Source organism: Lepisma saccharinum, chromosome 26 (genome assembly GCF_977018435.1).
Source record: "Lepisma saccharinum chromosome 26, izLepSacc3.1, whole genome shotgun sequence".
NCBI classification, from domain to species: Eukaryota; Metazoa; Arthropoda; class Insecta; order Zygentoma; family Lepismatidae; genus Lepisma; species Lepisma saccharinum.
This window is the reverse complement of record NC_139254.1, coordinates 11,892,733-12,036,911: the sequence shown is the minus strand read 5'-3', so window position 1 is coordinate 12,036,911 and position 144,179 is coordinate 11,892,733. Positions and strand designations below refer to the sequence as shown.

Here is a 144,179-nt window from a genome sequence, read left to right as displayed (position 1 = left end):
TGTTCCACAGTAAAGAAAATTCTAACTGCAGAAACAACAATAAACGATACTGTAAGAAAAGGGAATGCAATACTTCAGCGATCTTCATCTTTTCTTTATTTGCTGGTGGTGCTATCTAGTGGCAGTTGTGTAAACCCGTTGTTGCTTGGATATAATATTTTGCATTAATTTTACATTTAATGTCAATCTGTAATACGATAACAACAAACGTTTTACCACAGTTTTACGATACGTTTAAAATTTCTTGTCGTCATGTACACCCAACAGCAAAAGAAATAGTAAGCGAATTGCCGATCACCATTTTTCTCCAGTCTGTTTTCCACAATGTGGGGGCGATTATGGGGGCGGGGGAAAATTTTGCAAACTTTTGCTCCCGCACTATGCTAAACTTTATGTATCAAGGGAAAGTAAATTGTTTTTGCCCCTTCCCCAAAGTTTTGGCACTTGCTTCCCCCAAGTTTTGGAACCAAATCGCCGCCCCTGGTCATTAATTGAAATGAAAACATCAATAAGCAGAGGATAGCATCTGCTTCACATCAACAGAATTTCATTCTTTAAAACAACACAGTATTTTATAAAAGCAGCTAAGGAGATAGGCTTGGAAGTTAACGAAGAGAAAACTAAATATATGCTTACAGGCTGAAACCAAGTGTTAGGTAGGGTCAAGTGCCCATATTTCGGATACTTAATTTCAAATTAGATTTTCAGTACCTAAATGTAAACAAAATAAGCCATAAATGTGTTGATAAACATTGAACATATATTTATTAATGTTTCTGAAAGTTATATTAACATTTATAAGAAATTCTTGGTGTATTTTATGAAACAAAGAATTGTATGCATATTTTTAGTCTGATAAAAAGGTTGCCTAATGTCGGATAGGGTATTTCCTAATTTCGGATAGGGTTACTAATGAGTATTTGAAAAGGGTGCACAATTTCGGATAGTCGAAATTAGGTACCCGTGTAGCATCCGAAATTAGGAAACCCAGTCGCATATTCAATATGGCGATTCTGTGCGTTCCCCCTCTGAAATAATGTGACTGAAACTACGTAATAATGATTGCTGAATCTCTCAAGATTATATAAAATTCAGACAGAAGTGAGTAAATACTAACCTTCCAGTTGTAGGCCTTAAGTTTGGATGGTGAAATATTACATCAAAACTCCGGAAAAGTCAGAAATATCACACACTAAAGAAACATTGCTCAAGGTCACGCACAAGGGTGAAACTTAGGGACGAAGTAGCGTGTTAGTTGGATCTATCTGCACTTCGGCGCTGCTGTTCTAAAGTGGAAATTTCTTGGTATCCGAAATTATGAACCTATCCGAAATATGGGCACTTGAACCTAATAATCAAAATCTAATTATTGATAACAACTCGTTTGAACCAGTTTCCAAATTCAAGTACTTAGGAGTAATACTAACAAATGAAAATGATATTAAAGAGGAAATAAGAAGCAGGCTTAATTCAGGAAATGCTTGTTACTTTTCTGTTTAATATCTAAGAAACTGAAATTTAAATATACAAAACAGTAATTTTGCCTGTAATATTATATGGATGTGAAACTAGGTCCCTTACATTGAAAGAGGAACATAAATTGAGAGTATTTGAAAATAAGATCCTTAGGAAACTATTTGTACCTAAAAGGGATGAGGAAACAGGTGAGTGGAGAAGGTTACATAATTTAGAACTACATAATTTGTATTCATGTTCAGATATTATTAGAATGATTAAATCAAGAAGACTTAGGTGGACAGGCCATGTGGCACGAATGGGAGAGGAAAGACGAGTTGACAGGATTCTTGTTGGGAAGCTTGATGGTAAGATACCAATTGGAAGACCAAGACGAAGATGGAGGTATAATGTTGAGATAGACCTAAAGGAAATCGGTAGGGATGGAAAAGAGTATATAGATCTTACTCAGGATAGGGGTAGATGGAAGGCCTGTGTTGCTGCAGCCATGAACCTTCGGGTTCAAGAAGACTAGAGTTAGTTAGTTAAAACAACACAGGATGTAGATAAGAAATAATGAAAATAGTGGTGGGCAATTTGCCTACTATTATCTTTGACGATGCCCGTACTATATTTGTAATTTAAATTTTCGTTTCAGTGTTCCTAAGTTTATCTTATTTACGATAAAAATACTGTGGAATGTGTAGCCTTGTGTGAATGCAGTAGTATCACTAAGCAAACTTGCACAGGACATGTGAAATACGTAGATCAAATCATAACATAACTTTAATGTCTGGAAGCATCATGTCAAGTGTCCATCAAAATGAACTAACGGTGAACCATCAGTAGATTTTACGGTGTTTACACCGTAAGTTACGATCATTTTCTACAGGGTATTTTAAACTATTTGTTCCGATTTGAACACACATTTCAAAACAAACTTTTCTCAACTTTCTTACCTGTACACTAGTAGTAGGTCTTTTTCTGTGATATATTGGAAGCCATGGAGCGTGGTGCTCTCTAGATACATTAGAACAAGATCTCTATAACTACATCTTCTCCTATCTCGTGAAGGAGTCTTGTTTCGAAATAGGAGATCCTTTGAAGCACCGAGCTGCATGCTACAGGGAGTACTTCTCATGGTGTATGGGAGTCTTCTGAAATACAGACAAATCGAGGTTGTAATTAGTGTCTTCATTATGACATTAAGGCAGTGCCGGATCTACAAATCTAAGCCCCCCCGCAAAATATTACCAAAGGCCCCCCTCTACGTACCTATCTTCACACACACACACACACACACACACACAAATGATCTCATGTTGACAAAGTCACATACAAGGGCCTACAGGATGATTCAAAAGTCCCTTAAGACCTTTGTAAAAAGTAGGCTGGATAACATTTTTAAATGGGAAGGGGGTGATTGATGTGATGGATATATATATGCCACTGTTTTATCACACCTGAAAAATGGTACATTTGTTTCAATCATGCAGTCGTAACTTTTTCCCGATTGAAGATAGCTTGAAGAAACCTTCACCACTGCATTTCTCGAGAAATTCCAGCCTGATTTCATTCTAGTCTGACTGCCGCGCTGGAAACCCGGGATGGGTCATCTAAGGTCGGAATTATTCCGGCTTTGTCCACGCATAAATCAGCTCCAGCGGCCACCCAGCCTCAAATGAAATGGTACCCGGTCGGGGATAAAGGTGGCCTCAGCGTGGTGCTGATCACATCACCTCCAAGGTGTCCGACGTCGAAAATATGTGGGACCCTACCCCCTAATACCCTAAATGTGCCTTCATGGCAAGGTGCTATATTCACAGAGAAATTTATCTTTACATTTACCTCAATATATTGTATTCGTTTCTGCACCTCTGAGTAACTACGTTAATTTTTTACACAAGCGAACCCTCTACTATGTAAAGCTGAGGACCGTCTAAAAGCTTACTTGTCTCCGGGCCACCCTGCACTGCGGCTTGTAGATCCGGCACTGCATTAAGGATAAACTTGGTTTCATCTACCACTTAAAGATACGAGTACATAAGAATATTGGTGTGTGACCCCTTTGAGATTTCCGGAAAGAGTTAATGTAATTCCAATGGTGAAATTGTAGATATGTTTTACAACAAAAATATTGTTTTCTGAGACTTACTATTATCATTGTTGTTATGATTATTATTTTACAGTACCCTTCCACACGTAAAACCGTGGATCAGAGGTACCATGAAGGACAGTAGCCTACATTAAGTGGTATCTAACTCTGAATGATATCTGTGCATTGTGAAAAAGTACTGTTCATTAACAAAGTGATAGGTGTTTATTGAAAGGAATCAAGGCGAATCCAGTTCCTATCTAAATAATAGACTCGAGTCTGCATACAACGCCAAAGTATTTTCAATTCAATTTGAATTTTACGATTTGCAAAGTAGTATTAGTAACAAATAATGATAATATGTAATAACAATAATAAAAGAACAATAGCAAAAATAACCATAATAATAGCAATAATAATATTTTTTTTTTTACTTTGCCCCCTGAGAAAAATCCAGACGGTAGATAAACGTACACATATATTGGTTTATACAGAAAAAACATAACCGTGGATGGTTATAGTTAATCTAGGCAAATCATTCTAGTCGGAGGGTATGGTCGCCATGTTGGATGTGAGTTTGATATTTGAAATCGAAAGATTCAATTCAACATAATTTTTGTTTCAAGTCCACTTTATGCACAGTAAGGCTAATCGGGACTGGACCTACAGTTTAAAGTGGGATCCGAACCACTTTGTGCCTCCACCGGGTATCGAACCCGGGACCCCTTGATTACAAAGCGACGACGCTACCACTGCGCCATCGGGGCGCCCCACGGTGTTGTTTCAGAATTCCAAGTTGATTGGTTTACTATTATCAAGGTCAGAATCTATATTCCGCTATTATCCGATCAATTGTCTTCTTCCAATAGCGTAATGTAGGTCAGGGGCAAACACTCAAAGTATTATCTCTCTAACAACGATCGAAACGTAATTGTTACAATCCAACGAAAGTCACGAACAGTTCCATACGTCGTCATATACTCATGTACACAAATCTAAACCAATGATAAACATGGACGTAGCCAGAAACTTTTGTAGAGGGGATCAGGCCATTGCCAAAAGTTGAATAGTAGAAATAATAATAATAATTATTATTATTATTAATCTCATGATTATTATTGATTGATTGGTTTGGTATATATAAATCCGCTTTTCTTCCACTTTTGTCTAATGGCGAAGATTCGAACCCGGGCCCCCTAGCAAATAAACAAATTGGATTTCAAATTTTATCATCATCATCATTATTGTTATTATTATTATTATATCCTTGGGGAGACTTCTCTACTGGATCTACCAGAGAGTAAATATCCACAATAATTGTTTTTTTGTGCATTTTATACAGTTATTGTATTGAAATGCATAGTTATTTTATTTTGTTATTTATCTTTACACACCTCCTTCAAGGAAGAGATTAAAACGTTATGGAGGAGTTTTAGTCATACTGTTTATGTTGTGTGGCTTCTCACAGAAGAAAACTCTAATTTCTGGGAACTGGGAAACCTTTTATTCTTTGATGAAATGGTAGAATGTGAAAACGTAACCACGTCCCTGTATTTTACACTCAATTTTGTTTTCGCTATTATGCAGTTTCTGCCATTGGTTATTCTGTTCGAATATTTAATATCCAGCCTTTATTTTTGTTATCAACAATAAAAATTACAAGCTTTCCACTTTTCGTAACTTGAAATGAACGATGCCAATTTCCAGGGGGGAAGGTCGACGGATAATAATTAACTTATTTTACTGCGAGTTTAATAATATGTGTGAAATATATAATCTTAGGTAGACATTCAACTTCCACAGGCCATCTACATTGTCCCTCCCCCATTATTCGGACGTCCATGCAAACTGCAGAAAAGATTTATAACTCCCGGATGTTCAGGCATTTATTTTGGTTAAAATAGGCAGGCTAGAAAGGCATTATATTGTGAAAAATAGGCACCAAGAGCAAAAAATAGGTACAATAAACTGAAAAGGGCAAATTCCAAGTCACTTATATTTAAATGTGGCATGTAGTTTTAACAGAAGTTACGAACCAAAAGTACTAAATGCTACTGAACCTAAAGTGAATAAGAAATCTTTTAACCTTACAATACATACGTGATTTTTATTTTCTTTCTTTTCTTTTCTTTACTTTGCGGTGCTAGACAAATTACTACAGTTATTGTTTCACGTGCACATACTTTAGTACGAACCCTACAATATATGCATGGCTAGGACTACCTTAAAAGATTGATCGTTCCTGCCCTCCCCCCTTTCCCCCACACTGGTATTTTACGGTTTATAGGTCCGGCATTGTCTGTCACAGTCACACATCACTAACGTAGTCCCCGAGGCTGTGCGTATCGTGTAGACAACACAAACGTAACTTACAGTTTACAGCCGATTACCGTTAACACAGATAGTTCGGGGATTCAGGTCGCAATGGAAATAGGAAATAATGTTTTTCAGCCTCCTTTGTCCGGCAATGTGTGTACATACGTACTTGACAGAATGATGGGTATTCTAAAATTGTATGACTAATGGTTTGGCCTGCTTTCCCACATGAACATCTGACGGAATTAATCACAGATTCGAACCAGTCAAACGTGGCCCGTACATAATCGTATCACACAAATAATTGACAGGATCAAGGATTGAGGTTATCAATAAACCCTTTGCTACTAATAACACATGTCTTCAGCTTTCAAAAAAAACAAAAACGTATGACATCCACGTGACGTAAATATTTGTCTGTCAACTACCTTTGAGCGCTTTTGATTGATTTGCCTGAAATTAATTCACGTACAACTATCTTCAACCCAAGTTATATTTTATTACAAGAGTCAAATAAAAACTTTAAAAGTCCAATAAAAATTGTGAGGCAGACTGCATACATCTCAAATTTACATGAGGTATCAACTGTTATTTACAAAACGACCTCAAGGCAGGGGCGATTCCTCCTTGTAGGAAGTGAGGAACTTCCTACAGTTCATTTGTACTTTTTTCGAGTTCTCTACTTTTAGGAGTTTAATAATAATGCGCGTTATAAAATTATGAGCGCAATGTACGTACGTACAATTGACTAGGTTAGCTACTGTCAAGAGTTGACTGCTTTCGCACGCACCAGCAGCAGCCGAAAGACGATGGCCACAGGCCTTCTGCCGCTCGCTGAGGAACCAGGGCAGTCATCCTACAGACAGATGGGTGAGGGGTGGAAGGGACAGTGAAGGGAGGGACGCCGAGGACTGAGGAACCAGCAAATTGTTCCTCAATCAGCGTTGCCAATCCCAGCAAATTGGTACTAAACCAAGCACAGTTTGATATTTGTTGGCACATAGCACCCTGCTTTTGACACAGTGGTAAAAATCTGCAAACGCCAGTCCCTGGGAGAGGAAAAATCGAATTCAATAGAATATGTTTTCAGGAAATAGAAATAATATTATGTCCAAATCTTATTTCTACTTCACCAGCGGACATGTTTCAAACGAAAGGTAGTATCTGATCCAGCGTCAAGCTTTTTTACAACCATGCCACGATCCATCTTCTATATTTTTTATCATGATGCCTGTTTTAGTTCGCCAGAAGATTTTGTGGTAGGAAATCGGTGGAAATTTGGAGGTAAACAATTTTCTCAAACCTTTTTAAATTCTATGTTGAATCCATGCTGTTTGTTGCACAATTTTAAACAATTTTGGGGGGAAATTTATATTATTACACAACTGTTACGCAAGTTCAAAACTCTAGAAAAGTAGATGCAGAATTACAATTATCCAAGAAAAAGTAATTACTAATAAATCCTAGCACAATTTCGAAACATTTAGCATAATGTCGAAGTTTAAGCAGCACTTTTTGTTATCGTGAACCCACTCGACGACAGGGAGGGAGAAGAAAATCGAAATTCTTGAAAAATCTGAAATATCGTTAATGTTATTTTCGTCGGTTTTTATGGATTCACATTTAAATATTTCATAGTTCAAAGTGAGGAGGAAGGGCCCCTTGCCCTACCTTGAGCATGGGCCTGCAGCTAACATTCTAAATGCAAAGGATAGTACAAGCGATACGTGTGAATGTAATTGAACGCATTTTTTAAACCTTCCTCGGTTAACCATCATTTCTTCCGAAAAAGTCCCGAGTCGCCACTGCCTCAAGGCTGCAACACTAATCAAGCGAGCTTCAAAACGCCATTTTTGTTATTTTGAAGATGGCGCCTCCTATACACACTTGCGCCAGTGAAGAGGAGTGGTTTCTTGCCTTCTGTCAGTCTAAAACTTAGAGATTTCTCGGCAAATGAAAATTCAATATCTCTGTGCAAGCTTACCACACCACAAAGTTTACTAACGGAGGAGAATGTTCGACAATGGCCTCGGTTCGCAGGCAGATGGGTGGAAAGGCCTTCGCAGTGGCTCATAAATGACAGAACGTGGACCCGAAAGACTTATTCTCATTAAGGTATGCAGGCACTTACTCAAAGTTGAAAAAATATGCAGATCAGCAATAGGCCTGTGCTAAAACGCAGCAAACTTCTGGAACCCTACAAACAGAAATCTACTAGATAAGAAACAAAAACGAATCTAAGGTTTCATTTGAATCTCATTTGAACAAATTAATTTACCTTGAATTTTTCTTAATTTATGTATGGAACGTAAATACCTTAGTTAGACCATAGCCCTCTATGATCCTTCCAGCCTCGGGACTCAACCACTTCTCATGTTATTCCAGGAACTTACAAATTCTGCCGGTATCCACTTAATGGCGCTGATGGCCGACTGGTCTCCTTCTACCAAGACGCTTCTAAAGCAGGTGAACTTTATGATTGACAGGCTTGTAATTTAAGTATTTAGATCTTTTAAACATTTATGTCGTTAAGGAAGCGATGCATTTCAACATAATTGGACTGAAGAATCTGCAGATAAGTTCACTTACGTCTTCAGAATTATCATTATTCGTTGAACGGAACGAAACACCAATATAGCTGGGCGATGGATAGTGCATCAATCGAGTTTTTGTCACTTTTATAAATTAGATCCCTACAAATGCCGAACTACAGCATGAGCAAGACATAAAAACATAAACAAAGGGAGATAATCGTACCGATTTCTGCAAAGAAGCTCAAAAGATAGCGAAAAATAAATAAATTAATTAATTAATTAATATAAAGTAAAAACGTAACAAAGTGATTATACTTTGAATTACAAAACGAAAATAACTCATCTATGTACTAAATGGTTATGATATATTGGAGTATCCAGCGGAGGCAAGGAGGCAATTCCCCGTGGAAAACAACTCGTAAATATGTCATATGGTTCGTTGTGTTTTTATTTACGTGAAAAGTAAAACAAATGTTATTCCCTTTTCAAATAATTCAAATTAAAACATTGACACAATATCGAATCGTTGTTTGTCCCCCCTCAACGAAAAAGTGTTATTTTTCCTGCTGTAGAACAATTCCCCCCCCCCATGGAAAATAATGTTTCGTTTTCATAAGGGCACCTTAGGGTATTCAGTTAGGATAAGTTAATGAAACTCGGGAAAGGCCTGTTGTGCATGAGAAAACTGAGAAATAATATGCACTAACAAACTGTATACGCTAGACTTTCCAGCCTGAATAAAGCGAATACCTAAACACTAGAGAAATGGTTCTCAATCTTCGTAAAACTATGTCCCGTTTTTTTTTAAGTCAATGCCCTTAGCCCAAGAATTTTCCTAGTAAATCTCTACAGTATTTAAGATTTTATGCATGAATTAACATGTACCTATGCAATTAAATATTGATAAATAAATTCTAGCATAATCATAAAGAGTAATAATAGTTTGATTACGTGTGCAGGATTGTTGACAAATATAAAAATTGGATGACGAAGTGGTAACGTCTTTTCCTTGTAATTAAGTGATCCCGGGTTCGATATCCAGTGGAGGCACATAGTAGGCAGAGTCCTACTTTAAACTGTAGGTCGAGCCCTGATAAGTATATTTGTGCATAAAATGGACTTAAAAAACGAAAACTCACAACACAAATATGATGTTGGGATTATGTTAGTTGTCAACCACTTTCAGCAGAACATTTCGCAACTCAGTATAGTTGATACGAGAGCACGGTATCGGGTCGCGGCCCGGTAGTTGAGAAACAATGCACTAGAGTACTTTACCATGTTGACTCATCTATTTTGAACTAAAGTGCCTCAATATGCTGGCTTTTTCAAGTAAAAGGAATCACGTCTTAATTAGCGAAAACACAGCTTCTTTACACGATGTTGAAGGCAAATTACAGCCGATAACTGCATCAAAAGAACGTTGTGTTCAAATCCTAAAACATTTGTACATATCGATACCTTATTATATCAACAAATTTGAGCTTCAAACACGTTGTAAGGCCTCCGGTTGAGCTCTCTTCTAGAGTCTAAATATAGCTCTTTGCAGGCACGTATCCAGGAATTCCTTTCGGGGCGAGCTGAAGAGCTTTTTTTTTTAAAGGGGTATAGATAAGAACCTCACAATTGTATGTTTAAGGCCAGTGTGGCAATTTGGTTCCAAAACAGGGGGTTGCAAGGAAAGTTTACTTTCTCTTGGTAGACAAGAGGCCATAGTGTGGAGGCAAAAAAATGTGGAGCAACTATCCCCTAAATCGTCGCCACTGTTTAAGGTTGCCATTTTAATCAGAACGTGAAATCCGGACATTTTTTACCGCTCGACTCCTCTGTTTCCATGCATTAACATTGTGTGCCGGAACCATCTCAGTATGTGTGTTTGTCCATTTCTTCTCATCAGGCATCAAAACATCTGTGTACGAAGCTGTAACACATGCACGGGGATGGACAATCCACTCGACAATGGGAGATTCGAACTGTGGGCTACGAACTGGACACCGACAGTTCTCTATTTCTCTCTGATTCGAGCCTGAACACCACTAATGTGTCTTGTCCTCCCATGTTTGCAGCTCTTATAAAAGCTGAAACCCACCAAATTGTTCATATTCAGGCCTAAGCATCTCGTAAGTGTTCAAAATTGTCTGCCACAGCTTCCGCAGTCTTGTCACACATCAGCACGAATCAATTAAAGAAGTCTTCTAGAATACAGCTGGATCGCGAAACAATTAATGCACAGTGAAAGACCTTCCGTTCCCAACACATCTAATGTTTCGTCTCCCAATATGATTAAATGCTTACTCATGTATCTCCAGTGACGTGCTAAAGGGAGAATTGATGGGGTCATAACCCCCATTTGACCCAGTATTCCTTAAAAAAAGAACGTCAAAGACAGGAAAAGGTGGCAAAATGAGGATTTACCACCAAAAATAGTATGCGTAACCCCTCTCCCTTCCGAGAATGCTGGGACGCCACTCTTTATCTCACCAAAAGTTTTTATCATTTCGTATTAGAGACTGAAGTAAAGCACCTTTAACACGATCAAATAAATCATGAACAAGTCCTTGAATTGAACGCTTAAAAGGAAATGACGTCAGAGACAACGCCATTTTTCTCATTGGATCCAAGGTTCGGTCAAAGAATATCAATTTAGGAATGGTTCTAATTAACGCGTATTTATATCCTCATTATATTCTAGAACGTTTCGCAGATAAGCGATTCATAAATATTGCCAGTAGTTCGACTCCTCTTATTCAAGAACATCCCCTCTCGAGCCTTCCAGAGATTAGAAATTTCAAGGAGTCGCCCTACGTGTGGCGCTACTTTTGTTGTGCAGCTTCCAAATGCTGACAAGTCTCTATATAGTGCTCAAGTTCGCTGAGACAAAATGAAAGCTCAATAAAAGTTTACGTGCAATATTATCAATTATCAACAACAGGGTTACGAGTATAGAATATTCTCCGTCTTGCCTTGATAAGTATTTCTCTCCTTAAATTATCGTCACATTATTCAAGAAGACAAAAACCTAATTTTATGTAGTGTAAACTGAAAAAAATCCTGATGGGCTCAGGCCACCTGATTCCCACCTTGGATACGCGCTAGTACCAATAACAGAGTTATAGAACATTCTCCGTCTTCTCTCGATAATTATTTCTCTCAAATTATCATCACATTCTTCAAGAAGCCGAAATCGTAATTTTATCTAGTGTAAACAGAAAAATTTCTTGAAAGTTGGGGGGGGAGGGGATCGAGCCCCCTGATTTCCATCTTGGATACGTGCTATTAACAATAACAAGATTATAGAACATTCTCCGTCTTGCCTCGATAATTATTCCTCTCCTTAAATTATTAGTCACATTATTCAAGAAGCCTAAAACCTGATTTCATCTAATAAAAAGGTAAAGTGCTCCCATGTGCTTAGCATCACGCCATTAAGGCGTATAGGGGGTGTGGGGGTAACGCCCCACACTTTCTTGATCCGGTCGTGAGTTGGGGGCGATGTGATCAGCATCACGCCCCTGACCGCCTTTACCCCCCAGGGTTTCCCGCAGGTACCCATATTATTCGAAGCTGGGTGGGCGCCAGGGCCGCTTCCAACGTTAGAAAAGTTCCCGGATTTGAACCGGCCGGGGATCGAACCCGGGACCTTTAGCATGGTAGTCAGACGCGTTACCGACTGAGCCACCGCGGCCATTTTATGTAATGTAAACTGAAAAAAATCCATCCTGGACGGAGGGAGGCTCGAGCCCCCTGTACCCCACCTGGATTGCTATTATCAACAACAGGGTTACAGAACATTCTCCGTCTTGCCTCGATAATTATTTCTCTCCTTAAATTATCGTCACATTTTCTTATTTCACAACATACGAAACCAAAAACCTCATTTTATCTAGTGTAAACCAAAAACTTTCGGGGGGGGGGGGCTCGAGCCCCCTAAGCCCCCCGCCCCCTCCTTGGATACGTGCCTGGCTCTTTGGATTGAAGCATTTACTGCGCATACGCAAACAGGCGACACGACGCACGGTATTGAGAAAACGGCACAGTCCGAGAGACAAGTAAGCGACATGCGACACGTGCATATTGCCGTGTCTCTTCGGTTCGAAAGGTTGCATTGATTACTGAGGGTTCGTTTACAAGCGACACGTGTTGCATGTCTCTTCGGTGTGAATTCTCCCTTAATTTCAAGTCACTTTTGTAGGAAATATATTTTTTTGGTATGGGCTACCACCATATTCAAATCGACGCTCAGAAACAGTTTTACGATTTCAGTGAGTCTAACTTTGCAACACACGAATAGTTACAAATGCAGATAACAAAAAACAAAACTTTGTACTAAATTACAAGGCACGCGACGAATGGAATGGTGGTATTTTGAAAAATCGATGTGGTTCCTGGGAAATTCTAATTATGAAAGTTGGTCGAGGGACACTGTTGGACAAACCTCGTTAGTTCAAGGTAACTTCGACGTAGGCTATTTACAAAATTGCCATCTGCGATATTATACTCGTAAAAATACATGTAGTCTACTTACGCATGGTTTTATAGTTTCCTTAAACTGTTTTCGAGTATGTTAGTAAATACATATTCACATTAACCGTGAACTCAGTTCTCTGGCGGAATATAGGAATGACTTGAGATGACTGGACCCCTCTCCGATGTTCTTCATATTTGGCATACTCACTAATTGAGGCCTCCTAATCACGAATCTGAAGTTAAAATTTGTCGGAAACGTCTAGAAATTTCAAAATAAGCGAAAATAAGGCGTTAGTTTTCGGAATGTAAACTGTCGATTTTCGCGATTTTTTTTTGTTTCACAACCAAATATACATATATATCTTCCTGATACTACCACGACACCAAATTTTAACTATGTTTGCCTAACCTAACCGAAACTAACCTAACCATACGCCAATGGTTCGTGAGGCTAGCGTCAATGGTTCGCAATTTTTAGACGTGACCGACAAATTTTAACTTCAGATTCGTGATTAGGAGGCCTCAATTAGTGACTATGTCAAATATGAAGAAAATCGGAGAGGGGTCCGATCATCTCAAGTCATACCGGAATTTATACTGAAAATACTTATTGAACATACCTACGGCTGAATTTAGTTGGTTTGCAAAGTTTCTCTACACGAACACCGGAACACTAACCTGATTCATTTACTCAGCTAAATTGATTTTGACATTGGTGTACTTAGTACGGAAATATCACTCCACGTTGATAGCGGCACGCAAGTTTTATGACAGACTATATTTAACAATGTAATAGGACAGCTTGAGTCATTGTACTTGACCTTTAACGGACACCATGTGAAGTACAAACACCATTAGCAAGTTTTCCTCCATCTTAAAAAAAAATCACATATGGATTTGAAATTCCACTTGCACTAGTGAACGGAATACAAAAATATATTTCAAGAAATGTCATGTTCTAACACCACCGTCGGTCATATTGACTCAGGTCGTTTCGTGGTTTCATAGGTTATTACTGGAATCGTCAACATCTGCAGGCACGAATCAAACAAGACTATTGAACTGTTTTCATGTGAGAATTTACTTGTTAGGAAGGAGAAATATTTACATAAGCTGTGGCTTGTGACATATAAAAATGAGCGATATTTGTAGGTCCACACATAGGTGTGTACAGGGAAGTGTAGTAGGTTAAGTCGCACCCCTTTCGAACAAAACCGATCTTTTTGTCTCTTATTTCTTAACACAGTTGTCTTTAAAACTGAAAAAATGTGACTTACGTTAGGCAGAAAGAAATTAACAAAATGTACTTCTGATCTTTGATTAAGTTTTACTTTTTAGTTTAATTAAGATAAAGAATAAAACTATTATTGATGTGAGGATTTTGCTGACCTCTGTGGCGGAGTGGTTAGCGCAGCGCGCTACGACGCCATAGGTCACGGGTTCGAATCCCGGCTTTGGCATGGGTGTTCTTTATGAGTGCCCCTTCATCATTTCCTTCATAGCATTACTCGTCATGAGAGAGAGAGAGAGAGAGAGAGGGAGAGAGAGAAAAAAAGAGAGAAAGAATAATGTTAAAACGGATTGATTGATTAATTGATCGGTTTGCTTTATTTTACTTCGCTTCTTGTGCCACTTCTGGCTAACTTGCGAAGATGGGGCCACGGGAGGCAGCTGTTGGAAGGAACAAGTGAATATATTGCTTGTCATGCAACTCGAGGCGCAACACTTGCTTATGAACAACATCTAATATGCAACAGAACGTTAAATAAATAATAATAATAATAATAATAATAATAGTAATAAAGTAAAAGCAAACCTAACAATTCCCCCACTCTTTGTCACTATACATCAAATTAATATCCAGTGGCGGGGGGGGGGCGAGGAGGGGCAATTGTCCCCACTTTCGCCACTCTTGCCCCTTATCTACAAAGGGAAATATACTGTCTTTGCCCCAACCCTCAGGTTTGGCTCCTTGCCTCCCCGGTTTTGGAACCTAATCGCCGCCACTGTTAATATCCCATCTTAGACAAAGTTGCATATAATCAACAACGAACACAAATTAACACTGAAATACTTAAACTAAAAGGCTTTTGAAAACAAACTATCTAACCTTGAATATCTTGAAGTTATGAACGAACCATATTCACTGGTTAGATAACATTATCAGCACAGTTATTCGTGCCCAATTATCTAGGTGTGCCTGCAGCCACGTTTGCAGAGAAACACGCATTGCTCCCTCCAACTGCAAATAAACAGTTGAATGTCGAGTGCTTGTCTCCCAGGAAGGCATCCGATTGGCTGATTAACGCGGGCAGGTTACACGCCATTTCATGCTTTTCTTGTTTGCACAAAGTGCCGTAAATATGATAATTCTCCTTATTTCCATGCCAGGTTTGCGTGGTATGTGTGTGTGTAGCTGTGGGAGGGGCGGTTCTTATTCAACAAGACTTTATGATGAATGTGCTATTTGAAGTGGCGGAGTGAAGAAAAAACATTAGTTCTCTTCTCAATGCGTCACACATTTGTCGATATTTGCGTTATAAATTGTTGATCTGACAGGTAGATATCGAACGGAAATCCTTAGAGAACCAAATGCAATGTGTCACGTGAAACAACGAATAGTATAGGAAAACGCATGATCATCACAGCGGCAGTGCAGTAAGATTAGATCAACTTTTCACCAAAAGAAAAAGAAAAAAATAGGACAAACAAATATCTGGCAGAAATGTGTCAGCCCTCATATTAAACATATTAAAAGTTATTTAAATCCAAGCTGTCCTATGGGCGCCATATTGAAAGATGGCCGCCAATTTTCGATTTCTTGCTCTTATTTCATTAACTGTTGCGGTTATCAACCAGTAAAATTATAGTTATTTCCTTTTTTATGGTTTGAAGTGAACCTGCTCAATTTGCAAGGGAAGTCGGCTCACCCCCCCCCCTATCACCTACGAACACTTCAAATAACTTCAACAAAGAATCTTCTAAGCACAATTTGTGGGCATTGCTTTGACTGATTGATTTGGTTTATTTTACTTCGATTTTCTGTCACTTTGGCTTACAGCGCCTTGAATAACGTAGTGTGGAAAACGACCCAAGAAACTGGTTCCCCAGACGGATGAGAAACATAGATGGCAGTGCGATCAATGTCGGTGCTAATTTTCTCATGAAATTAAAGGGGCTTTGTTAGCTTTTGAAATATATTATGTAGATTTGTCTGTCTTGAAAGGTGGTACGTGAATTGGTGGAAACAGTTACATTTGTGGAGTGATTTGCAGTCACGAAATGGCATTAATTTGGAAAGAAAAGTAAAATAAAATGAATAAATAAATAGCATGCGGGCGTAATACAAGGAGAAACATCGCAATGTGATTCCGGATGTTAGGTCTTGGACTGTGTATTAGAGATTATTTTTCTATGTTATTAGAATAAAAATAGTATCCTGAGAGATATTTCATACCGAGGCGACAAACCACAAGTGTCGCTTGAAAGCGAGCAGTCGTTAACCAATGCAGTTTTTCGAACCGTAGGGACACAAGCTCTGACTGCACCGTTTCCTCAAGGAGATTTTAAACCAAAGCGACACGCGACAAACCATACGAGGATTTCACACCAAAGCTACACGGGTCCTTCGGTCCAAGGCAACTTTCATACCGAAGCGAGACGCGACACATGTCGCTTGGAAACGAGCCAATCAAGAGCAACATTTCACATTGTAAAGGCATGACGGGCAGCACAGGACAGCGTTCGGTTGGTGAAATCCTCAAGCGATAAGTGTCGTGTGCCGCTTTAGTGCGCAATATCCCTAAAGCAAGACACTCATTGCATCGCGCATGCGCGAACAACAAACCACGGCAACGAGTTGCAAGCTATTGAGGAAATGGCCCAGTTTGAGCGACACACAAGCGACAAAGCGACACGTGTGGCTTATCGTGTCGCCTAGATCTGTTGTTCGCACAATCAGCAGCAAACGTTTGCTAATAGACTGAAGTGCCACTTCAAGGCTGTCGCTTGTCACTTAGTTGGGAACTACCCCTGTAGCGCGTCGCTTCGGTCTGAGCACCCTTCCTTTAAGGAGCTTTCAGACCGAAGTAACAAGTAGCATGCGAATACGACATATGAACGTGTCGTTTGCTGTTTGGACCCTCATGCGCAATGAATGCTATTTTACAGTCTGGAAGTGTCTGTGCCACTAGTCACATCAGTGTGAACATACCGTGTCGCTTGTCCCATTGGTCTGAAAGTTTCCTTACACTCATGTCGATGTCATTAAGGACGTTTTGTTGGTTTCCCCATGTCGTTTCATGCAATAATCATTATCATCATTGCCGCGATTAGTTTAAAGCGGAAGAAAAGAGACAGTAAATATAAAAAAATATAAATGCTTCAGTGTGTATATCTTTAAAAGAAATGATGATGATGATATGAACCTAATTCATATACAAAAATTTAGTTACCAAGAGCATTCCACGTGTATTTTTTCTCCCGTATTATTAATGAAAGTATAACGATAACAGGACGTGTATAGAATGTTCGTTAATATCTTCGCGACCACTGTACTAAATATCATATCAATTATCACATTCATAGAAATGCTTCATGTAAAATAATCAGACGTAGCAGCGAAAACTCCATTTACTTCCATTATAAGCAGACGAATGCCATGCACCGAGACCAACACCAGCGCCTCTAGCGGTATCATATTCGAGTGGAACCAGCCAGAGAGGCCAGAACCGTGCCGTTTTCCACACTACGTTATTCAAGGCGCTGTACTTTGGCTAATCGCGAAGATGATGATGAGTGATGATATGATGCAATTGATGAAGGGACACTCATAAAGAACACCCATGCCTATGTCGGGATTCGAACCCGGAACTTCTGGCGTCGCAGCGCGGTGAAACTTGTGGGCATTGCCTCAGAGAACTGAAATACCTATTATCCTTACATACTTCTGAACTAATATCGCAAACTACTCTGGACCGCAACTCCATGCTGTTCCTTGTCTTCTTCCTCTTAAGGTGTAACAGGGCGTAATTAAGCAGTTTGCTCGTGGTAATTAATCATCATTGTAATTGGCCACAAGGTAGTAGGTCAAGCACCAATCATAATCCGCTCTTTCTCTGAAGTTGTTTGTTTTGCAGTTCCCTCATCATGAGGTCAAACGGTGTCACCGTGTTTTCAACATAAAATAATCATGCATTTGCTTTTCTCTGTCTGTGAGCTTGTGACAAGAGCGGTGGAAGAAAAATCACCTTATCTTGTTCATCTTCCGATTAAAAATAATGTACTCTCTTTTTCTCTCTCTATTGATTGATTTGGTGTTTTAAGTCCACATTATGCACAGTAAGGCTAATTAGGACTGGACCTACAGTTTAAAGTTGTATCCGAACCACTACGAGCCTCCACCGGGTATCAAACCCGGGACCCCTTGATTACAAGGCGACGACGTTACCACTACGCCATTGGGGAGGTCTCTCTCTCTCTCTCTACCCCCCCTCTCTCTCTATTCATTTCTGCAAAGGGGAAGGGGACAAACAAACTGGTATCGGTACCACCACTTCTGATTGTGCGTATTAACGTTATTCGTACATTAAGATTATCGATCTGCAATCAAGATGTCCTGGAGTCTGTTTTCAGTGATAGCACATTTCAATGTCAAATAGATCCAGTAGCGAATAGCCTATTAGTACTGAACCGTTTCTTTATATTCTTTGGCAGTTTGAAAGGATATTAAATGAATAATTTTATAGCTATATTATGTTCGTTTGGGTTAAAAAATGTCATCTCTTTTTATAATAATTAGGCATGGCTTCTGGGGGGAGGAGCACGTGCCCCTGTGTTCCCAACGCTAAATACGCCAATGCATACATACATATAATTTACAGATTAACAATGCTCTGAGGTCTGGACTCATAGCAGTGTCGCAGTGTAATCCTTCGTAGAAAGTGGCGCCAACCTTTTAAAAACATTGAATATGTTTCATAATTTTATGCACCAGAAGTAGGCTGAGGATTTTTTCCTTAGCCAGAAAACGTAGGATTATACGTTTAGAAACTGTTTCAGGCTATTTCTGAGACATGTAGTGGCTGTTTATGCCCATTTTATTTGTAAGTGGCTATTTCCAAGATAACTGATCTTGAATGCCTAATCCAGGAAAATAATTTAAAAAATCCTTCGTTGTTGATCACTTTTAGTGCTTATTTACTATGTTTCGGTGCTCTTTGCGTGTCTATTTTGAGAATTTATAGTGCCTATTGATCTTCATACTGGTTATAAGTAGACCTCGGATTTTTAGGTTCTAAAAATGTGCTTTTAGTTTCCTAAAATAGGCTCGAAGAATCTTAAAATAGGTTCTAAAAACCTTAAATTATGCTCGAAAAATCCTGAAATAGGTTGCAAAGAGACTTAATTTGGTACAAAATTCGTGAAAAATACTGATTAGATACAATCGTTAAAAACAAAATTTCACAAGAACCGTAATAACAAAATATTAATTTTCTAAACAAATTTTCATTTCTTTATATAATTTTCAAAATTATCTACAAATTATATAATACTGCACTTGTGCTGTTAGAGAAAGTTACTTGTTGGTATGAAAAACGAATTACGTATGTATAATTTGCTGCACAATATCAGGGTGGCTACTCACTTGGAATTCCTTGAATTCCGGGAATTATGCGCCAATTATTTGCTTTGGAAATTATTCATGAATTTTGGCAAGACATGAAAAAAGGTACAACCGGATATTTTGCTCTAGTCCCATTTTTTCTAAGTAGACTTGAAGAATTGCAACTTTTATTAATCCAAATCCCATTAAATTTATACATGTTTATACATGCCCTGAGGAAAGTTTCTCTCAGTTTAGCTTTTATTTTATTTTATTAGGAAGAAAAAGAAAGCTACATGGAAAATAAAACAAAATATTTTTCTCAATCCGTTAACTTTGTTAGTGTCTTTTGCAGAACAATCTATCTGACAGACGGAAGATTATTACAAAATAGCTAATATATCTTGAAGTTGATTAGGTAAATTGTTTGGTACATTGGAATCATGCAAATCCTTTACATTGTTAATATTTTTGTGTGTGGAAGGGAGGGTGAGAGTCGGTAATACGTAAGGTTGGAATAGAGAAATCATCTGCTTGTATCCTTGAATGTTTGGAAAGTTCGCCTTGAAAACCAGGAATTATACTTGAATTTTTTCATGGTCCTATTGACCACCATGAATCCTTTTGCGTTATCCACACTCAAACTCCACCTCTTTTCTGTGAGGATCATTTCATGTGCTGAAAATTATCTTTCAACAGAAACATAGTCAGTAGTGGATTGTAATCAAGGAGTTCCGGGTTCGATACCCAGTGGAGGTACATAGCGGTTCGGATCCCACTTTAAACTGTGGGTCCAGTCCCGATTAGCCATACTGTGCATAAAGTGGAATTAAAACACCAAATCAATCAATCGATTAAAGCAAATTTGCATGCTGAAACATTACTTCGCAAGGCGTGAATGCCAAAAAGGACCAAACTGGCACGAGAGTGAGCAAGGCTGCACAGATCAGAAGTTTGCACTTGAGACTGTGCAGGCAGTAGGGACGATTGGGTGTCAAAACTGAGAATGGGGAGGAGGGGGGACAAGAAGTTTACTTTACCTTATAGTGCAGGAGGCCTTAGAAAGAGCGTTTCACGGGCTAACAGCAGACGTCGCTCGCACACTATTGCCGATACTCTCGTGTCGTCTGCTCTTCAGCCGAACAAACAGGCCGAGGTAGCAAGAGGCAGAGGTCACTCACCCTTCCAGAAGGGTGCAGCGAGCTAGCTGTGGCAACCGGGCTCGCTCATTCGCGGACCTGACTGGTTCCCGCAGACACACCCCCATATTGTCGTCTGCTGTAAGCCCGCGAAGCGATCTTTCTGAGGCCTTCTGCACTAGAGTAGGCAAGGCTTAGCATTAAAAGTCTATAGTGCGGGGTTAAAATGTAGGTGGTAACTGTCCCCTTTCGCCACCACTGTATGCAGGTAACAGTGCGTCAGACATTTTGCTTTGTTTAGAGCTTTGATAAACATCATATACTTGGAGGGAGGGAAATCGTCAAGAAACATATTTCAAACATGCCCGTCATGGAATTATTTCGCCACCAAACCTAGTAAATACCTCTGTGAAATATAAAAATCCTGTAAAACCTAAAAAATATATAAAAACCTTTAAAAAATGTTTAATTTACGCACATGAACCTAAAATAGGTTCTAACAAGCAAAATGGGTTATTTTAGGCACTATAAAACTTCTTCAGTTGTTGCATTTTTTAGTGTTTATGTTACTTCTTATTTACCTGCAAAGGAAAAAAATAGGTTAAGAACCTAAAATTCGTGGTCTAGTTATAAGTCCCTTACTTTCCTAATAACGACGTGACAACGGATAGTGTAAATATGTAGGGCAGTGAAAAGATTTAGAGATGTAACAATTTTTTATGAAATACTTTGATAATAGTTAGTAATAATGTTGTGAAAATTCTTTAAGTGTAAATAATGAAAAATTTTGTTTCCTTAAGCGCGGAAACTTTATTTCTACAATAAAATATAACAAGACGCAAATTATTAGGTGGGCTCGAGCTCCAAAGACCCATATAAGTTGACGCCACTGCCACTGTCTGTAGGCCCCTTTATAATTATAGTCTGTGGATCGACAGCCCTGGAAGGGCCTTGGCCTATCTTCCTTCCACAATCCTACTTAGAGGTGTGCGAGTTTTTCAACCGGTAATGAAGTGACGTGGGGTCAGCACGTCGAACCCTCAGCCGTTATAGGCGATTTCCGAGACCGGATTACGCTACTCACTCGTAACTCCCCAATATTCTCACGATGGAGACCCCTTTATAGGCTCATTTTATAATTAGGGCTTGGAAGTTGAAGACGTATAAATTGCCAAAAAAAAGGCCTATAAAAAGACATAAAAATATCAAAAGAAGGACCTGAAAATGGAAGAAAGGACGTATAAATGCGATCCAAATTAATTAATAACTTCAGTTTTAATTACATATTTAATGAATATGTATGCACCTTCTTATCTGACTTGAGATCTTTGTAGGTGCGTGCTGTCTGGTTGTATACACCGTGCTGTAAGCTTCACAAGAGAAAGTTGCCACTTACAGCGCGACCTTCCAGACTTTTAAAGGACCTTGTACCGTACCTGCTTCAGTCATCCAAAAATGTTTTTTCTCTCGTTTCAGGGATGGTTCAAATATAATATATATATATATATATATATATATTATTACTTTACTACAGAAAGGATGTTTAAGAGGTGATGAACTGATGGATTCGAATTGAGAATGGGCAGTAAAAACGTAGTCGAAAGAAGGTGAAGGTGCAAAAAAAAGCTGTTAAGACCTAAAAATAGGCTAAAAAAGGACCAATAAGCCAAAAAACGCCGAAAAAGGGAAAAAAGGACAAATAAAACCCACCTTTTTCTGGCCTACAATGACCCAAAATGAACATATATTATGTTGGGCCTCGTCTTCGGACACTAGGGGAAAAAAAGGATTTTTCCTCAACTTCCGAGCCCTACTTATAACCTTGGTAGTGAAAAAGTTTTCTACAGAGAAATGGCAAGGGGCTTGGCCCCATATAATATGATGGGTGCAAATAGCTTAAGTGCTGACGTTCCAAAAACTTTACTTCAATCCATTTTCTTTGTTCTTGCTGTTTGTATCTTCTTCTACCATTTTTTCTATTGATTCTAGTCACATACACACTCTTGCTATTGAATACCATAGTGAGGATTATTTTGAGTAGATATTTTGGTCTCAATACCTTTTATGATACGAGGGTTTTAATAAAATAATTTTAAGAATAATAGTAATACTAGACTAGCTGTGTTCTGAACGGTTGGGAGAAAAAAAATCTTCATGTTTCACCGTTTACAGCAAGACGTAAAATACCCTTTTAAACACCACCCCATCCTCCAGGTTGAATGTATACAGAAGCAATTTTAAGAATCTTTCAATGAGTTATCATTATTATAAGATTTGGCTGCATTTTTAATACAAAAAAATCAACGCAAAAAACTAAGATTTTGTCACCTACCATCTCCGATTTCGATTAAATTCGGTATACACCCTTCCCTTATGGTTGAAAGAAAATTTCGATCACTCTATCTCAAAGGGTTTTCATTTTACAGCACTTTGAAATGTCATTAAATCAGTGTTGTTACCCTCGACGCAAGATACCCTAGCTTACATTTTATTTCTTTTCTCCTTAACCAATGACCAGATCACTTTGAAATTTTACACAAAGTTCAATGAAATAATGAGGATTTCAGAAAAAAATACATCAGCACTCAAATAGTTTCAGAAAAGCCTATAAAAAGACTAATAATGGACTTGTAGTTTAATTTTTGTGGTGGGAAACTAGGTTGCGATAACCTACATTTTCAGCATGTGGGCTTGATGGAACCAAAAGTTTTTGATGTTGAAAATCATTGCAAAGACATGTTCTTTCTCTACAAAGAACGAAATTTGTTTTTTCTACTCGCTCTAACAAAAATTTAACGTTTTTTGGACATTGCGTAAAATTACAGGGTCAATCCTTACCAAATGGTCCAGCACTGGTCGCTCGACCATTTTTAAAAATTTTCGTTGTAACCTATGTTCAAGGGTAGTTCAAAACAAGCATTATTTTTCTAAAACGACTTGGTTTGAAAATGGCGGTCATTCTAGTTTCATGACTTCAGACATTCTTGGCCTTTGCAGACAGTTGTGATAATTATGATAACTGAGCTAAAACAAACTATAGAAATCTGGGGTAAAAACATTTCAAGCTACATTTTATGTACCTTTTTTCACCATGTCTAATACAAATGGCTGAAATTTAAGGTCAAAACTGACTGATTTAGTTTGTTTTTTTTCAACCATAAGGGAAGGGTGTATACAAAATTTCATCAAAATCGGAGTTTGTAGGTGACATGATCTCTTTGAAATGGGGACCCACATACAATGTTCTTAGTCAAATTTGGAATCAGACTACAAAATGTGTTTGAACTGTAATTATAATATCTTCTAGCTCCAATATTTTAAGTGATTTATTGGAAATTTATATCTTCTTGTACATATTGCCTGTTCAACGTTTAAGTGGGGGGCTTCGGTTCTTTGTTGAACAAATAAATTAATATGAGTACAAGTGATGGATTTAAACCTCTGAAGGAACAGCGAGTTTGTTTTGACTCATCAGAAAATCAACATGCCAATCACAAAACATATGTTGAAATGGAGAACTAGTTTCCTTCTTTCAGTTATTTTTATGTCGCACACATGTTACACATGCATTGGATTTCACTGCTCATATTTTCCAAACGTTGAAGTAGTCATGTCACAGTATCCAGTGACATGTAAATCAATGTTCAGTATTTTTTAATTATGTGTAATCAATCAATATTACTGTTGTAAGGCCTGAGATTCGAGATTTGAGTTCTTAGATTTAAAAGTTCGTAAGTGTATGTCGGAAAAGTGAAATTCTGGGAGGCAACGGGGGTTAGGAGAAGCAGATCTTGAGTCACAACAACGGTCGTCAACTAGGTTCATTCTTTACGGCCCACTTGTGCAAATATAGGCCTTATCGTATATCTACGTTTCCAGTCCGCGGATATACTTGAAACTTGGACCACCGAAGCGGCATGTTATGAAAGGCACCTGCATTCATTTTCAAGATGATCGAATTAATATCAAGGACGCAAGAGGACGATTCACGGCCAACCTTCGAATTTACGATTCTGGCGCCGAGCAGACGGGGAGATAATCCTGCAGTACCTGGCTGTGGACACGCGCTGGGCCGGGCCAGCATACAATGGACTCGGGTTGAACCACCTTTGTGGCAGAGGGAAGCGACGATTCTGTAACGTTTTCCCAACTGACATTTTGAAAAGAGGTATATAACCATGGGAACCCAAAACCACGACACAGTTGTAGTGGAAGCATCTCCGTGCTACGCATCCGTATACCGGGGACTTAGTTTTTGCGCGAACATGAGCGTGTGACTGCCAGTGACTTGATAGTGCTTACATCAATCATTGAAGGATGTCGAAGTAAGACCGTGGTTGTGTTATAACCTTACGGTGTTATTAATTTTGTGACACGACGAAATTCAAAAGCTATGGCCGGCTAGGAGAATAAGAGGATAGGGGAACGTCGGGTTTCCAACCGCCAAACCAGCCGACGTCGTCAACCAGCGACGCGACCGCCCAACCACCCAACGCCCAGCAGTAACTACAGAGAAAAAAATCCCGCCGCTTGAGAGGATGGAGCCCAATCCGACACTGGAGAGTGAGAGAGCCGCCAGATGATAGCGACGAGTCCGGGAAAGCTAACCGTTGGAGGCCGACGCCCGAGCGAAGGAGAGAGACGAAAGTGTCAAGTATCATCATTATCGGCCATCGTCGCGATCGTTAAGCGTAGGAACATCTTTGTGTCACCATGCAACCAAGTGTGATTACCCGTACCTAGGAAAGATGCACCACCCCGACGACGTACCAGAGTCTGGTATACGGTATTCTTCTGTCGATTCACAGCCACGTGCGAATGTACTGTTTTTGTCAACACCCTACCACAAAAGCCGAGATCATATTGATTCGCGATTCTCAACGTGACTCAGATTCTGAACTTAACCTCCGTGTCTCGTATTAATGTAATTGTTATAGAATAGGTCGTTTCATGTTTAATCATAATCTTTTAATTGTCCGCATTTAATGATATAGCTCCTGGTTCAATTAAAATTTCATGTAATTTGCTAAAGCGTGCTCCATTGTAGTGTAACCAACCGCCCAGTCATTAGTATAACTTACCGAAGGTTGACTGTTCAGTCGTTCATTTATTGAGTATCATATGTTAAATTGCCAGGCCGTGCAAGTTATGTGTTCCCTGTTGTAGAGTGGTAGTGTAATTTGTTTTGCTCGCGGTGATGGTTAATTGAAGTATTCCGGCAGCTGGAGCCTAATTAAGTAATTGCATCACGCAGCAGAGGTGTAATTGTTTTGAAAGGACGAGAGAGGCTTGTTGTGACACCCCCGTCCAAGAAATTTGGTAATTTCATGTTTGCGGTATAGATGCGTATGTTCTTGTGAACAAAAGGTGCAACTACGCCGAACTATCATTTTGATAATTGTTTTTCGAGAGCTGGTACATATTGATAGTATTGAGCACAGGAGCAGCAAGATTAACGACCTAAATCAAGTCCATGTTATACAAAAGGGAAGAGTACGTTGAGTAAATACGAGCCTTGTAAGTGTACTTTCATGTTGAAACGTTCCATGAGAATGAATGAGCGAGTGAATGAAAGAATGAGTCAGGGGGACTTGTATTGTGTTTATTGTGTAAATATTTTTGATTCCAATACATTTATCTTTACCGTTTGTACAAGTTTTCATTTATGTTTACAGGCACCAGGTGTATCAGGTACAATGCAATTTGTTTTTTTTCTTTTCTTATTATTGGAGCCGACAGGTCTCAGGTAGAATTAAAGTGTCATATAGCTAGGTATTTAATCCCCGCCTCTTCACTGATTGATCAACCATGACCGTCCCAGACACGAACTCATCCTGAATCGTTTGTTATCGCATGAACGGCATTCCCCGGCTATTAGTGCGAGGTCACAGTCATATGTAATGAGCGTGTGTATGGGGGGGGGCACAAGAGGCGAACGTGCTAGCCCCCTTCTAGTGATGCCCTTAGTAACAAAAGTCATACACTTATTGTCAAAATTCACAGCTACTTTGCTACGTTCTTTCCGGTTCGTGCAGTTCCGTTCCGGTGTCCGAATTACATTCCATGGTTACAGTTTTTCCCTTTTAGGTGTTAGGAACTTAGGATGATACAAGTATACTCGGATCAAGCACACTTGGATGCTGCGCGCTCATCACTTGATTTTGTACAAGCCTGACAAGGATGAGAAGAAACCAGGCAAACTTGCGAACTGAAGTGGACAGTCACTGTGGTAATTGTTTTTCCTCTCGCTTCACTTTTCGCTTGTGCCCTGTGTTACCTTTGAGTCATTCCATGCCAAATCAACACAGATATGTGCAATTTTTAACCTGACCATCTCCGATTTTCTTGAAATTTGGGGAGCTGAAACTATGCATAGAACTTAGTAACTATGAAAATTTTTAGTCTCGTGCGTCTTGTAATTGTTAAATTGTTCAAGGTCAAAGTTTGCAGAAATTGCCTTTTTTTCAGCCCGCTTAGCTATACTAAATGTGCTGTAACTCCGCCCCTATTTCGCCTAGGAAGCTCAAATAAAGCTTATTGTACAGGGAATTAAACAAGCTTTCCAGTGATATATAACAAGCCTACCTTTGGATAAAAATATAATTTTGTCACGTGACCTTGACCGTTGACCTTGAATATCTCAAAACATGTCATCACCAAGAATCGTGAAAAAAATATATTTGGTCCCTCATTCCATGCTATAAAACATATCAAAAAATCATTCTGGGACTGCAATGGGATCACAAGATACAAAATAATATGTTTAAATATGTGACTGATAAAAGCCCGATTACATGAACTATGAAGAGTCAAATGTGCTTTAACACTCCCTACAAAATGTGAAGGAGTTATCCTGGGTATAATTGGTCATGAAAGAAATAGGTTAGGCACAGGGAGATCCCTAGCCGTATGTGTCAAGCGCAGATCCGGCATATTGTTGACCGCCATATTGAATTCAACGCAAAAATTTCAAAGGAAAGGGGGTGATGTGATATATCAAATGAGGCTAGAATTTCACGAGAAATGAAGTGACGAAGGTTTATCCAACATATATTTAACCAGCAAAAATTTATTACTGCATGCTTGTAACCATTTTCTCCTTTTCGAGGTGTTAAAAACAAAGCATTGGAATGCTCCTAACGTGTTAGGAACTCATCGAGATCCCGCTGACATCTTGGGAGAGAAAGAAGTATACGCACCATTGCATATGATTTTAATCAGCGACATTAACCAAATAGTTGAATAGTGAAGAATATTGGGAAAAGTATTTCAAACAATTACGTGACATTTCCTTTGGAATGAAAAATTCTTCAGTGACGAGGCAAATTTTTATGTTCACGGTGAAGTTAATAAAAATAATATGCAATACCTGTGATTTGCTCAGTCGAATGGTTGCTGCTGGTAAGCTAATTATGTGGTATAATGTATGGCGAACGGAAATGGTTGGTCCATATTCAACAACGGAACCTTAAATGATGAGGGCTTCTTGGATTTGTTAAGTGAACAGGTTTTTTCACCCTTGCTTACGGGATATGGCACTTTTCGAGAGTTTTGAAACAGGACAGAGTGTGACCACACTATGTGGACATTTTGGCAATTTCTTCATGGTAATTTTCTAGGTAGATTGATGGGCACACGGGGATCTATTAAAAGGCCTGCACATTCCCCAGATCTAACATCTTAGGAGGACTTTTACCTTCAGAAACATTTGAAGAGAATGGTGCATGCACTAAAAGTCCCTGATATTGACCATCTGAGAGAAGGCATAGTTGCTGCTTGCGATGTTGTTGCACATGCTACATTACCAAATGTTCTATGCGAGTGTGAGAGACGTCAACGAGTGTGCTCACAGGAACATTGACAACATTGTAATGTGCATATATCGTAAGTGAAAGATATGTGTATAACTTTTTGCTGGCGTAAGATACGTTGGAAAATCCTTCGTCACTTCATTTCTCGTGAAATTCTAGCCTCATTTCATATATCACATCACCCCCTTTCCTTTGAAATTTCTCGTTGAATTCAATGTGACGGTCAATAATATGCCGGACCTGCGCTTGACACACACGGATCTCCCTGTGCCTAACCTATTTCTTTCATGACCAATTATACCCAGGATAACTCATTCACATTTTGTAGCGAGTGTTAAAGCACATTTGACTCTTCATAGTTCATGTAATGGGGCTTTTATCAGTCACATAGTTACACATATTATTTTGTATCTTCTGATCCCATTACAGTACCAGAATTATTTTTTGATATGTTTTATAGTATGGAATGAGGGACCAAATATATTTTTTTCACGATTTTTAGTGATGACATGTTTTGAGATATTCAAGGTCAAAGTCAAGGTCACGTGACAAAATTATACTTTTATCCAAAGGTAGGCTTGTTATATATCACTGGAAAGCTTGTTCAATTCCCTGTACAATAAGCTTTATTTGAGCTTCCTAGGCAAAATAGGGGCGGAGTTACAGCAGATTTAGTATAGCTAAGCGGGCTCAAAAAGGGCAATTTATGCTAACTTTGACCTTGAATAATTTAACAATTACAAGACGCACGAAACTAAAAATTTTCATAGTTACTATGTTCCTTGCATAGTTTCAATTCTCCAAATTTCATTAAAATCGGAGATGATCAGGTCAAAGGCTGTGTTGATTTCGCATGGAATGACTCCTTTGGCCGTGTCCGACCGAATTTGCTAGCGCTCCGTTCCGTGCTCTCCCGTTGCTTTCCTGTGCCGTCCAAGTAGTCCGAAACTACATGCCGCTTTGCAGTACGGTTGCCACTTTTCTCACCAGGCGTCAGCTCGAACGTTACCCACCGCGCTCTGTGGTGCAGGCGCACAATGCTTTCCACCTATTTACTAGTTACTAATCATATTAAAAATATGGCTTTAATATTTCTTCAGTTACATTTTTTTTACATACAGTGTTATCGATAAAATGTCCAAGTAGCATTTAGCTATAGATCGTCTATTCAGTATACGTTGCCTCTGCAAAGTGAAAGTTGCAATATGGCTGTCGAGCGTAGGGCTACTGCGAGTTGAAGCGTGCACCTCTCCCCTCCAGCTCCACCTACGACACAGATTCGGAGTATAATAGTGCTAGATTTCGCGGGTGGAACGCTGCTCTAGGCGACAGCAGCTGCCGATTCGGACACTACCAGAGTCAAAGCTTTATAGTCTCATCACGGCCACCTACGTCCATTAGTTGTGACGTCACAGCAGACGACGCGCTGGGACTGAGTCTAAACAAATACAAACGTGCTTCTTTCCCTATTCAAATACATAGAGTTTCCCATTGCAAAGGGTAACTTTAAGAATCGTGACAGCAGTTACGAAACAAAATTATGATGCGTGTCGTACATCGATGTAAAGATGAGATTTCGGAGAATATACACAGAGAATAAGGTAAAGAATAACCGGAGCCAGAAAATCATGCATTTTCATAACATTCCAATTCCGAGTAGAGCCGAAGCCGAGCCGAAGCTTACCCGATCTCAAGTCGGTCACGCTGCCGCTAGGGATGATGGTAGACCAGCCTCAGGCGATCTAACCGGTGGCGCCCATTGGCTGCGATTCCGGATCGGATTCCTTTCTGACATTCGCTTTACTCATTTCCCAACTCCATTTATTCCTTACATTCTCATCTGTAAGATATATGTTATATAGTAGGTTATAGACGTATTCTCCGAAATCTCATATTTACATTGATGTACGATGCACATCACAATTTTGTTTCGTAACTGCTGTCACGATTCTTAAAGTTAACCATTGCAATGGGAAGCTCTATGTATTTGAATAGGGAAAGAAGCACGTTCTTATTTGTTTAGACTCAGTCCCAGCGCGTCGTCTGCTGTGACGTCACACTAACGGAGTCTATTGGAGTCGGTCTTGCTACTACAACTATTTTTCGTCTTCCTCTTCTAAGAGCACCAAACCCAACAAGCCTAACCTAACAAAGAACGCATTCCACAGATTCCACAAAGCTACCAGCCAATGGCAATGTTTAAAATAGTTGTAGCAGCAATCACGACCACCTATCGGCGATACTGGTGCTGCCATCTTTTGGTTCCTTGAGAGAAGTGTCTACGCCTTATCCCAGAACGAAGAGTCTTGTTCACTTGAGCACAAACTGAGCAGCTGTCCTGAGATTTGACGACAGGGTTGCAGTTGAAGATTATTCTGAGGATCATCCAGTAGAACAACTCGAGCACGCTGATCAAGCTGAAACCAAGAAACAAACCGCAGATCCCTCCAAAGGAAACTGCAAGAAGAGAAAATATATCCATCGTGGGAGACTTAAATAACATGCATCATCTTCACAATAAGTATTTTATTATTTTCGTGATTTATAAAACGTGTTATTACCACTAAATCCATTTAGATTCATGAAACATCACTCTAATTTTAAATTCTAGTACTGAATGTTAACGCTAGCACCTAGTGGCGGTTTTTGAAACTCGGGTGCAATTCGACATAGTGGGTTTTTTCGATTGAGTTGGTGTTTTAAGTCCGCTTTATGCACAGTAAGGCTAATCGGGTCTAGACCTACAGTTTAAAGTGGGATCCGAACTACTATGTGTCTCCACCGGATATCGAACCAGGATCTCTTTATTACAAGGCGACGACGCTACCACTGCGCTATCTGGGAGGCCCTCGACATAGTGGAGCCCTGCCATATAATATACGAGTACATAAGTACATACTACAGTAGTTTTAAAACATAGAATATTCCTTCTGATACACACTGACATTTTATGCCGCACATATTAACACAAGTGTGTGGGGTTTATCTGTCTGTCTGTGTATGTGTGTATGTAGAGAGAGATAGAGACCGTAGACAGATTGTATGTACGTACATACACATATAGTACGCACTGTTATAATACAAATACATGGAAAGAATTATCTTTAAAATATTTCTATGGTATAATCAACAAATTTAAAGTATTGGATGTGAAGAGCCATATGAGCTAGAAATAAAATTAAAATAATCTGCCTAATTAATATAAATATATTAAGCGCTTTATAATAATAATATAGGTATTGAAAAATCCTTTCCTATCTTCGCCAAATAATTTTTGGAACAACATGAATCAGTAATCTGAGAAGGAGATTGATTAACTAATCTATTTTACCCTTCTAGAAATGAATCCCTATTTAACAATGTGTAACTAAAGAATGTTTGAAGCAATAGAACATAAAAGAAAAGCGAAGTTACATCTTTAGAAACCTTTTCCAATTCTCAAAGTAGAAAAATATTTTAAAATATGGGTTGGTTTCATATTATTTAGCAATTTATTATCATAATGTTCGTTCTTATTCTGCGGGTATATTAACTGCTCTATCAAATCGAATTGGGGGATGTATTTATTTTGTTATCTATTGCTTGAATTTAATATAGGTTCTCGTAGAGCTTTGATTGCCCCTTTCCAGCTGCGGATCTAATTTACACGTCCAAGAATTATACACTTTTCATTTGCACAAGTTTCAAATGACGTTTTCGGCCTTTCTGTGATAAATATCCTTCGGACACCTTGCAGGATAGAGTAGGATTAGGTTAGGTTAAATGCCGAAAGGCTGAGTATTTGGTGCAGGAGCGGCGCAAAGGAGGGTCAGAGTGGGCTCTGCCCCTCGAAGAAAATTAAACTGGTCCACCCTGTCAAAATATAATGGGAAAGACTTTCGTGATGAAAATGAAAGTGTATATATAGGTAATGATGTATATAATGGAAATCTTTGCTTGTTTGGGTTACGTTATTATTATTATTGATAGAAGTAAGAAAAAGATTAAATGTTTTCCATAAAGATATTTATGAAATTTCTTTATGCCCGTTACTAAAGCTAACGCTTCCCTTTCAAATTGGCTGTAATTTCTTTCTGAAGGCGCTAGTGTCGCCGAAGTGCAGGCAATTGTCCTCAATTTTCCCTCAATCTTATTATACAATTGAGCCCCAACACACAAACGAAGAACATAGGGAACAGAGAATTTCGAAGATCTTCTAGATACAAGAAAGAACCAGATAGACTACAACTTACCTTTGGTAACAAGACCTATGAATGATTTTTTTTTTTTGTTAGAGAGGGAGAATTGATAGAAGTAAGAAGATAAAGGATTTAAGAAGATATACTGTGAACAAGTCTAGTTGGAGATAGATTGTGTTTTGTCTTTGTTGAATGTCTGTCATGTAGTTTTTATAACATGGAGTTATAAGTTAAATAAATCTTGTTTCTTCTACGAGGGGGTGCTGAAAAGTTCGTAGCCCAACCCAGAAGGAGTGCACGTGGAATGATGAAACTTTACAGTTTTAAAGAACATATCTTGGTATGTACACATGCAAATTTTCATATTAATAACGGAATTGGTATTGTGTTTTTCAGGCCCCGGAAGTGATCATGTGTGCCAGCCAGCGAATTTCACAAACATCGAGATCAGAGCTGTCATCAAATTTTTGTTCCACCAAGGAAAGTCGTAAAAGCAAATTCATGAGGAAATCAGTGGAACACTACGGGACTCTCCTCCATCATATGCAGTTGTGAAGAAGTGGGTGGCACATTTTAAACGTGGCGATTTTTCAACAGATGATGCTCCACGTGCAGGAAGATCAAAAACAGTGACTGTCCACAAAATCGTGGATGAAATTCATGACCTTATTCTTGAAAATCTCAGAATATCAGCAAAACGTGTGGCAGAGATTATGGGCATTTCTCGGGAACGCGTTGGTACCATAATTCATAATGACTTGGACATGCGCAAGCTCTCGGCAAAATGGGTTCCCAAAAATCTTCCAGCAGATCAAAAACGTGAAAGAGTGAGGACATCAAGGGTAGTCATTGCCCATTTTGAACGCAATGCCGACCAATTTCTGTCACGGATATTAACCATGGATGAAACATGGTTTTACCACTACGATCCTGAAACGAAACAACAGTCAATATAGTGGCGGCACTCAGGTTCCCCTTGCCCCGAGAAGTTCAAGATGAAGAAGTCGGCTGGGAAAGTGTTTGCAACATTCTTCTGGGATAAGAATGGAGTCGTACTCATAGACTCCCTGCGCAAGGGTCAGACATTTAATGCAGAGTATTACTCTGCATTACTCACAAAATTGAAAGACAAATTGAAAGTGCAACGCCGCGGAAAAATGAAAAAAGGAATTCTGTTCCTGCAGGACAATGACCCTGTCCATCGAGCACTGCAAACACAACTGACGTTGCATGATCTAGGGTTTCAATGTCTAGATCATCTCCCTTATTCCCCAGATCTAGCTCCGTCAGACTATTTCCTATTCCCCAAACTCAAACAATACTTGAAAGGATGCCATTTTGGATCTGATAAGGAGGTGATAAGCGCTACGGAACAGTGGTGTGTGGAACAACCTTCAGAATTTTTTTCACTGGTCCGAAAAAATTGGAGCACCATGCAAGGAAGTGTATTGCACTTCGGGGGGAGTATGTAGAATAACTGTAAAATTTCATCATTCCACGTGCACTCCTTCTGGGTTGGGCTACGAACTTTTCAGCACCCCCTCGTATTAACGTTTTTCCTAATTGAAGATCATTACAATTATCATTTTCATTAGAAGACATTGCCCACCCAGAACTTTGACAGCAATTCAGTAACCCACCCCCAACAGAAAGTCTGTCGTCGCCACTGGTCCGTTGTTACATACATTTGAGAATGAAGTAGGATAGTTAATTAGTTACTGTTATACAACATCGCACCAGAAAAGTTTCTAAAAGTTGAATATTACCCATCAAATCCATCCATCCGAATAAGACATCTGTCCTGTAGCTAACTCCTCCTAACTGCTTGAAGTATATGTCGATGTAAGTGTTGTATCCTTTTATAATGCTGCAAAACGTAAAAGATATTAAAAAAAAGTTTGGTTCAAATTATCTGTACAACTTTTAGAAACTTTCAGAAATTAAACTAAACTAAATTTTCTAATTGAGACCATTGTCGGAGAGAATCGTATTGTTTATTGTCATAAATTGTTGCAAAGTGTTACAATTATCTTCTGAGATAATTAATATCCATAGTATGGTTGCATATGCCACTTTACATATAAGATTTTACATACTGTACAGGGTGGCCCAAAATTCTGGACACCGTACAAGTACAATTCACAGATATGAATCATTTGAAGGAACGCATCGTAAATGAATGTGTTAAAATAAACGGATATACGGAGGTACTGCATCGCAAAGTCAAAGTTTGTTTCAAGTTCACTTTATGCACAGATAGGCTAATCGAGACTTGACCTACAGTTTAGATTGGAATCTGAAGGATTATATGCCTTCACCAGAGATCCAACCCGGAACCTCCCTTTACCTGTCGAACTTTTGCATCGCTAATGGTAGGCATCATGTTGAGGATCTTATTGAATAAAATTACTACATTTTTGTCAGGCTATGTGCTCATGTTTTGGCCACCCTTATATGACCGTGGAATATAGTAGTATTTTTTATCATTCAACTAACTTATAAATATATGTTATTTTTCTTATTAACGTCAAAATAGGAAATTAACAAACATTTCAATAAACATTTTATGCACTGTTGCAGCAACTTTACAGTGTAAAACATCTAACTATACTCAGTAAAAACGTACTCACGTTTTTGAGAGGCTATGTGCAACAATGTACTGAGCTTTGTTGCATGCTTTGAGGCAGTCACAGCTAATGGAAGTGTAATTACTGTCGTAGTCGTATCCCTCAATGCCTGGAGGTGGTTGGTTAATCCTTAAGAGAGCTGAAAAGGATATAATATATATATACATATACAGGGTGTCTCAAAAGTAATAGCGCAAACTGACACAGGTGAAAGTTAACGATAATGGAAGCAAAAAAGTCTCAGTAAACTTGGGTCTCCAAACGAGCCATTTTCGAGATAATCGCGAATGAGTGATTACAAGCCACCACTGACTTTATTGTGTGCAAACGTCGTCCTAGTTGGTAAAATGCTAATAATGTGTGCGAACGTGTGGGTACAAACCGTCATTGATTGCATTTTGTAAACACCGAGTGCTTTACTCCTTGCGCGTTCCGATGTTTGCTCTTTGTTTACAAAACAGAACATTTCCGAAAGGTGGCGTTGTAATCAAACAGGATGGATACAATCAACACACAGTAGTCTAGTCATACTGTGGGAGTCACTTTTCTTACTGTATTATTAGCATATTGCGAACTAGGACGACGTTTACAAACAATGAAGTCAGTGGCGGCTTGTAATCACACATTCGCTATTATCTCGACATACTTACATACATACACACACATGTGTGTGTAACATCTCAATATTGGGATTACATTTCTATAATATCCTTATTATTACAACCCAATTACATACATCTGTTGTCTTGTTAGGAATTAATGTGAATTATATACGTAACGGCTTCCCTGTCTACTTTTCGACATGCATTAGCCATCGGGAAAGTTGACCGAATCCTATTGCTATTACACGTAACAATCCCATTCTCCGTTTTCGTCAAAATATCAAAACTCTTGGACGTTTGTCTGAGAGTTGATATGGAGTTACTCATGCGCGTTTAGCCCTATTATACGTGCAATTTTTCTATGGGAAAATCCATGGGGAGAAACACACATTGAAACATTTATATGACCTTACTAGAACGCATGAATTAGAAACAATTTCAAACTTAGCGTTTCATTTACTGTAAATGGGTACGGTTCTAAACAATCTCCATATTGGCCATAGTGAAGGTGATGTGATCAGTACTAAGCTCCGGCCAACTTTACCTTCAAGGATTACCTACCCCTATAGCCGGTTATGCAGCAACATTAGGGATAAAGTTACACCTGAGATCACCTAGCCTGATGACCAAATTAGGCTCAAATTTTATTTTTGATATTTTTATTGTGCAACTGGCATGTGTGCAGTGTCGGCGCCAGCCTGAAATAAGTTTGGGGCACAGATTTAGGTTTCAATTTCTGGGGGGCTAACTAATATGGGCGTAACTTGGGGCCCAATTTTGGGGGGGGGGGCAGAATCGAAATGTTTCTCATCCCATGAAAACGTTGCATTTCTCCCTCCCTGATATTTGCAATGGTAAGGATAGATATAACGATGAAACGAATGAGGGAACATTAAAGCCATTGCCGGTATTCTAATGAGGAAAGAACAAACAGAAAATAAGCTTGACGGTTCTTTGGATTTTGAATATCCTTCTACCTATTAAAAAAATAATATTCCACACTGTTCACCTGCTAAGACAGGTCTGCGAGAGATACTGGAATCGTTACCCGGCGCCTCCACCATGTTTCGTTTACGGCCGTTCGCTCTGGCTTAAACTGCTTGGCTGCGAGAGGTTGTATTTATAAGTGAGGGGGGGCTGAATAATGAATGCTCTTGCCCCTTACCAATATTTATTTAGGATTCACGTAACGAGGGGCAAGTTTAAGCCGAGCCGGATATATCAATATCATGCAAAAGAAATTCATATGAGAGCCACTTGGAAAGATTTCTTTCTATCTTTCTACATGTGGTTTATCTTCTCAATTATAAATAAAATCCTAAATTCTGTAAAAAAGATCAAGATATTACCTCATTTCTACCACAGTAAAACATTTAAAAACGATAAAGAAAAATGATAGAATAATACTCATAAGTCCAGAGCCATCTATTGTTCACCATAGCAAACCATATCCCAACATTAGTACCGATTTTATTAAAACCTATTTTATTTCAAATTATTGAGTAATAAGTTAAAATCAGACAATATTGTAAAAAAGCTATTCAAATTTGTTAATATAAAACTTTGTAGAAATTATGCCAACTTGTATTCGATTCTGGAAAGAAAAAATATCAATAAAGAATGAGGTGAACAATTATGATGACCACTACTGAAAGAAGATGGCTGAAGCCTCAAATCGAAAAATTGTAAGTAGTTTCTTATTTCTTTATCTCAGGTTGCGTTTGTGTTTTACCGAAGCAATGTGACGTGTAATATTTGTGTATTACGCCAAGAGTGCTTGAAAAACGTTATACGAATTAAAAGGTAATTTAACACTAATAGAAGGACCAGTTGTCATCACTGTACCTACTGAGGTTCCCGCAGTGCTGACCCGCGGAGGGCCTGTACTGGGCACGGCCCAAACCTCCGCGTGGGCCCAGTCTACGGTGCACACACTAAGGCTTCTCGCTTCCGACTCTCTCGGCCACTAACTTCAGACTATCCCTGCGACTTGGCTGGTGTTTGCAGATTTAGGATTTAATGCCGGCTCGTGACAATAGACCCATTCCAAAACACAGTGATACGATTTATAGAGGATAACAATTGTACACATTTAGCTGTATATACATGTGTTGTTCTTCGTCACCCGTTTGATCCTCCAGCCAAAGAACAATCTCACAGTCAAAGCCGCTAAATGCATCCACCTACCAAGTAAGCGTGTCAAGTTCGTAATAGGTATAGCGACTAATGATTGGCCAATTAGCTGTACATGACATTGCTCATCCAGGCAGATCTTCAGCTGCCTCCTATGATTTAAGAACACATCGTAAATGTAATATTATAATCTTTCTAAAATAGGAAATGTAGTCGAACATTACAATGGAAAATGTGATGTATTAAAATTTCTAGTTTTTCTCGTTTTCGGTCAAAATGCGTTTGCCAAATCTGAAGGGGCTGCACGGGGGACTGAGATCAGTTTTAAGGGAGGCTTCAGCCCCCCTAGCCTCCCTGTAGCGCCGTCCCTGTATGTGTGCACATATAGAGGGGTACCATTAGCTATACCTTTTTTATTGTGCAACTGGATGACAAACGAATCGATAATAACTCCATTGTTTCCAATAGGATATACTCGAAAACAAAACTACAATTTTTCCTTCACCGTACACGCTTGATTGATTGATTTGCTATATTTCACTTCGCTTTTTGTGCCACTTTTGGGTAATTTGCGAACATGAAGATGAGTAATGATGAAATTGATGAATAGACACTCACAACATCCATGTCCAGGCCAGGATTCGAAACAGAGACCCCTGTCGACATAGCGCGATGTACTAATCACTCCTCCACGGGGGCCGGCTCACCTTACACGAATGTCCTACCGTTACACATGAACGACTTAGCCCTGCCACTGTAGATAGAATGAATTCCCTTGAGAATGAGTCCATACATTTCCAACGTACACGCTTGAATGAAATTTAAAATGGCAGGTCCTCATGGCGTAATATTCGGTGTAGTATTTAGTTTTCTACGAAGCCAGTTCGAACTCTCGACAAGACATCCGTATATTAATATGTGCGTCCCATGAACCATTTCATCAGATCATCATTCATGATTAACCAAAGAGGTAGAAAGCGATATAAAATAATCATATAAATAAAGAATTATAGAATCCAGCAATAGGTAGCACTTCCTCCAAAAAGCGAATAAAAGTATAAAGTTGCACACTCCTTAAGAGTAAAAATGAGCCGAATTATTTGGCCATCAAAAGTCTTCAGGAGTCTCAATTCGATTACTCTGTTTATACGCTTGTATGTATATCTGTGTGTGTGTATACATGAGTACAACACTTACTGTTGAACTGATGAAGACAGTAGTAGTCACGCATCCCGCAAACAGGTCTCTCTGTAATGAAATATATGCAATATAATAATAAGTTCCATAGTTTAATTATGTTACATTGCAAAGTACACCATGTTGAAAATTGTATATTTTCTAAGTCTTAATAGTCAACGCTTGGTGTATACACTGTACCTCTAGTAATCCAACAGCCAAGTTCAATTTTGATCTCTTTTGGACACTGTGCAACTCATGCGAAACTCCGATTACTTTGTTGTCCACCTTGCAAAGTAGCTTTTTCAAAATGACGGCGTAAACACAATATACTTGACAGACAAAACTTTGATAGGCACCACAAACTCATATGCTTTTTTTAAAAAAACTGTCAGCAGAAACATAAGAAATTCATGAGTATGCTCACATACGTAGAATTTGTGCATTTCCACGATAGATGTTTGCTACTTGATGTTGTCTAACAGCATGAGCAAGTCGTTAAGTTTGGTATTCTTAGATTTATAATTACGTTTTGCACATGCTTACGGTATTACTATTTATAATGAAGGTTAGGATACAATTTCCACAATCGTTTCTTCACGTGAAAACAATGCCTGAAACAGCTGCAAATTGCAATCGTTGTCATTTCTGCAAGAGTCTACTCAATCGCGTAGTTGAAACTCATAGCCTTGTAATCAAGGGTTCCCGGGTTCGATACGTGCTGGATGTAATATTTTGCACAGTGGTTTGGATCTCTCTTAAAACTGTAGATCCAGTCCCGATCGGTTTATCCGAAAAGAAAGTGGACTTTGAACAGGCTTTGACCAACTTCTCTTGTCACTTGTACAGCCTACTTCTCGCAACCTAATTCCTCACAACAAAAATATATACATTCGGTAACAGTTTCATACATCGGAGACACATTTCTTCATTTTTACATAAGAAACTACTTGCAGAAATGCGTTTCTGTAAAGTTTCCAACATTCGTCGAGGTATTTTCTTTCATCGTGGAATCTATTTGACCAGGAAATCATGTATTTTTCAAGAGAAATATCTCACCGACGCACAATTGCCATTGCTTTCATTTGCTTTCCCTACGTGAACCGGATGCTGCATACGTTTTATGACGTAACCCCCTGTCAGTGTTTCCAACCCCTTTTTTTTAAATTTGCTTGCCTAACCTAACCTTATCGGAAATGGTTCGTGGGGCTATCCGTCAGTTACCCGTGCACAATTTGCACACGTGACGAACACAATAGTAGATATTTTTTTGGAGAAGAAGGTTGGAAACACTGCATATCCAGAACAATAGTCAAGCTGTGCCCGCCATATTGTGTGTTAAGGAAGCTCAAAAAGGAATAAGAAAAATTACTCTCTATGTGAAAAATTGTGTTTGTTTTCGTGTAAAAAGCATACTGGCACCTTGAACTATGTTCCGCAATACACAATTGGTAAGTACGAACCATGCGAAACACAAAATATCCGATTTTAATGTGTCTCCGATCTATGAAACTGGTACCATACATTCTACATGTTTAAAGCACAAACATTTCCAGTATTCTAAACACACTCCTCATTCTCCTTTACACTTAACGAAGGGTATAACGCAATCAGAATCGTTGGGGAACTTTGAATCTAAACTCAAAATAAGCTCAAGTTAAGAATTTCATTACTTACTCCTTGAACGAAAGAAATAGGGTGTACAATTACAGTTCTTCCTGATAAAGGATACGCGGCACTCCATTTGACACGTATGCTGGCTGTAAACCGAAACAAATTTCATCTTAGCTTCGTCCTGAAAGACACATCGCCTGATGATCTTAGGGATCCTCCTCACTTCGTCAGTTGTTTCGGTGACAGTCGGTGAGACTTGCAAGCGAAGAGAGTTGTCCACGTCGAACGGAACGTAAAATCCCATTGACACGTCAGGATAATCGTAAGGACTGTGTACGTAGATCTGGAACAAGAACATGCGATGTTTGTTAGAGAAGATCTGATTCAAAGTACTAATAATTATTAATACTTGCATTCGCTAAATTAAATTGAAATTAATACGTTACCCATGCACATATAATTATTATACTTCACAAAGAAATCTGTGACCTAGGCAGCAAAACTTATTGTGACCTATCTTGCTGACTTCTTAAAATTCTTAGTTTCGTTTATAGACGGTGGCGGCGGCACTGGACGGTCATCGACATCTTTTTACGTTTGACTGATTTTGTCGATCACATATCACACACATGTTGTTTATGAAATAGTCAACATATACAATACAAATGCAAGTACAATAATGAAATAAAATGTATTGGAAAAGGTACATTCATGTTTAGATAATACTTCACCCATAATTTCTCTTCTTGTGACATAATATGGCATTCCAAATTGATGTACTAGTATTGCCCCTAGAATACCAGTCTCACAATTAGGAGATCGTAAAACGCGTACTTTCAATGATAATTAGTTAGGCTAGACTCTACTTTACGTCCTTATTGCCTTTTGGTGGTAACCGATGGGAGTTAACAACACTGCAGGATCGTCTTTGTGTCTGCGTTGTGAATGCGTGTGCTTTGCTCATTTTCGTTCTGCGTGATGATTGCTTTTTGCGTTCGCGTGCGTTGTGCGTGTGTATGGTGCATGAAGAAGAACAGGTTTCAAAAACTTGTAGATAGTGTAAAATACGTTTATCCCTAGTAATAATTTAGTGCATCGTTCAAAACCGTTCTTGCAGACAGCCGGCATCATTTCTGTTCAGAATAGCCCCACTAACCATTCACGGGTAGCCCCACGAACCATTCACGATAGCCCCCAAACCATTCACGTTAGCCCCCAAAACCATGCACAGGTAGCCCCACAATCCATTCACGTTAGTTCCAAAAACCATGCACGGGTAGCCCCACAAACCATTCATGATAGCCCCACGAACCATTCATGGGGAAGAGGTATGCCTACGAGGTTAGCTTAGGCCTGTTAGGTTAGGTTCTATTAGCACTCATTTCACCCCTAAATATGTGCTTCATCATCGAAAAATTTCCTCAGTACGTTCAATTACGCATATCCGGACAAAATAGGTTTTTATCGATTTCCTCCTCCAGGTAATTTTTACTTGCTTTGGGATTTAGATTGTTGAATGCCTTATACAATAAGCTTTCCAACGATATATGACACGTATTCCTTAGGAAAAGGACGTAAACTAGAGTCTTACCATTAGTTATAATATAGCCACATCTCTTTTTTCTTAAAACAGTCACAATTTTAGATTTTTTTACAGGATTTTCCGCTTGTATTTAGCAAATTAGAGCTCTAACATGTGTTCGTGCAGTTCAGTATTTTGTAACCGTCTCTACTCACCTGTTCTTTTACGACTTTCAGGTAAGGAATGATCTATTAATACCTATTGCATTGTCTGCAACATTGTTACTGATGTTTGGCCATCTGCATTAGTAAAGTATGCAGGTTTGTGATACCTGGCCATTGTCAATTGATGTTGCTTGTGACAAGGATGGAATATTTGAGGATGGGTCACTCGCAGATATTCGTTACACAGGATTCAATGACGTCACTTGGAAGTCCATCATTTTCGAATTATCCTCGTACAGTGGGATCCATAAGTATTGTTCAGCAAATTGTCCATGATAATTTTCGTTGGTTTTTATCTTCATTCTACGTATTTTGTACGTATACTGGTTCAGAAGTTGTAAGCAGATTGTTTGGTGTTTTGTGTCAGTTCTTGAAGCTCTCATTGTATAAAACAAAGGGAGTAAACGTGGTGATGGACAACTTACTTGGTAATATTTATGGATCACACCGTACAATATTAATTGGGAAGAAAAAACATGCAAATTTGTGATGCCCTCCAATCACATAAAAATTTCCGAATACACGAAAAAATTCCCGTGGCTCCACCTGTAAAAAACTGTCTTGACTCAATTTTATTTGTGAATACACCCGGATTATCTTTTATTAAAAAGATTAAGAACTTACATTACTGCCTGGTGGCCTGTCATCATTGTCCAGATAGTCACTGGTGATGTTTTTCAGAAATATTTCTAAACCAGAAGCACTACCCTTGGCATAGTTTCTCAGTGGGTTTCCTGTTCTGAAAGGTAATTGCGAAAAAGTAAAGAAAACAATATATTCAAAAATTGGATTTTACAAACAAGGTTATAGGATCTATCGAAGTTTGGTCAAATTACATGTTGTGCAAGGATGAAGTAATTTGGACGTCCTGTTCTACCGTGCACTACATCGACTGGAAGATAGGTGCCAATCTATTATTTTGATTTTTACTATACAGTTGATATTTGAGTTTGAATTTGAATTTAAAATTGTGGGTGCGTCACACTATACGGGGTCCAGCCCCTTACCATAACTAAAATAGCATAACTGTAATGCCGTGTTGTAACTAAAATCTTTAAAATTTTCTGACTGGTTAAAAGCTGAGGCTGCAAAGAGGCACATGTAGCGACAAAACAGAGGACACCACACAGAATTATACTGGCCATATAGCCAGTCGCCAGAGCCTCGTTAGTCTACAGCCAAGGGTGCACTACATTTAAGATCACCCCTTATACTCCAGTAGACTTGATAACCCTTAAGAGCTGACAATAGACCCTTTAATTGACATTAATGGCTTTTTTATTCATTTTCGAGGGGTGACGCTATTGTTAATTAATCTATCGCCACGTGGCGACACGTGTCGGGGGTGGAGAAGGAGATGAGTCATCGATGACTCATGCACACGTGTGAGTTTGAAATTAATGGTTTTCCATTAGTGCACAAAAGATACTATTATGTATTCCGTTTTTGACCTAAGCTAACCTTTTGTTGTATATTATATATGCGTTTCTGCCGGATATGAGTCACAGATGATTTATACAGACGTTGGAGTTTGGAATTAATGGTTTTTCCATTAAGGTACAAAAGACACTATTGTGGAGTTCGTTTTCGGACTATTCTAACACTATTGGTGTTTATTATATATGCGTTTCTGCCGGATATGAGTCATGGGTGCTTTATGCACACGTGGGAACTTGGAATTAATGGTTTTTCCATTAATGTACAAAACACATTTTCGGCCTATTCTAAGGCGTCACGTCCGGCCATTTTGGCGTCGGTGGTGAGTCATATTTGGTATAATTAAGGATCCGGATTTACCCGAATTCAACCGGTGTCGACGCGTTCGATCGGAGGTAGAAGATATTATAACACATGTTCGCTTTAATGGCGAAGAAATTGAACGATGTAGCCTATATGCAAACGAAGTATGCGAGCGGAATCCATGTTAATAATATTAACCTGTTACGGAAGAACCTGTTATGTGGTTGCATTCATCGGCACCCCCAAACCGCGCGCGTTTATGGATACGCGGGGGGAAGAAAGGGTCGCCATTGTTAAGGTCCCCTTCGCTTGGTCTTCTTCCGAAGTTGAATGGAAGGCAAGTGTCGCCAAATTTTTACACACGAGTATTGATTTTCTTTGAGGTTCCAATTTTATTTGGTGGAAGTAATCTACGCGGTATTTCTGCCGCCTTTTGTAACATTGCAAAGACTATTTGACCAAAACCGTAAGGAATTTGGCTGAACTAAGAACATTCAGTTCCAGTATCTACAAGTTAAAGTGGATGCCAGCCACTATTTGCCCTTATTTCGGGGTTGCGAACCACGGACCATTTGATTATTGCCTTATATACATCAGGATTCACGTAAAATTGACCAGATGTTTTTACTGTTAGGGACAATATTTCGCATTTTTTGTGTATTTTTACTCAGAAAACGCTATTTGGACGATTCAAGCAAGAGTTCGCATGGCAATTTAGACACACAAACTGTGTTTCTTCAACTTTAGCTGAAATTTAGGTTTATTTTTTACTCTAATATCACAATTTCTTCTATTCAGACAACATTTTTTATTAAATTTTGGACTCACAAAGACATTTTTCAACTTTTAACTTGTTATTTTAAAAGTTTATTTCCATTTTTTACTCTAATATCACAATTTCTTCTATTCAGACAACATTTTTTATTAAATTTTGGACTCACAAAGACATTTTTCAACTTTTAACTTGCTATTTTAAAAGTTTATTTCCATTTTTACTCTAATATCACAATTTCATCTATTCTGGCAGGAGTGTTTATTCCAGTTTAGACTTGCAAAGATAATTTTTTCAACTTCTTTTATTAATTTTTTCTATTTATTGCCTTTTGTATCTTATATTTATTAATTCTTAACTTTGAGTTTTGTTCTTTATTTAAAGAATTTCTCTAATCACTAAGGAAGAAGTACTTTTAAGTAAAACTGTACCCACAAACTTTATTATTACTATTATTATTATTATTATTATTATTATTGTTGTTGTTGTTGTTGTTTTTTGTTTTGATGTAGTTGTTGAATCTTGTTGTTGTTGTTAGGGTTTATTGACTTCCACTACGGTATTTTTGGTTTGCTTCGTAGGAAAGTTTGTTTATTTTAGAGTTTCCTCGGTATTTTCTTACTGTTAGGGTAGGTAAAGTTTCCTAAATATATGAGTAGGGTTCCATATATTCTTGTTCTTGCATGTTTTTCATATGATGTGATCACCACAACTCTCCAAGTGCTTTTACTGCATGTTTCCATTTTTATTGAGGCTTAGTGATTCCTAGAGCCACTTTATGCATGAGAGAAAGCTTGAAAATTTTGATCTCAGATAGCCGTCAACCTTATGTCAGAGTATTTTCGAGTATATTTTAGTCTTATTATGGCCCACTAGAATATCACGGCTTGCTTATTTTTTAAGTATGTTGCGCAGTTATTGTATTTTTGCTTTTGCTTTCTAGATAAACTGTATGAAATGTTTAATATTTGTACTTTTTGCACTTATAAGAGGCCAAACTTTTACTGTACCTAAATTATTATGTCTCTAGGCACTGAAACCCCTTTACCAAGAGTACTATAACTGCATGTTTATTAATATTGTTTCTTTCATCCCTCAAATATAACAATTTAACAATATAATGACTAATCACAGGACAAGTTGATGTTAGCAGATGACTACGTGGCTCTTAAGTCCACCTGCCAAACTTTTCTTACCATGCTATTTACTCTTATAGTTTTTTATTCGGGGTACATTTCAAGTACTACTTGACTTTTGAGTGTTTGATTAACACCAGGGGTTATTTGTATCTGTTATGCTGTATTATTTGAGGCTTCTAATTTTTATTCTACAATCACTATATGTCCATGAGAACTAAATTCCACTGACTGAACCTTAAAGCTTAGGCTCTGCAGCATGTTGAATGGTTAAGCACTGGGCAATATGAATTTTACAGAGGCTAGTAGGAGGCATAGGAACACACGCCAGAGCATTATTAGCGTGCAAGAAGCACTTTCAGGGAGTACTACGAGGAAACGAAGTTGATTTTTTTGAGGGCTTTACCAGTTACACAGCCAATATTTGCTATTTCAAGTAACTACATGTACCAGAACATTTTACAGCCCATCACTAACTAGACTTCAATTTATACTATATTAGGGGCTAAATGTAGCAAGAACACTGATTGTACATACTTTTGAGAATCCAACTATATCAGGATTTTTTCTATGTAAGTATATTTTTATTGATTACTAACTTTAACAGACCATTCAGGAAGACAACAAAATTCACTAAACTTAGTACTATAGTGTAGGTGATTGCATGAAAAGTAGAAATTATAACATCCACAAGATTTCGCTTTTTTTTTGCTTTTGTGACTAATCGTGACGCTGAGGATGAATGGATGGCCAAAAATCTTAAGGACTGGATGTATTTTACCACTACAGACGCCTATGTAGAAACACTAGAGTACTGTTAGCTTTCAAAATTGAGGATATACTGTACTGTTTCTTAAATATTTTGTACTTGGCACGTTACAGTTATATCCATTTCAGGACAAATATTGCTAAAACTCTCAAATTTACTGGTACAAGTTGATATTTCTGCTATCAGAGGAATTAACAACCCTATTTTACAAACAAATGGTATTGTTTACACTTTATTTACTTCAATCTGAGACTAATATTTTACAGTAATTGAATCATTCAGCCCTAGTCAATACTTTACTGCATCAGAAAGTTTGTTATTAATCTAATAAGTATGCTATTTTGTGATATTCTAATGCAAACGTTGTTTAATTCACTGGTTATAATGCAAACTTTTGCACAAATTCGATATATTCACTACCTTCAAACCAAACAATTGTACTTATTTAGCGCATTTCATTTATATTTCTTGTAATTAACTTATGTTTCTTATAATTAACAAACTAAACTAATTACTTTGGCATGTTAAAAACCTTATTTTTTACTATTTCCTATTCTATCAGGTTCTATATTGCTGTTTTTATCAATTATGTAAGACCACACTCTGGTAAATGCACATAGAGTATTAGTAATCCCAAAGTGGTGTTTTTGGTGTCCAAGTTCAGATGAGAGTCTGCTATGTGCCTTTTGCAGGGGATTGCATGTGAAGTGTATGCATATTGAGCATTATTGAGTGTGTAGGCTTCCAAGTTTTGCTGTTATTTTCCTATAATTCTGCGAGACTGTAGAGAGTTCTCCCTTTTCAACCAGTTTTCTTTCATTGATTGGATACTTTTTGGGAACTTAGCAGTTTTTTATGTTATGAAGCAGATTGTTGTAGAATATTTTGCATGGTCTTTTGTGATATTGAGTGCCTGCTGTAACGGAAGTAAGTATCTTTCCTTCTTGTGTTGATGTTCTCGTGTAGGTTTCCTATTTTCGGTCAAGTTGCAGTAGGGAACTTAACAGTTTTTTATGTTATGAAGCAGATTGTTGTAGAATATTTTGCATGGTCTTTTGTGATATTGAGTAGGTGCTGTAATGGTAGTAAGTATCTTTCCTTTTTGTGTTGATGTTCTTGTGTAGGTTTCCTATTTTCTGTCAAGTTGCAGTACTTAGAATAATCGCTATTGTCTTATTGATCTACGAAGCTCCTTTGAATAATCATTTGCATGTGACCCTATACTCCACGCTGTACTTTGTTCTGGGAGCTATCTTTTGAAGCCTTGGCATTCTGCTAGTACAGTATTATTATCGTAGAGGTAAATTAGTTCGTGAAAATATGTATTTTTCTGATTAACTATAGTCGCTTAGTTGTTCTAGCAGGTATAAGTAGTTACTGCTGATGTTGTTAATTTTCTATTCGCAGGGGCTATGTATGATGTAGCGTATTTGTGTTGGCTGTCCCTTTTATTCCTATGTTGTTGAGTTTCTCCATAAGCATGTCCTGTTTTACTCTATTCTATGCCTTGTTGCTGCTAGATATCTGAGGTATGTTGCTGGTTCATATCTGAGGTAGCTTGTTTGACTATCTATTATTTTTGCTATGGCTGTGGCTATTGATGTCCCTTTCTGAATTCCATGTTGGTTTCTGTTTATCCTTGTTGCTGCTTGTTATCTGAGTTAGGTTGTTTGACTTCAGGACTATCCTTTTTTAACTTTATTGTTGATTGCTGTTTTGTTTATTTCCTTATTTGTTTTTATTTGTTTACTGAATCTATTTGTTTTGTGTCTTGTAATATTATTTACTATAGTAACAAAATTATTTTTAAAAATTGATATTTATCAACATACTTGTATATTTCTTGTTCAGTATTTGTCAAAGTTTAATTTATTTTGTCCGCTATCTTTAGCAAATAACACTATTTTGAAATTTAATATATAAATTCATGAAAATTTACTGTAATTTTATATCATCTAACATATTTATTTTAACAACAATAACAAAATTGTACAAAAGTTCAAATAGCAGAAGAATTGAACTCTTAAATTATTAACTTTGAAAGAATAGTATTTTTAAAACATTAACTTTGTAAAAATTGTACTTTTAAAACATTCACTTTGAAAAAATTGTACTTTTAAATTATTAACTTTGAAAAAATTGTACTTTTAAAACATTAACTTTGAAAAAATTGTACTTTTAAACATTAACTTTGTAAAAATTGTACTTTTAAACATTAACTTTGTAAAAATTGTACTTTTACACCAGAAATAATCAAATATATGGGAAAGAAGGAGAAGTTCTGTTGCTCAGAATAATAAATGTTGGATGGAAGAAAAATAATTTTGTTACTATAGTAAATAATATTACAAGACACAAAACAAATAGATTCAGTAAACAAATAAAAACAAATAAGGAAATAAACAAAACAGCAATCAACAATAAAGTTAAAAAAGGATAGTCCTGAAGTCAAACAACCTAACTCAGATAACAAGCAGCAACAAGGATAAACAGAAACCAACATGGAATTCAGAAAGGGACATCAATAGCCACAGCCATAGCAAAAATAATAGATAGTCAAACAAGCTACCTCAGATATGAACCAGCAACATACCTCAGATATCTAGCAGCAACAAGGCATAGAATAGAGTAAAACAGGACATGCTTATGGAGAAACTCAACAACATAGGAATAAAAGGGACAGCCAACACAAATACGCTACATCATACATAGCCCCTGCGAATAGAAAATTAACAACATCAGCAGTAACTACTTATACCTGCTAGAACAACTAAGCGACTATAGTTAATCAGAAAAATACATATTTTCACGAACTAATTTACCTCTACGATAATAATACTGTACTAGCAGAATGCCAAGGCTTCAAAAGATAGCTCCCAGAACAAAGTACAGCGTGGAGTATAGGGTCACATGCAAATGATTATTCAAAGGAGCTTCGTAGATCAATAAGACAATAGCGATTATTCTAAGTACTGCAACTTGACAGAAAATAGGAAACCTACACAAGAACATCAACACAAAAAGGAAAGATACTTACTACCATTACAGCACCTACTCAATATCACAAAAGACCATGCAAAATATTCTACAACAATCTGCTTCATAACATAAAAAACTGTTAAGTTCCCTACTGCAACTTGACCGAAAATAGGAAACCTACACGAGAACATCAACACAAGAAGGAAAGATACTTACTTCCGTTACAGCAGGCACTCAATATCACAAAAGACCATGCAAAATATTCTACAACAATCTGCTTCATAACATAAAAAACTGCTAAGTTCCCAAAAAGTATCCAATCAATGAAAGAAAACTGGTTGAAAAGGGAGAACTCTCTACAGTCTCGCAGAATTATAGGAAAATAACAGCAAAACTTGGAAGCCTACACACTCAATAATGCTCAATATGCATACACTTCACATGCAATCCCCTGCAAAAGGCACATAGCAGACTCTCATCTGAACTTGGACACCAAAAACACCACTTTGGGATTACTAATACTCTATGTGCATTTACCAGAGTGTGGTCTTACATAATTGATAAAAACAGCAATATAGAACCTGATAGAATAGGAAATAGTAAAAAATAAGGTTTTTAACATGCCAAAGTAATTAGTTTAGTTTGTTAATTATAAGAAACATAAGTTAATTACAAGAAATATAAATGAAATGCGCTAAATAAGTACAATTGTTTGGTTTGAAGGTAGTGAATATATCGAATTTGTGCAAAAGTTTGCATTATAACCAGTGAATTAAACAACGTTTGCATTAGAATATCACAAAATAGCATACTTATTAGATTAATAACAAACTTTCTGATGCAGTAAAGTATTGACTAGGGCTGAATGATTCATTTACTGTAAAATATTAGTCTCAGATTGAAGTAAATAAAGTGTAAACAATACCATTTGTTTGTAAAATAGGGTTGTTAATTCCTCTGATAGCAGAAATATCAACTTGTACCAGTAAATTTGAGAGTTTTAGCAATATTTGTCCTGAAATGGATATAACTGTAACGTGCCAAGTACAAAATATTTAAGAAACAGTACAGTATATCCTCAATTTTGAAAGCTAACAGTACTCTAGTGTTTCTACATAGGCGTCTGTAGTGGTAAAATACATCCAGTCCTTAAGATTTTTGGCCATCCATTCATCCTCAGCGTCACGATTAGTCACAAAAGCAAAAAAAAAGCGAAATCTTGTGGATGTTATAATTTCTACTTTTCATGCAATCACCTACACTATAGTACTAAGTTTAGTGAATTTTGTTGTCTTCCTGAATGGTCTGTTAAAGTTAGTAATCAATAAAAATATACTTACATAGAAAAAATCCTGATATAGTTGGATTCTCAAAAGTATGTACAATCAGTGTTCTTGCTACATTTAGCCCCTAATATAGTATAAATTGAAGTCTAGTTAGTGATGGGCTGTAAAATGTTCTGGTACATGTAGTTACTTGAAATAGCAAATATTGGCTGTGTAACTGGTAAAGCCCTCAAAAAATCAACTTCGTTTCCTCGTAGTACTCCCTGAAAGTGCTTCTTGCACGCTAATAATGCTCTGGCGTGTGTTCCTATGCCTCCTACTAGCATCTGTAAAATTCATATTGCCCAGTGCTTAACCATTCAACATGCTGCAGAGCCTAAGCTTTAAGGTTCAGTCAGTGGAATTTAGTTCTCATGGACATATAGTGATTGTAGAATAAAAATTAGAAGCCTCAAATAATACAGCATAACAGATACAAATAACCCCTGGTGTTAATCAAACACTCAAAAAGTCAAGTAGTACTTGAAATGTACCCCGAATAAAAAACTATAAGAGTAAATAGCATGGTAAGAAAAGTTTGGCAGGTGGACTTAAGAGCCACGTAGTCATCTGCTAACATCGACTTGTCCTGTGATTAGTCATTATATTGTTAAATTGTTATATTTGAGGGATGAAAGAAACAATATTAATAAACATGCAGTTATAGTACTCTTGGTAAAGGGGTTTCAGTGCCTAGAGACATAATAATTTTAGTTACAGTAAAAGTTTGGCCTCTTATAAGTGCAAAAAGTACAAATATTAAACATTTCATACAGTTTATCTAGAAAGCAAAAGCAAAAATACAATAACTGCGCAACATACTTAAAAAATAAGCAAGCCGTGATATTCTAGTGGGCCATAATAAGACTAAAATATACTCGAAAATACTCTGACATAAGGTTGACGGCTATCTGAGATCAAAATTTTCAAGCTTTCTCTCATGCATAAAGTGGCTCTAGGAATCACTAAGCCTCAATAAAAATGGAAACATGCAGTAAAAGCACTTGGAGAGTTGTGGTGATCACATCATATGAAAAACATGCAAGAACAAGAATATATGGAACCCTACTCATATATTTAGGAAACTTTACCTACCCTAACAGTAAGAAAATACCGAGGAAACTCTAAAATAAACAAACTTTCCTACGAAGCAAACCAAAAATACCGTAGTGGAAGTCAATAAACCCTAACAACAACAACAAGATTCAACAACTACATCAAAACAAAAAACAACAACAACAACAACAATAATAATAATAATAATAATAATAATAGTAATAATAAAGTTTGTGGGTACAGTTTTACCTAAAAGTACTTCTTCCTTAGTGATTAGAGAAATTCTTTAAATAAAGAACAAAACTCAAAGTTAAGAATTAATAAATATAAGATACAAAAGGCAATAAATAGAAAAAATTAATAAAAGAAGTTGAAAAAATTATCTTTGCAAGTCTAAACTGGAATAAACACTCCTGCCAGAATAGATGAAATTGTGATATTAGAGTAAAAATGGAAATAAACTTCTAAAATAGCAAGTTAAAAGTTGAAAAATGTCTTTGTGAGTCCAAAATTTAATAAAAAATGTTGCCTGAATAGAAGAAATTGTGATATTAGAGTAAAAAATGGAAATAAACTTTTAAAATAACAAGTTAAAAGTTGAAAAATGTCTTTGTGAGTCCAAAATTTAATAAAAAATGTTGTCTGAATAGAAGAAATTGTGATATTAGAGTAAAAAATAAACCTAAATTTCAGCTAAAGTTGAAGAAACACAGTTTGTGTGTCTAAATTGAGTAGATAGTAAATATGCCTTTGACCGCAACTCTGATTTCTTGACCAAACGACTACAAAAAGTTGAAAAACTCACTTTCTCTCCCCGTTCCGCGCCTCATTTATTGCGCTGACGATGTTTCACGGGCGCAAAAAGGCAGTGATGAGTGAAAGATGAGCTCTCATCCTCTCATCCTTCTCATCCCTCTCATTCTTCTTATTCTCCTCTCATTCTCTTTTTATCCTCTTCTTATTCTCTCATCTTCCTCTCATCCTCTTATCCTCTTATTTTCTCATCCTCTTATTTTTTGAAAGATGAGTGTATCTTATCGTAATTTTCCAAGTCTGGGACCAAATGTTTATATATTGTGATCTTCGTAAACCTCTCCTCTCATCTTCTCATCCTCTCATCCTCTCATCTTTTGAAAGATGAGTGCACCTTATCGTAATTTTCCAAGTCTGGGACCAAATGTTTATATATCGTGACCTACGTAAACCTCTCTTCTCATCCTCTCATCTTCTTATTCTCCTCTCATCCTCTCATCTTCTCATCCTCTCGTCTTCTCATCCTCTCATCCTCTCATCTTCTCATCCTCTCTATTTTTAGAATATTGTCGTCAATATTAGAGATGAAGTTGGAGTGCTGGAATCAACGGGACCAAATGTTTATATATATCGTGATCTTCGTAAACCTCTCCTCTCATCTTCTCATCCTCTTATTCTCTCATCCTCTTATTTTTGAAGAATGAGTGCACCTTATCGTAATTTTCCAAGTCCGGGACCCAAATGTTTATATATATCGTGACCTTTGTAAACCTCTCTTTTGGGGGAAGGATGTGGCATATACACACGCACGCGCGTGCGCGTATGCCTTTTATTATTTCCGTATTGTAACACAAACAAACAAACAAAATAATAATTGTTGTTTTTTAGGATACCTGGCCCCTATAACCTCGCCAGGGTGCGTGGTGCCCAACCAAAAAATAAAAAATGTTTTCTAACGGCTGCGGTTATAGATTACCGCACCTCTATAGAGTTTCACGTGTTTGTTTTTTGTTTTTCTCTCAAACTTCCATGAAACTCTACAGAGGACCTCCGTAATGCATGCAACGTGTACTAACGACTCTAGTGTTATTTGATGTTGTGATATTTTTGGATATAGAGTTTTATTGTGAGATATAGATAAAAATAATTATGTTTATTATAATATTTTCTTGATGAAGATGGAGAATGTATGTGCGTGTTACAAATAAAGTTGCATGTTTTTTTTCTAGTGTGTGTGTATGTGTTTTTGATGTTTCGACAGCATCTGATTGCTTCACAAATTTTTTGTTTTTTTTAAAAAAAATTGCCATATGATATTTCAGAGGCGAGGCTAACCTACAAATAGGAGTTGACGGCGTAGCCTTCTAAGATGATAAGTATGCAGTAAAATGAAGAAGAAGAATTAATGATGCTAACCGGCGGTGCAGTGTTAATGCTTCCTCTTCTTCTTTTTTTTCTTCTTCTCTGTATTTTCTAGCATACTGATCTATTGCATGCTAACCAAACCTCTTGGGAGGTGGGCCACGGGTCCTCTACATGTATGTATGTATGAAATGCGATTTGGGGGAGGCCAAATTTTAAATTTACAGCTTAATTAATCTGCATGCATGCTTAATGTTTGATTTTTTTTGTTTCTAGTTCGACATGAGATACACACAATTTTATTTTTTGAAGTACAGTTAATATTACCTAGGTTAATCTGTGACATACAACTAGCGATCGACACGACCACCTGACACACAGACACAGAGAGAGTGAGCAAATTTAAAGTGTGATCTATCGTGAATTAAACTAAGCTTTTTCACCTACCCACATATAGCCTTACAGGTGACTCAAAAGCAGAAATTGGTCATAGCGTGACAGGTCGATCTATCGTGAACTAAACTAACCTCCCCCACTCATACATACATACTATGTCTTACAATAAGTAAGGCTGCTATATCACATGTAAGGGCTGACGGTTGCCAACACATACAAGATCTATTGCAAACTTTATTAACCTACGACATAAGCCATGGATACACACACACCAAGCCTTCCAGATAGGCTATAAGCAACTCACCTCTTGCAATTGTATAACGGGGAAAATTAACCTACAGCTAGCAACACTGTTTGAGCTGCTTTCGACGAGTAGTGTTACCAAACTTATTTTTTTTTGCAAATAGGCTCTACAGCTAGAGGCTTGAAACATATACCCTACCAGAGTATGCCAACTTACCTTATGTAAAAATATTACCTAGTACGGGTTAAGCTGTGACATACAACTAGCGAACGACACGACCACCTGACACACAGACAGAGAGAGTGTGATACAGCTTATACGCAGTTTTTCCTACACACGTACTGGGTTTAAAAGATAACTTGCAACAACCATTTCACTCACCTCCTATTATATAATAAAATTACCACAGGTTTTTGATACTTGCTGCCAGAACATGGTGGTTTTAGACTGGAAATTTAGCCCGATTATTCTATTTGTGCAAGAGAAAAATGATGATGCCTGCATTTGGAATATATAATTCTTCTTACGGTATTTTGCGTGTCCCCAGTAACCTTGCTTTCGATTCACGGAAGCTATGACGTGTATTTCCTGTTTTGCGAACATACGAGAACCTTTCACAATGTTGCATCAGATAATATATTGCAAGAGCGAGTTGGTTGTGTATATAAATCTAGTCTTGGGGAATGGACATGAATATAATGTCAAAATTATTACATAACTTAAAAAGAATATTTATTGCACTGCGCTTTCTAGCAAAGGTAAATGTGGAATGCCCCGGCCCCTCAGAGATTCGAATACTGTTAGTTAAACAGCAAGCATTGTCATATGGACTGACGATTATTATTTTTTTAAAAAAACAGACCTCGTAGTAAGTTATAACCTGAGCTGTCTTGCAAGTTTCTCGAGTTTGATATCTGGTGAAGGAATATGATGCCACTATAAACTGTACACAAGATATACCCAGTCCCTGGCATGAGATGGACGAGGACCTATACAGTTGTATAATGGTTGTTTTTTTTATTAAAACATAGCGCTTATTTACATGTCAGCGCAACATGCATGCAAAGAAGGGAGGGAGACCATAACGGATAATTCTTATTTCGATTTCAATATTTTTGCTAGTCACGCTATCTAGACGAACACTGGAAGATGGGCAAAAGCGAGGGAAAGAGAGAAATGTTACTTTTTGCCCCTCTGCCTGTGTGTGATATACTAGTTTTACATGCATACGGCTGTATCGTGAAGCGAGGCCGAAAATAATTTTTGAAAGCAGTCTCGAGCATCTTCGCGTTCAGCCAACAAGAGAAATAAAATATTACACATGGGTGTGGGGCGCAACAGCCACAGTACGGTAATGTGCATGGATGTTAAAACTTTTGGGTTTTTCTGAATAGACATACATATCAGTTTTGCAGTCTCCAGATGGGACCGGAGCTTATTTTTTATTTGGACAAGGGGGTTCAGATCAACTATAATTTTTGTTTACATCAAAATGAAACAAAGGATTTTACTCCACTGCATACTTATTCAATATTTTTATTATTGTAAAGAATGGGGCGGTGTGTCTTATTGTATATAGTCTTCCAACAACCACTTCGGGGGCGTAAATTTATGTTTCTGCATGTATGCAAAATGCACTTAACTTCTGTTGTGAAGTTTGTTTTGCTGTTGTGATTAAATACTAAACCAAAATCTCACTACATAATTTTGAATTATATTTGTTAAAATCGATCTATATTATATCATCGCTATAGGTGGTCCATGTTATGCGCAGGAGAATTTTTAAAAAATGTCTTGTTTCTCGAACCTGTGGCCTGTAGATTTGTTTTGTTGGCAAACAGAAACAGAAAAATGGCACCATGTTATTCTATACTGATATACTGATAGTCAACAACTATGTCGAAAAGCAATGATGGGGGGGACTTGTTTGTGTTGGGTCTTATTAACAACTTCACAGCTGTACCTGCACAACTCATCGACAACAAATCAACAATGTTAGGAAATGTGTGCATGGCCCCGAGAATACAATTTAAAATCACTGATGTGATATGAACCCCCTTCACTTGTGTGTATTTGAATATGCGAACATGATGCATTTTGAATAATCGAGACGGACAATCACAAAAACAGCTTGCAACAGTATGGAGAGTTCAAACTTCAGACGATTTTTGTTAATCTACGAAAAGCCAAGGGGCGAACGGAGATTACTACGAAAATTGTAACGCGAGGCTATTTTGGCTAATGGCAACGATGAGGATGAATAATGGTTGTTTTGATGAAATTGAAAAAGTGGGGCACGTCTGCTTCGAAGTGCATTACACCAACAACTACAATTGTCCCTCTTCCCCACACGAGGCGATTAACAGAGGTGTACTTTTGCCGGTCTATGACTCTGAGGGCTCAAGTTACAATGTTTACCTATAGCTGTACATATTTAAAAATGACCTGAGCAATTAAATGTTACAATACCGATCCTGATTTTTTGTCGGATGACGTAGGTTGCAATCCCACCCCCGATGGCGTATAGACTTAAATGTTTCCATAACATGAAATACTGTTAATGGAAATCTGTCGTTTCTAATGTAAAAATCATATAACAAGAAAAAGAAGAAAATAAATGTTGCGAGCAAATACGGAGCCTCAACCCAAACACATAAATAATCAGACAAGATGTCAACGGTGCGTTCATAACTAACAAGTGATTATTCAAAAATTGAAATGGTGCAGGGGGAAACAACCAACTAACTAACTAGGCTTCTTAAACCCGAGGACAGCAAATACAAGCCTATTCTGATCTGAGAAAGATCTCTATCCACTTTTTTCCATCCCAACCGATTTTTTTTAGGTCTATTCAACCCCTCATGGTACACGAGCTCCTACTGCCCTGATGGTGGAGGAAGCGAATCTATTTGGACATGAAAGAGCATTATGTGTGGGAGACTATAATTTATACATGTGGTTGCTTGGATGCTTACAGAGGATGCCATAGCTCGTGCGATTGAGGCATTTTATTAAGCACATATTTTGATGAGTGTAAAGAATTAAATAAGTCACAAGGGGCTGAGGCATGGTTCGAATTTCTCGATCTAGGTATGGATGCAGACAGACACGAAGTTTTGTGTGTGGACACAAATGATAATGGAAAAATGCCGTTCACCCCGATAGCATAGTGGTAATGTTGTTCTTGCCTCGTTTCCATCGACAACATAGTGGTTACACTGTCCAATATTAAGAAGTTCTCAAAATTATTCAATCATTTTCTCTCTTCTTCTTCTATCATCTCGGTAACCAAAAAAAAGGTTTTCTCAAGCGTTTAGACGACTACGAAAACGTTGAAATGTAAAATATTGTTGCATTGTAATCAAAAAAGAATTCGTTGAATATGCCTAACCTAAAATAAAATTCAAGAATTAATAGAGTTAAATATTTGCCACTCTGAAATGGCGACGGCTATCATAATATTATTTTCAGCAGGATAATAATGACAATATTATATATATTAAGGATTAGGCCCGACGGATTCTTATTCACTACACTCGTTTCTAACCTGTCCACACTGGAAACCGAAAACACAAGTACGAGACACTAACTTGGGAGAGGACATGCAAAAACTCTGCGGGGGCTCATCTTAAAAACTTCAGTAGATGTTTGTCATGGAACTCCCTCCTTAAATTCGATTCGAAAGGCACAAATATTCCGGTTCTTGAATAAGAAGCGCGTATGCCTTCGGAAAGAGAGAAGAAGAAATAAATAAATCAACTCATGCATATTCTTCATGTACGTACGCTTGGTGACAAGAAACAGTATTTTTTTTTCTCTTCAAGAAATTGTTTTCAACTTTTTGCTAGGTGACCCAACAGGAGTGGACGAAATAGCTTATTCATTCAAACTGGAAGCTTGCTTTTTTTTCAACAATGGAAAACACATTATTTCCAGTGAAATATCGACTCAACTACCTAGAATGGCTACCACGGGCTTGGTGACTGAATACTAAAAAACTATCGAGCGACTTACTTCACAGCAGTGTCACTTAGTTTCAACAAGAACAGTTCAAGGCTTCCCGGGTGTCCTGCAAGGTTCGGCATTTATTTTTTTTAATAGCAAGCAGATGAACTGGCCTTACAATATGAAGACCCCTCTCACTGTGTCGGTTGCAGTTATTTTCTGGTAATTATGTCTTGCCGATGGCGTTGTCGCTTTGTAATCATACTTAGGAGTTATTTTTTTTATTTTGCCTTTCGCGACATGTTCGACTAATCGTGACAATAAGTTTCAACTTTTCTGCATAAACGTTGATCATCGTTTATCTTGTCCGCATCGATTAATCTTCTTATGTTTTTTTGTTTTTTCGTCGCGTCCATCTCTTCTGTTATCACAATCGAGACTTCTAGATTATTATTTTTTCTCCCTGCAATTTTAGAAATGTAATTTTTCATGATCATCCAGCGAACGCCTGAGACATTTCAGCAAAATGTCGATTATTCAATGGATGTTGTAAGGTTCCATGTTTTTTTTTCACTATCTCTTGTTTGGTCTATTTTGAATTTGGGAGTTATTTTTTTTTATTTTGCTTTTCGCGACATGTTCGACTAATCGTGACAATACGTTTCAACCTTTCTACATAAACGTTGAAACGTTTCAACGAACAAACGTTTGTTCGTTGAAACGTTTCAACGTTTATGTAGAAAGGTTGAAACGTATTGTCACGATTAGTCGAACATGTCGCGAAAAGCAAAATAAAAAAAAATAACTCCCAAATTCAAAATCGACCAAACAAGAGATAGTGAAAAAAAACATGGAACCTTACAACATCCATTGAATAATCGACATTTTGCTGAAATATCTCAGGCGTTCGCTGGATGATCATGAAAAATTACATTTCTAAAATTGCAGGGAGAAAAAATAATAATCTAGAAGTCTCGATTGTGATAACAGAAGAGATGGACGCGACGAAAAAACAAAAAAACATAAGAAGATTAATCGATGCGGACAAGATAAACGATGATCAACGTTTATGCAGAAAAGTTGAAACTTATTGTCACGATTAGTCGAACATGTCGCGAAAGGCAAAATAAAAAAAATAACTCCTAAGTATGATTACAAAGCGACAACGCCATCGGCAAGACATAATTACCAGAAAATAACTGCAACCGACACAGTGAGAGGGGTCTTCATATTGTAAGGCCAGTTCATCTGCTTGCTATTAAAAAAAATAAATGCCGAACCTTGCAGGACACCCGGGAAGCCTTGAACTGTTCTTGTTGAAACTAAGTGACACTGCTGTGAAGTAAGTCGCTCGATAGTTTTTTAGTATTCAGTCACCAAGCCCGTGGTAGCCATTCTAGGTAGTTGAGTCGATATTTCACTGGAAATAATGTGTTTTCCATTGTTGAAAAAAAAGCAAGCTTCCAGTTTGAATGAATAAGCTATTTCGTCCACTCCTGTTGGGTCACCTAGCAAAAAGTTGAAAACAATTTCTTGAAGAGAAAAAAAAATACTGTTTCTTGTCACCAAGCGTACGTACATGAAGAATATGCATGAGTTGATTTATTTATTTCTTCTTCTCTCTTTCCGAAGGCATACGCGCTTCTTATTCAAGAACCGGAATATTTGTGCCTTTCGAATCGAATTTAAGGAGGGAGTTCCATGACAAACATCTACTGAAGTTTTTAAGATGAGCCCCCGCAGAGTTTTTGCATGTCCTCTCCCAAGTTAGTGTCTCGTACTTGTGTTTTCGGTTTCCAGTGTGGACAGGTTAGAAACGAGTGTAGTGAATAAGAATCCGTCGGGCCTAATCCTTAATATATATAATATTGTCATTATTATCCTGCTGAAAATAATATTATGATAGCCGTCGCCATTTCAGAGTGGCAAATATTTAACTCTATTAATTCTTGAATTTTATTTTAGGTTAGGCATATTCAACGAATTCTTTTTTGATTACAATGCAACAATATTTTACATTTCAACGTTTTCGTAGTCGTCTAAACGCTTGAGAAAACCTTTTTTTTGGTTACCGAGATGATAGAAGAAGAAGAGAGAAAATGATTGAATAATTTTGAGAACTTCTTAATATTGGACAGTGTAACCACTATGTTGTCGATGGAAACGAGGCAAGAACAACATTACCACTATGCTATCGGGGTGAACGGCATTTTTCCATTATCATTTGTGTCCACACACAAAACTTCGTGTCTGTCTGCATCCATACCTAGATCGAGAAATTCGAACCATGCCTCAGCCCCTTGTGACTTATTTAATTCTTTACACTCATCAAAATATGTGCTTAATAAAATGCCTCAATCGCACGAGCTATGGCATCCTCTGTAAGCATCCAAGCAACCACATGTATAAATTATAGTCTCCCACACATAATGCTCTTTCATGTCCAAATAGATTCGCTTCCTCCACCATCAGGGCAGTAGGAGCTCGTGTACCATGAGGGGTTGAATAGACCTAAAAAAAATCGGTTGGGATGGAAAAAAGTGGATAGAGATCTTTCTCAGATCAGAATAGGCTTGTATTTGCTGTCCTCGGGTTTAAGAAGCCTAGTTAGTTAGTTGGTTGTTTCCCCCTGCACCATTTCAATTTTTGAATAATCACTTGTTAGTTATGAACGCACCGTTGACATCTTGTCTGATTATTTATGTGTTTGGGTTGAGGCTCCGTATTTGCTCGCAACATTTATTTTCTTCTTTTTCTTGTTATATGATTTTTACATTAGAAACGACAGATTTCCATTAACAGTATTTCATGTTATGGAAACATTTAAGTCTATACGCCATCGGGGGTGGGATTGCAACCTACGTCATCCGACAAAAAATCAGGATCGGTATTGTAACATTTAATTGCTCAGGTCATTTTTAAATATGTACAGCTATAGGTAAACATTGTAACTTGAGCCCTCAGAGTCATAGACCGGCAAAAGTACACCTCTGTTAATCGCCTCGTGTGGGGAAGAGGGACAATTGTAGTTGTTGGTGTAATGCACTTCGAAGCAGACGTGCCCCACTTTTTCAATTTCATCAAAACAACCATTATTCATCCTCATCGTTGCCATTAGCCAAAATAGCCTCGCGTTACAATTTTCGTAGTAATCTCCGTTCGCCCCTTGGCTTTTCGTAGATTAACAAAAATCGTCTGAAGTTTGAACTCTCCATACTGTTGCAAGCTGTTTTTGTGATTGTCCGTCTCGATTATTCAAAATGCATCATGTTCGCATATTCAAATACACACAAGTGAAGGGGGTTCATATCACATCAGTGATTTTAAATTGTATTCTCGGGGCCATGCACACATTTCCTAACATTGTTGATTTGTTGTCGATGAGTTGTGCAGGTACAGCTGTGAAGTTGTTAATAAGACCCAACACAAACAAGTCCCCCCCATCATTGCTTTTCGACATAGTTGTTGACTATCAGTATATCAGTATAGAATAACATGGTGCCATTTTTCTGTTTCTGTTTGCCAACAAAACAAATCTACAGGCCACAGGTTCGAGAAACAAGACATTTTTTAAAAATTCTCCTGCGCATAACATGGACCACCTATAGCGATGATATAATATAGATCGATTTTAACAAATATAATTCAAAATTATGTAGTGAGATTTTGGTTTAGTATTTAATCACAACAGCAAAACAAACTTCACAACAGAAGTTAAGTGCATTTTGCATACATGCAGAAACATAAATTTACGCCCCCGAAGTGGTTGTTGGAAGACTATATACAATAAGACACACCGCCCCATTCTTTACAATAATAAAAATATTGAATAAGTATGCAGTGGAGTAAAATCCTTTGTTTCATTTTGATGTAAACAAAAATTATAGTTGATCTGAACCCCCTTGTCCAAATAAAAAATAAGCTCCGGTCCCATCTGGAGACTGCAAAACTGATATGTATGTCTATTCAGAAAAACCCAAAAGTTTTAACATCCATGCACATTACCGTACTGTGGCTGTTGCGCCCCACACCCATGTGTAATATTTTATTTCTCTTGTTGGCTGAACGCGAAGATGCTCGAGACTGCTTTCAAAAATTATTTTCGGCCTCGCTTCACGATACAGCCGTATGCATGTAAAACTAGTATATCACACACAGGCAGAGGGGCAAAAAGTAACATTTCTCTCTTTCCCTCGCTTTTGCCCATCTTCCAGTGTTCGTCTAGATAGCGTGACTAGCAAAAATATTGAAATCGAAATAAGAATTATCCGTTATGGTCTCCCTCCCTTCTTTGCATGCATGTTGCGCTGACATGTAAATAAGCGCTATGTTTTAATAAAAAAAACAACCATTATACAACTGTATAGGTCCTCGTCCATCTCATGCCAGGGACTGGGTATATCTTGTGTACAGTTTATAGTGGCATCATATTCCTTCACCAGATATCAAACTCGAGAAACTTGCAAGACAGCTCAGGTTATAACTTACTACGAGGTCTGTTTTTTTAAAAAAATAATAATCGTCAGTCCATATGACAATGCTTGCTGTTTAACTAACAGTATTCGAATCTCTGAGGGGCCGGGGCATTCCACATTTACCTTTGCTAGAAAGCGCAGTGCAATAAATATTCTTTTTAAGTTATGTAATAATTTTGACATTATATTCATGTCCATTCCCCAAGACTAGATTTATATACACAACCAACTCGCTCTTGCAATATATTATCTGATGCAACATTGTGAAAGGTTCTCGTATGTTCGCAAAACAGGAAATACACGTCATAGCTTCCGTGAATCGAAAGCAAGGTTACTGGGGACACGCAAAATACCGTAAGAAGAATTATATATTCCAAATGCAGGCATCATCATTTTTCTCTTGCACAAATAGAATAATCGGGCTAAATTTCCAGTCTAAAACCACCATGTTCTGGCAGCAAGTATCAAAAACCTGTGGTAATTTTATTATATAATAGGAGGTGAGTGAAATGGTTGTTGCAAGTTATCTTTTAAACCCAGTACGTGTGTAGGAAAAACTGCGTATAAGCTGTATCACACTCTCTCTGTCTGTGTGTCAGGTGGTCGTGTCGTTCGCTAGTTGTATGTCACAGCTTAACCCGTACTAGGTAATATTTTTACATAAGGTAAGTTGGCATACTCTGGTAGGGTATATGTTTCAAGCCTCTAGCTGTAGAGCCTATTTGCAAAAAAAAATAAGTTTGGTAACACTACTCGTCGAAAGCAGCTCAAACAGTGTTGCTAGCTGTAGGTTAATTTTCCCCGTTATACAATTGCAAGAGGTGAGTTGCTTATAGCCTATCTGGAAGGCTTGGTGTGTGTGTATCCATGGCTTATGTCGTAGGTTAATAAAGTTTGCAATAGATCTTGTATGTGTTGGCAACCGTCAGCCCTTACATGTGATATAGCAGCCTTACTTATTGTAAGACATAGTATGTATGTATGAGTGGGGGAGGTTAGTTTAGTTCACGATAGATCGACCTGTCACGCTATGACCAATTTCTGCTTTTGAGTCACCTGTAAGGCTATATGTGGGTAGGTGAAAAAGCTTAGTTTAATTCACGATAGATCACACTTTAAATTTGCTCACTCTCTCTGTGTCTGTGTGTCAGGTGGTCGTGTCGATCGCTAGTTGTATGTCACAGATTAACCTAGGTAATATTAACTGTACTTCAAAAAATAAAATTGTGTGTATCTCATGTCGAACTAGAAACAAAAAAAATCAAACATTAAGCATGCATGCAGATTAATTAAGCTGTAAATTTAAAATTTGGCCTCCCCCAAATCGCATTTCATACATACATACATGTAGAGGACCCGTGGCCCACCTCCCAAGAGGTTTGGTTAGCATGCAATAGATCAGTATGCTAGAAAATACAGAGAAGAAGAAAAAAAGAAGAAGAGGAAGCATTAACACTGCACCGCCGGTTAGCATCATTAATTCTTCTTCTTCATTTTACTGCATACTTATCATCTTAGAAGGCTACGCCGTCAACTCCTATTTGTAGGTTAGCCTCGCCTCTGAAATATCATATGGCAATTTTTTTTAAAAAAAACAAAAAATTTGTGAAGCAATCAGATGCTGTCGAAACATCAAAAACACATACACACACACTAGAAAAAAAACATGCAACTTTATTTGTAACACGCACATACATTCTCCATCTTCATCAAGAAAATATTATAATAAACATAATTATTTTTATCTATATCTCACAATAAAACTCTATATCCAAAAATATCACAACATCAAATAACACTAGAGTCGTTAGTACACGTTGCATGCATTACGGAGGTCCTCTGTAGAGTTTCATGGAAGTTTGAGAGAAAAACAAAAAACAAACACGTGAAACTCTATAGAGGTGCGGTAATCTATAACCGCAGCCGTTAGAAAACCTTTTTTATTTTTTGGTTGGGCACCACGCACCCTGGCGAGGTTATAGGGGCCAGGTATCCTAAAAAACAACAATTATTATTTTGTTTGTTTGTTTGTGTTACAATACGGAAATAATAAAAGGCATACGCGCACGCGCGTGCGTGTGTATATGCCACATCCTTCCCCCAAAAGAGAGGTTTACAAAGGTCACGATATATATAAACATTTGGGTCCCGGACTTGGAAAATTACGATAAGGTGCACTCATTCTTCAAAAATAAGAGGATGAGAGAATAAGAGGATGAGAAGATGAGAGGAGAGGTTTACGAAGATCACGATATATATAAACATTTGGTCCCGTTGATTCCAGCACTCCAACTTCATCTCTAATATTGACGACAATATTCTAAAAATAGAGAGGATGAGAAGATGAGAGGATGAGAGGATGAGAAGACGAGAGGATGAGAAGATGAGAGGATGAGAGGAGAATAAGAAGATGAGAGGATGAGAAGAGAGGTTTACGTAGGTCACGATATATAAACATTTGGTCCCAGACTTGGAAAATTACGATAAGGTGCACTCATCTTTCAAAAGATGAGAGGATGAGAGGATGAGAAGATGAGAGGAGAGGTTTACGAAGATCACAATATATAAACATTTGGTCCCAGACTTGGAAAATTACGATAAGATACACTCATCTTTCAAAAAATAAGAGGATGAGAAAATAAGAGGATAAGAGGATGAGAGGAAGATGAGAGAATAAGAAGAGGATAAAAAGAGAATGAGAGGAGAATAAGAAGAATGAGAGGGATGAGAAGGATGAGAGGATGAGAGCTCATCTTTCACTCATCACTGCCTTTTTGCGCCCGTGAAACATCGTCAGCGCAATAAATGAGGCGCGGAACGGGGAGAGAAAGTGAGTTTTTCAACTTTTTGTAGTCGTTTGGTCAAGAAATCAGAGTTGCGGTCAAAGGCATATTTACTATCTACTGAATTGCCATGCGAACTCTTGCTTGAATCGTTCAAATAGCGTTTTCTGAGTAAAAATACACAAAAAATGCGAAATATTGTCCATAACAGTAAAAACATCTGTTCAATTTTACGTGAATCCTGATGTATATAAGGCAATAATCAAATGGTCCGTGGTTCGCAACCCCGAAATAAGGGCAAATAGTGGCTGGCATCCACTTTAACTTGTAGATACTGGAACTGAATGTTCTTAGTTCAGCCAAATTCCTTACGGTTTTGGTCAAATAGTCTTTGCAATGTTACGAAAGGCGGCAGAAATACCGCATAGATTACTTCCACCAAATAAAATTGGAACCTCAAAGAAAATCAATACTCGTGTGTAAAAATTTGGCGACACTTGCCTTCCATTCAACTTCGGAAGAAGACCAAGCGAAGGGGACCGTAACAATGGCGACCCTTTCTTCCCCACGCGTATCCATGAACGCGCGCGGTTTGGGGGTGCCGATGAATGCAACCACATAACAGGTTCTTCCGTAACAGGTTAATATTATTAACATGGATTCCGCTCGCATACTTCGTTTGCATATAGGATACATCGTTCAATTTCTTCGCCATTAAAGCGAACATGTGTTATAATATCTTCTACCTCCGATCGAACGCGTCGACACCGGTTGAATTCGGATAAATCCGGATCCTTAATTATACCAAATATGACTCACCACCGACGCCAAAATGGCCGGACGTGACGCCTTAGAATAGGCCGAAAATGTGTTTTGTACATTAATGGAAAAACCATTAATTCCAAGTTCCCACGTGTGCATAAAGCACCCCTGACTCATAACCGGCAGAAACGCATATATAATATACAACAATAGTGTTAGAATAGTCCGAAAACGAACTCCACAATAGTGTATTTTGTACCTTAATGGAAAAACCATTAATTCCAAACTCCAACGTCTGTATAAATCATCTGTGACTCATATCCGGCAGAAACGCATATATAATATACAACAAAAGGTTAGCTTAGGTCAAAAACGGAATACATAATAGTATCTTTTGTGCACTAATGGAAAACCATTAATTTCAAACTCACACGTGTGCATGAGTCATCGATGACTCATCTCCTCCTCCACCCCCGACACGTGTCGCCACGTGGCGATAGATTAATTAACAATAGCGTCACCCCTCGAAAATGAATAAAAAAGCCATTAATGTCAATTAAAGGGTCTATTGTCAGCTCTTAAGGGTTATCAAGTCTACTTACTCCTGATAGGATATTTAAAAGAAGCATAATATATACATTATCAATAAAAATACGAGGTGTGGCTAGTAAAAAAACAAAATGTTGCTACAAAATCTTTTATTGGTTATTTTGTACAATACGAAAATTATCCCCTTCAAAGTACTCCCCTGCCCTATCGATACACAGCTCCATACGAATCTTCCATTGCTGGAAACACTGCTGGAAATCATTTTCCGAAACCATGTTCATGACCTCCGTCGCTTTTGTTTTCACAGATTCTACGGTCGTAAATCTTGTTCCTTTCACTGCTGATTTGACCTTGGGGAATAAAAAAATAGTCGCACGGAGCAAGATCCGGCGAATAGGATGGATGTTCTAACACTGGGATTCCACACTTGGCCAAAAAAGCCTTGACTGATAATGTCTCGTGGACAGGAGCATTGTCCTGATGAAGAATCCGTGACTTGCTTTCCACAAAACAGGTCGTCATCTTCTAACTCGCTCACGAAAGCTTGTCAGCACAGTAATAAAATAATGTTGGTTGACAGTTTGACCTTTGGGTACCCAATTCGAATCAATTCACCGACATTTGCAATGTTGGATTCCGTTTTTGGCGTGCAAGGCCGTCTAGAACGCGAGTCTCCCGCGATCACTTCTCGTCCACCTTTAAACCTTTGAAACCACTGAAACCACAACACTTGTGTGCGTGATAAACACTCATCTTCGTACACTTCCTTCAACAAACCATAAATCTCTGTGGCGGATTTTCCGAGTTTCATAAGAAACTTCACATTGATACGCTATTCCACTTTCACACTTACCTTTTTTTTTCAACGGAGCACAGATATACTTCGTCCACAAGCTACAGCGGAACTGAGCGCCGTGCACCCTGGGCAATCACACGGTCGATAGGCAGGATATCACGTTATACATTCATGCACCGCTTGACCTTGACGTGCTTGCCGTTTGTCGACAGCAACGTCAATACGGTTTATTTCTAGCCACACCTCGTATATTGCAAGTTCTTATTGATCTATCTCAGAGTTGTTTGAAGGGTTCTCATTTCTCTTTTAATCTATTTGTTGAATCATACGCGTCTACCAAAGATGTTTCTTTTTAACACAAGATATATATAAGGTTTGTTTGATAAATAAGTGTACTGGGCCTGTGGTTTCGGTGCATGTACAAATAAAAAAAAAACGACTGTGTTTATTGATACACTTGCCTATTGCACAAGTTACTTGCACGTTGTTAGTCATCTGTTTTAGTGGCAGTTACGTTTGACCCTCAAACGTGAATGAGTGCAGCAGCGACGGCGCCAGGATCAATCATCTAAGGGGGCTGAGGGGGTTGCGGAATGAAATTTACGGGGTTCGATGTTGAAAATAAAGGAAAAAATGAAACATGCATCAGTGCTTTAGCCATTACAACAAATACCAAATTACATTTAGTAGGATTCCATGAAAATATGCCAGTGAACCTGAAAATTCTTATGGACTTGATTAGTTTTTCTTGCTGCTTTGACCACAACAACAACTTGCACAGAGAAGTAAATGCGGCTTTCCTTTCAAGTTAGTATCAATGGCTTACCTGTAGTATACACTATTTATTCAGTATTATCGTTCCTCTAATAAAATAGAAAAATGGTGTGACTCAGTTGTTAGCATATGCAGATGATGTAGACTTACTGGGGGATGATGTGAATACAATTAAGAATAATGCTGAAATATTTTTCAAAACTGCTAAAGAGATAGGTTTGGATGTTAACAAAGAGAAAACTAAATATATGCTTACAGACCGAAACCAAGTGTTAGGTAATAATCAAAATCTAATTATTGATAAAACTCGTTTGAACCAGTTTCCAAATTCAAATACTTAGGACTAATATTAACAAATGAAAATTATATTAAAGAGGAAAAAAAACAGTATCGTGCCGAGGAATCACAAAAACCACTTGTGCGAACTTTTTTAAGTTAAAAAGAAAAGCAATCGTGGTAAAAAGGGGCATGGCTTTTCTTAAAGTCTGAAGTATTTGTTTTAGTGTGAATATATATATATATATATATATATATATATATATATATATGTAAATTAGTATTGTTTATATCATGTAGGTTAGTAAGTAAGTTAGAGGCAATCATTAGTTAATCGGATTTTCATTTGAGAATTTTTCTCAAAAAGAAGGAATTTAAATATTTTTTTTGATAAAAATTCTCCAAAAAAAAGAAAGGGGCATATTGTAACGATTGATAAATTTTGGTAAATTTCTTTATTATTCAAATTACTTTTCGATAGCCCTCGTATAAATTATTTTGGAGTTTTAATCTTTTGAATGTACATTTCATCTTTGTTAAAATTGTAACGCAGTTTCTGCCAAGCGAAAAAGAACGCGAAGCAAGTTGAAGCTGCATTATTTTTCTTTCTTAACAACAATCAGTTCTTTTTCGTTCGGCGCTGCGCGGGTTTGTAAATAAGTTTAGCTTGCATTGTGTTTCTCGATATGCCTTTTTGGAAGGGGTAATTGTTGAATGCTAAAAATAACTTTTCAGTTTGTTCAAATCTTTTGTTGGGGAATAGAATTGCGCAATCCCGCAAGTATAAATACCAGCCGTCTCGCTGGCAAAATAATCAGTATAGCAGTAGATTCCGAATCGTTAGGTGATTAAATCGCTTGTCGAGGTCCAGGGCTGGGAGAATACGGACGTTGTGTGGGGAGTGGCTGGTCAGCTCTCCCTTCCACAATGTTCGAGGTTCTCCGTAAGCCACCTTTCAGGATTTGTGCTGGTCAGCATGATCCTTAAAGGGGATTTAGCGAGCATATAAATAATTTGATTCATACATATTTAATCTTAATAATTTAAAATTTTGATTCATAAATTCTGTTGGAGTTGTCACTGATAGCTTATATAGTTTCACGTCCGTTTTTAAAGTCTGAGTATCCGGAACGTTTATTGGTTTCTCTTATATAGGTTTTATTTAGATGTAATTTGAAACAGTTATAATAGGTGACCGGTCGAGTATATGTTTTTATAGAAATTCGTTTAATGTAAAGGTCTATTGTTTTGCTTTTGCAATGTGAGTAGCCAAAAAGGGTAGACAGAGTCCCCTATTATGTTAAGGAATTCCACGTGGACATTTGTAATTTGTGGCCGAGATATGGCTTTGGTATTGGGTAGAGAAAGGCTCCCCTTATATTTTGTTATGAATGTTATTGGAGGTTGGCCCCGAAGAGGGTAGTATACCTCATGAGTTCTAGAGAACATAATGCAGATGTGAAAATATGACAGAAGCACGAATAGATATTTACGGAAAGATGTTATGCAAATTTTTCTTTGGTTTTGGTTAATTGAAATTTTGTCGATCATTACTGAATAATTTGTCACCTGTTTATTGAAACCAAGTTAAGCTGGGTTAGTTCTATGATGGGATATGAACAATATATATATAAGAGAGAGCTCTCTGGATTGTATGTTTACTCGAAAGCAAGTTTCAGTCTATGTTACGGAAGTCATTTTTGAACAAAAATTTAATTTTGGCATTGTAGTTTTCTCTTGATCAGAAGATTGTATATTTTTCTTTCAACCTAACTATGTTTGGATTTGTAAATAAATTTATAATCGTTAATTGGTATTTCCTTATAGTAAATTTGTCTCATAAGTATAAATTAACTGGCATCCTTTGGGTTTGGTGAGGTGTCCCGCCATCACTGGTCAGTGAGGCGGAGGCTTTATCAATCCAAAGGACGTCAGACTCGATTATGCTGATTTCGCTCGCGACTCGCATGCGTATCCTCACTGGTCAGTGGGATGCGGGTGCGATCACGATGGAGGTTCAAGCATGAGAATGGTTACCTTATTTTGAAGTCTTAGATAAGTAAGCATAAATTTAATTTTAATTATATTATTATTCAAAAGCAGACCTTCACCCGAACTTTGGGATGCGGGGTCTCATGCCCCGCAGGAACTGAGCGTAGTCGTGGCATTTATATATTTATAACAGAAAGATATTTGGTAGGCAGCGACGCCCGGTCTTTGTCTGTCGAGGGGACCGAGCAGGTGTGTCGTGTGTCTTGGCAACGGGCTAACCCACGATTGTTGCAAGTGGAGCCCATAACGTGGGGCTAACCAGCTGATTGTTGCAAGTAGGCTTAATTCAGGAAATGCATGTTACTTCTCTCTTCATAAACTTTTGTCTTCTCGTTTAATATCTAAGAAACTAAAAGTTAAAATATACAAAACAGTAATTTTGCCTGTAGTATTATATGGATGTGAAACTTGGTCCCTTACATTGAAAGAGGAACATAAATTGAGAGTATTTGAAAATAAGATCCTTAGGAAAATATTTGGACCTAAAAGGGATGAGGAGACAGGTGAGTGGAGAAGGTTACATGATTTAGGACTACATAATTTGTATTCATGTCCAGATATTATTAGAATAATTAAATCAAGAAGACTTAGGTGGGCAGGCCATGTGGCACGAATGGGAGAGGAAAGAGGAGTTTACAGGATTCTTGTTGGGAAACCTGATGGTAAGAGACCTATAGGAAGGCCAAGACGAAGATGGAGGGAGAACGTTGAGATGGACCTAAGGGAAATCGGTAGGGATGGAAAAGAGTATATAGAACTTGCTCAAGATAGGGAAAGATGGAAGGCCTGTGTTGCTGCAGCCATGAACCTTCGGGTTTAAGAAGGCTAGGGAGTTAGTTAGTTAGTTAGCTAATAAAATAGAACCTTTTCACTCCAAAGTAAAATTATATAATGACACTATGAAGGTTATAAGTGCTTTCGAGTGAATTAACAAATCATGTTTGGTTAAGTTTTTTGGTAAGCAAATATACACGATTACTAAAGAGCATTCAGTACTGATGAATAATCACGTGTTTTGTATATCTGGAGGAATCCACCCCTGCACTCATTCAAGATTGAGGGTCGAACGTCTACCTGCGAATAAAACACATGACTAACAATGTGCATGTAACATGTGCAATAGACAAGTGTATCAATCAACACGGTTGTTTTTTCCTTATTTCTACATACACCGAGACCACAGGACTAGTCTACTTATTGATCAAACAACCCTTATACATATAGAAACAGATACTGTAAAGAATGAAGACTGTGCGGCAACATTTTTACTGCTCTTAGCAGCTCAACAAGCTAAATACTGCAATGCAAATGCAATTGTGCGAAAAATGAGTGAGACTATGGCGGTATTATTTACTTGGAGGACAGTGCACATATACCACACAAAAATACATATTTGCGCTAAAAGGGCATTTATTTATACAGGTACAAAACAAATACATCTATTAAGGAACGTTCTTCACCAACCTTAGAGTTCTGTCCATCAACACTTTGGAATTGCAGGAAAAGCAGAAGCCCTCCTCTGTGTTCTGGAGATGAAACACGCTGCAGCATTCTTTGAACTTACCTTTCCAGTAACAATCTTTGAATATCTCGTCACACTTTGGCATTACCTGGAATGAGACAAAACATTACTTTGACTTTGCCTTTGATTAGTACGTACACCACCTTGATGCATGAGTAACTCATGTAGAGCTCTCGACAGTCTCGTAGCTAGATACAGTATTACTATGGAGCCCTAGGAAGGATTGTGGTTTGGTGCCCTCATCCCATTACCAAGCACCAACATTTTGTGTGCGTCCTTCGAATATTTTCCTCATGGTTTGTGATATTTACATCCTAAAGATTTTGAAATGAAGTAACAAAGAAAAACTCAAGCAGCATTAATACCTTTACAATCGCTGACTTAATTGCTTAACACTTAGACCAAATATTGTGGCAGAAAAGTCGACGAATGGTAACAATTTTATAAAACTAACAACAATTACAGTGGCGCGGCGTAGCCAGAAATTAATCTTTCGGGAAGAAAACACGGAGAAAATCATTTCTGAGCAAGTTTAGAATGTCAGTCAGTAAGCATAACAGAGCATTCGAAAAGTCTCCGCACTCAATGTTTTTAAACAAGGCACCTACGGCATTTATCTGGATGAGTTGGCAAGCCTGTCAGTATGGATTGGTATGACCTTGAAGAAGTTTATGTTATATTTAGAGCAGTGCCGTTGTTACAGTCCACGGTGTGAGACATACAGTCACACAGTTTGTCAACAATGCCTTTTACTTGCGCACAGCCAATTGCATTGTTGGAAGAATATTTTGAGCTAAGTCATATGAAAGATGTGTGGGGAAATGGGAAGTCTATTTCCCGCTGATCCGGTATCAGGTTAAAGCTCAATGTATGGTTGTTTCAAATAATTTACTAGTTTCAATATTCCTCTCATGTAATTCAACGCGCGGAAAGTTGTTTGCCGTCTTGTCAGTGTGTTATTAACAGTGATGTGCGTCTACGCGTAAACAGTGATAGTCTACATTCTACACGTAGACTATTTTATACACGTATTTTACGTAATCTATGTAAACAACATGGCGAAAGGTTATAACTTAGCAAAAGACGCCGTGGAATTAAAAGAAAATTATACTGCGTATCAGTTGCTGATGTGTGAAGAGAACTTTTCATACTCTTCCTTCCAAATTCGAACAATTTCTCACATAGGAAGAAACCTAATATAGGAAATATTCTAGTGTTTTATGGGAAGAAGGCCACTCTTGCCTCACGACTGCCATCTGTTGTTGTTACTTGCATACTATTTATCTTCTTCCATAGGTGATGATAGAAGAGAAGATAAATTTTGTTGTAAATAGGATTCTTTTCATTTCGTTAGGAACCAATATAGTTGAATATGTCACTTTCCCTTCATGAAACCCTTGAAAATTAATTTTAATGCACTTTAGATTGTCTACGTAGTCTATGTAAACTACAACCCAATGTAATCTACGCGTATATTATATATTATATATATATATATAATTCTACATAGTATTATATTATAATATATTATTAATACATTATAATACTATATAATTCTCAAACTTCGAGTGCGAGGCCCTTTCGAACACGCTGTATAAAACATATATTTATATCTAGGATAAGTCTCTAACTTCTAATCAATCTCACAAATCGAAAAGGATTTATGATAAAGATATTTTCAAGACGTGGTCGAACACGGAACATTATGTACCAAGTTGAATGGGTATCTAATGGTTGAATCTACTCCACGTGGTAACCTCACAAAGGAAGCTTCTAGGAGTCACTCCATCACTTGGAAAATCTTCGATGTGAACAAGGGTTGAGTACTTGTATGTTTTCCCTTTTCCCTTAACTCTGCCAAGTTCAGCCCCTCTAGCCTACCCCTCACTATGGAATCTCGATGCTGAAACATCCTCCCTCTGCCAACCCGTGAGCTTGGACAGGGTGAAGTGCCTACTCCACCACCCAAAACGACAATTTGGCTGAATTTTATATATTCTGTGATAAACTCACCTCGAGCATGAGACTGGTGATGTTTACACCATCAAGCAAGTCTAGTGATAAATTAAATTTCCTGGTGTAATCATGTGCTAAGTAGTATCTAGGGTGATACAAGTAGTTGAGAGGTAGCATAGCTTCCATGTAAGGTTGTAGGACCTCAGGGTCGTCCGTTTGTAAGCGTCTGGAAGAAAATACTAACTGTTCAATTGAAGATGTGCAATTAAATATTAATAAATTCTTGATAAAGAAGTTCTATTCGGTACCCAGTCATTGAATTGTTGCTATTGGGCTGGATGTGAATTTACACATGCATGTAATCACATTTATGAATTATACAATTTATTCATTGAAAGTTATGTTCTCTATTTTAAAACATATACGGGTGTATCAGAAGTCCCCTACTACCCCTTGTAAAATCCGTAGTGATGTATTTTCATGGAATTTGATATGGGCGATACATAATAGGCATAGGGGGACACCTTTTGGAGTATGTCACACGGACGGCCGAAATCTTGGTTCCACCATCTTGAATTCAAGATGTTTTTTATTTAAAATGAAAGGTGGGTCATGTGATACATGACCATAGGCTAGAATTTCGTCAGGATGTCAAATCTGAAATCAGATTTCATGTAACTTCATTTGGTGAAAAGTTATTGGCAACTGAAGGTGATGCTTACCTGTTACAGAATGTGCTCCACATGTTGTCCGTGTTGCGCAATGCACGTCTACAGACGCTTCTCCCAATGTCTGTGGACACCGAGCAAAGTATCTGGTGAAATGTGCTCAAATGCACCCATGATACGTTGTTACAGATGACGAAGATCACGAATTTTCACACCATACACCATAGCCTAAACGTGTCCCCAAAGGTAGAAGTCCATTGGCATTAGGTCTGGTAATCGGGCAAGCCATTCAACTGACCCACGTCGACCAATCCATGCCCCAGGAAATTGTTCATCCAGGTACTGACGAACCTGGACGCCATAATGGGGAAAAAACCTGGGAAATGTACCATCTTCTGACATCAAAGCTGGCAGTATCTGTTCCTTTAGCATCTCCAGGTATTGTTCCGCATTTAAATTTTCTTGAATGAAAAAATAACCAATTATTCGTGTTCCCCATATGCCGGCCCACACCATAATTTGGCCTGCACCGGTCATTTTGGAGGGATCTGTCCATGCGGGGTTGTCATGCGACCAATAGCGCATGTTATACCTATTCACCTCCCCATATACACAGAAGTTCGCTTCATCGGAATGGAGTATCTGCATAGCGATGTTTGGATTTAGCCGTAATTGCGGGATAGCCCACTCGTAAAACTGCACGCTGCGATCTGGATCGTCCTCGGAGAGGTGTTCCTGCATTTGCACCTTATACGGATGCCACTTTTGCCTCTGTAGCACCCTGTACACTGAACTGTGACTCATAGCACATTGCATTGCTATACGACGTGGGCTTCGCTGCGGTGACGTCGAGAATGAGGCCAGCAGTGCCGTAGCTGTTGCTTCATCCGTGACCGTGCCTGTCTCCTCAAATTTGGTTAATAACTGTGCCACTGCAACATGTGACACAGGGTGACGTTCTGGATGACGCAGGCTGAAATCGGCAGCCACTGCACGGGCACTTCTCCCACCCCACAGTTTGACGATCTGGACGTGTTCCTCAGTTGTCAACGGCATGGTTCAACACCTGCAACAAACAGGTAAACATCACTTTCAGTTGCCAATAACTTTTCACCAAATGAAGTTACATGAAATCTGATTTTAGATTTGACATCCGGAAGAAATTCTAGCCTATGGTCATGTATCACATGACCCACCTATCATTTTAAATAAAAAAACTTGAATTCAAGATGGCGGCCGTCCGCGTGACATACTCCAAAAGCTGTCCCCCTAGGCCTATTATGTATCGCCTATATCAAATTCCATGATACATCACTGCGGATTTTAGAAGGGGTGGTAGGGGACTTCTGATACACCCTGTAGATTGGACTAAAACAGTTACTGAAAAGAACTGCTTAGAATAAGGATAGGAAACTCAGCTACGTTTTTGTAATAAAACGAATCAAAATTACCAGTTACTGCCTTCCTGACACTTACCACATTTCAATTTGTATGTACTGTGTTTACTCTGCATACATTTGCTGCAGTTAGAGAAAGCAAACCTTACCTTGTTTGAAAATTATGTTTCAATGATAATAAAAACATAAATTCACATTTTACAATCGATTAGTGGATCTTATTTGTTACTATAAACAAACCAATCTTAATAAGGAGTGCTTCTAATGCTCTTTCCCCACAAAGTTATTGTCAAAGCAAATTGGACAAGTTCATTCTGCACATTGTAATTTAAATTTTCCATAGCAGTTCTTAGTGTATGCCTAAAGCCTGAATCACACGGAACTGGATATCCAGTAGGAACGCTCTAGTTGACGCTGGACTGGCTACCCATTTGCTAGTTTTCGCCTCACACGGTACTTGTTAATACCGTACTTGTCGATAGTCTTTCGTTCCCATAATGGCGGCCGCGCGTGATGTAAACAACGTATCACCTCACACTTTTAAAATACGATAACTATTGAACCGAGAGGAATATCGCTTCGTATTAAATGGTTTTAGGTAGAGAAGAACGGCGCTGCTTAAATACATACTTTACAACGTTTACTATACACGTATGGAAGAATATTTTAGCTTTTTCAATTGTAAACATGCCTTTCGTGCTGTATGCACTCGGAAACCACAGACAAAAAACCCTACTTTGCAAACTCACAGATTATCTTCACATGGCCAAACTTTGCTCTGATTGGCTGTTTCACAGAATCTAGTCGAAGAAGGTTAGTAGCAATTAGTCCTATTCCTCAAAACCAGTCAAGCAGTCAGCCAGGCGGCCATGATTTCTACCTAGAAAGTCAGTTCATCGCCAACTAGGGCATTCCAACTAGTTTTCCACTTCCGTGTGATAGGTGCTTTAGTCTCGACCAAGTGCGCATGCAAAGTTGATGAACTGTTCTCTGTAGTTCGGGTATAAAGATACAACAAATGTTGATTTAATTTAAATTCTTGCTCTATAAAATTATACATTTGTTGAGCGAGTAAACTATCGATATAAATGTCATAAAATTTGATGAGAGTATAAGTACAAATGCAATTTTCTAGAGCCAACGGTGGAAGAGTTACTATTAGTAAAGAAGGTTGAACGTTTTTCCTAGTGCTCTTAATATAACATTATAATATCCAAATATCTTTAAAAAATGAGAGAGGAATTCCTTGCAATTACAGGGATTTCTTGTTTGCACCAGAATCTGGAAATGGACAACACTTCCCCTTCACCCCGCAAAGCTAAACTTTCACACCGTTGTCCCAGAATAAAAATATGTCTTTCTTCTGAATTATTATAAGTACAGTAGAATCCATGAGTATTACCGTGCAAATTGTCCATGACCATTTTCATTAATTTCTCTCTTACATCCTACGTGTTTTTAAGCTATGGATTTTTATGTATGCTGGCGCAGAAAATGTCAACAGCTTGTTTTGAGTTTTCTATTAATTCTTCAAGCTCTTATGGGGTCAAATCAAGTGCACGAACATGGTGATGGACAATTTGTAGGGTAATACTCATGGATCCCACTGTACCTATGGTACTCTCAACGAAATTGGGCCTGATGCTTGAAATCTTCGGTGAACAATAAACACAACGACATTATAGTTACGTCACAGCGCAAAGATTGATTGATTGATTGAGTTGGTGTTTTAAGTCCACTTTATGCACAGTAAGGCTAATCGAGACTGGATCTACAGTTTAAAGTGGAATCCGAACCAGAATGTGCCTTCACCGGGTATCGAACCCGGGACCCCTTGATTACAGCGCAAAGAATAATAGTAACTGTATAATAAGTAACGATGTGTCTAGGCATCCGAAATTGGGGCTCCAAATTTCATTCTAAGATTTATTTTCAGGTTAATATAGCAAAAAAAAAAATGTTCAGCTTTCGGAAAATTCTTTTCATCTGGGTCTATTTCAGGAATGGGCCTAATGCTCCAGCATCAATAGCACCAACCTTAATCCGGTCCTGACTCTCAATGTACATTGTGTGAAAGGGGTGACCTATGAGAGTACTCAATTGTCAATATCTATTTTACGTAGTATACCTTGAGCTGCATTTTAACAGGCTAACAAGACTCTGACGCCTCCAACTACAGCCAGGACGATCCTTTCTGAGACTTGTGTTGTGTTGTGTCGTTCATATAGTTCCATTTCATCCTCTATTGTCGCGATTATCCAGAAATGTCAGAAAAGCGATGTAAAATAAAGAAATAAAATCAAACCAAATTCAATCCAATGCAAGTAACATTTTTTTTCCAGAAAAAAGTCAAAAGCCCGTTTATAATTCTACCCCTCGGTGCATGAGAATGGTAACCCATAATTTGACCGAAATTGAGTTACAGTTGTTTCACGAGCCTACCCATGCTTATCTTTCCTCCTGTTTTGTCAGAGTTCGCATGTGATACTTCCAAGTATGCTTTCTGACGTGAGCGAAATTATACCATCACCAGATATTCGCAGCAACATAATGGTAACCCAAAAGGCAAGATGGCCGTCGTGCTGGCGAAGTACGGACGTCCATCGGAGCAATTGGAAAGTAAACGTGTTGGAGATATAAGTGATTTTGAAGTAGTGATTCATCGTACAAGTCATCAAGCAGTGGATGTTCCTCAGATAGTTATGAAAGTATTTGTTTCTGTCGTTTTCATTCATTGTGTTGCATACCATTATGTTGCAGAGGAAAAAAAGTTTTTGGTTGAATACCATTATCTTGCTCCTAAATTCTCTGAAAAATGTTTCGGTGTTGCAATTAGAGACTGCTCCCATGACCTCGTATGATAAATTTACTGCTACATCAGATCTCAAGTTTACTTTTCAAGGGAAATCACCTAGAAAACTGCATAAAGAAAAGGAAATGTGATCAGTGAATGCGGTACCAACAAAGGCATTTGCGAAACAGTGAGCTTTGAATATATATCATCTGCAAAGAGAAAGGTGAAAGTAGCTGCTGCTGGTAAAGACTGTGTGTGCCCTAAGCATTGTTTCACTGCCTGCTAATCAAAAAGAAAAGCTGTTTACCTAGTTTTGGAAACTTGGCAAATGTTGACCTCCAAAATTCATACATTTGCTCCTGCATGAGACTGATTTACACTAATTCCTTAAATTATAAGATAAAGCATTTATGTTTCATTAAGCACTTTTTGAAATAAAGCCTAAATTATTCATTTCTGTGTATTTATTTTCACCTTATCATGCATAATTATTCCATTTAAAGTTGCAAAGACAATTGCAAATAACAGTTGGGTGCAATACAATGGATGCGACATCATTTTTCCCCCACAAATTGTCTCCAAAATGATTTTATTGTAAAAATATTTTGTTACTGTAATACACAGCTGTGTTATGTGATCACTGGAAGTCTATTTTATATCTAAATCATAGTTTCCAGACAAATAAAAAATATATCTGTGGAATTAATGAATTTTCAAAATATTCAATCGCTTTTTTCTCAAAAGTACCATCTTGTGGGTTGTCATTTTCTTGCCCCGAGGGGCAGAATTATCCTATAGTATAAAACATCGCTTTTCTCCACAAACTTACCTTCTGAAAAATGCTATCGCCTTTGTTCTGTTCACCTTGCTCCGACTGCATACTGTCACGGCTGGAAAAGGTATGTTGTATATGGGGTAGTCTGTATCGTTCACTACCGTTATTGTTGGACTGTTAGCATATTTACTCCAGACAGAATATATCATGCTCGCTGCTCCAGCCACGGCTATTGTACAAATAAGCACCCAGATAATCCTGCAATATAAATCAAGATTCGGTATGCGCCAAAATATGCAGTACTGAAACTCGCGCATCTCGAACACGTGGTTGCGTTTTTCGACGGGGCATAGCACGTGTTCGCAGTAGTGAAAAGGAAGTTGTGTTGTGCAGTTGTTGTTGGAAATGTGTCTCTCGACGGAGGAAAAAGTATTCATAGTTGAGCATTATTTCCGCTCATACGGAAGCGGTCGTGAAGGTGGACCGAGTTTGAAAAAGGTGACTGGTCTATATGCAACCCAAATGACAATCGTCCACTCCACATGCCCTAACCTAACCTAACCTTAGGTTTCCTGACAGTTATGCAACCCAAAAGGCACGATTGTTATTTGGGTTGCATATAGACCAGTCACTATATAGTAACATGTCTTATACTTTTGTTCATCTTTTCATTTCCGTACTGTATATTTTGGCGCATACTGTACTTTCAAGTTATGACATGAAATGTTACTCACTTTACGAGGCGTTTCTCTCAGGTATGTGTAGGGTATGTTCTGATGAAGAATGCATTATTTTTGGAAATTATTCTGGCAAGAATACAGTTTCCATCTCATGAAATTATAAATATTTAGTAATAAATAGACGTCGGATTTTTAGGTTCCTAAAATAGGCTCTAAAAATCCTAAAATAGGTTCTAAAATCGCTAAAATAAGCTCCAAAAATCTAAAATATGTCCTAAAAATCTAGTTAGGCTCGAAAAATCCGGAAGTAGGTTCAAACAAACTTAAAATAGTTCAAAATTGTTGAAAATGCTGATTAGGTATAGCCGCCGATAATGAAAATGGGACACCTATATCCTGAAATACGCACTATCTTGCATAACGTTATGTGTGTTGCCTAACCCTACGGCGATGGCAGAGCTTACCATTGGAAATTTGCCATTAAAATCTACTCTTCGCCGTATAGTTAGGCAACAATCTTCTTTCAGGTTATCCACAGTCAAACTCCTCAATTTTGTATGTGAGGATCATCTTATATGCTGAAAATAATCTTTTAACAAAAACATAGTCATTGGTGCAAACTTCAATGCTGAAATGTTAGTTTCCAAGACGTGTGTGCAAGTGACGCGAAACTGAGCAAGACCACACAGATCAGACCACTATGGACTGTATACAGGTGACAGTGGCACCAGACATTTTGCTTTGTTTAGAGCTTTGCAAGATCACCATGGACTTGGAGGAAGGGAAATCGACAGAGAGCACGTTTCAAACACGTTCGTTATTGAATTTTTTCGTGACCGAACAAAGCAAATGCTTCTGTGTGATATAAAAATCCCGTAAAATCTCTAAAAATATACCTTTAAAAAGGCTTGATTTAGGCACATAAACCTAAAATAGGTTCTAACAAGCAAAATAGGTTCATTTTGGTAGGCTTACCATACGTCCGGGATTAGCCCGGACAGTTCTGCTTTTTTTAGTGCGGGATTTCAAAGTATCCGGGGTTTTGAGAATCTCAACATGAAAATAGCTACCGGTATTGAATATTCACGACCAATTTTTAAGGGGTTTCAAAAGACTGATATTTCATGTACCAACATTTGGACGGGTTAAAGTTGCAGTGGTGTAAGTCACTTTGAAAAAAAATGACAGACACAGAAAACAGATAAGTCAATCTGCTAACAGAAAACGTGAAGTCAATCAGAGATTCATTCAACTGTCAACAGATGACAGTTAAGGTCTAGTGATAAAGGAAACAGCTGATGTGTTGATCAGCAAAGTGCTGTGAGTCAGACTTAATTTGTTTTTTAAGAAAGTGACTTACACCACTGTAACTTTAACCCGGCCATTCTAAAATGGTTGAGTTTGCTATGTCTTTGCCTGGAACATCTGCTCCAGTTGAGAGAGTTTTTTTCAATTATGGGGAATATTTGGTCTGCAGAAAGAGGTAGACTTCTAGCATCCACTGTTAAACATCTGCTGAATGTTAATATTAATTTAGAACTTTCATGTTGTGAATTTTATGATGTTATTAAAACAAACAAGCCATTTCTGAAAAAAATGTCATGTCTATTGAAAAGTTCAACTGAGTCAACTAACAGAACAGAGAACAGAGAGGTTTTCTAAACATCAGACAATGTTAATGTTAATTGATTGATTTTAGAAAATAATGTTAATATTGCACAATTTATAGTTTAATGTTCCAATAAAATGTTAAGGCTTTTAAGTAATTTCAATTTATTTCTGTAAAGAAAACTGAAATTCAGCAGTAACGAGTGGATCGCAAATATGTCCTGGGGTGGACCCCAAAAAATATGGTAAGCCTATCTTTAGGCACTATAAAACTTAATCAGTTGTTGCGTTTTTTAGCGAAATGCTGATATAACTTATTATTTCTTACATACCTGTAAAGGAAAATAATAGGTTAAAAATCTAAAAATCCGAGGTCTAGTAATAATAGAGCCTACTCAACAACTAATATTATAGCTCTTTCAATTGGCGAAGTTCATTGAAATTAAAGGACAATGACAATCAGACGAATACTGTGGATGCTGTTACGATGTCACAAGAGGTCATTTGATTTGATTTTTGTAATTTTGCATCGTGTTTCTGCCACTTTTAACATGAGCGATGAAATGATGAAATTGATGAAGGGACACTCACATAGAACACGCATGACCATGCCGAGATTCGAACTCGGGACCACAGTCGTCGTGTACGCTGTCCTACAAGAGGTCATATGTATACAAGATTTGAGGAGCGGATGAGGGGAAAATCCCCCTTTCTGGTTTTTGCATCCCGTCCCCTTGTTTCCAAATTTTGGCACTATATACCTCTAAGCGTCAGGTCAACCTTGCAGCAGGTTTTAGCATATGTAGATCCAAACGTGCGCGCAAGAATATAGTTCCACTGAGACGGGTTCTATTCCGACACAACTGCATACTTGCAAGAAAACAGTTATTTAATTTGTAATATACAGACAAAATAATACATTGATTAGCAGGTATGGACTTAATTGGTTGCAATCACTGTGCAGACGAACTTAGAACCGCAGATTCGCCAACTCGAATCTGTATTGCGTTGAAGAGACATTGAAACTTTAGAGCGAGTCGAGCGAGACTGAATGCGTTGCAGAGCGAGTGAAATCGCTGATACCAGTGTTGCACATCCCACTATTTTAACCCTATGTTTATTGTAGAGCGGCGAGAATGGCTGAATCTCCTGTTCAGCGCGCGGTTTTACCCGAATGTTATTTTGGGCTTCATCCGAAAGGAAATGTTCTTCAAAGTCAAGCAAGTTGTTTTAAATGCATAATCCTCCTTGCGGCAACAAGATCAAAGTAAAACAGGGCGTGAGGTGATTTGCCGTCAATGTGCACACGAATTGTATCACGGGTGTTGAATGATTTGCGGTTTGAGTTTAGCAAGAGGAAACGATTGTTTGTTGTTTGACGACAAAAGAATCTCCGCGGTATTAAAATATATCGCAGTGAGAAGAAACATGTTTATTATTTGGACGAGACGTCCTTCAACTCGGTGAGTGGGGGAAGGGGGAATAAACCATGGAAGGATACCACCATGCAAAACCACCGCCAGGGCTGAAGAAACCGACGATGAGGGGAAGGGGGAGGCTTATTGTTTCACCCACTGGCGGCAATGAAAGCTTTGTTGAAGGCGCATATTTACTTTTCAGCGCAAAGAAAGGGAAGGGTGATTATCAGCAACAAATAGACAGACCAAGATTTGAATCCTGGTTTAGTGAAGTGATTCATAAATTGAAACCAGAGTAATAGCGACAGACAATGCACCTGATTGTATATATCACCAATAACAAATCATGCTTTTTTGGTGGTACAACTTGAAGTGCGTGTGTCTTACAGTAACGGATGTATTGCGAACGAAGCAACCAAGTTTTTCATAAATCTATTTCTTTCTAAACCAAAAACAATAATTTGTCATTAAATTCAAGATGGGCCTATCGTTGTTTACTTTTATCTTTGTTTATTTTTATTTTTGCGTGCTCGAAATATACACACATGCTCTCATGTTTAGAAGTTGTTTCGCTCTTATATTAATGACACATTTATTAAATAATATATGCGCAGAAAGTACTTTTAAAATGTTATGTTTCAGGAGACAAAGAGAAGCAAAAATACAATCCACTTGACATGCATGCGGGTTTTGATGTGTTGTGCGGTTGGCAATACTGTAGATTTTCTCAGTGTCTCCGATGTAAGCAGCTCGGCGGTTGAGGAAAGACTGGCACGGAAGATTCTGAGCTCAGTTCTCGCGCGGATTGATACATAAAACCTGCTGCAAGGTTAACCTGACGCTTGGCTTAGGTATAAAATTTGCATAGTATCCAAATGCTTCGAGAGTAGTAGGGTGGGGACTACTTTGGGAGGTCCCTGGACTAAGGATAAGATCTACGTTAGGAATAAGGATATTAAATTAGGCACCTGGAATGTTCTGAGCCTTTACCGGCCTGGGGCATTTCAGTGTACAGTTAATGAGATAGTTAAGTATAAATTAGATGTAGTAGCTGTCCACAAAGTTAGATGGCCAGGAGAAGGGAATTGAAAAACTATAAATTATATTTTTTTCTATGGTGGTACTGAAAATCATAATTTTGGAACAGGCTTTTTCATAAATAATAGAATTATATCGGCTCTTAAAACAGTAGAATTTATTAATGATAGGATATCATATGCAGTTTTACAGGGTAGGTGGTGTAAAATTATTTTAATAAACATACATGCACCAACGGAAGATAAAGATAATAATAATAAAGATGATTTTTATACAGAGTTAGAACAGGTCTTTGATAAATTTTCTCAGTATGATATGAAAATTCTGTTAGGTGACTGTAATGCACAGATTGGCAAAGAAGAGACATTTAAACCCACGATTGGTAAAGAAAGTCTTCATGAATTAAGTAATGATAATGGCATAAGATTGATTACTTTTGCAACCTCAAGAATTTAATTGTGAAAAGTACCACTTTTAAACATAAAGATATCCATAAATATACCTGGTCTTCTCCAGATGGTAAAACTCATAATCAGATAGATCATATTCTCATTGATAAGAGAAGGCATACTAGTATAATTGACGTTCGTACACATAGAGGTGCTGACTGTGCCAGTGACCATTATTTAGTAATTGCTAAATTAAGAGAAAGACTCTCAGTGATAAATCATAAGCAACAAAATCTAAAAGTTCTAAAATTTAACACAGGAAAATTTGCTGATGAAAGAATTAAGAAAAATTACCAAATTAAACTGTCAAATAGATTTGATGTTTTGCAGGATTTAAATGATGATGAAAATATAAATGAGACAGACGTAAATAAGAATTGGGAGCACATACGTAATGCAATAGAATCAGCAGCTAAAGAAAGTATAGGATACCATAAACCGAGAAAAAGTAAGACATGGTTTGATAATGAATGTCATAATCTAATAGAAATAAGAAATCAGGCTAGACTTAGGTGGTTAAATAACTCTGATGATACAAATCTAAACAATTATAATAGAATAAAGCGAGAAGTTAACCGCACGTTTAGAAGTAAAAAAAGAGATTACTTGAAAAGCAAAATTAACGAAATTGAAACAAACAGCAAAAATAAAAATATCAGAGATTTATATAAAGGTGTAAATGAGTTTAGGAAGGGGTGGGAACCTAAAGTAAACTTGATAAAAGATAAAGACGGTGATTTTCTAGCTGACCCAAGCGATATTCTAAATAGATGGAAGAACTACTTTAATGACCTTTTAAATGTCCATGTAGGAGATAAATCAGAAGTAAATAAAATCCACACAGCAGAACCTTTAGTTCCAGAACCTAACTTGACTGAAGTTAAAGATGCTATTAAAAGGCTAAAGAATAACAAAGCACCTGGCATTGATTTAATACCAGCTGAGTTAATTAAATATGGTGGAAATTCATTAATATGTCAAATTCATAAATTAATTTGTTTAATATGGAATAAAGAAGAAATCCCTCAACAGTGGAAAGAATCCATAATTGTTCCTGTGTTTAAAAAAGGTGATAAAATGAACTGCAATAATTACCGTGGAATTTCTCTACTCTCAACAACATATAAAATATTATCTAACATTCTTTTAACAAGACTAACCCCATATGCTAATGAAATTATAGGTGATTATCAATGTGGATTTAAACGCAACTGATCAACTACAGATCAAATTTTTCACATCAGACAGACACTTGAAAAAAAGTGGGAATATAATCAAAATGTCCATCAGCTATTCATTGATTTCAAAAAAGCATATGATTCGGTCAAAAGATATAAATTATATAATATATTAGTAGAGTTTGGAATACCTAAGAAGCTTGTTAGTATGATAAAAATATGCACCAGTGAAACAGAAAGTAAAATTCGTGTGGGTATTAATATGTCTGACAAATTTTCAATTCATGATGGGTTAAAACAGGGAGATGCATTATCTCCATTGCTCTCTAATTTGGCCTTAGAATATGCTGTTAGGAAGGTAAACGAAACTAAAGAAGGACTAAAATTAAATGGTGTGACTCAGTTGTTAGCATATGCAGATGATGTAGACTTACTGGGGGATGATGTGAATACAATTAAGAATAATGCTAAAATATTTTTCAAAACTGCTAAAGAGATAGGTTTGGAAGTTAACAAAGAGAAAACTAAATATATGCTTACAGGCCGAAACCAAGTGTTAGGTAATAATCAAAATCTAATTATTGATAACAACTCGTTTGAACCAGTTTCCAAATTCAAATACTTAGGAGTAATATTAACAAATGAAAATTATATTAAAGAGGAAATAAAAAGTAGGCTTAATTCAGGAAATGCATGTTACTTGCATTTCCTGAATTAAGCCTACTTTTTATTTCTCTCTTCATAAACTTTTGTCTTCTCGTTTAATATCTAAGAAACTAAAAGTTAAAATATACAAAACCGTAATTTTGCCTGTAGTATTATATGGGTGTGAAACTTGGTCCCTTACATTGAAAGAGGAACATAAATTGAGAGTATTTGAAAATAGGATCCTTAGGAAAATATTTGGACCTAAAAGGGATGAGGAGACAGGTGAGTGGAGAAGGTTACATAATTTAGAACTTTATAATTTGTATTCATGTCCAGACATTATTAGAATAATTAAATCAAGAAGACTTACGTGGGCAGGCCATGTGGCACGAATGGGAGAGGAAAGAGGAGTTTACAGGATTCTTGTTGGGAAACCTGATGGTAAGAGACCAGTAGGAAGGCCAAGACGAAGATGGAGGGACAACGTCGAGATGGACCTAAGGGAAATCGGTAGGGATGGAAAAGAGTATATAGATCTTGCTCAAGATAGGGACAGATGGAAGGCCTGTGTTGCTGCAGCCATGAACCTTCGGGTTTGAGAAGGCTAGAGAGTTAGTTAGTTAGTTAGTTCGAAAGTAGTCACGTTACAACAATCCCCCCCACTGAAAATTTTTCAAATACCACACTGGTCAAAAATATCTGAAAAACAATTGTTGTGACAAATTATCTTTCGTCTCCAAGAAAACAAAATCAAATATAGAAATATGGTAAAATATGACACTGAATACTAAAAAGAGAAGAAGCCATAAGCCCCCTTTAGAACCCTTACAATAATTCTGAGCACATCAGTAGCCTTTGTATAATTTGACAGCTTCCTATTCACTTCAGGGAATATTCAAACCTTACCCGATCGGATGAAATCCTTTAAATGTAGTACGTTACCTATGCGTTGGGTGCAGCCCTCTTTCTGCTATATATCGAAATCCATGCAGTGTTGTCACCGTGGCGTATTGTACAAGGGAATCCCATCGAGACGCGGGAATTGGTTTAATCTCAGCTTGCCGAGGAGAAACTTTCGAAGAATTGTATGTCCAGTCTTTTCCACTTCTGCATTCCCCTGTAAAGAAGTAGAAACAAAACTGGGAAAGTTTCTAAAATATTTGAACGATAGCATCCCATTTCGCCAAATCCCGTTTCGTTTAATGGTTATCGGCACCTGTCAATCAGATCTGTCCGCCATTTTAGACGAAATGGGATATCCCGGTTCGCCTAAACCGGTTGGAAGGGAAATATTGCAGGTGAGCGAATTTTGACGGTGATCAAGATACAAACCAAACAGTTCGGAGCATGTACCGATGCTAACTAACTACGAACAGACACATGAGCCATATAGTCAGGTGTTGCTCCTAAAAGGAGCACTGTCACACAGCCGGTCTCGTTTGTAGTATTTTCTATAAGATAAGAGAAATATACACCTAACCTTTTTCTGTTGGCTGGACCTATCGCAGGATCAGACGTATTATATCAAGGAGAGCTAAGGATGAATTCACATAACAAAACAGGGCACGTATTTCCCTGTTGAGAGACCGTTAAATTTCCGTCATTTGAAATATTTCCCTTCCAACCCGTTTAGGCGAAATGGGATTTGGCGAAAGGGGATATCCCGTTTTTCCTAAAATGGCGGCCAGGTCATAAATCACATTATATTGTGCTGATAAGCTTAAGTGAAGTAGGATTAGGCGAGAAAGGAATATACGATTTCAAAAGGCTTATTTTTCCTAAACAAGTTCCAGTTCCAATATCTACAAACAAATCTACTACAAGATCTAAACATTTTTGTTTCAATGTACATAGGGTAAGGTCTCATAAATTGTATCACTTTCAGAATATTTCAGATTTTCATGGAGACTGTAACAAACAACTTAACAAAATGTAATGATACCATACAGTAGCCCGGTCATGTAGGCATGTATATATAAATTGTAAAAAAAAAAATCATGTTTTGGGTTTAAAGACTGTGACGGAAAAAGTGTGAAGATGCAAAGTGGCATAACTTATGAGCATGTACTATAAATTGTACCACCAGTCAGTCTTATAAATCGTACCATTAATAACATGCAAGACCGTTAGGTGTGATTCAGTAATTTACGACATAGAATGCAATAAATGCTTGTTACATATTAATATATTGCAAACATAAAATAAGTAAGCTCTCATAAAATTACTTGACAAAAACAAATTGTTAAGTTTATGTAACCATTGGTCCAGGTTATTTTGGTCCACATTTATCACAATAAAATACTTTCTTCTTTGCACTTACTCTCGCACACCTTGTATGAACCCAGACACTACACTTCAAACATTTGATCATATCTTCTTCCTTGTTTGCGTCACAGATTTTGCAATACCAGCTATTCGAGTTGTCATCTTCTGGCAATGTTAGTGATTTCATTGCACTACCCCGTGAAGGTTTGCAGTTGTCCGAGAGTAGTACCACTGTTTTCCAGCTTTCCCGTTTTGGAACCTTTGTTTGATGCCATTGGCTTCAGCTAAATCAAATGCTAATTTCTGAAGATCTTGTCGAGAGCATCCAAACATATGGGATTCCATCTGAAGAACGTAACTTACCAGCTCATCCTCTAGTTCACTAGGGAGGTCGGTGCCACGTCCAAAACTCTTTATATCTTCGCATGCTTTCTGGTTCTTGTTCTCCAATCTCCTCTTCAATGTGGGCTTCCGAACGCCGTAAGTTCTGCATATTTCATTAATACCAGCATCACCATTTCGGAAGGCATCTAGTGCTCTCATCATATCTTCTTGCGACCACAAACCATATTTCTTCGCTTTCGACATCTACAACAGTAAATAATAATAATATTAATCATACTAATAATAATAAGAATAATTCAAAAATAATAATAATAATAAGAAGAATACGAATAATAATAATAATAATAATAATACGAAGAAGAATACTAATAATCAGTATTATTATTATGAAAAATAATTATTCTTGTTTATAATTAGAATTACGGAATTCCTTCTTTACTATTTTGCTGATTAAACTTGTACAAATGTCCCTCTCTAATTATTTTTAAAAAGTTCCTTTAAAATGTACCGGTACAAATTAGAAGAAAGCTAGTGGTACGTACAATTTAAACGACAAGGCCATTCTCTTTCCAGCACAGGCCCATTTTACAATTTAGTAAAGCCATTTCAAATAACCATGCCCTCAAATATTAACATACGTTAAGATATTTATACTTGACATGAGACTGGATTCAGACTTACCTGTGCGTGTGTAGAGGCTTAGATGTTCGAGGAATTATTAACTTCATGGACCACAAAAATGAACAAGATGCTGGTTCCAAGGCAATACTGTTTCTAACTGACCCGTCTTCACAAGAGCTTCTCAACTTCTTCTAATACACAATCCTTCCAATAGGCAGCGCCACTGCTTGAATAGGTCGCCAGATATGCGAGCGGTACAATTTACATGCCGGTACATACATGTAATCGCTATACACAGACAAGTAAATTCATAAGTTGAAACAAAAAGTGCATAAAGTCTGTAGTTCAGCTCTATTAGCGTGTCCAAGGGGGGGTTGGTGGCGGTCATCTTCCCCTTTGGCCTAGTATTTTTAAAAGAAACATCAAAGGCGGGAAAAAATGGCAAAATGAGGACTGACTACTAAAAATATATATACGTAACCCCCTTTGGAATATCGTGGGCACGCTACTGCTAAGATCAAATGATTAAGTGCGTCATCGAGAAAGATGCAGGACGACATAGAAATACTCACTTGGATCACATGATGCCCAAGGAGTTATGTTTACCAATGATGTACAAAAAAAATGCATGAAACTGTACCTAACAACGAAAGCCTGATGGCAGAAGACGAATATCAGGCCTTAATCAAAAAGGTGTTTGAAGTTCGTGTGATAAGTGAGACCCGCGTCGCAAATGTCTCGGAAATCTCTGGAGCAACGCCGCGCATAACGATAGAGAAGGGGAGAATGTGAGTGGGTGGAGCGAAGAGGTGCAGACTGCTGCAAACTGTTACCCCACTTTTACCTGTTACGAGGGACGAGCCTACTTGAGTCAGTACTTGCGCAGATGACTCGTTTCTTTCACTTGCTCCGCAGATTCCAGGGACAGAGTATAGCTCAAACTGACTATTCTCTACTGTAATTGTTGTTTTGATAATAAGACAACGAACCAAAACTAGTACAACTTACCTACTGGTTAAAAACTGTAAGAAGCTCGCTTCATTCCAAGCATTGACATCCAATATTTACATATGAACGTGCCTATGCTCTCAAGATTACTCAGAAATCGTAGATCGATGAAATGAGTTACATGAAATACACATGGATAATACGAAAGCTTCAGAAGGGTTTGTTTATCATTGATCTTCGTGTCCTATATTAGATTCCTATTTAATCAATTGATCGTCATCCTCACAATTTACCTGATACGTTGGCAAGTGTTTATAAGGGAATATCGATAAACTAGTGGTGCCCATCTCATATGACCGCTTTGTGTTGGGGGAGACCTATGAAGCTCTGGTGTCTGGATCCATGGCCAGTATAATCATCTACGGACTTGTGTTTTGATGTTTTTTAAAATTAAATCGTATTTTTTATTTTTTTTTAAAAAAATGTTCGATAATTTTTTTAAGCACAAACAACATATTTGTTTTAAAATGCACCTTCACTGTGTTTGAATGTGAAAATGTTATGTTGAAAGGTGTGATACACACACAGCAACTTAAATATCGAAAAACAAATGTAGCCTATATATTTGTACATACTGTGCTGAAAAATAAACAAGCAACTTTATGCATATTATCTTTTAGTTCGTCATGTTATTTGCAACCCCGCTGGATTCGCTCAAGATGAAATCGGCTGTTAACATAACAATTTTACCCCATCTGTAGGTACGAAATGTAGACTGTAGCGATTTAAATATTGTGGCATAAAAGAATTTGACAAGGAAAGCTTATTTTCAAAACTTCATAATAATTATTTCAAAACTTTTCGAAGGGATTCGAACCCCCAACCCCGCATCTGGTTCGACATTGGGCATTAAGCAGGGAAAAATAGACACGCTGCAGTAAAAAGCAGTTGGCAAAAGTACACGGGGCCCAGAGGAAGTAGATAAGCGTTAAGTATAGCAAAAGGACATGATAAAAACACAATATAGGTGCATATACCGTTGGCTATTTTTAGAAGCAAAACCACATAAAATGTGTTAGAAACAAATATATTACAAGTGTGATGATATCTCATTGTTAGAACGAGCCTAATTAATCATACCTGACTTTAAATCCTCCCAAGCTATCATTGTATAGATGTCCCTTATTAACTAATTTTCATGATTCTGCTGTGTGCAAGATAGGCCTAACCTAAGACATTTATCATCTTCTCACTTTATACAATCGATTATGCACACGACACACTTCCGAACATGAGTATTCAAAGCCAAGGAACATGTAAACGAATAACAAAATAGGTCTGAGTCAACCTATGCTTTTCTATTGTAATTATGGAACTACGTTCCATTTATATCTTTTTAGTCTATCGCATGTTATTTATCGAGTGCTCATGGCAGTCAGACAACAATGTTGGCAAATAGAAACTACCTTCAAGGCCAATATATTTCGTGGAAGACGGATTACAAAGCATGTTTATGACATGAAAGACACTTGTCAATATCTTCCAGTATTGCTCGGGTCAACGTGTCATTACTGTCTAACTTTGATATGTTCTTTCCAACTTCAAACGTACCGTTCTTAAAAATAATGAAAATGATAGTACGTACAAAGATGGAAAGGAAATGTCTTAACATGTTGATAACTATGTTTTTCGAAAGTCAGAAGGGACAGAGGACATACTTTACTATCAACATTATTGAATCTCTCTCAGGAGAAAAAATATTATTGGACTAACTCCACGCGCCTTCCCTTATGTGATTCTGAGTTTATGATCTCCACTTTCGTCCTCTGTGATGCATTACAACGCTGCTGCCAATTTAGTTCATTTGTGACCAGACCTGGAAGTTTTTCACACTCGTTTGGCTTCTGGATTTCGAAATGCTCCAAGGAGCTTTTTACCCGCACGAGGATAAATTAATTCCAAATCTAGCCCCGTTAATGTCAAATTGTCAATAAAGAGTATTTTTCCAAGCCAAATTTATTTTTCTTCCTTCACAGGATAATCAAGTATATGTCCCCAAAGCTGCTCCAATTTGTTTACAGAATCCTTTTGCAAGCATGAGTCATTTTTTTTATCAAGACTGCTCGTATAATTTTTTCTCAGTGTGGGCAGCAGTGTCTAAAGTGGGGGAAAACGTGGAGTGGTGCTTTCCTCAGTTAAGAGAATTCTCATAAAGCATCACCACCACTAGGATAATTTGCATAGGGACTTAATCTGCTATATTTTATAACACTTATTCTCTGTTTTCTCGATACTATTTCAAATTTTACATTGTAGGAAGTCTTCACAGATAACTCACGGGGCAAAGTAGCCCCTGGCCACCCTCTGACAGCCTTTGATTTTTGTAAAACTACTAGGGACGTTCAATATATAAGTTTCCCTGTGCTATAAAATATTGTATAAAGCAATGTCATTAAAAAGAAGCACATGGTTGACAAGCGCCATCCTTCGTCTACAAGGAACAATCGATTCGTTATCAGACGTGAAGGCGCATGCGCTCAAGGGCGAAAAGTAAATGCTTGTTCGGAAAACACGGGCTCGCGTCATAAGGAGTTCAGAAGCATGGATGATAAGGGTGTTCTGCTGATGGACTTCTTGGAGTGAGGAAAAACAATTAATGCTGACCGTTATTGTCAAACATTGGATAAACTGAAAAACGCAATTCGACATAAGCGACCAGGTCTCCTGTCAGCTGGTCTCATTCTTCTTGACGATAACGCTCGGCCCACTCTGCAGTGCACACCACAACACAAAATTGAAGAATTGGGATGGGAACGGCTGCCCCACCCTCCATACAGCCCCGATTTAGCACCGAGTGATTTCCATCTTTTCCCGGTGTTAAAGTCTGAATTGCAAGGTAACCGTTTTGAAACAGATGAAGAAGTGAAGCGGAATGTGAGAATAGTGTTCAATAGCCAGAGCCCTGATTTTCTTGCAAAGGGTATGGACAAATTGGTGCAAGAGTGGGAAAAATGCCTGAATCTCTATGGGGATTATGTGGAGAAGTGAGGAATGATCCTCCTACACATGTATGTATAGTTTTCTAATGTATCTTAAAAATATTTTTTACAGCATACGGAAACTTATATATTGAACGACCCACGTAGTGCACATCACACACACACACACACACACACACACACACGAGTAAAGACAACGCCTTGGTTTTATTCATAGGCTCACCCACAGACAACTGTAGCTCAACTGACGGGCAAGTCAGAATACAATTCCAAAGATAACAAAATGAACGGATTTATTGAAAGCAGTGTGTCAAGTTTGGAGGAAAGATCCTTGCTTGCTCTTGTAGGAGATGACAGTAAGTGTTTCTGTAAATTATAATTGCTTTAAAGTTAATGATAATAGCAGTCTTTCATACCTAAGATTACCAGAGGCTGCATATTAAATCCTGTTGTTTGCGTTGCGATAGAACTTATTGTCTACAAACTCGCCCTTAATGTTTTAGGATTGGCGAGCATCGTGTGCTTAATTGGCTAATCATTACTCAACCTTTTTGTGCTAGTGAAATGGACTCAAGCCAATGCAGCATATAAGCGCCGAACTTAAAAATTGATTCGCACGTGAGAAAACGAGAGTCAAACGTGATAGTCAAGTGCGGCATCATTCAGCTCGTCTCTGATTGTACTCCCCCTCTCCTTTATTTTTGAATTGCTTATCTAAGAACAATTGAGGATTTTACCCACATATCTATGGCACTGTCCTTTACGATTTGAACGTTGGTACCTTTTGCCTTACCCAATATGATTAAAAATGGGAAAAGTGGCCTTAATAAGCCATGCCTAAACAGTAGCATCAATTCCCGTGCAAGAGAGGTCAAAGCGTCACTAAGTAAATTTAATAGAACATTTTAGGTTGCTCAATACGCTATTGATAGAATTTAAATTATTTATGGAATGTTAGCCTGATGTAATTACCAAAATACACTGTGCTACCTTTTGTTTGAAGTCATGCCATTATGGGTCATAATTGTTAACGTTGAGTCCAAGTGGACATGTGTTAAATGCCGTAATAAATGAAAACAGAGAATTGTTAAAGTTATGAAATTGGCTTGTTACTAATTGATTAAACCTTTGGATAACCTTTTTGATGTCCAGAATTAAACATTAAGTGAGAACAGTTCATATTGTTATTATTTGTTTTTTGAAGTTATGCCAATTAGTTAAATGTGAACTACCCGACCGTCGTGATTAGCATTGGCGCATCTTTTGCGGCTTTATAAGGAGATTGGTGGGTAACAGTTGGTATACTCTATACACGCATGCATATATGTATTTACGTATCTGCGATTATGTGTTTGGTGTGGTAAGATAAGTGTTCAAAGTGGTAACGTTACTGATACTCTTATAAACATATCTAATACTGTCCCCTTTGTTGGATAAAGAAAAGAACGGAATCCTCAGGATTAGTCCCGTTCTTCGAGTTTCCATTAACGATTGGAACTTAATGCGACCTCCCTGTTAACTGAGTAGTTCTTTGGAACTGACGCATAGCAGGAACGTCGCGTTATTTCTGTTTTGTATCGCTTGCTCAGGTTTAGATGTCGATATTGGTACCCTTTGCACGCGCTTCCTTTACGTATTATAGAACTAATCTGGGTTAATCGACGTCGTCCTAATCAGGCGTTACACAGGCCAGGTTTCGAAGCCGGGACCTCTGAATTGTTATCGAGTTTAGCTGTGGAAATTTTACGAAATTGGATGTTTCATCCAATGTTACTTTTATCTTCATAAACTTTTGTCTTCTAGTTTATATATAAGAAACTTAAAGTTAAAATATGCAAAACAGTAATTTTGCCTGTAATATAATATGGATGCGAAACTTGGTCCCTTGCATTGAAAGAGGAACATAAATTGAGAGTTTTTGAAAATAAGATCCTTAGGAAAATATTTGGGCCTAAAAGGGATAAGGAGACAGGTGAGTGGAAAAGGTTACATAATTTAGAAGTACATAATTTGTATTCATGTTCAGATATTATTTTAACGATTTAATCAAGAAGACTTAGGTGGACAGGGCATGTGGCACGAATGGGAGAGGAGAGAAGAGTTTACAGGATTCTTTTTGGGAAACCTGATGGTAAGAGACCAGTATATAGACCAAGACGAAGATGGAGGGATAATGTTGAGATGGACCTAAAGGAAATTGGTAGGGATGGAAAAGAGTATATATATCCTGCTCAGGATAGGGACAGATGGAAGGCCTGTGTTGCTGCAGACCTGAACCTACGGGTTCGAGAAGGCTAGAGAGTTAGTTAGGATGTTTCATCTTAGGCTGTTTTTGACTCTTTCTCCTGCTTAAGTTACCCGTGTTCCTTTCGTTAATATATTTTACCTTGGCACGCTGAGGCAAGAATTTAGAAATGCCAGAGAGAGGTCCTCCTCTCTGGAAGGGTAAAAACTAAGGAACGAATATTGTACAGGTTTCATCGAACATTTCAAATTCCGTGAAGAAAAGCATTCAGATTTGTAAAACAAAATAAAAATAATATTGCTGACAACATTTTGTAGATTAGATATTATTTTTAAACAATCCACAAAACCCACAAATCATTCCGTTAGATGCAAAATTAGACAAATGAATAAAAAATACACATGTCCTGTGTAGTTGCATGCACACACTGACATTGCTAGCGAGAGTGAGTGAGGTAGGTGGCTTTGAAGTGCATCTCAGCAGTAGCAGTCCTAAAAGTTTATGGACGTATCATGCATACTGCCACCTACTGGAAATATTCTGGACTGATTATTAAGAGTTCTAACGTCTGTGTTTTGGTCGGGGAAAGACGCACCGTTGTATTTTCTAGGATAAAGTTTTTCTTCTAGTTTAACACAAACGGAGCACGTGCACTCTCTATTTTCGTTTGGTGTGCAGTTGAAGAGGACTCTAACGATCATCCAGTAGAAGAATTCCAGCACGCTGATCAGGCTGAAGCCTAGGAATAGACCGCAGATTCCTCCAAAAGACACTGGAAGAAGAGAAGAAGATTTGAAAACAATCAGAATCATACTTTCTGATGATTTACAGTCATAGACATTTCAAGAACGTCTAATATGGCGACAACCGTAGATAGAGATTTCTATTCTAGGGTGAGAATAGATGTGGTATAATTTATTCGAGATATTTATCCCACGCGTGAGTGTACAGGGTAATTATAAATGATTGATTGGGTTTTAAAGTGAAATATATCCGAAACTATTAACACAATACGTGTGTGTTAATCATCAAACGAAAGAACACACCTGAAAGTTTAATTTCTCATATTTGTAATCTTGGCATCTGCCGACAGATGGCAGCACAAACCTAGTTTGCAAAATGGCGTCTATGCAGTGAGACGGTACTTCAGAGGTGAGGATGGCCCTTACACAATATCGTCACAAAAGCCCCAACTTCAGCTTTACATATTCCCTACCTACGACAACTTCCAACTTCTGTTCACAGATTGGCTCTTGCATGTTTTGCTCGTAGCGCTGAATACGCTGGTTGGAGGGTTTCAACTGGGGAGTTGACTGACCTCAAGAGAAACTATTTATAAACGATATCCAAATATGTGTGTACAAATAAAGAATGTATTCAAATTAAGGAAGTGTTTACCTTCAACCCTGATCAAGTTAATCCAAATGCTTCATGCAGAACTATCCTGTCAAGATATCTCGTGTCATTTATTTACAATACTGTGACACATTTCTCATAACACCCTAATAAATAAAGGTATATCTTGATACTAAGTCTGCTCCTAGAACCTTATGTTAGCTTTTCCTATTTGAAAGTACCTTATCAAAAGGATGTAATCATGTTCATCATACAAAAGTTAAGCCGGCGGTCCTTTTAACTGCAGACATGATTTGAATATTGCATAGGCAAGAGACATTTCACTCTTCTTAGCTTAACTATTTATCAGGTAAGTATGTTCCCCTACAACAATAACACCGCTTCACTACCAATACATCCAAAGTTCCCCTCCTGTAAGGAAAACACAATCATGTTTCGCATAGGCATGCAATGATCACTGTATGATCCTTAAGCTTATACTCAGGATGAAATAGAACTCAGGGATACTTAACTGAGAGCGTAATTCATAAGTAATTGCAATTCAGATGTGAAATATTAAAGTGTCCGGTTTTTTTGTCCAGCAGTATATTATTTCATTTTAAAGTCCTACCTAGCAGATCCATCCATCCGAATAAGACGTCTGTTCTGTAGCTCACCCCTCCTAGTTGTTTGAAATGGATGTCGAGGTAGGTCTGATTCTCAATTACAATTCTGTAAATATATAATGGTGAAAATAAGTCGGATTTTAGAATTTACACTGAGGGGAGGGCAAAGCATTTATTTTTTCCCCACACAAAATTGAGCGCTCCCTGATTATTTAAGGAAGACGTTCAGATGATAAATCTATATTTCATGCTCTTATGCATAGAAAAATACATATATCAAACCAACTCGTACCAAAGAGGATTTTTTTATTCCAATGATCCCTTTTCATTGCAAAACTGCACATTTAAGATTAATGAGAATTAAATCTGTTAGGTTCGGGTTGCCTCAATTTCTGCGCACAGCAAATTGCACTCCACTTTATTCTTACATAAAGTATTACCCACCCTCTATATGTATACCTTTAGCTCATATGCCTATGGATTTAATTGATCTCCTTTATTTCACTTCGCTTCTTGTGCCACTTTTGGCTAATTTGCGAAGATGGGGATGAGTGGTGACATGATGAAATTGATGAATGGCCACTCACAAACATCCATGCCCAGGCCGGGATTTGAACCCGGGACCCCTGTCGATTTGCTGATCTTTAGACTTAAATCCACCCCCAAGACTACTATTGAGTATATTAGTTTAAGACGATAACTAAATTTGGGACCATTTGTAAATATAAGAAGTTGCCCTAAACTAGGGTTGCCAGACTTCTAAAGTAAACAAAAACGGGACATACAGATTGTATAGGCTTGGATATAGTTAAATTTATTTTTTATAACATTTTTAAACATTACAAAATCAATTGCTGTTGAAAGCATTGTTAATCCCTAATTTTTAACATTTTTGACAAAATATATTAATATATTTGAGTGGACTCTTGGCGTTAAGAGGACTTTTCTATCCAATGCATTACTATAAAATTCAGAACATGACTTATTCACCTATTATTTTTTTTAGCTAAATACGGAACAAAAGGACGTCTCGAGAACATTTTCCGGGATACCGGGACATTTCTTTAAAAAATGGGACAATCCCGTATATATGGGACGTCTGGCAACCCTACCCTAAACTTTACAGTAGAGTCCTGCATAGGACTATTTCATTTTCATATATCATTGCGTGTTGGTAAGAGAAACTAAACTACATTTTAACATGGAGATGATGACTATGTTTACTTAAGTTTCACTGAGGGCCAACTACCACAGACAAATTACGGTTACTGTTGGACTTCGAGAGCATACCACTCGTTTTGCCTGTTCGAGCGTTATTCACGCATAAAGATAGATAATGGTTATTAGTTTCATTTAAGTGCACCATGAATATATTTTGTAAGCTAAATCATCAAAATTACATTAATTAGAGTAACTACGCAATACTCGTTAAAGTAACACTACAAAACAGTCATGGTCATTTTTACGGATTTTCGATGGCAGCGGAAATTAACGGTCTTCGACCGTCATTTTCCATTTAATTCTTTACGGTGTATAACAAGACTATATACGGAGAGAGAAAGATTGCTTGTAATAACCCAACAATAGCTTTCCGTAACGAATTATTTGATTAAAAAGGCAACAAACAAGCGATTGTTCACCAGAACCAAACTCTTTAGTAATCGTGAACAAAACATTTAGTCAAACTTACGAAATTTAGTAAAGCCTACCAATTTTTTTGTTGCCGAAAAGCTTAACCAAACGTGTCGTGTTAATTCTAACAAATGCGTTAATCCTGTACATGGATATTTGATAATTAATATGACCAGCAGAAGAGAATTCCGTTTATTATACCTGGTGTCCAGAATTAAAGTTACCCAACTCAGAGCCCTCTGTAGCCTGTTTGAGGCATCGTAGAATTCTGAAATTTGGTGAATCCACTATGCAGACCATGGGGAAGAGGATGGCGATAAAAAAGTTATATTTTCCGTCATCAGGTTGAAATGTGACGCTGTACTTCCACGATGGGTTGTAATAATGACGTAAACTGCTCCAATTGGTTATGGATTTGCCTTTGCAATCTTGCAATAAACGAGAGATTATTTTCTCGCGACTTCCAGCCACTAACAAATGTCTTTCTAATTAATAACTCAGCTAAATCACTTAACGTGATTATTTGAACAACCCATCATGGAAGTACAGCGCCACATTTCAACCTGGTGGCCGAAAATTGAACTATTTTTTCTTTTATCGCCATCCTCTTCCACATGGTCTGCATAGTGGATTCACCAAATTTCAGAGTTCTACGATGTCTACAGAGGGCTCTGAGGTGGGTATCTTTAATTCTGGCCAACCGGTAGAACAGATTAATTTCAACAATGTATACTCACGATTCTGTGAAGCTCTGTTCAACAATATACTGAGCTTTGTTGCATGCCTTCAAGCAGTTACAGCTTATAGTTGTCGTATTGCTATCGTAGCTATATCCTTCAACTCCAGGTGGCGGTTGGTTTATCCTCAGGCGAGCTAAAAGGAAGTGTTTGAATTAAATATGATAAAATAATAATGCTTAATGAGCATTAAATTGACTACATTATTGTCCTATGAGGCCTGGTAAACACGCCCTATTTGTGGAAGAGCTCTTTCGTATACACGCGTTGGCAAAGTAAGCTGCGGTACCACAGGGTTGGGGAGCGAGACAGGAGGCTTCGTCGGTCGCGTTCGTACAGGCAGAAAGCTCGGACCGCAAGGGGGAGGGGGGCTCTCGCTGGCCTCTACAAATACAAGGCATTACTCAAACCTGTTTAAATTCATTACAATAGTGGTGATTATCCTATGGGTCTTTTCAGTTCTTATGGCGGGCGCTCTAGAAGCTGGCAAAGGAAGTGGGGAGCGGGGGAATTCGCCGCAGACCAACCAGACAACAGCGGTGGCGCCGAGAGATACGACGTGGTGTAAATAAGTACTACGTGTCCCTTGTTCTACAGGCTGCTGCGTTTCTTATCGCGCTGGATTGGTCGCTTTCCCGCTCCCCTTGCCAGCTTCTAGAGCGCCCGTCGTAAGACTGGAAAATACCTACAGCAATATAGAAAGGCGTGTAAATACTTATGCACATATTACCATGACCGAAGCTCCTACCGTTTTCTTGTCTCGTGATCCAAGCCAACTATTATTTTCTTTAAAAAAAACTGACTCTGCGGTCTTCTTACCCGCATTCTTATTTACCTATTATTATAGTAAGAATTAAAATCAGTGCAATTTATAGCTATATACATATTCTAAGATCAAAATCAGGAGATAAGTAAAAGCGAGGTAGAAAAAGTGGTTATTATACTTGATCCCGGGAACCTCTGGAGCAAGGTCGCGCAGAATGACAGAGAAGGACGTGGGAGGTGCGAAACAGTGCACGCTTTTCCTCTCCACGCAATCCTGTTCCCTCGCTCGTGTTCATTGGTCGAGCCCACTCGAGTCACTACTTGCTTTCCTTCGCTTGCTCCGGAGATTCCCGAGAGAAAGTATAAGTATTATTTACCAACACTAGACGCACCTTTTTATTACTTGCCACAGAAATTAGTCTTGATGAAAAGTTGCATAATTAATTGGATGTAATATTAACATTAACTTTCATTTGGTAAAATAATAGACTTTTATAAAACTATCATAATCGTATTGTTACAAAAATGTAGGTAATTGTGTATCATGTTTAAGTTGTCATTAATAGTTTGGACATATACGAGGCGTATTCGGAAAGTAAGTACCGAAATGGTGTAAAAAATAAAGTAAAATAGTTTCTTATCTTTTTTTATTTGCATTGCATTCTACAGACCTTAAACTACTTTTCTACGTAGTTTCCACCATTGTTCAAGCATTTGTCGTAGCATGGCACTAGTTTTTGTATCCCATCATCATAGATGTTTCCGCCTGTGACAAAAACCATCCATGCACTGCTGCTTCGATGTCGTCATCCTCGTCGAAACGCTGACCAGCAAGAAACTTCTTCTTCAGATGAAGAAAGAGATGGTAGTCACTTGGTGCCAAGTCAGGGCTGTTGGCGGGTGAACAAATTGTTTCCAAATGACGTGATGACATTTTGAGTTTGTTGGGCCGTATGCGGACAAGCATTGTCGTGAAGCAACACAATGCCTTCGCTAAGCATTCCGCGTCTTTTGTTTTGAATTGCACGACGCAGCCGGATTAATGTGTCACAGCAGGCATCTTTGTTGGTGGTCTGTCCTCTAGGCAAGAATTCAATCATTCTTGCATTGAGAAAACGAATCACAGACCAGACTTCACAGTCGGCGGGCCGATTGATTTTCTTCAACATTTCAAACCTTCAGAAAACTACGAAGAAAAAGCATGACCTGCTCCCACGCGTGCCTGTGGCTAACTAACGGATGAAGGACGTCAGCGAGAATTCACACGGTCGCGACTGTAGCGCTACAGCGGCAATATTTGCAAACGGTACTTACTTACTCGTATGTGCAATAACAGTGTTTTAAGTAATTAGGTTTCGTTTATTGAACCAGACAAGTTTACCATTTATGCAAGGGTGCCTACCGTATTATTCACTTGAAATTAAAGTGAAGTAATGCACATTAATTGATTAATTGATAGTTTCCTGGGGTGTAAAAGCTGTCCTTTGCTGAAACCATTCAAACATTAACGGTTCTTCAATGTAGTACACCTTGATCTGAGTGTTCTGAAGGCTAACGACGCTCCGAAGCCTGCACCCACAGTCAGTATAATCCCCTGTAGATGCTTTTCTTTTATTCTTCATGTGTGTTTGTGATTGTCCCTTCAACCACTCAGCCTCATCGTCGCGTTTAACCAAAATGAAAGGAATGCGACGGAAAACAAATCAACAAATGGTGATGTGGATTCCTTCTCATGTTCTTTACAAGAAATAATAAGGGGGACAATGAGAAAATACACATTAAAAAGATGGAGAAATGAAAGGAAGATAAATAAATAGAGAGAGATAAAAGTGAGAGAGAAATGAAGAAATAGGAAAGAGAAATCTGAAAATAGACAGAGAGAAAGAAGGGAAGATAGGAAGAGAAAAGATTTCGAAACATAGCAGAAAAGAAAGTGTGTCAGAGATGAAAAAAGAACGAGACAGGAGGTGAAAAGAAATAAAAAAAGAGAGGAACGAACAATAGAAAAGAATGACGAAGACAGGAAAAAGTGAAAGAAAGAGTTTGTGGAAAGAAAGAGACGGGAGAAGAAGTGAAAAAGAAACAGAATAGAAGAAAGAAGAAGAAAATGAAGAATTGAAAAGAGGAGGATGGGAAGGATGAGGGTTAGAACATTTTATCACAATGATGTACGAACATCAGCAACTAATAATAATTTACGAAAAATGTACGAAGACTTGTAAATTCTGTAATTTCTTAAAATTATAATTTCGAATAAAATTTCGTAGACACGTGGTGCGAAATCCTGGGGGGGGGACAGGGGGATTTCCCCCCACCAACAATCTTGGCCTCAAAAATCCCCCCTCCAAAACTTTCCGGGGGAGGAGAGTTTTAATATAAGAAACAAAAGATAAGCAATTACTTATGACTTCAAATATACTTTACTAATAATAATATCGAACACACACACAAAGTAGTGTGGTTGTGACTGTTGAATGCGCTCGCTCTCTGTCTCTCTAGAGCTCATTACCAGATTTACATCAATACGCATAATAAAAAGTAAAACAAGAATGCAAGACAATAATAGCTAAGAAATCTAATTGATTCAAATTAACATAAAGCAAAAACTAAATACGTAAAACCTTAGAAGAAAACACTTCAACTATTTCGTAACTAAACAGTTAGTGAAGAATTAGTTTGGTACTTTATAAATATCTGCTATGAATAAAAGTAACAAATTAATTTCTTTACATGCATTTTCATAATAATAATAATGTATTTTTAATTATTTAGTATTTAATTCTTACATTTAATAACATAAATATGTAGCCTATATAATATAATTGATAAATATGTGTGTGGGGGTGAGTTTGTAGATTAAGATCTTTCCCCCCCACCAGTCTTCAATGATTTCGCACCCTGTAGACACAAACTTACTGTTTATATCGGAGAGACAGACGAAATTGTGCATCCCACACACGGTTTTACCTGTAATGATATAATTATATAAATAAATGTGTCATGTAATACAAAACCAAAAATAATCCTCTTCTGATACGTTACAAAATCTGCATAGCACATTCTTATAACAGGCGTGGCAACACCCTCAGATTAAGGGAGCAAAAGGCTGAATGAAGATTCAAACGGAGAGAAACTACAGTCCATGTCACTGTTTTGCAAATTCTGAATTGATACATACAACGCAGGGGGCATTGGCGGCTGGCCAAGTGCAACAAGTGCAGATGTTTTCACCTAATTTTCAAATTAGTATTGAAATTTTTCATTTGCTTGTTAAATTAAACTATTTCCCAGCAGAACGCCCACGATAATACTCAAATAATACGCCGCTCGGCGCTACGCACGTGAAGAGTTCGTCGTAGCATAAACAAACCAAGAGCAGACACCGCCAGGTTGCTGAAGACTTGAGCCGGTTGTCATGGCAACGGTGACGTCACCTAGCGTTGGAATTGAACGGGTGTCGCCATCTAGGTGCAGCAGTTCTCTCGTCGACAGAAAACATTCCTTCCAGTGGTTGTGACAAAATCGTTGCGTTCTCGCGAGATCTTGTTCCGCGTGTGTGTTTCGCGTTTCCTATCGTGTGCTGTGTTCATGTGTTGAGCTGTGGTTTGTACAATGAACCCAGTAAATGACTTAGTGTGTAATTTGTTGCAGACACCATTTTCCAGATGGACGGATGAAGACAAAAAAGACGTTTTAAATTGTGGGGGGCCCACTGACACTTACTATTTGTTTTTCATTGCCTATAAATGTACTTCTTCACCTGTTATTTTAGGCACTAGCCGCTACTGGCAGGGGCGTGTCTAGAGTAGGCCCGGAACCCCCGAAGAGCCCATTCGTGTTTACATTTACTGTAATTTTAGGCACAATTGTGTACACCATGCGGAAATGAAACTCATATTTACTCCAAGTATAGGAAAGCTGAATCTAAACAAAATTCACGACTCTTCTTAAACTAACATTTTCACCACACACAAGCTTACGAATTGAATGCATTTATATTTACAAATATTGGGTAGCATATGAAACACTGATGGTCCAACATTAGAATGAACTTCCGCAGTCTAAAGATAATATTCTATCCTACAATATCAGTCTTTCGTCAGCTGATACAGGAGTTTTTAACACGGTGATTTTATCATTGATACATCAAATTACATAATAAATAATCTCCCCCCCCCCCACCTTCTCGTTGATTGAAACTTTCAAAAAGCTTCAACTTTTTTACGAGCGAAATATTGTTTAGTAAAGTCGATAAAATCCCTCTACTCTCAATTTCTAAGTGAAAATATTAGTGGACTGTATTGCTTGTTCATGAGTTTAATTGCTTTTATAAGTGATAGTACAAACGAGTACAATTTTTCAGTTTTCGTTGTGAAATATGAAACTTCAACCCAAACGACAGTCGTTAAAAGATATACTAGGGATGTTCAATATATAAGTTTCCCTGTGCTATAAAATATTTTATAAAGCAATGTCATTAAAAAGAAGCACATGGTTGACAAGCGCCATCCTTCGTCTACAAGGAACAACAATCGATTCGTTATCAGACGTGAAGGCGCATGCTCTCAAGGGTGAAAAGTAAATGCTTGTTCGGAAAATGAGGGCTCGCGTCATAAGGAGTTCAGAAGCATGGGTGCTAAGGGTGTTCTGCTTATGGACTTTTTGGAACGAGGAAGAACAATTAATGGTAACCGTTATTGTCAAACATTGGATAAACTGAAAAACGCAATTCGACATAAGCGACCAAGTCTCCTGTCAGCTGGTGTCATTCTTCTTGACGATAACGCTCGCCCCCACTCAGCAGTGCAAACACAACACAAAATTGAAAAATTGAGGTGGGAACGGCTGCCCCACCCTCCATATAGCCCCGATTTAGCGCCGAGTGATTTCCTTCTTTTTCCGGTGTTAAAGTCTGAATTGCAAGGTTACTGTTTCGAAACAGATGAAGAAGTGAAGCGTAATATGAGAATAGTGCTCATTAGCCAGAGCCCTGATTTTCTTGCAAAGGGTATGGACAAATTGGTGCAACGGTGGGACAAATGCCTGAATCTCTATGGGGATTATGTGGAGAAGTGAGGAAGGATCCTCCTACACATGTATGTATAGTTTTCTAATGTATCTTAAAAATATTTTTTTACAGCATACGGAAACTTATATATTGAACGACCCACGTATATAAAAAAATATATTTTTCTGTGAGCTTTTTGGAGACAGACGCAACTCTAGTCAGCTATACGTTTTTCAATTACGAAAACAATAGAGGAAAAGGGCTACATATGCGCACCCCTTTTTATTCTGTCATTTTCGGAGGAATAAAACTTAATATATCAAGCACCTGCCTCTATGAAATACATACATAAATGTAATAGCATGCTAAAGTATAGAAGGCTTCCATTTTTTTTTTTAAAAAAAGCAATTTCCAAAAAATGGTAAAATGATGTATTTCAAAATTGTGGTCTAAATATGGGCTACTAGTGGCAATAACACAAAAAGCAATTAAAATAAAAGAAAACAAGTTATTTATCGCTAAAACATTATAAAATTCATATTTATGAATAATCTGTTGTTTTGAAAATCACGCGGAATGGGAAAAATCGAAATTAAGAAAAACATACAAATATTTGTTGAAAATGTGATCTCAGCTTTGACTTCATGTCATAGCCCATATTTAGACCATCACGCTATTTTTCTTCTTCAATTTATTTTTGCTCTCTGTGGTACATACTTCACAAACAAATCATGGCATTATAAAAGCCCACATTGGTTTTATGTACCGCTAATATCATAACCTATACAAAGCAGATGAGAATTCAGAAAACGCTGATATAAAACATACCTGCAAAAAGTTTTCGGAGGTCGCAATTCTATAACAGCGTCCAAGGCCGAAACTAACCACCACTTTCTCTTGCGAATTGGCACCGCAATCTTTGTCCTTGACAGATAACCAGTTCCCATAGCCTCTGCCAGGCTGCAGTACCCGGGAGCGCTGACAACTCCAAAACCCATATTTAAACCTTCGCCCATATTTAGACCTTCTCCTCTAATAATAACAATTTTTCTATCTCTTTGTAGTTGATGTACGTTTATTCTAGCTAGGTTAAAAAAGCAAAGTATAATAACTAAAACACAATAAATTATCCTTTGAACACTCACTCCTTGAATAAAAGAAGTAGGGAGTACATCCACAATGCTTCTTGATGAACTCGATCCTGCACTCCATTTGACACGTGTGCTGGCTGTATATCTCTCCGTATCTCATCTTTGACTCGTCCTGGAAAATGCACCTTCTGACGTCTTTAGGGATTCTCTTCACTTCTTCTGTGGTTTCCGTGATGATAGGACACACTTGGAGTCTCATCACCTTTCCAGTGTTGAATGGCGCGAAGAAACCCATGGACACGTCAGGATATTCGAAAGGATTGTGAACGTAAATCTGTAAGAAGGAGGACATTCGTAACTATTTTGAACGTAGATGTTCAACACTAGGGATATTCGTAATTATTGTGAACGTAGATCTGAAAGAAGAAGAGTATTCGTATTGATTGTGGACGTAGATCTGTAAGAAGAAGGGTATTCGTAACTATTTTGAACGTAGATCTTCAAAACTAGGGATATTCGTAATTATTATGAACGTAGATCTGAAAGAAGAAGAGTATTCGTATTTATTGTGGACGAAGATCTGTAAGAAGAAGATATTCGTAATGATTGTGAACGTAGATCTGCAAGAAGAAGGATATTCGAAACTATTTTGAACGTAGATCTTCAAAACCAAGGATATTCGTAATGAATGTGAACGTAGATCTACAAGGAGAAGGGTATTCGTATTGATTGTGGACGTAGATCTGAAAGAAGAAGGATATTCGTATTGATTGTGAACGCAGATCTGTAAGAAAGATATTCGTAATGATTGTGAACGAAGATCTTCAAAAAGAAGGATATTCGTAATGATTTTGACCGTACATCTGCAGAACTAGGAATATTCGAAATGATTGTGAACGCAAATATGCAAGAAGAAGGCTATTCGTAACGACTTTGGACGTAGATTTGCAAGACTAAGGATATTCGATTGTGAACGTGCATCTGCAAAAAGTTGAATATTCGTAATGATTGTAACGGTAGATCTGCAGGATGGATTCAAGAGAATTGTGATCGTATATCTGCAACGAGGAGCATAACGACTTGCTGAAAAAATTTAGGAAGATTTTAAAGGCAATGCTAACGATCTCAGATAAGACTACTTACAAGTTTTAAATTGACCTTTGCACGGAAGTCTTATCCTAAACCAAACGTGTAGATACATGAATTGTTTAATGTACACAGCCACATTATTTTTTTTTTTGATACGTTTAATTTTATGGTGTTCCTCTCGCTTTACTAGGGGAAAGAAAAACGTGATAATCAAGTGTACTTCAACAAACACTATTTTCCTCTGGTTTTAGTGACGTTTCAGAAAGTGCACACGGCATTCTTTACAAGACTTGTAATTGATCAGTAAGAAATACATAAAATAAAGAAGACATATTTTGTTACATAACAAATAAGATAAACGTGACAAACATAAGAACTCACATTGCTGCCTGGAGGTCTGCTGTCATTATCTAGATAGTCAAGCGTTATGTTTCTAAGGAACAGTTCCAAGCCTGTAGCGCTGCCTTTGGCGTAGTTTCTCAGGGGATTTTCAGTTCTGAAAAACAGAAACAAAGAAATCCAGTGGGTTAATTCACTGAGGAACAAATTAAAACTTTTTGTTTTGCCGCTGGATGAAAATAGGTGATGTGATCTTTAATAAATCGAGTGCACTGATTTAAAAAAATCATAACTAAAATGCTCTATCACGTACCATTTCTGGCTGAAATCATTTCGAAAAATTTTCACCACACATTAAAGAAGGGTAAAATATAGCATTTTGCTCCAAACCTTAATGTGATAATGTGAATTTTAGTAATACATTGGGTTCATAGAATACCAAATATGATTGTAAATGATGTAGTTATGACATGCACTAAAATTTGCAGTTGCAGTCAAATAGTAAACATTAAAGTAAACAATAAATTAAACAGTAAAGGTAACACACGTTCAAAACGTATTTCTGTATGATTTCCGCTTGTAGCAGGCATGTTGAACATCTGAGACTGTGTTCCAACAGTAATCCGCTAGTAAACTGGGAGACCATCTCCCTTTATAACGTTTTTCGATTTCTGGGATTTGTTGGTGAAAGAGCTCGCCATGGTCGTCACTCACTGCACCCAGATTAGGGGGAGAAAAGTCTAAATGGGAACAGAGAAAGTGTAACTTGAGAGCCATATTGCATCCCATTTCTTTGTATGTTGCCAGCATACGTTCTACAAGTTCAGAGTAATTGTGAACCCTATGGTTGCCAAGGAAATTGCGACACACACTTTTGAACGCACTCCATGCTGCTGTCTCACATTCACTTAACAGTTCTTTAAAATTGGGATCTTTCATTACCTCCCGGATTTGAGGGCCAACAAAAATCCCTTGATTTATTTTAGCATCGCTTACACCAGAAAATTTGCTTCGTAAGTACTCAAACCCTTTTCCTTCTTTGTTCATGGTCTTCACAAAGTTCTTCATTAACCGCAACTTGATGTGCAGTGGGGGGGGGGGAACACATTGTTGGCGTCGACAAGAGGTTTGTGAGAGACACTTTTTTCACCAGTGTGTAACACTCTCTGGGAGGCCAGTGTTTAGTTTCGTAATGCATGTCCTTTGCTCTGCTGTCCCATAGACATAGGAAACATCAGAATTTCGTGAAACCTGATTGCATCCCCAAAAGAATTCCCAGCACCTTCAGATCAGCACAGATTTTCCACTGGTGTTTGTTGTAGCTAACACTTGTGAGAATCAAAGGAATGTTTTCATATGTTTCCTTCATTTCACTCGCATGAGCAACTGGCACTGAAGGTTTCTCATTTCCATTATGCAGGAGGACCTCCTTCAAGCTAGTTTTTGACGCATCGATGAACAACCTCCATTCGTCTGATTTATAGTTTTCTCCCAACTCCTGCATTAATCCAGCGACATTGTTGCAGCATACCAGGGACCCATCCATAGAAAAAAAGGAAAAAAATTTTAGTTGACGTTTTCTGAATGTAATACTTGTCCCTGGTTCCAGCAGGTTCCACCCTTGCAGTCTTGAACTCAGCAGTTCTTTCTTTGTAAGGTTCAAATCAGGTATTAAATCATTTAATTCTGGCTGGGTGATAAGATGCGGTGTCTTCCGTGACTCTTGAAAGTCAGGATCATGTCCGAGGGAAGATATCGGTTCATCTGAGGAAGTTTCTGTTTCCTCTTCCGAAGACCATTCCAGTGGTGGCTTTGGAACAGGTAATGTCTCATCATGTTGCACTGGTCTTATCGCAGAAGGTAAATTTGGATACTGTAGGATATTTTTGGATTTTCTTCAGAATCCCATAACATTAGTTAAACAAAAGTAACAATCAGTAACGTGATCTCGAGGTTCGTGCCTATGGGAACAGCAAAGAGCATGGATAGATGGGTACCATGTAACCACCCTCGTAAATATCGCGAGCATCTACTGCAACAGACATGAGGAGCCCACCCTTTATCTTGGTCTCCGATTTCGCATCCGAAATATAGCTTGTAAGCTTTCTTCACTATTGGTGTAATTGAGTTTCGTTGGGATTTTGTCGTGAACTCACTACACACATAGCAAAACAGATTGGGTGAATTTACACACTTACGAGGCATCACTGCACTATTTTCAAATACCACACGAAACAATCGCGATGAAGCACACAACCTAACACACAACCTACACTTCCAGCAAACGCAACTGATAAAGACACAGTACAATGCATCACCTTGCCTCTTTAACAAAGACTTTTCTCTACTCTTATCTTATCGGGTAACAAAATAAACAACAATGTTTGCCCTTTTGTTGTTGTTACAATGCTTGCTTCGTATTATGCAGGAAAAAGAGCCACACGTGTTCTCTTGAAGAATCCTTGTATATCATATGGCGAAAAAAAGCTTTGTTACATTTATTTCAATTTCGTGTTATTTAAAAAACTAGACGTGGTGGAGAAAAAAGAACATAATTTTCGTGTTCAGCAAGTCAAAAAACATAGAAATAGGTTGTTTAATGCCTAGGATTAATAAAAAATGATCCGGATAGTGAAAACTTTCATAATAAATTGAGAAAGCTATTTTTGACAAATAAAAATAGTGGTTTTATAGAAAAACTCAGAATTTATATAATTTTATGAGAATAACTGCGAAAGTCGTCATATTTCTCGAACCACACAATTACTAGCTATATACAAATTGTATGGTTACGAAATGTGTGTCAGAAGACTATATTTACATTTAGACGAATTAAACTTTTAAAATTCTATTTTTATATATTTATAAAGTTACATTAAATAACATTTTAAAGAGAAGTATGGTTTACAAACAATTCAATTTGATTTTTTTAAAAAATAGCAATTGAAATTTATACAATATTATTTTTTTATTATTCATGGCCGTTCTGTTGCGCAAGTCCTTCAGGGGTCCAAACCCCAACATTTTCCTTTAATTGTGTAATAATATTTTGAAACTTTGTCAAAACACTACGTTATGTTGGGTGAAAAAATTTCGAAGTCAAATTCATATCTCATACAAAAATTGATTTTTTTAAAAAAAAAAAAGCTTAACAAAGATAAATGGAAATACAATATTGTTATGTTTAATATAATTAATGTACAAACTAATGTTTATATCCAAATTGTTCAGAGAGAAAGTTTTGGTGATTATAATTTAAAATTGTTTATCATTAATCAATAAATAGTAACAATTAAACTATAAGTATTTAAATTGTACCGTCCTTGGACTACAATAATTTGAACCCCATCCATTATTTCTGTACATATAAGGCCATGGGAAAGCATATATTATCAAAGCCCTTAGAGGGTATATTCTTTGCGTCCCGGTATCTGAAATACTTGCTCCCTATGTATCGTTTGCTTTCTCCACTAATCTGCTGTTATTGTGGCAACGAAGGGTTCAAATTTCCCTCCAAAAGGGAACGGCGAGCTCAGATTGGCATAGGACAAAGCACGTGCTTCTCTAGCGCTCCTGGCAGTGGACCGAAGTACTCACGTGACATCTGTCAAGGTGTTCCAGCAGACGACAGACCACTCGGTGGCGGGAACTGTGCCAGGATAAACACCCCGAGGTATACACATGACAAAAACAAATAAGGGTCATTCCACGTCAATTCATCCAGGCCATGTCACCCACCATCCCCGATTTTGATGAAATTCGGTATGCTTATAGAACTCTTGATGCTGATTACAAAAATGACAACTTTTTTAAAATTGGTCAAGGGGTTCAGAAGTTACGAGCTTTTTAAGATCTCCGTGTACGCCACATGCGGCTCCACTTTGAATGACACGCATTAGGTTAGAAACGATCGTATCTTCCCTCGGGTTTGCCGTAGAAACTTCAAGTTTGTTTTATTTTGTTCAGAATAGTATAAGCTTTCATTTAAATAACGTTTCAGATGAATGCATCAGTAAACATGTATTTTTATATATAGTTTTATGTATTTTTTTAGAAAAATAAATAACTAACTTCAAGAGCGAATTTCATGCAATGCCCGCCCCTTCAATTTCCCCCCAATTTTATATGTAGGTAGCTCAGAGTGTGTACTAATGCCTGATGAAAAAATTGGGATGGGCGGTTCAGAGACAGGGTGATAAAAAAATCATTTGCATAAAATGACATTAAAAGTAAATCTTATTTAAAATGCTTATGTATTTAGCACAAAGCCTGAAGTACAATATGTTTCAAGTTACAATATTCAAAATTTGTGTTCACTATGTGTGACGGGGCAAAGGCAAGCACTTGCCTCCTCCAAAATTTATAAGTTGAATATATTTTGTGATCCTCTTGGCACTTGAGGAACAAACGAATAAAGAGTAATAATTGTGATTTTTCAAATGTATTTATCAAATAATCCTGGACAATATTTTTATGCGGTGGAAAACTTTGTGATTATCTCAACCCGAAGATAGTTTCCAAGTGACCCATTAAGATAGTACTTAAAAATTGTACTCTATGCCTTGCCAAAATTTCATGTACTATAAATTGTGCCGTTCATATTTTAGATGAATATTTTGACCATTTCAAACACACTAAAGTATTTGACTTATCACTAAGTACATATGTCCATCCATTTGTGTTGTTAATGTCTACTGGACACAGCATACGTTTTAGCCAGTAGTGGGACGTTGATGGACCAAGTGGATGCAAGAATTTAATAGCTGCATGGTCATTGTCACGTGGACTTTTGAAGCAATCCTACAAACAAGTTTGAGTCACACACATACATGTCATACATAACTGTTTACTGTTGGAATTCGGAAAGCCACTTCTTCACAAAAGTCAAACTATACAGTTATACAAAACATATTACATGAGCACTTACTATTTTTGATCTTACTGTTAAACAACTAGTGTTTCGAAGTAAATAGTTACAAAGTTACAAGTAACAGTTACTTTTTATTTAGGAATTCTAACTGTAACTAGCTACTTTTAAAAGTAAGTACCTGCAACGTTAACAACGGTAACAGAGTTACGTTTTGCAGTAGGGAAATAGCTAAATTGGACAATTCTGTTCCAGACTATAAAAATAAAATATGTACCTTCTCCGAATGCTACGTGAAAGGATTTCCTTGGAATTGCTGGCAAGGAAGCTATGCTTTGTTGCATGCTAAATTTAGAACATCCACGCTTTACTGTAATTCATTTCTAATTGTATGTAAAAACTCCATTGTTTTTGGTAGACTGATGCGTTTGTTTGGAATGTTGTTGTCCAGCTAGGAAAAAGTCATTTTCGAGGGAGTGGATCTTTGGATATTGTTGAACTTGGAATGGAGGAGAAAGAAATAGGTGCAAGTGGAATCAATGACACCATATTCAAAATACCGTGGTCAGCATACAAATGATTTTTAATTATAATCGTTCAAGCAAGGCTGACTGTGTTTTCCATCATTTATTAGCAGTAATAATGTAAATATATGAATACATATTATGTACTAGAAACATAAGTAAAACAAGGAAGTCTTCATGATCATTGATTTTGTGTAACGTTTACACAAATCAATGATCATTAACAGTACGTTACTGTTACAGTAACTGTAAAAGAAACTCAGTTACTTTCAAAGTACCAGTAACAATAACTGAGTAACTTTTTTTTAATGATTGACTGTAACTCAGTTACTTGTAAAAAGTAACTTACGGAACCTGTAAGTTCAAAATAGTGCATTCCTACTGGTACTGTTGTAGTATTTTGCAAACGCTGACACATTGTACTGTGGGTTGTTGTCATTTCACCCTAGATGATTACTAAGAAATTTATGCCTTGAATACTATTTCTACATAATTGCGTACTTGTTGCTTTATACTATAGAAGTCTTTACAAGTATTTTTAATGTTCCAACCATCCTGTCAGAAGGATATTTTCTGTGGTATGTGGCGAAAAAGCTCCATTTGAAAAAACTTCAATCAGCACAAATGTGTAGTATTAATTCTTACTTCATATTACGTATCCCCATGAAGAGTAGCCAAAAAAGAACTTCCATATTGAGATAAAATGCACAAAAAGAATGTTCTCGAAGATAAATTTGCTAAACTTGGGAATGTTAATAATAATTATATATATATATAATTATATAATATATCAAATTTTAAAAAATGAAGACTGTTCAAACTAACTCAGATACAGAGGAACCTCAATTTTACGTTATCCAGGAGACCAAGAAGAAAAAACTTAATACGCGGGAAAATGTAAAATCTTGGAAAATTTCTAACCAGACCATCAAGATTGAATGCAAAATAAAGGAAAATGTAAAATCGAGGAACTATCGGGTTTCCACTGTAATTATTACTTGCAAATTTTTAATTAATGTATAAATTTTGGAGAGGGCAAGAGCTTCCCTTTGCCCCCGTCAGGTTACGCCTATGCTTACATTCACACATAGTGAACACAAATTTTGAATATTGTAACTTGAAACATATTGTACTTCAGGCTTTGTGCTAAATGCATAAGCATTTTAAATAAGATTTACTTTTAATGTCATTTTATGCAAATGATTTTTTTATCACCCTGTCTCTGAACCGCCCATCCCAATTTTTTCATCAGGCATTAGTACACACTCTGAGCTACCTACATATAAAATTGGGGGGAAATTGAAGGGGGGGGGGCATTGCATGAAATTCGCTCTTGAAGTTAGTTATTTATTTCTCTAAAAAAATACATAAAACTATATATAAAAATACATGTTTACTGATGCATTCATCTGAAACGTTATTTAAATGAAAGCTTATACTATTCTGAACAAAATAAAACAAACTTGAAGTTTCTACGGCAAACCCGAGGGAAGATACGATCGTTTCTAACCTAATGCGTATCATTCAAAGTGGAGCCGCATGTGGCGTACACGGAGATCTTAAAAAGCTCGTAACTTCTGAACCCCTTGACCAATTTTAAATAAAGTTGTCATTTTTGTAATCAGCATCAAAAGTTCTATAAGCATACTTAATTTCATCGAAATCGGGGATTTTGGGTGACATTTTCACAAAATTCTGGGTGATTTGACATGGAATGACCGATAAACAAACGCAGCAACCAACCTTAGCGTCCTGTCCAGCAACACTCTTGAATTGAAGGAATAGCAGAAGCCCTCCTCTGTATTCTGCAATTGAAATATGCTGCAGCAATCCTTGGAGTCGCCCTTCCAGAAACAGGTGTAGAATATCTCGTCACACTTTGGCATTACCTGAATCAGAACGGTATGATTTGTTGTTATTAACAACTTACGTGATTATCATAATTTTACATTGTAGAGTATTTCTTTACTATATATATATACAGGGTGTCATTTTAATGGCGCCCACGGACCACGGAAACGTATAGAGGACATCAAAACAAACAACTTTTTTCAGTAACATTTTTCTCGTTGGTGCGTCGTTTCGACGCTACAGTCGTGCAAAAAAGCCTGTTTTGCCGCCTGAATGCTGGCAACCACACACAACATTTGATTGCATTTGTGACGCCATATCCCGTCGTGAAGCGATGCGTTCCAGGGTTGCCAGGAACACACATACTCTGTGAAAAATGACATAGCTACAATCAGCCACATTATGTACCGTAACACAAAACGAGAAAATACGTTCTATAACCCAACAGGAAGTAAACAAACGATACGAAAAATAGTAGAAAAAAATAGAATTCAAGTGAAAGTGGTCATATCGAATTTTGTCTCCGCTTACATGTCAAATATTTGCAAATCTAGTTACCAAGTTGACATCTACAATTTAGTCTATCCACTTCGTCCTTCTGTACTAGTTGTCTGTGACACACTGAACAGATGACAAAATAGAAATGAAGGAACTCAAAATTCCAAAGGTAAGCAACAGATAATATAATGTATATTCAGAGCATTATGAGGCAAGTGGTAAAAATGGTTGAAAATACAGGGATATAAGTAGTAGTAATACAAGCTCTAAGACGACTATGTGTTTATCTATGCACCGGATACACATGTAATAGTTTGCAAATGTGAACAGGTCAGTATATTCGCTACTGATTCATCATTAGATTGTTACTGTGGTTGTACTTGTTTTAGCCGTAATGTAACAACGTGAACCTCGGATACTTCCGTTATCAGCACAAAAGTAGCATAAGGCATCTGGACACAAACCTGTAGATATCAACCTTGCAACGAGATTTGCAAATATTTGACATGTAGTTGGGCGTAAACAGCCACGTGTAAGCTTTAAGTCCAATAAAATTTATTGTTGTTGATATTTTAGATGTAGTCCGAGATAAAATCCGACATTGACATTTCATTTTTAATACGTTTTTTACCATTTCTCTTATCGGTGGTTCACTTCCCCCTTCCCCTGAGATGACTGCTAATCTTCTGGCTGGTAGGCTATGATGTTCGGTCTGCTCGACGCGTTTCTCGCTTCGTTTTACAGTTAATAATATGGTTGGTAGTTTGTCATTTTTCACAAAATTTGTGTGTTCCTTGCAACTCTGCCATGCGCTGTTTCGCTGCAGGATATGACGTCACAGGTACGATCAAATGTTGTGTTGGGTTGCCAGCATCCATGCGGCAAAACGGTCTTTTTTGAACGGCTGTAGCGTCGAATCGACGCACCAACGACAAAAATGTTACTGAGAAAAGCTGTTTGTTTTGATGTCCTCTATACGAATCTGTGGTCCGTGGGCGCCATTAAAATGACACCCTGTATATATATATATATATATATATATATATATATATATATATATATATATATATATATATATATATATTAGGGTGTATCGAAAAAACTTTTTTTCGAAATGTTAAGATGGCTAGTGCGGAAAAGTGGCCATTTGTGACCAAAAAGACGTCTGATTTTTTCAGATTTTTTGGAGGTCGTTTAGGTGGCGCGCATCGACCTAGAAGTTTTGATAATGATTTGGTTATGCAACACGCACAACAATTTCACAAAAATGTCATTATTTGGCTATTTCATGTCTTTTTTCTGCATTATGGTCGTTTATTGTTTTGTTTATGGCAAATATCCTACATTCGTGCCTCAGGGGTGGTTTCCAATGCTGTTTACGTATGCTTTTGGTCAAAAATTGTCAATTTGAGGCTAAAAATTCAATTTTTTCTATTGATGGTTTCCAATTGGTTTCGTCTTTGTGTTTTATTCGAAAGTTTTCCGATATAAAAGAGTAAATAATAGATTTTGGCTTTCTAATTGCTAACAGTTTCTCAATTACCACACATACTACATAATGAAGGTGTACGCACCGGTGTGGTTTGGGATCAAGAAGGAACCATCGATAACTGACGGAGCCCGACACCTCTGGAAGTTGATCCATTTGTCCAGATTTCTCCCACGCCACTTGAGAGATCTGATTGATAGGGTCATTCAACAAAACACATTCTTCGCCCATCCTGAAAATCTCCTGCTGGCTTTAATAACGGGCCAAAACCCAGAAATAAGAAGTCTTGGTTGGCAAAGGATTAAGAAAGCAAGAGGATTGAAAAAAGGCAAAAGAATTCGCACTTTTGTTTTACCAACCATCAATTTTAATGCAGACCAATACTATGACATGGTTGATTGGGCTTCATGCTCCCTCCACGAGCCTCCGTTGACCAACAATATTAGAAATGAAGAAGTAGATGACTACATTAAAAACAAAAAATGTCGGAAATTCAAGACTTTCCCTGCCACACACAAGGAGTGGAGCGACTTGTGAAAATCATCACAGAGGCTGCTTCTTCCGTTTTCGGTGCCAGCGCACGTTATGGCTACATCAAAGCGAAATTGATAATCTAGAGAACATATGCCGACATTTCGAACAAAAAGTGACTATAAAGTTAAAGGAGAAAACTAGAAGAAAATCGTGGCCTGCCCCTTAGTAAAATTATGTTTGCCAACATAATTTAGGTGGGTGGGTGGGTGGAACTCGTAGTCTAGCCACCTCCTCGTGATGAGGTGTGGGTTATTTTCAAAGCATAATAAGCTATGAAAATAAGCAAAACGGTGGACAGTAATTGAGGAACTTGTAGCAATTAGAAAGCCAAAATATTTTATTTAGTCTTTTATATCGGAAAACTTTCGAATAAAACACAAAGTCGAAACCAATTGGAAACCATCAATAGAAAAAATTGAATTTTTAGCCTCAAATTGACAATTTTTGACCAAAAGCATACGTAAACAGCATTGGAAACCACCCCTGAGGCACGAATGTAGGATATTTGCCATAAACAAAACAATAAACGACCATAATGCAGAAAAAAAGACATGAAATAGCCAAATAATGACATTTTTGTGAAATTGTTGTGCGTGTTGCATAACCAAATCACTATCAAAACTTCTAGGTCGATGCGCGCCACCTAAACGACTTCCAAAAAATCTGAAAAAAATCAGACGTCTTTTTGGTCACAAATGGCCACTTTTCCGCACTAGCCATCTTAACATTTCGAAAAAAAGTTTTTTTCGATACACCCTAATATATATATAAAGAATAGTTTGCTTGCATTGCGTTATTTAATGTCGTTTTTACAATCTCATTAGATGAATTAATGAATGAACATGGTTAAAATATTGTAGCATAATGTAAGTTTCAAATGAAACGTGTTACTTTGTGAATCAAGGGTTAGCTGGAAGAAGGGTTTAACATAGAAAACATAGTTAGAAGTTAATAAACAATACCTATCTGTTTGTAATACAACAAAATTAATGTATATTTACCTACAATTGTTTTCTGAGTATGTCCCTTCTTCCAGCAGATCTTTAATTCCGGTTGGAACAATTTCAGTGACATATTTTGAAATGGCCGACATCGAGAATGTGTGGAGTCCTGCCTCCACATTACGTATGTCTTTCCTCTACATTCACATACAACGCCAAACATACCTCGAGCATTAGACTGGTGATGTTTATACCATCAAGCACGTTGAGAGATAAATTTAACTTTACGGTGTAGTCTCTGGCTAAGTAGTATCTTGGGTAGTACAAGTAGTTGAGAGGTAGCATCGCATTCATATATGGCTGTACAATCTCTGGGTTGTCTGTCTTCAAGTGTCTGCAAGAAAATGTTCAGATTTCAGATTTAGAACTAGATTTTCTTAATGACTAAGTGTTGGTCATTTCCCTCCCTACTGAGTTTTATTTAACGTTGTTGTTTTTAGGTTTCTGCTGTACCACATTGATTTTTACAACGTCTAATACGTATATAGTCCTTTGATGGCTATGTTCTTTATGTTGTATTTGAATTATCATTTGATTTCATTTATTTTGATTTTTGTTATTCAGCGTCGGTTTTCTAGCACTTTTGACTAGTCGTGACGATGAGCGATGATATGACGAAACTGATGAAGGGATACTCACAAAGAACATTCATGCCCAGCGCGTTGTTCTAACCATTCCGTCACGGAGGTCGGCGGCGTCTGGATATTTGATCCCAGTTATATTAATATTAGCTAAATATTCTCATATAGAAGCTCATGTGATTATCATATATACTATAATTCTCCAAAACGCCGGAAACGAGACTGCTCCGTAATATTCATTATTGATCTAATATTATTAGCTTCTTACATCAAGAAAATACTTCTCTATATGCAAGCTAGGTGATGCTTATGAAGTTCACGCGTTCTTTGGAAATATGAAAGGGAGTGACCTGTATGTGCATCAAGACGAGGACAATGTTGAGATGACCTGAAGAAAATTGATAAAGATTGTCAAGATTGGATTGTCCTTGCCGAGGACGAAGGTAGAACGAAGGCATGAAAGTATTCGGAGTTAGGAATATCAGACATTTAGAATTAGTCATCAACTCACCTTCTAAAAAAATTCATCGCTTTGTCTTTGATCACCTTGGTTCTGCTACATATTGTCACAGCTGGGAAAGGTATCTTGTATATCGGATAGTCAGTATCGTTCACTACCGTAATTGTTGGACTATTGACATATTTGCTCCAAAGAGAGAATATCATACACCCTGCTCCAGCAACAGCTGTTGTGCAAATAAGCACCCAGAGAATCCTGCAATAGAAGTAAGTAATGAAACCATGAGGTTTGTTTCATTTATCATATTCCTAATGTAAAATTTTTATTCTTTGCAAATTGTGTTTCATAACAAGAATGAACTTCAGTAAACATCGATCACATGTTTTGAGTACGGCACCAGTAGTTTGTATCATAATGCATGAAATGTTTCAAATTATTCTCCATACATCGCAGCACCTGCTGCTAACAAAAAAGTGATCTTGAAGGGTAAAAGTTCGCATAACACAGTAGGATTAAAATTCGCGCAAAGAATCAGCATCTATACCATTTTTTTCAGATTCTGATTCTCTGCCTGATTCATCAACTAGAGCATCAACATCATTCTTCTCTCCCGTTATAACACCATTAAGCCTTGTTTCCATGATATAAAAACTAAATATGCTGACCAAGGCAGAAATTAATTTTATTATAAAACATAAACTAAACGTAACGTTTCAACATTCTAGCAAGGTCTTCTTCAGACTCTGTACCAAGTACAAATGTAACCAGGTACACAACAGGACGAAATATATATACACACAAAAATACTCCCCTCCAGACTATTAGAAAGTAGTTCTGGAACAATCTAGCAGGTGGCTTTCCCTTGTCAACTGTAGTTTCAACTGAAAGAGAATGTCGCCGGATTCTTTATCTCACGCTCTATTTCCTTCATTCTTCTTCCTTCTTCTCTCCTCTTTCTCTCTTGTCCTTTCCACTCTTTCTAACACCTTCTTCCATTCTTTGTTTAACTTCAGTCCCCCATTCCAGTTCATTGTGTCTTCTTCACCTTTCTTCTCTATTTCCTTGGACTCCTTCCATTTTTTCACTAGTATTCTCTTCTCCCTTCCAATCTGCTTAGACTCATCCCACACTACAGGGTGGATCAATAAGTCACTTAACACCCCCAGTACAAGGCCACTGCGGCATGGAACGTGAAAATGGCGATGACCAATCGTTATCAGGCCAAGGGGGAACCACATTGACGGCAACCGCATGGTCGGCAGCCATCTTGATGCCCGCCATCTTGAATTCAACTTCAGAATTTTAAATGGGAAGGGGGACGTGCGACATATCAAAATGGGCTAGAATTTCACCAGGAAAACAACTGTGACATTTGTTTTCACCTAACTTTAATTGTTGCAGAGTTAACAATACCACAAAGTTATGGCTCAATAAGTCACTTAACACCCCCAGTACAAGGCCACTGCGGCATGGATAGTACAAATGGCGATGACCAATCGTTGCCTGGCCAAGGGGGAACCACACTGACGTCACCCGCATGGTCGGCAGCCATCTTGATGTCCGCCATCTTGAATTAAACTTTAGAAATTTAAATGGGAAGGGGGTCATGCGACATATCAAAATCGGCTAGAATTTCACCAGGAAAACAACTGTGACATTTGTTTTTACCTAACTTTAATTGTTGCAGAGTTAACAATACCACAAAGTTATGGCTCAATAAGTCACTTAACACCCCCAGTACAAGGCCACTGCGGCATGAGACGTGAAAATGGCGATGACCAATCGTTGCCTGGCCAAGGGGGACCACACTGACGTCACCCGCATGGTCGGCAGCCATCTTGATGTCCGCCATCTTGAATTCAACTTCAGAAATTTAAATGGGAAGGGGGTCGTGCGACATATCAAAATGAGCTAGAATTTCACCAGGAAAACAACTGTGACATTTGTTTTCACCTAACGTTAATTGTTGCAGAGTTAACAATGCCACAAAGTTATGGCTCAATAAGTCACTTAAGACCCCCAGTACAAGGCCACTGCGGCATGGAACGTAAAAATGGCGATGACCAATCGTTGCCTGGCCAAGGGGGAACCACACTGACGTCACCTGCATGGTGGGCAGCCATCTTGATGCCCGCCATCTTGATGCCCGCGATCTTGAATTCAACTTCAGAAATTTAAATGGGAAGGGGGTCGTGCGACATATCAAAATGGGCTAGAATTTCACCAGGAAAACAACTGTGACATTTGTTTTCACCTAACGTTAATTGTTGCAGAGTTAACAATACCACAAAGTTATAACACATGCTCAATATGACGTCCCTCTTGCGCAACACACACGTGTAATCGTCTCTCCCATGAATTTACCACATTATGAAGAACCTCAGGAGTTATTGCAGTACAGGCATCCACAATACGTGTGCGCAAGTGGGCCAAGATCCCTGATTTTCGTAGCATACAACATGGCTTTCAGGTGTCCCCAGAGGTAAAAGTCCAATGGTGTCAGGTCAGGTGAGCATGCAGGCCATTCCACAGTCCCTCGGCGACCAATCCAGTGGTGAGGGAATTGTTGATCCAGGTACTGACGGACTATCATCCCATAGTGCGGTGGAGCACCATCTTGCTGGAACCATTCAGGATAGCTCCCATCCTCGGACAGTAAGGATGGTAAGATCTGCTCCCGTAGCAGAAGCAAGTAGCCCTCTGCATTTAAGTTGCCCTCAATGAAAAATGGACCAACAAGTCGGGAACCCCAAGTACCACACCACACCATTAGCTTCCCGCCTCCCGTCACCTTGCTGGGATCTGTCCAATGTGGATTTTCGGGTGACCAGTACCGCAGATTTTGCTTATTCACCTCTCCCGACACATAAAAATTAGCCTCATCACTGAACAGAATCTTGCTACAGACGGCAGGGTCACGTTGCAGTTGTGCTATAGCCCACTCACAAAACTGCAAACGCCTGTCTGGATCGTCCTCACTAAGGTGCTGCTGCAGTTGTATCTTATACGGATGCCAGTGGTGGTCACGTACAATCCTTTGAATTGAACCCCTGCTGACACAGCTTTCCAGCGCCAGTCTCCGTGTGCTACGGGTTGGGGACTTTGCAAATGATGCCAACACCGCTACAGCAGTGCCCTCATCCGTGGCTGTTTTCGGACGTCCATGTCGCGGCTTGTCATCCACAGATCCAGTATCTTGGAACTTTGCCAGCAACTGGCTGACGGCCACATGTGACACCGGTTGTCTTGCAAGATTGCGGTTATTGAAGTTTGCGGCAATGTCACGCGTACTTCTCTCCCCTGACATCAATATGATGGCAATCCGTTGCTCACGTGTTAGTGGCATTTTCGTTCAGATCAGTGAAAAAGGAAATATGCTACTCTTGACACGATCAATTCACATCATCACACTTTTAAACTTTTATGTAAAGACAAAACACAATCGTAATTCCAATGCCAACCAATACTACAAGATATGTACATACCGGTAAGTCAATATCCGGACATTTTCAGTGATTGGTCTAACAATAAATACCACATAATCACATACTAATGATTATTTGAACAATAAACATTTAAGCAAAAAGGAAGGGACGTGTCACTCTCCCATGCGGAAATCGCCCTTAAATTTAAAGTTAGCTGAAAACAAATGTCACAGTTGTTTTCCTGGTGAAATTCTGACCCATTTTGATATGTCGCACGACCCCCTTCCCATTTAAATTTCTGAAGTTGAATTCAAGATGGCGGACATCAAGATGGCTGCCGACCATGCGGGTGACGTCAATGTGGTTCCCCCTTGGCCAGGCAACGATTGGTCATCGCCATTTTTACGTTCCATGCCGCAGTGGCCTTGTACTGGGGGTCTTAAGTGACTTATTGAGCCATAACTTTGTGGTATTGTTAACTCTGCAACAATTAAAGTTAGGTGAAAACAAATGTCACAGTTGTTTTCCTGGTGAAATTCTAGCCCATTTTGATATGTCGCACGACCCCCTTCCCATTTAAATTTCTGAAGTTGAATTCAAGATGGCGGGCATCAAGATGGCTGCCGACCATGCGGGTGACGTCAGTGTGGTTCCCCCTTGGCCTGATAACGATTGGTCATTGCCATTTTCACGTCCCATGCCGCAGTGGCCTTGTACTGGGGGCGTTAAGTGACTTATTGAGCCACCCTGTATGTCATGTCCTGTTTCTCTCATGTGTTTAAATATCGCATTTCTCTCTCTCCCTTATGTCGTACATCATCCCTATGTTGTTTCAATCTGTCTTTCAGCCTCTTTTTCGATTCTCCTATGTACACACTCTCCCGATATCATATCTTCTCACTCCCGAAAAGGAAGATTTCCCAGAAGAAAACGAGAAAAGGCCAAGCCATCTGAAATCATAACCAGTTCGCCTGCTAAGAATTCCATACACATTTCTACATAATTTTAAAATAGTCACTATTACAAATAAATTCAGTACAAATATTAAACCGTTTTTATAGTCTACATTCATCTTAAATTCCTTCCTACATGCTAACTTTTACCCCCTTGTTGGCTATCTGGATGAGAGAAGCGAGATCCCACATTGCCCGTCAGCGTGGAGGTTTCCTAGCAGGAAGTATGAAATGAAAACTATAAGACGATGGTAAATTTGTCAACTCTTGTATAGTTTCTATGCCTTGAAACACAATTTAACTTCGAAAACCCAAATATCTCCATGAATATACATTACCTACCTATGTGTTGGATGCAGCCCCCTCTCAACTATATAACGGAATCCATGCAGAGTTGTGAATTTGATGTATTGAATCAGGGTGTCCCATCTGGAGCTGCGAGTTGGTTTAGTAGCGACACGTCTACCAGGAGCAATGGTCACTTTAACAGGACTGGACGACAATGCCTTAGCGGGCATTAACTCTCCTGCGTTACAGAAAGATATCCACATGTAAATATATTAATACGCAATAAAACTAAACCAATTAAATAATATAAAGAGGGCATAAATCTTAAAGCACGAAAATCTTAATGTAGTAATAGTAAAATACATTTTCATTCGTATTAATTCTTATCTTCTGTTACTTCTGGCCGTGAAACGCATCAGCTATTTTAGAATATGTTCCTCTATAAATAACTCACTGAATTTAAATTGTTATGCACCGAGTTGTACTACCCTCTCCAGGTAACCCCGACACAAAAATTCAAAAGAATCAAGTCAGGTGATCTGGGGAGCCAAGGTACAGGATCACCTCCACCGATCCATTGGGAACGTTCTGCGAGTTAGATGTCGCCGCACAGTTAGAGCAATATGTGCCGGTGCGCCATCATGCATATACCAGATAAGTGTTGAATCCTAACAATAAATTCACACACTCCCACTTATCTCTCGAACGTTTCTTTTGCGGATCCATGTTTACAGAGACGTCTTTGCTCTGCTAGTGCGTACTTTTTATCTTTTGAATCATCCTGCATAGTGTTCATCATGGAAAGATTCAATTTTGCATTTATTAGAATCAGTACCTCGATATTAATATAAGAGGTTTATGTAAGCGAGGGACGCGCCTTTAGGGGATACGAAACGAAATCTGAAAATCCTACCCAAACTTGTTGTGATTGATTGGTTCGTTTTATTTTACTCCGCATGTCTCCTCCTACTTTTGACTAATTGCTAAGATGAGGATGAGTGACATTGCGATGGAATTGATGAAGGGACACTCACAAAGAACACCCATGTCCAGGTCGGGATTCGAACTTGGGTTCCTCCCCGATGGCGTAGTGGCATGCTGTCGCCTTGTAATCAATGGGTCCCGGGTTCGATACCCAGTGGAGGCACATGCACAGTGCTTCGGATCCCACTTTAAACTGTAGGTCCAATCCCGATTAGCCCATATGTGCATAAATTGGACTTAAAATAACAATTCAATCAATCTATCCGGGCCCCCTGTTGTTGTAGCGAGCTGTGCTAACCACTCCAATACGGAGCCCAGTTACTAAACCTTGGAAAACACACAAGGCCTCCCCGATGGCGCAGTGGTAGCGTCGTCGCCTTGTAATCAAGGGGTCTCGGGTTCGATTCCCGGTGGAGGCACATAGTGGTTCAGATCCCACTTTAAACTGTAGGTCCAGTCTCGATTAGCCTTACTGTGCATAAAGTGGACTTAAAACAACAAATCAATCCAATTGGAAAACACACATGGCGCGTTGATGCACGGTACTAACATAAATACAACTAGCTAAACTCTGTCCCGTGTATATCTGGAGCAAGCGAACAAAAACAAGTCCCTGCGCAAGTAGTGACGCGAGACGGATCTACCAATTAACACGTAAGAGGGAATGGGATTGCGTTGAGGGGGAAAGTGACTGCAGATACCAAACTTCGTAGCAGCATGTACTGCTTCACGCTACCCACGCGATTTCATCCCCTTATCTGACGTTATGCGCGGCCGTGCTCCAGAGATAACCGGGACCGAGTAGAAGGGACCTAAGAATCATCAACTTAATCATCCATAACATAACACTAACCTTCAATTGATACGCATATATCCATCGAAGATTGTATACTGCATATGCTCAGTGTATGTCAAAGGAGGTTAATTATATCCAAGAAGGTCAAGTACATGGAAAGAAATCTAACAAACACATCAAGGCCAATGGTAAATAACAGATCCCCTGCAACTTTATTATCGGCATGTATCTCAAACAACTCGCGTCATATTCCACCGCTATTCATAGCTGTGTGTTTTGCCATCTTGGACATTTCTGACAGCAGGAACAGTTTCCAATATCGATTGCCACGAATGCCAATATTTGGGCTTATCTTATCTTAGCTTGTTATTATATTTCTGTGTCTGTTTGTATGCAGTTGTCGCTGATAAACATACAAACACGTGGTCGTTGTTCTCTATCAATATAGGAGAAAATTGCGTCTATTACGAGTAAAGAGAAAAGTTATCTATAACAGAGGGGGTCTGCAAGCAAACTCTAGAACTGGGCAGAGTAAGATTTCAGATCTTACCAATTAGTCATAGAAACATATTTTACCGTATACTACCACTAATACTATCACTATTATTGTTATTATTTTACAAATCATAAATAGAAATTGCATTCGCCTTGCTCCCTTTCCACGAACATATATAGATAGTTTATTAATAATTCTTTGCCCTTTTTGTGCTTTTACACAGTGTAGAGATATCAAAGACCACTTACGCGCCGAAGGGTACCGTTTAAAAAGAAATTCAAAATGGCGGCGCGTTTATTATTATGGACAAATCCCAACTTCGGGGAAAGGTTTCTCTACTTTTGGGATCCCGAACAGTCGAGAAATTCAAAAGCACGTATTTAAAAGTGGTTAATTCTTGGTATTTTCAGAATTATAAGGGTCTGAAATTTCTTCAAATTAACATTTCAGAAATGTAGAAACAATCACTTGAAGGGGAAATAGTGTGTAGAATTTTTCAACGATTCTCCTGACTTAATCTGGACATGGCGAATTTTTCGGTCGCAAACATCGGGATTATAAAACTCTTCTTCCCAATCCCGTCCCTGGCCTCCCCGATGGCGCAGTGGTAGCGTCGTCGCCTTGTAATCAAGGGGTCTCGGGTTCGATTCCCGGTGGAGCCACATAGTGGTTCGGATCCCACTTTAAACTGTAGGTCCAGTCCCGATTAGCCTTACTGTGCATAAAGTGGACTCAAAACATCAATTCAAACTAATCCAGTCCGCTTACGCATAGTTACGGCAGAAAACGATTATGTCGCTTGGGAAAAACGTTCTCTCGTTATTTTGTTACACATAGTAGAAGTGATGTAACTTATAGATTGTAAATCACAGAAAACAATAATTGGGAATAAAATATCGCTACAATTTAAAAATACGAATTACATGAACTTTTCCCAGATATGTCAGAGGGGGCAAGTGCCCCTTCTGGCCGCCATTGGCTGACTGAATCAGTCTTCGCCATAGCTTGACTATCTACTAACTGTAAAACACGTAGGTCTACAATTGTGACTTTCAGTCTGGTCCATCTCGTCTTCGGTATCTGTTACCCTACAGAATTTTGGGATTTAACACAGACAGAGAAAATAGTACGAAACATTTTCTATATTCTGTAAAAGACCCATGAGGGAAATGAAAGAGCGTGATCGTGAATACCAGAGGCTTTCAAATTGAAATGTTTCATCTAATTGTAAAAAGAATTGAGATTCTTTCGTGACCCTTTAGGATGCAATTGCTTCATCTGCTCTATCATCTGATGCCATTATTGATATTTGAGGTTATTTTTGGTTTATCCTCAAAATTTTAGATTCTGTGTCAAAATTTAAAGGGTACTTCTGAAAAACTGTTACCTTGGATATCTGCATTCTCAGTAGAGTTTAGTTGCCACACCTGACCAAGCTGATACGAGCCAGCCATTAATCAATTATTGCTTTCCATGCCATTTCAAAGAGGCAATTGGTGCTGTGAAGTCACATTAATAACAACAGGGTTCGAATGGTTGTTTGTAAATGTCCAAATGTCCATTCATCAATTTCATCATTTCATCACTCATCCCCATCTTCCCAAATTAGCCAAGAGGCCAAACCGCGAAATAAAATAAAACAAAGCAATCAATCAATTTAGCGGGAGATCGTGCTCTCAGAAAGAAGAAATGCCGAAGAATTATGAAGGAGATGATATCGCATCAAAATAAAGTATCATAAATCATTCACTAAGTCCCTTTAGTAATATCCTTCTTCAGACGGTAACACAGTAAAACATCTACGACGCCAGGGGTCCCGGGTTCGAATCCTAGACTGGGCATTGATATTTGTGAGTGTCCATTCATCAATTTCAGCATATCGTTACTCATCTCTATCTTCGCTAATTAGCCAAAAGTGGCATAAAAGCGAAGTAAAATAAAGCAAATCAAATCAAAAATTAATAGTGAATCAGATTTTAGTACAAATAGGCTAACCTACTGAACGCTTATTTGTACCAAAATAGAATAGAGAAATTCTTGATTACTACGCCATCATAGAGGTCCCCAAAGTGTAACGTCACGAAATAGAATGTACAGTCACCGTCAATAAAGATGGGACACCTAAATCTGAAATAGTCGCTTGACTGTGTGCTGCCTAACACCCGCTTTAGACGAAAGCATTTTTCTTAGCATTTTCCGTAACATGTATGACATGACCAAAATGCTACCGTATCAAGTGAAAAATTTTATGGCGTTTCAGATGCCATGGCATATTTCATGGCATTTCTTAAGGATAGGCTCGGTCCGTAGCATGTTTCGTAGCGTAACCAATCAGAAGCGACCTCTTTGTCACGAGTGAATGTAATGGCGGCCGCGTGCATCACTTCACATTTTTAAAAGCCGATAACTATTCAACCGACAGGAATAACGTTTCGTATAAAACGTTATTAGGTACAAAACAATGGCGCTACTTAAATACATACTTTACAACGTTTACTGTACACGTATGGAAGAATATGTTAGTTGTTTCAAATGTAAACACCGTTCACTCAGCATAGATGGTGTAACTCAACGCGCCTTTTATGCTGTATATGTTATACGTTGTAATCGCAAATGCTAACCGAGAAGTTACATGAAATGCTTCCGTGTAAAGTACGATCTGCTATGAGATTTTTTAAGCATTTATGCTATCAAAAATGTTAAATCAAATGCTTTCGTCTAACGTCGGCCTAACTGTACGGCGATAAGTGGATTTTAATAGCAAATTTATAATGGTAACTTCTACCACCGCCATACACTTAGGCAACACGCATAACGCCTTGCAGGGAAGCGAGCATTTCAGGATCTGGGTGTCACATTTTTAATACCGGTGACTGTACATACATTTATATTGATAGATACAAAGTAGAAGTATTAGGATTTGTTCAGCACAGGATATACCGGGTTATCCATTTGGGTACGGATAAAATAAAACATTAACAGAAACGTAAATGAGATAGTAGGAAAATTTTCGTGTTGGTGTTTTCGTGCCTGAAACATGGGAGTTTTGCTGTAGTGTGTTTGCAACAATGAAGTTTGAACTGATTCGTTATTGTTAAAATGGCGTTTACGAACCAGCAACGGGCTAAATGTGTCCTTGGTATGCTAAGTATGAGAGTGTTACACAAGTCCAACGGGAATTTCTTCGTCAGTATGGTGTGACACTGTCTATTCACAGAAACCCACATACATTGATGATTTGAAACTCAAATCACACAGGTTTTCGACAGAATCACCCCAGAGATGTTACACCAGACGTGAAATGAATTGAATCACCGTTACGAGTTGTGCAGAGTTCGCAATGGAGCCCATGTAGAGAACTGAAAACTGTACTAAACAATTAGTAGTGTATAATAATAAAAACTCCCACCTTTCAGTCTTTTGTATATAATATTTCAGGTAATTACATTTGACCAAAAATATTTCACATCAATTTTATTTTATCGTACCCAAACGGGCCACCCTGTATTTCCAAATTATGTTAAATCTGATATAATGTTCATACACAAACTTATAACTGGATATTTACACAAAAAAATACATTTGAGAGAAAAGGTTAGGCATGATTTTCCTTTCATGTGCACTCCGTATGTTTGCAATATGTCCATTTCCGCGGTCAGTAGCAATTCATTCAGCAATAACTGTACAACTGCTTCTACTTCATAAATCAAGCCAGTAAAGTTCTGCGCTTGCAAGGGCTCCGGATATGTTTCTTGATTCAGTTGTTAGGATTCCACTTGAAACTGAATATCTAGTTCCGATTAGCTTATCTGAACACAACGTTGCGGAGTGGTTAGCACAGCGCTTCACGACACCCGGGGTCCCGGCCTCGACATGGGTGTTCCCTGTAAGTGTCCCTTCATCAATGTCATCATATCATCAACCATCCTCATCTTAGCGAATAGCCGAAAGTGGCAGAGATGCGACGTAAAATAAACCATGACAATAAATTATCTGAACACAAAGCCTGCCAAAACAAGCTTTACGGAATATTTTCATAAGAAACTAACTGGCGAGACATAATGGTTGATGTAAAGAAAACAGTTTGTTTCATCTTTGTATAATACAAAATGCAGATAATTGGCAAATGTTTCCTATCTGGAATGTTTCAGAAGTGTCAAGTTTCCAGTCCAGTTCTCATCTATAATGATCGATCTAATGCGTACAGTTGGACGTGGCTGTAAATATTGAACGTAAAATTCTCGATATAGAGTACCTAAAACTTTATTTAGGGGGTGAAAACGATTTTTTCTTTACCTTCTTTTGAAGTTTGCTTTGGCTAGTTTGTAAATGCAGTTCTCCCATCCTAGCAACGCTGTATTTTGTATTTGTAAAAACTCAATATGCTGACCAAGGCAGAAATTTATTTTATTATAAAACATAAGCTAAATGTAACGTTTCAACCTTCTAGCAAGGTCTTCTTCAGACTCTGCAACAAGTACAAATGTAACAAGGTACAAAACAGGACGATATACAGTACATACACAAACAGTACTCCCCTCCAGACTATTAGAAAGTTGATCTGGAACATTCTAGCAAGTGGCTTTCCCTTAAAAGAAATGTTAGAATGTTCCAGAACAATTTTCTAATAGTCTGGAGGGGAGTAATGTTTGTGTATATATATCGTCTTGTTTTGAACCTTGTTACATTTGTACTTGGTGCAGAGTCTGAAGAAGACCTTGCTAGAAGGTTGAAAAGTTACGTTTAGTTTATGTTTTATAATAAAATAAATTTCAGCCTTGGTCAGCATATTGAGTTTTTCATATCATGGAAACAAGGCTTAATGGTGTTATAATTTGTATTTGTATTGTGATTATAAGTAGACAGCGGACCGGATCCACGGGGAGGGTGATCACCCCTCCCAACTGCCATGTTTTGGATATAATAATATTCAAGACTCATTAGTGCTGTTGCTTGCTTTATCACCACGTTTAACAGGCTCAAGAAGTCCACTGTATGCTCAGGATAGGCTAATCGGAACTGGAAAAGAGAAAGAGTCTACAAGATGCGTTAAAAGGGAATCAGAGCTGCATTTTTATTTCTTTGTTTATTCATTTTACTTCTCATATCTGACCTTCAGTTAAACGTGACAATGGGAGGAATTATGATAACAGAGGCGTAACAAAGGGTGGGCGAAGTGGGCGAGCGCCCGGGGCCTCGCATCCCATGGTCTTATTATTATATTATTTAATGTAACAAATAGACGTGAGAAAAATAGATGGAAAGGGCTAATTTTTGTGCCCGATAATACTAACCGGTTATAAATTCTAGTGAAACATTACACTTTTATTGAATACGTCAACTATTTACTATTTTAAATAAACCAGGTGGTAGCCATGTGATTTTAGAATATTCAGGAAGCCAAATAACAACAATGAAACGTTCTCTTACAAGCTTGATAAGCATAAACACAATTTTACACTTCTCATAACTTTGTGGTTCGAGAACATCGAGAAACATTATACACAGCAGAAACAACAGAAAATTAAGGAAACTTCACGTATTTACTGAAATTTATTTCGAAATATGACCAATATCCACAATGAGATTCACAATAATTATCTACGTTCTGAAATTCAAAATGAACTGATACAGGTAATGAGCAACGAAGTCAAAATGGCTATATATAAAAAAGTAAAATTAGTTAAGTCCAGAGATTTACTAACTTCACGTTCAGTTTCAATATTTACTTTCTTTAAGTTCGAAACTTCTTCTTTTACATTCTAGATTATGTTGTAAGTGAACGTGATCTAACACTAAACAGCACAACAATGTTTTTAACATGCAACACTTATTATTCATTGTTGAAGCTCGTTACAGTAGCTATGGAACTACATTCAAAAACTGACGGTCCGACGGGTATAATAATTCTATTCTACCTTTACTTAAGGTAAAAGTTCTTAATACTGGATTTCCATTCTAAATTGGAAAGATGCTGGCAACTGCAGGATAGTACGTAAGTTTTTGAATTTTATTATTTTCAATCTCTTTTCTGTAATTTCTGGCTTATAGCGACGATGCGGATGAGTGATAATGTGATTAAATTAAAGAAAGACAGTTACAAGGACACCCGTGCCCAAATGAGATTAGAACCCGGGAACTTCAGTGTCAAGATCGAAAGTCGGCCACTTAACACACTCGGTTACCGTACCGGCGTGTTTATGTTATTAATGCTATACATTGACTTGGCTTATTTTACTTCGCTTTTCTGCCACTTTGGCCACTTTGGCTACTCGCGAAGATGAAGATGATGGGACAGTCACAAAGAACACCCATTCCTAGACCGGCATTAGAACACGGGACCCTTATTAATGCTATATATGTTCAAAGGTGTTTGTCTGTAAAGTAGATAAACCCTGTGGCCAACAGGTCTTGAAGAGTGCCAAAGCCTGCCAACCAGATTTCAGTTAGATGGCGCCTAATACTCACAGAATCCAATCACCGCTGCTGTATACAGCTTGATAGATTAGATTGCAGAATGAATGGTGGTTATTCTCCTTATCTGCTATTTTATCTACTAGTTATATCCTGTGTGTTATATTTTGTTAACTAACAAAATATAACACACAGGATTTTCCTGAAGTAACTTGGATTCTTGCTGTAACACGATTATGCCTTGTTTCCATATTAAACACACTAGCTACAGCTGCTGACCAAGCAGTTTTTTTTAAAAAATTTAAAAGCACTTTACAAGTTACGTTTCTACCCATATCTCATGGGTTCCTGTTATTCGGATGGCAAGAAAAACTGTAGGACCTCTCCTGATAAGGTTTTTCCCTACCGTTTGGTAGGAGACCTGTGGAAGTTCCACCTAGGACAATGGGCCTGCCTTTGCGTTGGTGGCCCTATACTATTGTGTGATAGTACATGAGTTTTCCGAGCTAGTACGAGTTCGTCTGCTCTGTAATATTGCTGGGTCGGGAAGGTCCTATGTTTGCTCAGCATCCACTGTTGTTATGCTGGTGGTGAAATTGGCCAGCTTACCACGGTACAATTACAGTAATAACAGTAATCCCTGAGATCTTCCCATGTCACTTCAGGAAAATGTAGCTATGTAATGAAATAATTCTTGATAGCCAGTGTGTTTGTGTGTGTGTAGGTATGCAAATAGTAGGTATGTAATGTAAGACCAATAACGTTTTTTTTTTTGCTTTTGGGTCTCCCAAGTGTTTTGTGCAATTTTAATTTCCTTAGATTTAAATATCGCAGTATTGCAGACTCAAAAGGAAGAATGGTGTATTGCAAGAGATCGCTATGGACATGAAAGCGAGATCTTGTTATACACATATGCAATCGACATTTATATCGAGCGTATTTGCAAGCGATATATCAAGTCGATTGCAGTTGGTTCTCTGGCGTAAGGCTGTAAGTACAAAAGAGGCTCTCACAGATGGTAGAGACGTTGACGGCGTTGTGAGGCTTTGAACTGACATCTACCTGTACCAAGTCAAATCGTTTCAGGATCTTAAGAGTCATAGAGTGCCCAGGAACCATCGACAGAATTATGGAAGCTATGCACAAACAGGAAAGCATATCAGATGTCCTAAATTCACGGTCTCAAATTAACAACACAAGGAATGTTCACAGAGATGAATCCTAGGTCCAGAGTTGTGGAATCTAAACTTGGAACCATCTCTAGAAAAAATAGGAAATATCTCGGGATAAAAAGCACAAATAGACTATGCAGATGACGTAATAATTGTCATATAAGATAATTCAAGAACAGAGTTGGAAAGGAAGTCCAGAATTGCGATAAACTCTTTCGAGGACTTGTGTGATACGGCGAAATTGATGATTGCCACCCAGGAGACCCACTTTATAATCCAAAAGGGTAAGCTGAATGCTAATAAACACCCACAGATAAAATTCAGAGAAAAATTTTAGAAGAGTAATATTTAAAGGAAAATAAATCATTTTTCAGCACGGAATTTGAAAATTCAGGCAGCAGACGAAAAATTCCAGTCTACCTGTATTTTTGATTGACTGATTTTATTGATTTAGTTTATTTTACTTCGTTTTGTGCCACTTTTGACTAATTGCGAAGATGAGTATGAGTTACGATGTGATGAAATTGATGAATGGACACTAACAAACACTCATGCCCAGGTCGGGATTCGAACTCGGGACCCCTGGCGTGGTAGTGCGATGTGCTAAGAACTCCACCAAGGGAGCTGGCGCCCAGTAATTGTCTACCCCTGTTTATGCATACATACTCTGATCAATACGTTATCGAATGCACGGTTTACATAAATTTTCAAGATCAAAGACCCGAGAAAAATGTGCGCCTGGAATTCCAAGAAATACGGCATTTAATTTGATAATACGGTACTACTTTACTATAGGGGTGACACCTATAATTAATTTATTTCACACTTTTTTACATTGCTAACGTACTATTCTGCATTGCGGAACATTTCTTTAAGTGAAATTATGAATTTCTAATGAAAATAATGTTATGACCATTTCCTGTCGTACAGGATTTTGTGTATCGCGCATGCGCGAGAGGTTACCTGTTTCGTTTGTACCAGTGTCAAGTGAAGGAAATAGTTCGGTACGAAGCCAGCTACGTGCAAGGTTGCTTCGAGGTGTTGCTTGTGCGTTTGCAGAAATGTAAGTGTATGCTGTATGAAAGCGAGCTATTACATATATCTTACTTCAACTGTATTTTTTTTTTTATTTGTATAACCCGAAATGTGTTTGATAGCTTCAGGCAGGGTGGTTATACAAAGCTTGGCGTACCCGTCACAGGGACTCGAAACGAACGAGCATTACTCAGCGCGTATGGACTGTTAAGATAGAGAGCGACTGGCAGTGTAGCGACCACGTGACCTTTGCGATTCAGTTTTTTTCCTCGCCAGCTGTGTGCGAAGACGTTGCAGTGCAGTAATCATGTCAGGAAAGGCGAAAGAAATGGAGCAGCTTTTAAAGCAAATGGAAACTCGTATGTTCGAAAAACTACAAGAGCAGAGCAACGAGATGCAGGGACAATTACGAGAACAAGGTAAGGAGTTAATCCAGCAAACTAAACACGTTGAAGAAAGAATTAATTCAAGTGTGTGCAAAGTTGAAACTTCGTTGAAGCAAGAAATTGATGTCGTAAAAAGTGAAATAGTGAGAATTGAATGTAACCTGAATGCAAAGGTTGAGTTACTTCAAGAAGATTTTGTGTCGTTGGAAAATAGAATAGAAAAGAAAATAGCCGACCATAAAGCAAATATGAAAGAATGTACAGGTGTGTTCAAACAACAAGTTTTAGAATTACGTAATCATTTAGAAGGTAAAATTAATGAGATTGCAGATAATTGCAATGCACAAAACATTAAATTACGAGAAGTTTTTGACAATCAAGTAAAGCAAAACGAAACTGTGTTTGTTGAAATAAAGAAAGCAATGGATAAAGATCAGGCTAAGTTTGCTAGTTTGTTCGATCTTGTTAACAGTAATGAATATAGTGCGAAAGAATTAAAAGTAAGGTCAGATAATTATGATGTTCATTTACAAGATCTTGCTAAAGAACTGAACGAATTAAATACAAAAGTAGGTCATACTTTTCAAGATTTGAATCAAACTGTGCAGTCTACCAAATGTAAAATTACAGAATGTGATACTACTGTAAAAGGCTGTGTTCAGCAAATTTCCGATATTACACATAAAATTGACGTAATAGAAGGGAAATGCGTTGGCATGGAATATCAATTATGAGATTTGAGCAATGAAATAGGCATGTTGAAACTTAGTTTAAATAACATTTCGTCTAGTATGAATGTTCCTTGTAACACATACGTAGATAGAGAATCCAGAAAAGATGTAAGTTCTTTATCGAAATTTAAGAATGAAAATAAGGTATCTTTTCCGAGTAAAGTATCTGAACATATTACGTACAGAAAAAAACAAAATTATGTTGAAAAGGAATATAATCCTGAAAGTATTTCTTCAGGTTCTGAATATCAAGCAAAAGTGAAAGGAAATAAAGATAAGGCTGATATAAATGTAGGATTTCCATATGGCAAAAACACTGAAAGTAAACGTGATAGTAGGTTAAGTAAAGTAAATGTAACAGAGTATAATAGTTCTGATAGTGATTCAGAACAAAGGCTTAGAAGGTCAGAAAAAAATTAAAGCAAGGAATATTAAAATATTCTGATGTAGATAGATTTCCTAAGTTTAATGCTTATCTGTATTAGGAAATTCTCAAATTAGTGGACTGAGATCTTGTTCTGAAGACACAGAAACAGTAAATGTAGATTCTTCGCCTAGAGCGAATGCACCTTTGTTCATGCAATCACAACCTTTAAACTAAGATGCGAGTCTACTGTTACGACGACACATAGTAGCATAGATGAAGACAATGGTGTTGTGTCTGTAATTAATTCTGACATTGAAACTCATGTAAAGGAGGTTTGTAATGTAATATCTAAACCGAAGATGAGTGAAGCTCAATTGAAAACTGTATGTACGATAGATATTGATTTTTACGAGGATATATTGGAAAATGAAGCACAGTATAACTCAAGTAATATGGTGTTACCTGTGAATTTAAGAAATAAGATAAAAGGTACTACATTTCTTTTTGCGAACATTAATGGAGTAAAGAATAGATGTTTATTGGATACTGGATGTAAAATTTCGCTTATGTCAGAGAAAAGATGGAGAGAAATAACGTCTGAAGTAAAGAGTCCTAAACTTGATCTTGTAGGAGACATAATTTTACTTGATTATACTGGTAAAAGAAAGCAAAAGGTGTTAGGTAAATTCTGTGTAAATCTTGAAATGGATAACATTGATTTTCTAATCCAGTTTGTTGTTGTAAGAGATTTATCAGTTGATGTGTTTTTAGGTTTAGACTTTTTATATAGTGTAGAAGCTCAGATTGACTTCAGAGATAATGCTATGATGTTTAATTCAGAAGAAAGTTCACATTTAGTTAAGTTAATTCCAATTTCATGCACTTATGTTGAATCTGAAAATAATTTAGAAAATGATTGCCTCAGAATAATGACAAAATCTGAAATGAGTGAAACAGTTGCTAGTATTAGTGATTTAAGGAATAAGACTTTGCAAGCAGAGATTTTAACTGACAATGAAAAGGAGAAATTATTTGATTTACTAGTAGAATTTCAAAGTTTATTTGATGATAAACCAGGTCATTGTAATAAATACATCCATGACATAGAACTTAATACAGATGAACCTCTTGTTACGAAACCTTATCCTATACCATATCACTACAGACAAGCTGTACGTGATTATATCAATAAGTTATTGGAATGGAATATTATTGAACAGTGTGATTCCCCATATCTTAATCCTCTTGTGGTAGTACTTAAGGCAGATAAAAGTATACGCATATGTACAGATTTTCGTAATATTAAAAAGCATCAGAAGATTAGCCAGATTAGACCTATAAATATTGAAGATGCAGTTCAAGGATTTATGGATAAACCTTATGTTACTCTGATTGATATGTCAGCTGGATTCCATCAGGCATTACTCTCTGAAAAATCAAGAAAATATACTGCATTCTCTTTTGAGGGGAAACAATATCAATATAAAAGACTTGTGTTTGGTACTTGCAATGGTGTGCAGGCTTTCACCATGGCAATGAGTAGAGTGCTTGGAGATACACTCTCTGATAATGTAATAATATATGTTGACGATTTATGTGTTCGTAGTAGTACATTTGAAGCTCATCTTAAGCATTTAAGAGAAGTATTTTGCAAATTGCAAGAATCTGGTATGACTATACGCCTGAAAAAGACATATTTTTGTAAAGAAAGATTACTGTACTTAGGTCATATTATTGATAGAACTGGTATTCATGTAAACCCCGAAAGAGTAAGAGCTATTCTTGATCTTCCAGCTCCAAAAAAATATAAAAACACTCCAAAAAATCATTGGTAGTTTCTCATGGATGAGGAAATGTATTCCAAATCTTGCTGTTATATGTAATCCCTTGTATGAATTATTAAGAAAAGGCAAGAAGTGGGTGTGGACAGATAAAGAACAAAGAAGTTTTGATTTACTGAAAGAAGCAATTTCAAATGATGTTAAACTTTTCCATCCAGATATTCATCAAAGATTGTATGTCCAAGGAGACGCCTCCTTACTTGGCGTTGGAGGTTATTTATTTAAAATTGTTGATGGTGAAAAAGGGTAATAAGTTACATGAGTCGTACATTAAGAAATCATGAGAGGCATTACACCATACCAGAACTAGAGTGTCTAAGTCTATTATTCTGTATAGAAAAATGTAGCCAATATCTTCTAGGAAGAGAATTCACAATAGTATGTGACCACAAATGTCTTATTTGGTTAAATCACTCAAAGAATTGGAACCCTCGTTTGTTGCGATGGTCTCTCCAGCTTCAGAAATACCAATTTACAGTGGAATATTGTAGAGTTCTGATAATGATCTAGCAGATCTATTATCAAGACATTTTGAAGGATCTGAACCTGTTTTGGTTCATGTTAACAATAATATGGTCTTGAGAAATGAAATTTTGGATATACCAGTAGAAATACTGGTGCAAGAACAATGTAATGATGAAGTGTTTTAACCTATCATTAATTATTTAAACAATTCTGAAGGTTTGAATATGAATTTGCCAAGACAATGTAGAAATTGGAAGAAATATTATAAAATATGTAATGGAGTTTTGTTAATGAGAGATTTTCATTTTGAAAATTCATGGAAGATATGTATACCTCAATCTTTGATTTCTGTATTATTAAGAAATTATCATGATAACATGGGCCACTTTGGTGGTGATAAAGTTCTTAGAAGAATGAGGAAAATTTATTACTGGCCTCGTATGAGAAAAGATATTTTGAGTTATGTTAAAGACTGTGAAATTTGTATGAAAACAAAACCAAACAGACATCCGCCTAAAGGAACTTTTCAGTTACATTATAACAGAGGTGAAACTGTTTTATTTTTAGATATTCATGGTCCTTTGGTTAGAAGCTCAAAAGGAGAAAGGTTTTTGTTAACATTGCAGGATGCTAATACAAGGTATTTATTTGCCTATCCAATGAGATCTAGTACAGCTGATAGCATTGTGAAAGTCCTCTTAGAAGGATATATAAGACACTTTGGTATTCCACATAAGTTAGTAAGCGATAATGCTGCAGTGTTCCATTCTAAGAAATATGTAAATACTTTGACTAACCTAGGTATTAAGTTAACATACACTCCTATGTACCATCCAAATTCTAATTTGGTTGAACGCAGTCATTGTGAACTAAACAGAGTAATGCGTGTATTTTGTAAAGAAAAACATCAAGATTGGCCCAAGTATATTGATGTAATTGTGAGTTTACTCATTGACAGCATACATACTTGTTTAGGGTATGCTCCATCTGAATTACAACTTAATAGAAATCTGGAATCATGTACTCTGAATCACTTTCAAGTACCCCTTAATGAAGTTCCACAATGGAAAAATAAATTATATATGACTTCTGTTAAGGACTTAGAGATAAAAAAGAAAAGTAATGAAAGATATAATGTAAGGCAAGAGAATAGAGCTGAGATTAAAGTTTTAGATTTAGTATTTATCAAAACTCACTACCTTAGTAATCTTCTAGGGAATCGTATCAAAAAATATTGTGAAATTTATGAAGGTCCATATTTAGTAGTTTGCAACAAAGCAACTAATATCTTCAAGTTAATAGACTTAAAAACGGGTAATATTAGTGATAATCATCATAGTGATAACTTGAGAGTATGGAAATGTTCAAGTGAGAAGAGAGATTATTATTTAAAACAATTAGAAAAGTTAAACGCAGAGTTATACAAGCATTTATTCAAATGAAAGTATAGATAAATATGTTGTATGCAGATATGTATTCTACATATTTTGATATTTTGTTTGTAAACACAGATATTTGTTATAATGATAATCATGATTTATTTTTGGGTTGATACAAGACTTGAATTCTTTTGATGAAGTTAATCAATCAACTTTAAAAATTAAGAAACAAAAATTTGAGTTATTTTTTGTGTATCATGGAAATTTAATTTTATTTTGAATTACGTAAGTGTGAAACATTTAGAACTTATACATGTAATAACTATTCATGGAAGATGTCAAAAGTGTAAAATTTCACTTACTCCCTTCGTGAAATTTTTCATTGAAGGAGAGGGATGTATGACCATTTCCTGCCGTACAGGATTTTGTGTATCGCACATGCGCGAGAGGTTCTGTTTCGTTTGTACCAGTGTCAAGTGAAGGAAATAGTTCGGTACGAAGCCAGCTACGTGCAAGGTTGCTTCGAGGTGTTGCTTGTGCGTTTGCAGAAATGTAAGTGTATGCTGTATGAAAGCGAGCTATTACATATATCTTACTTCAACTGTATTTTTTTTATTTGTATAACCCGAAATGTGTTTGATAGCTTCAGGCAGGGTGGTTATAATGTCTTGAGTACTTACTGTTACTCGTTATTTCGATTTTGTAACACACATTATAGCGATAGTGTACTGGTTCATCACGCATTGTGAGTGTGTTTTGTCGATTTATGCAGTGTTGCAACCTTGTTCACCGGAAAATACCTACTTTCGTGCCCGGATTTGAAATTATGCTACTACCTAGCAAACCATTGACGTTAGCCTCACAAACCATTGACGTTAGCCCCACAAACCATTCACGTTAGCCCCACAAACTATTGACGTTAGCCCCAAAAACCATTCACGTTAGCACCACAAACCATTTTTCGTAAGGTTAGGTTAGGTTAGGTTAGGTTAGGCAAGCATAGTTTAAAAAAAATAAAAAAATAGAAATACTTTACACGTCATGTTATAGTGAAAACACGGCGAATTTGAAACACTGACTACGGGGTTTACGTTATCTAACACACGGAACATTGTATTCTCGTGCAGAAAGCAAATGGCGGCAGCGGAAACAGCGTGTCGGACAGAGATTTTCGCAGAAAACAACATGCATTCGCATTAAAATGGATCAAAACTACATTCACGAACTTCCACGACGCTACAGAAACTGATTTCCGTAAGTACTTTCTCCTGTAAAAAGTAAGAAATCCGTCTCCCCTATAGTAAAGTGTTACCGATAATACCTTTGCTGACGTATGCCTGAAGATTTTGTATTTATTCACTTTGAGATGTAAATTTGAAAGAACGGATCGGGGCTTTGCACTCTGATCTCACCAAGGGCCCCGCAATATGTTGCCACGCCAATGGATAACAATATACGTATAATAATAACAATCTATTCCACTATGGAGCCCAATAGATATGGGAAAAACTGCTTAGCGGTAATCCCAAGTAAAATGTAAATAAATAAAACTCTGGAGCCCTTTAAACAGCTAATCCGTAGAGCTTAGCTAAAAGAATCATATATTGTTCATATAAAACAGTGCAATTGTAGGTTCGCGGAGGTACCCGACTCTGAAATTCGCCCCTCCCAACAGTAATTTCTGGATCCGCCACTGGTAAACAGCTATTTTTGGACTTTTATAGGCTCTTAAGATGAAATTGAATTGAATTTTAGTAGTTTTACATAATGCTATAACATTTTTAATGAACTTTTATTCTTATACCCATGCTAATTAATATAATTCAAATGCATCTTTTGAATATATCACCTTGCACCCTACTTTTTTAATGCAATCGCGTTTCTCATAAGTTCAGAAACGGGAGTATTTTCGCCACCACCTGTTGAAAAATGAAACATTTCGAGTTGATTTTTGTACCATGTTTAGAAAACCAGGAATGAAACTATAAGTAGAGGGGAGAAAGAGTGTCTAAATATCCACGTCTT

General features: G+C 37.6%; 2 protein-coding genes across 2 annotated transcripts; both read right to left on the bottom strand.

The window, feature by feature from the left end:
* Positions 1-30,536: 30,536 nt before the first annotated feature.
* On the bottom strand, positions 30,537-111,898 carry LOC145979378 (pickpocket protein 19-like). Its single transcript, XM_083112246.1, has 17 exons — positions 111,816-111,898; positions 109,660-109,774; positions 108,244-108,523; positions 105,007-105,057; positions 101,326-101,461; positions 98,962-99,062; positions 97,591-97,767; positions 88,515-88,689; positions 80,608-80,811; positions 74,977-75,145; positions 72,906-73,051; positions 43,122-43,236; positions 40,815-41,094; positions 39,159-39,209; positions 35,230-35,365; positions 34,366-34,466; positions 30,537-30,878 (listed from the first exon to the last, which is right to left on the bottom strand). Exons 3-17 carry the CDS (start codon positions 108,482-108,484, stop codon positions 30,652-30,654), a joined length of 2,310 nt encoding a protein of 769 aa, XP_082968372.1. The 5' UTR covers positions 108,485-108,523; positions 109,660-109,774; positions 111,816-111,898; the 3' UTR covers positions 30,537-30,651.
* LOC145979377 (pickpocket protein 19-like) lies at positions 108,573-126,196 on the bottom strand. Its single transcript, XM_083112245.1, has 6 exons — positions 126,143-126,196; positions 121,474-121,677; positions 120,547-120,715; positions 116,752-116,897; positions 109,660-109,774; positions 108,573-108,605 (listed from the first exon to the last, which is right to left on the bottom strand). The coding sequence occupies exons 2-6, from the start codon at positions 121,626-121,628 to the stop codon at positions 108,573-108,575; spliced, it is 618 nt and encodes a 205-aa protein (XP_082968371.1). The 5' UTR covers positions 121,629-121,677; positions 126,143-126,196.
* Positions 126,197-144,179: the final 17,983 nt, after the last annotated feature.

Bases quoted from the DNA above. Each gene is read 5' to 3' on its own strand.
- LOC145979378 (XM_083112246.1), bottom strand. From the start codon at position 108,484: ATGGGTTTCTTCGCGCCATTCAACACTGGAAAGGTGATGAGACTCCAA. The intron at 41,095-43,121 runs GTAAGTTCTTAA...TTCTTGTTCCAG, and splicing joins ACAGGCCACCAGGCAGTAAT to ATCTACGTACACAGTCCTTA. The intron at 30,879-34,365 runs GTAATATTCAAC...CTCTTCTTGCAG, and splicing joins CGGATGGATGGATTTGATGG to TTTCCTTTGGAGGGATCTGC.
- LOC145979377 (XM_083112245.1), bottom strand. From the start codon at position 121,628: ATGATATTCTCTCTTTGGAGCAAATATGTCAATAGTCCAACAATTACG. The intron at 120,716-121,473 runs GTGAGTTGATGA...ATTTTCTTGCAG, and splicing joins GCGATGAATTTTTTTAGAAG to ACACTTGAAGACAGACAACC. The intron at 108,606-109,659 runs GTGAGTTCTTAT...TTCTTCTTTCAG, and splicing joins GCAGACCTCCAGGCAGCAAT to ATCTACGTTCACAATAATTA.